General features: G+C 34.6%; 6 protein-coding genes and 3 pseudogenes across 6 annotated transcripts; 6 read left to right on the forward strand and 3 right to left on the reverse strand.

The window, feature by feature from the left end:
- Positions 1–4,524: 4,524 nt before the first annotated feature.
- Positions 4,525–5,194, forward strand: LOC130449178 (histone H1E-like; the record flags this gene model as incomplete). The annotated part of the gene is made up of 2 exons (XM_056786859.1): positions 4,525–4,842; positions 5,135–5,194. Coding segments are annotated over 2 exons (378 nt in total), but the record flags the coding sequence as incomplete, so codon positions are not given.
- An 8,538-nt stretch (positions 5,195–13,732) lies between these two features.
- On the forward strand, positions 13,733–14,104 carry LOC130449234 (histone H2B-like; annotated as a pseudogene).
- Positions 14,105–30,531: 16,427 nt separating this feature from the next.
- On the forward strand, positions 30,532–30,903 carry LOC130449485 (histone H2B-like; annotated as a pseudogene).
- A 7,233-nt stretch (positions 30,904–38,136) lies between these two features.
- On the forward strand, positions 38,137–39,012 carry LOC130449180 (histone H1.2-like). The gene is made up of 3 exons (XM_056786860.1): positions 38,137–38,446; positions 38,642–38,715; positions 38,995–39,012. The coding sequence occupies exons 1-3, from the start codon at positions 38,137–38,139 to the stop codon at positions 39,010–39,012; spliced, it is 402 nt and encodes a 133-aa protein (XP_056642838.1).
- An 11,125-nt stretch (positions 39,013–50,137) lies between these two features.
- On the forward strand, positions 50,138–50,527 carry LOC130450010 (histone H2B-like). Its single transcript, XM_056788174.1, has one exon. It carries the CDS (start codon positions 50,186–50,188, stop codon positions 50,525–50,527), a length of 342 nt encoding a protein of 113 aa, XP_056644152.1. The 5' UTR covers positions 50,138–50,185.
- A 1,569-nt stretch (positions 50,528–52,096) lies between these two features.
- Positions 52,097–52,507, reverse strand: LOC130450007 (histone H3.2-like). Its single transcript, XM_056788171.1, has one exon. The coding sequence runs from the start codon at positions 52,505–52,507 to the stop codon at positions 52,097–52,099; it is 411 nt and encodes a 136-aa protein (XP_056644149.1).
- Positions 52,508–54,092: 1,585 nt separating this feature from the next.
- LOC130450008 (histone H2A-like) lies at positions 54,093–54,467 on the reverse strand. Its single transcript, XM_056788172.1, has one exon. The coding sequence runs from the start codon at positions 54,465–54,467 to the stop codon at positions 54,093–54,095; it is 375 nt and encodes a 124-aa protein (XP_056644150.1).
- Positions 54,468–63,868: 9,401 nt separating this feature from the next.
- On the forward strand, positions 63,869–64,285 carry LOC130450009 (histone H2B-like). Its single transcript, XM_056788173.1, has one exon. The coding sequence runs from the start codon at positions 63,914–63,916 to the stop codon at positions 64,283–64,285; it is 372 nt and encodes a 123-aa protein (XP_056644151.1). The 5' UTR covers positions 63,869–63,913.
- Positions 64,286–102,668: 38,383 nt separating this feature from the next.
- On the reverse strand, positions 102,669–103,283 carry LOC130449181 (NADH-ubiquinone oxidoreductase chain 5-like; annotated as a pseudogene).
- Positions 103,284–144,179: the final 40,896 nt, after the last annotated feature.

Genomic DNA, 144,179 nt, shown 5'->3' on the forward strand with positions numbered 1-144,179 from the left:
TAGTAGGGAAATTGGTCTGTAGCTATCCACATAACATGGTTGTTTGTTAGCTTTGATTATTGGTATGATGTTGGCAATCTTGAGCATATCCGGGTATTGACCAGTTTTAATAATGAAATTTATTATGTATGTAAGTTGTACTATTGCTTTTTTTGGTATATTTTTGAGTAAAATGTTAGGTATCCCGTCTGATCCCGGGGCTGTTTTATTTTTTAATTGTTGTATTGTGTTGTAAACTTCTGTACAAGTTGTTAAGTTTTGTGTATTTAAAGTCTTTAATGAATTCAGGTATTGATGAACTGATTGTGTGATATTTTGATGGTATTGTGTGTGTTGTGAATAATTTATAAAGTTGTTTTGAAAATACTCTCCGAACTTTTCCGCTATTTCGATTTCATTAGTAAACGTATGTCCGTTACTAATAATTTTATTAAATTTATTTTGTTTGAATCTGAGACGTTTCGCGATTTTCCATAGCGAGTTGTTTTCTGGTTGTAAGGTGTTCAAAAAATTGGACCATTCGTTGTTTTTGTGTTCTTTTATCAAGTTGTTTATTGTGTGTTGATAGTGTTTTAGTAGTGAATGATCGTTATCGTGCCTAGTTTGTTGCCATTTTCTCCTTATTTTGTTTTTCTCGTGTATTGTTTGTATGATGTGATCTGGGAGAGTATTATGGAATTGGGTTTTTGGTTTTAATATAGTTGATTGATTTCTTGCTGTGATGATAATATTTTGAAGATTTCCAATTATCTTTGTTAAGTGTTGTGTATTTTCTATTTTGTCTGTTATTGTGATGTTTTCATTTATGTGTTTTCTAAATTTTACCCAGCTTGTAGTGTTGTAATCGTATGTTTTTGTAATGACAGGGTTATGTATATTGTGTGAAAGTTTCAGATGGATAAGGACAGGATCGTGATCGGAGTTGAAGTCTGTTAGGGTTTTTATTTTGTGTATGTTGTTAATGTTTTTCCCTATGGCTATGTCGAGTGTGCTGGGAGTGAAGTTTGCGTATGGAAAATGCGTTGGTTCATCAGTATTGAATATAATACAATCAGAATTGTCACAAAATTTCAAAAGAGTATTTCCGTTTTTATTAGGGAGTTTAGCGTAATGATCCCACAGTGGATGTCGACAATTAAGATCACCTACTATCAGAACTTTGTTGTGTGTTTTTGTGATATTGTGAAAGTCCAATTCTTTTAACGTATTACCGGGAGGATTATAAACACCGACTATTTTAATTTTATTATCTAAGAGTATTTGGATATGCTCAATTGATGTATTATTTTGTTGCAAGAGTTGGAAATTTATGCCTTTTTTGATTAACAATGCGATACCACCACCGTTGGCATCGGCGGGGCGGTCTTGTCTAATGAGACGATATTCTGGGTTTCCAAAGTTAATTGATTTATTTGGTTTAAGAAGTGTCTCGATAAGAAAGAAAATATCTGGTTTGTGAATGTCGAGAAAATGTCTGATGAGATGGAGTTTGCTATAAACTCCACGTACATTACAGAATATAATTTTAAGATTAAATCGTTTTTGAAAAACTGTTCTACCACCTACCTGCCTAGATGTCATAGTTGTCTATATTAGTAACAAAGTTATTGTAGATCATGAATTTCTCCATTTTATTGTTTGCCTCCTTCATTTCCTCTAGTAGATCAGCAACGGCTCTGCTAAGTTCGTCCAAGTTTACCAAGGAGTGAAGTTCTTTGAACATGTTGTTCAGCTCGGTGAATTTGGTTATATCGTTGTTGGGTGGTCTGGGTTGAACGTTTGTTGTTTTTGATTGTATTTGAGGCTGTTCATTTTGGGGGGTTGTTTGGGGAATGTTTTTGGATGGGAGGCTGGGAAAATCTTCATTGTTGTTTCTTTTTGTCCATGGGTTGTTTGTTGGAATAGGAGCTGGGATATATTTTGTGCTGGTGGTGGTGGTTTTGGATTTTAGATTGATTGATTTCTTTTCTTCAAGCCATATTTTCCTTTTTATGAATTCTGGACAAATTTCTGCGTTTGCAGGGTGGTCTCCTCTGCAGTTGGCGCATCGGGCAGGAAGCGATCTTTCTTTAACACATTCTGGTGTAAGATGTTGCCCCGCGCATTTTAGGCATCTCGGCGTTCTACCGCAATTTGAGGTAGCGCGGCCCCAGAGCTGACAGATGTGGCATTGTATGATTGGTTTGTTTTGTCTTCTATGTTCCCATACAACCCTTGTGTGTTCGATTACTCTTACCGTTTTATTCAGGTAGTCCAGAGTAATTTTGGAGTCTGTAATAACTAAATAAAGGGGGCGACACTTTGTTGTCATACGATAAATGTCCTTAATTTGAATTTTATGAATTTTTTCAAGCTCTTCTCGGATGTCAATGATGTGTAGCCCTTCTGCTAGGCCTCTTAGTACGAATGCGTGTGTTTTGTCTTCTCGTCTGGAGTAGGTGTGAAATTGAATTTTTTCCCGTTTCAGTGTTTTTTTCAAATTCTCAAAGTCGCTAGCATCTTTGGTGAATACGATTGTTGAATTGTTTGTATACTTAAGTTCGAATGGGTTTTTGACTTCTTCTGTTATTCTGTTTACCATATGCCTGTGGTGTGAAACGTTTCCGTCAATTACTATTGGTGGGCATGCGGTGAGTTTCTTAGAGATTTTGGAGGCTGCTTTTGTACGTTTATTCTCTTGGATGCCTGTGTCGTCATCATCGCTGGTAACACCGGAGTTATTGAACTTTCTGAAGTGAGTTTTCTTCCTTTTCTTTTGTGTTTTGAATGTAGTTTGTTTCTCGTCTTCAGAGGGTTCAGATAGCGTATCGTAATTGTTGTGTGTTTCGATTGTGGCTTGTTTGTTTGTCTGACTCAGTATTTTATTGAAAGATACACATTTTTTGGGTTTTTCGAATCCCGGTGGTGTGACGTCTCTAGTGTCCATGGGTTCATTTGTGGTGATTGTCTGGATTGCGTTTATGTCTATTTTTTGTTGTTCCGCACTAGACATATTTAGTTTTCTAGCAGTTATTTTAGAATTTTTCTTAACAATTTTCTCGTATTGCGACGTGAAATTGTCGGTTGTTATTCCAACGCCAGTATTCTCAGCGTCTTCAACTTCCTGCCCCCATGAGAGATTAGCAGGTTTATGTATTTGTGCTTGAATTGTTGTTGTTTCAGGGACGTTTGTCGATCTCTTTGAGCTTATGTCTTCCTCTGATGAGTCACTGCGCTGTGATCCTATAGTATCTTCTTCCATTTGTACTTTTGTTTGTGTTACTTTGTTTAATGATCTATCCGGTGTGGAGGTATTATTGGCCGAACTGCCTCTACACACAGGAATTGACAACTCGGAGTTGAAAGACTTCAGCCCTATTATATCACTATCGCAAGTGATATTTTTGTTTTCTGAACACTTGTTAATGTTTTGGTTTATTTGTTCTGGACACTTTTCGATGTTAACTTCTGAACACTTTGCTTTAGATGGTTGGTTGTTGGTCAACTCAATACATTTAGATAGCGACGATACGTCGATTGTTTCTAAACACTGTTTTGGAATAATTATCGTTTCCAAACTATCAGTTTTATTTGTTTTATCTTCAATCAAAAAATCTTCATCAATATAAACTAGTTTTAGAAAATTTTTGTTTTTTAATTTTAATTCTGAAGTTTTCTTTTTTATTCTATTGATTTCTGAAGAGTATTTTGACAGTGAATTTTCATCTGTAGTATCGGCACTGCGACGTGGAACGTCGGGATCAAAACTACGACTAGATTCCCGTACACTTATCTTAGGAACCGTTTTATGTGTGTTGGTTTTTGTAAGTCTTTTTATTTTATTAGTTTTTGTTATTGTCTTATGTTTTAACGAACCTTAATATCTTCTTTTCGGTGACGTTTTCACTGACACTATTGTTCTATTAACACGCACATTTTTATCAATATTGAGATTTTCGCTAGAGAATATATCTGGTTTTTGCACATTAAGTTTTTGTATTTTTTCCCTCAACCTTCGTGGATACTCGGTGGGGTACGGTGTAGTCCCCGTGATGGGGGGCGAAGGTAGACTTAGTAAATCTATGCGTAGGTTTTCAATTAGACCAATAGATTAACTATAATATTGAATAGTAATAATTATGAGGGGGTACACTTTGCTTGAGGTTTATACTGGTCGTAAAATATATCACTATACAGATTACAAAACAATCGTTAAACGCGTGTTCTCTCCTCAGTAGCTGATTAGAGAATGAGGTTCGTTTTTTAACTTAGTTCTATTCGTTCGTTCAGTCTTCCGTACGCTTTATTTGAATGACTCCTCTTGTAACTCATTACACGCGGAAAATTAAAAGTCTTTTATACTATTAAGAATATAATATAGAGAGGTGAAATTTTATAAAACGAAATATAAAACTACATTCAATATTTTTTTTTATATCAGTTTAGTGTAGTTTATCGACTATATAATAACACACAAGGTTGTTAGTAGTTATGGCGGATACAGAAAATCAAACTTCGGTTGTAACCGCAACGTCTGCGTCTAATTCACCGCAGGTTTCGTCGTCTCCAATAAATAAAAAGGAAAAAAAAGCTAAAAATCCTAGGACCAAACCATCTCATCCACCGACTTCGGAAATGGTAAACAATGTGATCAAAAGTTTAAAGGAACGCGGAGGCTCATCTTTACAAGCAATTAAAAAGTATATTGCTGCCAATTATAAAGTTGATGCAGAAAAAGTAGCGCCATTCATCAAAAAATATTTGAAAGCATCTGTAGTATCGAGATCTTTGGTACAAACTAAAGGTAAAGGAGCTTCCGGATCATTCAAATTAGCTTCGGCAACTTCATCTGGTGGTACTTCGGCTAAAACGAATGCTATTGACAAAAAGAAAAAGAAAACAGCCGCTTCTACTCCAGGCGTAACTAAATCCAAAAAAATTGTAACAGCAGCAAAACGAAATGCTATTATTGCAGGAGGAGGAGGAGGAGTGGATAAATCGAAAAGTATTAAGAAATCTAATAAAGGCAAAAAAACGACAGGTACAGCAGCGGCTTCCTTAAAAACTTCGACGACGACGACAACAACAACATCGATTACTGATAAGAAAGGCGTTAAAGTTGCCAAAAAAACAGACAAAAAATCTTCGGCTAAAGGAGGAGTCATCGCCGCCACCGCCGCTTCCAATACAGCCAGTGCCGCATCATCCGAATTAAAAAGGAAGAATCCTACTAAAGCAAAAAAATCCAATAAAAGCAGTCCCACGAAAAAGCCTATCTCGTGTATGTATGTATGTATGTGTGCGTGCGTGCGTGCGTGCGCGTGTGTGTGTGTGTGCGTGTGTGCGGCGTGCGTCTTCTTTATCCAATCAACAATCACATCCTATGTTTATATCAAAATATTATACTAATATCATAAATGTTAAATTATTTGTGGTTCTGAAAAGAACCGTTTTTACTTACAATATATATATAAAACAAAAAATCTATTATAATCAAATAGATAAAATGTAATTCTATAAAATAAAATAAATTTTTGTATTTATGCTCGTTCTCCGCGAATTCTTCTAGCCAATTGGATATCCTTGGGCATAATGGTGACTCTTTTAGCATGAATGGCACACAGATTAGTATCTTCGAATAGACCTACCAAATAAGCCTCACTAGCTTCTTGGAGAGCCATAACCGCTGAACTTTGAAAACGTAAATCTGTTTTAAAATCTTGTGCTATTTCACGAACCAATCGTTGAAATGGCAATTTTCTAATAAGTAATTCGGTACTCTTTTGATAACGTCTTATCTCACGAAGAGCTACAGTACCTGGCCTATAACGATGAAGTTTTTTTACTCCACCAGTAGCTGGTGCGCTTTTACGGGCGGCTTTTGTCGCTAATTGTTTACGAGGAGCTTTCCCTCCAGTCGATTTTCTAGCCGTTTGTTTAGTACGAGCCATCTTATTTTTTTTTTGTAAGTATACAAGAAATGTCAATATACTAAACCGCTATAGCGCTTGATAAACACACAATGAATGAGATAAATCTAGAGAGAGAGAGAGAGAGAGAGATTCGTTGTGAAAAATTAGGAAGGAAGGTTTTTTTTTTCGAAATTTGATATGATTTGCTTAGGCCCTGATATAGGAATTTTGTCCTCTGCAGGGCTGGGTGTGGGGATATTTTGCTGGGAAGTGTTCGCTCGGCTGCTTCTAGCGGTGCAGTTATATTTTTTTTTCCTTTTTTATATTTTTTTGGGGTTTTTTTTTATATATTTTTTTTTGTTTATTTTTTGTTTTTTCTTAATCTAATTGGGGGTGGGCGGGTACAGCTACGGCTGTATTATTCCCTATCGCCGGACATTTGTCTGGAGAATCGTTTCTCCAGGTTGCAGGGAAACCGCAGAAAACCTGCAACTCCGACGATGAATGACAATGAGGGTATGTGTTGGGGGTAGGAATTTATCTCACTGATATGGGGGAACTATCGAGGAAATTAAGGTAGGTTTCTGGGAGATCCTCGTATGCTGTTGCAAGCAGTCGAAGAGGCGGATAAGGGAGCTTTTTTTGGGTTTTGAACCTAGTGGCCGCATATTGTTGGTCCAGGGGATGAGGAGGGTCTCTTTAGCAGCGGAATTATTTGATTCGATGGTTCGAATAACATATCGGGCTTGGAGGTCATTTAGGCGGCTTGGAATGGGGGTTATGTCAGTATTGACATAAACGGTGTTGCTAGGGCTAAACCTACACTTGTATTGGCAGTACCTAAGAATGGACTGCTCGCAGGTCAGGAGTCTTTTGATCAGATATTTGGGTAAAGTGCTAAAGACGTTTGCTCTATATTCGATAATGGGGCGGATGTATGTTTTATACGTATGAAGTAGGGTCAGGGGGTGGGTTCGTCCGAAATTTCCACCAAGAGCTTTGATGAGCCTGACTCGTTTCCATACTCTGTTTAGAGTGTCATTCAGATCAGCCGTCCAATTGAGAGTGTGAGTGAATTTCACACCCAGATAGACGGCTTCTCTGCGGATTTCGAGCCCCTCTCCCCAAAGTCTCAAGTGGAGGTTTTGAGGTTGATGTTTGCGCACGGATTGGGGATGTATGAAGGCGATGGCTTGAGTTTTTTGAGAATTGAGAGTAACCCTCCATTTTCTGCACCAATCCGAAAATTGATTCAGAATATTTTGGGATTTGATATTGAGAGAGCGCATGTTTTGGGCGTAGGCGATGAGTGCGGTGTCATCAGCGTACATTTGGATTTTCACTGTTGGGTCCAGTGGGATTGGAGTGTCATACGTATAGATTATATAGAGTAGTGGGGACAGAATTGAGCCTTGTGGAACGCCAGTAAGTGGGGTAAAAGATTCGGAAAGGCAATGACCAACTTTGACTTTGATGGAGCGGTTGGTGAGATATGAATATATCAATTTTATAGTAGGAGGTGGCATGCGGATAGTCAGAAGCTTCCTAATAAGTCCGGCATGCCAGACCTGGTCGAAAACTTTCTGAACATCCATGAAAATGGCGGAGGCACACTGGTGTTGGTTCATCGCTTTGGTTAAGATGGTTTGAAGATAGGTGATGGCGTTTTGGGTGGAGTGTTTGGGCCTGAATCCGAATTGGAGTTTTGGAATAATATTAAGCTCTGTACAGAAGTCCCAGATTCTGTCTTTAATCAAACGTTCAAAGACTTTACCCAAGACGCTGATGAGCGAAATAGGGCGGTAAGATTCAGGATTGGAAGGGTCTTTGCCGGGTTTGGGAATGAGAACCGTGTTGGCGGATTTCCAACATTGAGGAAAGTAAGAGAAAGCCAAGCAGTCTCAGCTCAGCTGTCTCAGGCAGGTTTTTTAATGCCTGTCTTGAGATTCCGTCCCGCCCGGGAGCGGAGTTCTTCCCGGCTCGGCAAGCCGATCTAACAACATCCACGGTAAATGGTGCGAGAAGTGGAACGTTCTCATTTAGTTGGGTAATCCAGTGGGGGCTCAGGGTTATGTTTTGGGTGAAGAAGTGGGTTTCATCGGCAAAGTCCCGTGAGAAATGGGGGTTGTCAGTTGGAGTAAAGACAGTTTGTAAGCTGTTTTTCAAGACGGTGGCTTTGTCTTCGGGCGAGAAATACTTTCGTCCTTGTACCTCAAGGTGTGATTCTACATACTTTCGTTGGCCAGTTAGTCTGTAGAATTGTTGCCAAAACGCACGACCCCGTCTATAGTCCAAGTCGGCAGTGGCGGCCTCCCACTTTCTCCGCTTTTCAGCATTGATTTCCAGCCTGACTTGGGCGTTGAGACGGTTCCATTGCGTTTTGACTGCTGGGTCTCTAGTTCTAATGTACAGCCTATATAACTGTCTTTTCTGACGAATTTTGGATCGGATATTTTGAGAGATTGATATATAGTTGGTATGAACGGTGGTAAGAGGGACGGCGATGTCTTGCGCATCGATAATGAGGGATTGGAAATCCTCCGCGTATTTGTCTAGTTCTTCGGTAGTTCGAATAATAGTGGGTTGCGGTAAATTGGTATCGATATGGTTTGCGAAGGAGATCCAGTCGGCATTTTTGAAGTCCCGATAGGTTAAACTAGTTGGAGGGGGTTTTATTGGGTTGAAAAAAGATGTATTGACCAATAAGGGAACGTGGTCTGAGGTGATTGGGTCGCCTATAGAGCATTCGTCTTCGATAATGGTAATTAATCTGTCCGTGCAGATTATGTGGTCGACGATGGAAGAGCCCAGGTGACTTACGAGTGTTGGATTTCGGTTTTTAATCCGAGAAAGGGGAAGAGAAATTAGAGAGTCGGCGAGAGTTCTGCCGGCTAGGTTGGTGGTGGTATCACCAAAAAGGGTATTCCTGGAGTTGAGGTCTCCCATAATGATGGCTCTAGGAAAAGTGAATGCATATTCGAGGAGGTCGAGGGAAAGTGATTGTTGTGAGTGTTTGTAATAAGAGATGAAAGTGATAGTCCCGTTATTACACGATATATCGATGGCTATGCAATCCAGATTCTGTTGAGACAGAAATGGGGGTAGGGGATGGGGAGTCGAAGGGAGTCCGTTACGGACGAGAAGTCCGTTGCCGTGACAGTAGGAATTTCTGGTGGTACAGCCAGTGAAACTTGGAGGTAATTTGGAAAGGGTGTCGGTTATAGATAAGATTTGGATATTGTGAGAGCTTAATAAGTGCTTCAGTAGATGTCGTTTTCTGGCCAAACCTTGGCAATTAACGGTCCCTATTGTAAAGTCCATGGGACTTTATTTTTCAATGGGAAGTGTTTGGTTTTTGGGTGAAAGCGAAATGAATGCGGTTACCCACGCCGCTGGTTACGGTACAATTATAACCGTAAAAAGAGGGAATGAGGCGTTGTAGCGTTTCGGCTACAAGCGCCCGAGAAGTGGGGATGGCATTCATTATAGTTGTTGCCAAGATTTCAATCAGGATTTTGGTGTCAGTAGACAGGTCATAAGGGGTTTGAGGTTTTTCTAGGGTGACTGGGGCTGTATCCTGGGGGGCTTTCGGAGTTTCAATCCTTTTCGGGCAGCAGGGGTGGAAGGCGGGGTGAGGTCCACCACAATTTTTATAGGTAGGGGAGTTAGCTTTTGGGAATTTTTCTGGCTTGTGACCAGAAGCACCACAGGTTGGACAGATGGGTTTGGCTTTGCAGGTGTCTGCGGAGTGGCCGGTAGATGAGCAACGGTTGCAATATTTTGGGACTGCGGGTATGGTGTTTGAATTTGAGGCTTCGCAGTAGTGCGAAAGCCCGAGGAAGTTTATACCCTTGGTTAGGGCGTGATGGTAGGCGGTTTCGGAATCTGTTATGATTCGGAACATGGATGTGGGTTTATTTGTGGATCTAGCTATGATTTTCCAAGTTTTAAGGACAGGGAATTTCAGGATAGAGAGGATCTCCAGGAACTCTTCTTCGGTGTAAGATTGGTCTACATTCTTGCAGACCAGAGAAAAGGTGTTTTTTTTGGTTTTAGTGGTTAGGGGTTTTTGGACTCGTTGGGGAGAGTTTATCGGGATAACGACGATTTTCTCGTCGCTTATGGCGTAACGGATTTTCCTTGCCAACGTTTCGTGATGAAACGTGGAAGGAATTTTGAGGAGGGCGGTTCCATTGGGGTTAGCTTTGAGAAAGCTCAATTGTCCCCTCAATAGCTCTTGCGTATTGAGGAGATTGTAGAGCTCTCTCTGTTATGTATATTTTGTTGGGAGGTTTCTCAGATTGAGTGTTTGAAGTGGAGGACATTGAGCGGAGGTGTGTGATTGAGGTTGTTGTTGGGTGATAGTTTGGGATTGTTGGTGGGTTCTGGGGGTTTGGGTTTGAGTTGGTGCTTGGGGTTTAGTTGTATTTTGGGTAATTTTTTTTTACTTTTGAGGTATTGAGATTGACTTGGAACTTAGAGGGGGAATATTGGTTTTCGGGATCGCGCCTTGTCGGGTATAATCAACCCGCTGGGATTTAGAGTTGGACGATTTCTGCGAGACCCTAGATGCATAGGAATCCGCAGATGGTGCTGGTGAGGAACTTCTACTATTCTCGAGTGATTTCCTTTCGATATAATCAATGGCATTGCGAAATTGGTGTATCAGTTGTGGACTTATTCGCGAGAGGTTTGCGATAAGTTCTGAGCAGATTTTCTCCTCAGGAAGAGACTTAGGGTTGGTCGGGAGTGGTGGAAATTCATCAGTGGTGGATACTGGTTTACTTCAACAAACGATGTATACGTCCTACAGGAAATTGTAATCCAGCTCGGTTTGAGCGAGATTTTGCCTTTCCCTTTACTTTACCACCTTTACCACGTCCAGACATTTATATATATATATATATATATATATATATATATATATTTCTTTTTCAAAAACAAAAAAAAAATAGAACTTTGTCAATTGAAAACTATGAAGCAACCGATGCGACGAAACTAACTGTTAAACAAAAAATTTACACAACCAAGCAAGGAACACCACGCAAACAGGACGCACTTACGCACAAGTTGCGAAGAAAACAACGAAGACAGAAGACACCGGAGCTACTGAGTATGTTGCAAAATATGCAGATACTCATAGCAACACTTATCGCCCAACAAAAATAAACCACAAGAGGACACCCCCCGACACGGTAATTCTGCATTTCACAAGGAAATGTAGAGTTATACATCGGGGACAGCTATAGAGAAGGCGAAGGACCACTCGGATTAGATCTTTTCCTATCGGCATGAGGTAGGAAGAGGTTTACCCGAGGCCGCGAAACACACACACACACGAAGACGTCCAGAACAAGAAGCCAAGAGTGTATAGCCAACAGGCTAATCTCTTTAATAAAAAGATAAGACATCCCAGAATCTCCCATAGACCTAAGGGGAGAGGAGGGATTCTACACGTGAAACTGCGACGTGAGAGAAGATGAGGACCTGTCGGAAGTGACAGGGGGTGGTTGGAATGTTCTTCTTCGCACCCACTCGTGGATTTATCCAGGGGTGGATGTCTAGAGGGACGGGCTCGTCTCAAGGGAAATGTGTGTGTGTGTGTGCTGTTAACTGGGCTGGACTGCGAGACTTCGACGAGTGAACAAGTGTGACAGTGAAGTGAAGTGAAAGCGGACTCAGGTAGTCAGGTGAGACACTGATAAAACTTTCCTTTTTCTTTTCAGCAGGTAGCTGTGCCTTGACACAGCCTTTTATTTATAATGCTAAAAATCATTTCTGCATGAAAGAATTGTGTTTATCAACACAAATTTGATTGTGCGGAATTTCTCCGTTTTCAAAATAGCCGTACTTCTCAGTACGGCTTAACATTTTATTTTTAGATAATTTCTAGGTACTCCAGAAAAATTGGAAAACCAAGACAGAAATTAACAGGCATGGAGCCTGAGAACTCCAAGAATAGGGAAAAACCCTACGACAGAGGATCGTCTGCCGAAAAACCGAGACAAAGCAAAGATACCAAAATTAAACGACTAGAAGAAGAGAAAATTATTGAGTGTTCAAAAATGATAACTGAATATCAATTATTGACAAAGACGAAGAAGAAGAGAAAATTATTGAGTGTTCAAAAATGATAACTGAATATCAATTATTGACAAAGACGTTAACCCAACAAATCAAATCCCTCGAAGAGAGAATTAAAGATTATGAAGAGAGAGAGACTGAAAAAAATCAGCTTATTGTGACCCTAAAGGATTATACTTACGAACTGAAAGTCGAGAACGAAGCACTTGCAAAAAAAATAGAAGAGATGGAAAGGTACCCAACTACAGGAGGAGTAGATAATACGAAAACTCCGAAAACTCAGAAGAAATTGAACGAAGAACCACAAAATGAAGACTGCCCTATGGAAGAAGACTTCACGGAAGTGGAGAACAAAAAAAAAGCAGACAAACAATCCTCAGACGAAGAAGAAGAAACATCAACGGACAATCAAATCCAAGAAGAATTGGAGAAAATAAAAAAAGACGAACAAAGGAAACAGACAAAACCGGAGAGAAGGCCACCTCCGATAATTCTAAAATCCCCACTGATGTGGACAGCACTACGCAAACAGCTAGTGCAAAGGAAAATCGATGCCCAGTGTAAAATGGGAATACACACGGGCAAAATAACGACGGCGACTAAAGACGACTTTAACAAGATGAAGATGCTCCTGAGCGAGTATAAGGAAATTGAGTGGTATACATACCTACTCAATGAAGAAAAGGAGAGGAAGCTCGTCATAAAAGGACTTGCTGTTAACACCCCAGTGTCGGAGGTAGAGGAGGAATTGAAGGAAAATGGACTTAGACCGAAGAAAGTATGGCAGTTGACAAGCCGTACTCAAAGAAATCAGGACAACACACGAAAACTACTACCTATATACATGGTAGTAATAGAACCGAAAGAAGAACCAACTTATAAGAAGTTGAGATACCTCTGCCACACAAAAATAAGTGTGGTAGAACAAAAAAGGCACGACGGACCTGTACAATGTTACAGGTGTCAGGGATTCCATCACGGACAAAGCACGTGCAACATGGACGTGCACTGCGTGAGATGCGCGGGAGCGCATAGAGCGGCGGAATGCACGCTCAGCAAGACGGAAAAACCGAATTGCAAGAACTGCGGAGGAGAACACCCCGCAAACTACAAAGGGTGCCCGAAACACCCGAAAAAGACGGAGAACAACCAAGCAAGGAACACCACGCGAACAGGACGCACTTACGCACAAGTTGCGAAAAAAACAACAAAGACAGAAAAAAAACACCGGAGCTACTGAGTATGTTGCAAAATATGCAGATACTCATAGCAACACTCATTGCCCAACAAAAATAAACCACAAGAGGACACCCCCCGACACGGTAATTCTGCATTTCACAAGGAAATGTAGAGTTATACATCGGGGACAGCTATAGAAAAGGCGAAGGACCACTCGGATTAGATCTTTCCCTATCGGCAGGAGATAGGAAGAGGTGTACCCGAGGCCGCGAAACACACACACACACGAAGACGTCCAGAACAAGAAGCCAAGAGTGTATAGCCAACAGGCTAATCTCTTAATAAAAAGATAAGACATCCCAGAATCTCCCATAGACCTAAGGGGAGAGGAGGGATTCTAGACGCGAAACTGCGACGTGAAAGAGGATGAGGACCTGTCGGAAGTGACAGGGGGTGGTTGGAATGTTCTTCTTCGCACCCACTCGTGGATTTATCCTGTTAAATGCTAATTTTACCCTCTTTTCGTCGATAAATACGGTACGTCATCCAAGTGTTTTTATTTTATTTCAAGAGAAATAATGCCACCAAAAGCTAGCGGAAAGGCAGCAAAAAAAGCCGGAAAGGCTTAAAAGAATATTTCGAAAGCCGATAAAAAGAAAAAAAGGAGGAGGAAGGAAAGTTATGCTATTTACATTTACAAAGTACTTAAGCAAGTTCATCCTGACACCGGTATATCGAGTAAAGCTATGAGTATAATGAATAGTTTTGTTAATGATATATTCGAACGTATCGCCGCCGAAGCATCCAGATTGGCTCATTATAATAAACGTTCAACAATTACAAGTAGAGAAATTCAAACTGCAGTGAGACTATTGCTTCCCGGAGAATTGGCAAAACACGCAGACAGTGAAGGAACTAAAGCAGTTACCAAATATGCTAGTTCTAAATAATAAGTATAACATATCTACTATATTGACACAAAATTTTTTATTTTATTTACTTAAATAATAAGATCGACCAAACAAAAAAAAAACGGTTCTTTTCAGAACCACAATACTACTTTTTTTTATTTATATATGATAACAACGAACGAAAGACTTTAATTCAATTGAATTCTATTAAATATGACGAAAGATGATATTCCACTTAACTGAAAAATCCTCTTCTAAGATCAATAAAAATTTATTGTGTATTAATATTACAAGGCCATGTTTTTCCGTTGTACGTACATATATATATATATATATATATATATATATATATATATATATATATATATATATATATATATATATAAAACTTTCTAACGTCGCTTTTGTTTTAAAAAGTCTCATATACTAATTCACTGTCGGCTAAAGGCAAAAAAAAAACCCGACCGCCGGTAAGATAAAACATACAAAGCGGTTGGTCGGTTGCCGTTGTTAAAGTAGTTTTTGTGGCGTCTTTGAAGTTTTGTTAAAAACACTTTTTTTTTTCTTTTCAAATTGGTTTGAAATTTTAAATGAAATATGTTCATTTCCTAAAATAATATACTATACAATGTAAAAAAAATTGTCGGATAAAATATGAAATATTGTGTAATAGACAGACATAGTTGCGAAGTAGTTAGTTCGTTCGAAGAAAATATAATCAGTCAATCAATCTATTGTAATAATTATAATTTGCTACTACCACCACCACCACCCACCATTCAATATTATCTAAAATGAAATATAAGCGGGTTCCAATATTGAAATTTGATATTTTTCTTATATTTAGTATGTCGGAAGATTGTTATAGAAAAATACTCATAATAATATATTAGTTACGAACATATATAGTAGAAACGTGTCGCGTAAGTCAGGGTAGACATGTCACCGTTCAAATGATAATTGCGGTATTATTTCAATTCGTTTTGATATTTTTAAATATTGGTCATTATTGTGAATAGACACGTATCTCTTTACCTTCATTGTATTTTAAGAAGGACTTTTATTTAATTTCGAAATTATATCTAAAGTGCTAAGCATCGACGGAAATAAATTTTTAACCATTTTTAAGTGGTACTTTTTTTTAATAACAAACGTTGTTAGCAGTCATTAAATTATAGTAAAAAGTTCGAAGTATACCTTAGTTAGTTCTTTGTCAATTTTTTTCATTACATTCGATTCGAAAATCTCGAAGAAACCAAGGTTTTTGAGGTTGGTTTGGTTTATGAGGTTCGTAATTTAATTAAAAAGGTTCTTTATTCTGTTTATGATTCCCAAATTAACAATACATATAAAAATAACAATATAAAATGTGTATGCCGATGGTCTGGCGATCTTTACATGTATTGAGTGCGTCTGAAGTATTAAGCTGGCTCCTTGTTTCTTCAACATTAACTTTGTCCCTAATATATGTTTATGATTCCTAGCATCTTTCGACTGGGTTATCTCTGAAAAGCAGCTGAAAAACAGAGTTTCAGAATCGACTGGGGGAATATTTTTCGAGAAAACAACATGACTGACGTTGTTTTATTTGATATTAATTATTATTATTATTATTTTGAAATATTCTATACATTTGTGATGAATAAACGTTTGGAGTTGAACAACCTTGTTATATGGTTAGCGACCCATGCAGAAGCCTACACCCACTATCTCGGATGTCTTCTGCGCCATTTGCGTCTTTGAGGCTCTTACGAAGATCGTTTGGCAGACAATAATTGTAAAAATTTGTAGAGATTTTTGTTATAAAGTCTTTAATAGTGGGTATATCGGCTTTGTTATATAACCACGTGTTTCTGGGTAGTTTGGGATAGCAATTATATTTTATCGCCATCCGTAAACACTTGTTCTGTATCACTTGCAGGGAGTTGAAATTGTGTTTGGAGCCGTTATAATAAACTGGGGCTGCGTATGTGAGTATTGGACGTATGATCTGTTTGTATATAAGTATTTTGTTTTGGCTTGTGAGATTACTGTGTCGGCATATGAGTGGGTACAGTTTGCCCATTGCAATCTTGGCTTTATGTATTTGTTGCATGATATGTGCTTTTGCATTTGTGTTGCCTTGTACAGTATACCCCAAATATTTCAGGGTGTTACTGGGTGTAATGAGGTGTCCATCTGCATATAGCTGAGATTGCAGTGAGCAGTTTTTTCTAGCTATTCTCCTGAGTAATAAATACTCTGTTTTGGATGCATTAATGGCTAATTTGTGTTCGTGTAAATATGGTATAATTTTTGTGTTGATGTGATTTTGTGCGATGTCTAATGCGTGATCTGAATTCTTTGCTGTCGATACAAAACAGGTGTCGTCGGCAAATATGGCGGTAAGAAGTTGCGGGAAAGTTGGTAGATCATGGATAAATATGGAATATAGCAAAGGAGATAACACAGAGCCTTGTGGTACTCCAGCTTGTATTGAAAATGGTCCAGCTGTGTGATTTTCTATTTTAGTGAAGAATTTACGATTCGTTAGGTATGAATTTAAAATTTTAATCAAATAGCTTGGTATACCTAATTTGATTAATTTGTGAACTAATCCCTCGGGCCATACGGAGTCAAATGCTTTCTGTATGTCGATAGTGACCATAATTGCTTTTTCTTTGTTTTGGAAGCCTTCTCTAATATAATTTAAAACTCTGATGATTTGAGCCACTGTGCTGTGACCGCTTCTGAATCCGTATGTTTATCTATGAAATTTTGTAATCTTTTAAGGATTATTTTATCAATTACCTTTGCTATATTATTAGTAGGGAAATTGGTCTGTAGCTATCCACATAACATGGTTGTTTGTTAGCTTTGATTATTGGTATGATGTTGGCAATCTTGAGCATATCCGGGTATTGACCAGTTTTAATAATGAAATTTATTATGTATGTAAGTTGTACTATTGCTTTTTTTGGTATATTTTTGAGTAAAATGTTAGGTATCCCGTCTGATCCCGGGGCTGTTTTATTTTTTAATTGTTGTATTGTGTTGTAAACTTCTGTACAAGTTGTTAAGTTTTGTGTATTTAAAGTCTTTAATGAATTCAGGTATTGATGAACTGATTGTGTGATATTTTGATGGTATTGTGTGTGTTGTGAATAATTTATAAAGTTGTTTTGAAAATACTCTCCGAACTTTTCCGCTATTTCGATTTCATTAGTAAACGTATGTCCGTTACTAATAATTTTATTAAATTTATTTTGTTTGAATCTGAGACGTTTCGCGATTTTCCATAGCGAGTTGTTTTCTGGTTGTAAGGTGTTCAAAAAATTGGACCATTCGTTGTTTTTGTGTTCTTTTATCAAGTTGTTTATTGTGTGTTGATAGTGTTTTAGTAGTGAATGATCGTTATCGTGCCTAGTTTGTTGCCATTTTCTCCTTATTTTGTTTTTCTCGTGTATTGTTTGTATGATGTGATCTGGGAGAGTATTATGGAATTGGGTTTTTGGTTTTAATATAGTTGATTGATTTCTTGCTGTGATGATAATATTTTGAAGATTTCCAATTATCTTTGTTAAGTGTTGTGTATTTTCTATTTTGTCTGTTATTGTGATGTTTTCATTTATGTGTTTTCTAAATTTTACCCAGCTTGTAGTGTTGTAATCGTATGTTTTTGTAATGACAGGGTTATGTATATTGTGTGAAAGTTTCAGATGGATAAGGACAGGATCGTGATCGGAGTTGAAGTCTGTTAGGGTTTTTATTTTGTGTATGTTGTTAATGTTTTTCCCTATGGCTATGTCGAGTGTGCTGGGAGTGAAGTTTGCGTATGGAAAATGCGTTGGTTCATCAGTATTGAATATAATACAATCAGAATTGTCACAAAATTTCAAAAGAGTATTTCCGTTTTTATTAGGGAGTTTAGCGTAATGATCCCACAGTGGATGTCGACAATTAAGATCACCTACTATCAGAACTTTGTTGTGTGTTTTTGTGATATTGTGAAAGTCCAATTCTTTTAACGTATTACCGGGAGGATTATAAACACCGACTATTTTAATTTTATTATCTAAGAGTATTTGGATATGCTCAATTGATGTATTATTTTGTTGCAAGAGTTGGAAATTTATGCCTTTTTTGATTAACAATGCGATACCACCACCGTTGGCATCGGCGGGGCGGTCTTGTCTAATGAGACGATATTCTGGGTTTCCAAAGTTAATTGATTTATTTGGTTTAAGAAGTGTCTCGATAAGAAAGAAAATATCTGGTTTGTGAATGTCGAGAAAATGTCTGATGAGATGGAGTTTGCTATAAACTCCACGTACATTACAGAATATAATTTTAAGATTAAATCGTTTTTGAAAAACTGTTCTACCACCTACCTGCCTAGATGTCATAGTTGTCTATATTAGTAACAAAGTTATTGTAGATCATGAATTTCTCCATTTTATTGTTTGCCTCCTTCATTTCCTCTAGTAGATCAGCAACGGCTCTGCTAAGTTCGTCCAAGTTTACCAAGGAGTGAAGTTCTTTGAACATGTTGTTCAGCTCGGTGAATTTGGTTATATCGTTGTTGGGTGGTCTGGGTTGAACGTTTGTTGTTTTTGATTGTATTTGAGGCTGTTCATTTTGGGGGGTTGTTTGGGGAATGTTTTTGGATGGGAGGCTGGGAAAATCTTCATTGTTGTTTCTTTTTGTCCATGGGTTGTTTGTTGGAATAGGAGCTGGGATATATTTTGTGCTGGTGGTGGTGGTTTTGGATTTTAGATTGATTGATTTCTTTTCTTCAAGCCATATTTTCCTTTTTATGAATTCTGGACAAATTTCTGCGTTTGCAGGGTGGTCTCCTCTGCAGTTGGCGCATCGGGCAGGAAGCGATCTTTCTTTAACACATTCTGGTGTAAGATGTTGCCCCGCGCATTTTAGGCATCTCGGCGTTCTACCGCAATTTGAGGTAGCGCGGCCCCAGAGCTGACAGATGTGGCATTGTATGATTGGTTTGTTTTGTCTTCTATGTTCCCATACAACCCTTGTGTGTTCGATTACTCTTACCGTTTTATTCAGGTAGTCCAGAGTAATTTTGGAGTCTGTAATAACTAAATAAAGGGGGCGACACTTTGTTGTCATACGATAAATGTCCTTAATTTGAATTTTATGAATTTTTTCAAGCTCTTCTCGGATGTCAATGATGTGTAGCCCTTCTGCTAGGCCTCTTAGTACGAATGCGTGTGTTTTGTCTTCTCGTCTGGAGTAGGTGTGAAATTGAATTTTTTCCCGTTTCAGTGTTTTTTTCAAATTCTCAAAGTCGCTAGCATCTTTGGTGAATACGATTGTTGAATTGTTTGTATACTTAAGTTCGAATGGGTTTTTGACTTCTTCTGTTATTCTGTTTACCATATGCCTGTGGTGTGAAACGTTTCCGTCAATTACTATTGGTGGGCATGCGGTGAGTTTCTTAGAGATTTTGGAGGCTGCTTTTGTACGTTTATTCTCTTGGATGCCTGTGTCGTCATCATCGCTGGTAACACCGGAGTTATTGAACTTTCTGAAGTGAGTTTTCTTCCTTTTCTTTTGTGTTTTGAATGTAGTTTGTTTCTCGTCTTCAGAGGGTTCAGATAGCGTATCGTAATTGTTGTGTGTTTCGATTGTGGCTTGTTTGTTTGTCTGACTCAGTATTTTATTGAAAGATACACATTTTTTGGGTTTTTCGAATCCCGGTGGTGTGACGTCTCTAGTGTCCATGGGTTCATTTGTGGTGATTGTCTGGATTGCGTTTATGTCTATTTTTTGTTGTTCCGCACTAGACATATTTAGTTTTCTAGCAGTTATTTTAGAATTTTTCTTAACAATTTTCTCGTATTGCGACGTGAAATTGTCGGTTGTTATTCCAACGCCAGTATTCTCAGCGTCTTCAACTTCCTGCCCCCATGAGAGATTAGCAGGTTTATGTATTTGTGCTTGAATTGTTGTTGTTTCAGGGACGTTTGTCGATCTCTTTGAGCTTATGTCTTCCTCTGATGAGTCACTGCGCTGTGATCCTATAGTATCTTCTTCCATTTGTACTTTTGTTTGTGTTACTTTGTTTAATGATCTATCCGGTGTGGAGGTATTATTGGCCGAACTGCCTCTACACACAGGAATTGACAACTCGGAGTTGAAAGACTTCAGCCCTATTATATCACTATCGCAAGTGATATTTTTGTTTTCTGAACACTTGTTAATGTTTTGGTTTATTTGTTCTGGACACTTTTCGATGTTAACTTCTGAACACTTTGCTTTAGATGGTTGGTTGTTGGTCAACTCAATACATTTAGATAGCGACGATACGTCGATTGTTTCTAAACACTGTTTTGGAATAATTATCGTTTCCAAACTATCAGTTTTATTTGTTTTATCTTCAATCAAAAAATCTTCATCAATATAAACTAGTTTTAGAAAATTTTTGTTTTTTAATTTTAATTCTGAAGTTTTCTTTTTTATTCTATTGATTTCTGAAGAGTATTTTGACAGTGAATTTTCATCTGTAGTATCGGCACTGCGACGTGGAACGTCGGGATCAAAACTACGACTAGATTCCCGTACACTTATCTTAGGAACCGTTTTATGTGTGTTGGTTTTTGTAAGTCTTTTTATTTTATTAGTTTTTGTTATTGTCTTATGTTTTAACGAACCTTAATATCTTCTTTTCGGTGACGTTTTCACTGACACTATTGTTCTATTAACACGCACATTTTTATCAATATTGAGATTTTCGCTAGAGAATATATCTGGTTTTTGCACATTAAGTTTTTGTATTTTTTCCCTCAACCTTCGTGGATACTCGGTGGGGTACGGTGTAGTCCCCGTGATGGGGGGCGAAGGTAGACTTAGTAAATCTATGCGTAGGTTTTCAATTAGACCAATAGATTAACTATAATATTGAATAGTAATAATTATGAGGGGGTACACTTTGCTTGAGGTTTATACTGGTCGTAAAATATATCACTATACAGATTACAAAACAATCGTTAAACGCGTGTTCTCTCCTCAGTAGCTGATTAGAGAATGAGGTTCGTTTTTTAACTTAGTTCTATTCGTTCGTTCAGTCTTCCGTACGCTTTATTTGAATGACTCCTCTTGTAACTCATTACACGCGGAAAATTAAAAGTCTTTTATACTATTAAGAATATAATATAGAGAGGTGAAATTTTATAAAACGAAATATAAAACTACATTCAATATTTTTTTTTATATCAGTTTAGTGTAGTTTATCGACTATATAATAACACACAAGGTTGTTAGTAGTTATGGCGGATACAGAAAATCAAACTTCGGTTGTAACCGCAACGTCTGCGTCTAATTCACCGCAGGTTTCGTCGTCTCCAATAAATAAAAAGGAAAAAAAAGCTAAAAATCCTAGGACCAAACCATCTCATCCACCGACTTCGGAAATGGTAAACAATGTGATCAAAAGTTTAAAGGAACGCGGAGGCTCATCTTTACAAGCAATTAAAAAGTATATTGTTGCCAATTATAAAGTTGATGCAGAAAAAGTAGCGCCATTCATCAAAAAATATTTGAAAGCATCTGTAGTATCGAGATCTTTGGTACAAACTAAAGGTAAAGGAGCTTCCGGATCATTCAAATTAGCTTCGGCAACTTCATCTGGTGGTACTTCGGCTAAAACGAATGCTATTGACAAAAAGAAAAAGAAAACAGCCGCTTCTACTCCAGGCGTAACTAAATCCAAAAAAATTGTAACAGCAGCAAAACGAAATGCTATTATTGCAGGAGGAGGAGGAGGAGGAGTGGATAAATCGAAAAGTATTAAGAAATCTAATAAAGGCAAAAAAACGACAGGTACAGCAGCGGCTTCCTTAAAAACTTCGACGACGACGACAACAACAACATCGATTACTGATAAGAAAGGCGTTAAAGTTGCCAAAAAAACAGACAAAAAATCTTCGGCTAAAGGAGGAGTCATCGCCGCCACCGCCGCTTCCAATACAGCCAGTGCCGCATCATCCGAATTAAAAAGGAAGAATCCTACTAAAGCAAAAAAATCCAATAAAAGCAGTCCCACGAAAAAGCCTATCTCGTGTATGTATGTATGTATGTGTGCGTGCGTGCGTGCGTGCGCGTGTGTGTGTGTGTGCGTGTGTGCGGCGTGCGTCTTCTTTATCCAATCAACAATCACATCCTATGTTTATATCAAAATATTATACTAATATCATAAATGTTAAATTATTTGTGGTTCTGAAAAGAACCGTTTTTACTTACAATATATATATAAAACAAAAAATCTATTATAATCAAATAGATAAAATGTAATTCTATAAAATAAAATAAATTTTTGTATTTATGCTCGTTCTCCGCGAATTCTTCTAGCCAATTGGATATCCTTGGGCATAATGGTGACTCTTTTAGCATGAATGGCACACAGATTAGTATCTTCGAATAGACCTACCAAATAAGCCTCACTAGCTTCTTGGAGAGCCATAACCGCTGAACTTTGAAAACGTAAATCTGTTTTAAAATCTTGTGCTATTTCACGAACCAATCGTTGAAATGGCAATTTTCTAATAAGTAATTCGGTACTCTTTTGATAACGTCTTATCTCACGAAGAGCTACAGTACCTGGCCTATAACGATGAGGTTTGTTTACTCCACCAGTAGCTGGTGCGCTTTTACGGGCGGCTTTTGTCGCCAATTGTTTACGAGGAGCTTTCCCTCCAGTCGATTTTCTAGCCGTTTGTTTAGTACGAGCCATCTTATTTTTTTTTTGTAAGTATACAAGAAATGTCAATATACTAAACCGCTATAGCGCTTGATAAACACACAATGAATGAGATAAATCTAGAGAGAGAGAGAGAGAGAGAGAGATTCGTTGTGAAAAATTAGGAAGGAAGGTTTTTTTTTTCGAAATTTGATATGATTTGCTTAGGCCCTGATATAGGAATTTTGTCCTCTGCAGGGCTGGGTGTGGGGATATTTTGCTGGGAAGTGTTCGCTCGGCTGCTTCTAGCGGTGCAGTTATATTTTTTTTTCCTTTTTTATATTTTTTTGGGGTTTTTTTTTATATATTTTTTTTTGTTTATTTTTTGTTTTTTCTTAATCTAATTGGGGGTGGGCGGGTACAGCTACGGCTGTATTATTCCCTATCGCCGGACATTTGTCTGGAGAATCGTTTCTCCAGGTTGCAGGGAAACCGCAGAAAACCTGCAACTCCGACGATGAATGACAATGAGGGTATGTGTTGGGGGTAGGAATTTATCTCACTGATATGGGGGAACTATCGAGGAAATTAAGGTAGGTTTCTGGGAGATCCTCGTATGCTGTTGCAAGCAGTCGAAGAGGCGGATAAGGGAGCTTTTTTTGGGTTTTGAACCTAGTGGCCGCATATTGTTGGTCCAGGGGATGAGGAGGGTCTCTTTAGCAGCGGAATTATTTGATTCGATGGTTCGAATAACATATCGGGCTTGGAGGTCATTTAGGCGGCTTGGAATGGGGGTTATGTCAGTATTGACATAAACGGTGTTGCTAGGGCTAAACCTACACTTGTATTGGCAGTACCTAAGAATGGACTGCTCGCAGGTCAGGAGTCTTTTGATCAGATATTTGGGTAAAGTGCTAAAGACGTTTGCTCTATATTCGATAATGGGGCGGATGTATGTTTTATACGTATGAAGTAGGGTCAGGGGGTGGGTTCGTCCGAAATTTCCACCAAGAGCTTTGATGAGCCTGACTCGTTTCCATACTCTGTTTAGAGTGTCATTCAGATCAGCCGTCCAATTGAGAGTGTGAGTGAATTTCACACCCAGATAGACGGCTTCTCTGCGGATTTCGAGCCCCTCTCCCCAAAGTCTCAAGTGGAGGTTTTGAGGTTGATGTTTGCGCACGGATTGGGGATGTATGAAGGCGATGGCTTGAGTTTTTTGAGAATTGAGAGTAACCCTCCATTTTCTGCACCAATCCGAAAATTGATTCAGAATATTTTGGGATTTGATATTGAGAGAGCGCATGTTTTGGGCGTAGGCGATGAGTGCGGTGTCATCAGCGTACATTTGGATTTTCACTGTTGGGTCCAGTGGGATTGGAGTGTCATACGTATAGATTATATAGAGTAGTGGGGACAGAATTGAGCCTTGTGGAACGCCAGTAAGTGGGGTAAAAGATTCGGAAAGGCAATGACCAACTTTGACTTTGATGGACCGGTTGGTGAGATATGAATATATCAATTTTATAGTAGGAGGTGGCATGCGGATAGTCAGAAGCTTCCTAATAAGTCCGGCATGCCAGACCTGGTCGAAAACTTTCTGAACATCCATGAAAATGGCGGAGGCACACTGGTGTTGGTTCATCGCTTTGGTTAAGATGGTTTGAAGATAGGTGATGGCGTTTTGGGTGGAGTGTTTGGGCCTGAATCCGAATTGGAGTTTTGGAATAATATTAAGCTCTGTACAGAAGTCCCAGATTCTGTCTTTAATCAAACGTTCAAAGACTTTACCCAAGACGCTGATGAGCGAAATAGGGCGGTAAGATTCAGGATTGGAAGGGTCTTTGCCGGGTTTGGGAATGAGAACCGTGTTGGCGGATTTCCAACATTGAGGAAAGTAAGAGAAAGCCAAGCAGTCTCAGCTCAGCTGTCTCAGGCAGGTTTTTTAATGCCTGTCTTGAGATTCCGTCCCGCCCGGGAGCGGAGTTCTTCCCGGCTCGGCAAGCCGATCTAACAACATCCACGGTAAATGGTGCGAGAAGTGGAACGTTCTCATTTAGTTGGGTAATCCAGTGGGGGCTCAGGGTTATGTTTTGGGTGAAGAAGTGGGTTTCATCGGCAAAGTCCCGTGAGAAATGGGGGTTGTCAGTTGGAGTAAAGACAGTTTGTAAGCTGTTTTTGAAGACGGTGGCTTTGTCTTCGGGCGAGAAATACTTTCGTCCTTGTACCTCAAGGTGTGATTCTACATACTTTCGTTGGCCAGTTAGTCTGTAGAATTGTTGCCAAAACGCACGACCCCGTCTATAGTCCAAGTCGGCAGTGGCGGCCTCCCACTTTCTCCGCTTTTCAGCATTGATTTCCAGCCTGACTTGGGCGTTGAGACGGTTCCATTGCGTTTTGACTGCTGGGTCTCTAGTTCTAATGTACAGCCTATATAACTGTCTTTTCTGACGAATTTTGGATATGAACGGTGGTAAGAGGGACGGCGATGTCTTGCGCATCGATAATGAGGGATTGGAAATCCTCCGCGTATTTGTCTAGTTCTTCGGTAGTTCGAATAATAGTGGGTTGCGGTAAATTGGTATCGATATGGTTTGCGAAGGAGATCCAGTCGGCATTTTTGAAGTCCCGATAGGTTAAACTAGTTGGAGGGGGTTTTATTGGGTTGAAAAAAGATGTATTGACCAATAAGGGAACGTGGTCTGAGGTGATTGGGTCGCCTATAGAGCATTCGTCTTCGATAATGGTAATTAATCTGTCCGTGCAGATTATGTGGTCGACGATGGAAGAGCCCAGGTGACTTACGAGTGTTGGATTTCGATTTTTAATCCGAGAAAGGGGAAGAGAAATTAGAGAGTCGGCGAGAGTTCTGCCGGCTAGGTTGGTGGTGGTATCACCAAAAAGGGTATTCCTGGAGTTGAGGTCTCCCATAATGATGGCTCTAGGAAAAGTGAATGCATATTCGAGGAGGTCGAGGGAAAGTGATTGTTGTGAGTGTTTGTAATAAGAGATGAAAGTGATAGTCCCGTTATTACACGATATATCGATGGCTATGCAATCCAGATTCTGTTGAGACAGAAATGGGGGTAGGGGATGGGGAGTCGAAGGGAGTCCGTTACGGACGAGAAGTCCGTTGCCGTGACAGTAGGAATTTCTGGTGGTACAGCCAGTGAAACTTGGAGGTAATTTGGAAAGGGTGTCGGTTATAGATAAGATTTGGATATTGTGAGAGCTTAATAAGTGCTTCAGTAGATGTCGTTTTCTGGCCAAACCTTGGCAATTAACGGTCCCTATTGTAAAGTCCATGGGACTTTATTTTTCAATGGGAAGTGTTTGGTTTTTGGGTGAAAGCGAAATGAATGCGGTTACCCACGCCGCTGGTTACGGTACAATTATAACCGTAAAAAGAGGGAATGAGGCGTTGTAGCGTTTCGGCTACAAGCGCCCGAGAAGTGGGGATGGCATTCATTATAGTTGTTGCCAAGATTTCAATCAGGATTTTGGTGTCAGTAGACAGGTCATAAGGGGTTTGAGGTTTTTCTAGGGTGACTGGGGCTGTATCCTGGGGGGCTTTCGGAGTTTCAATCCTTTTCGGGCAGCAGGGGTGGAAGGCGGGGTGAGGTCCACCACAATTTTTATAGGTAGGGGAGTTAGCTTTTGGGAATTTTTCTGGCTTGTGACCAGAAGCACCACAGGTTGGACAGATGGGTTTGGCTTTGCAGGTGTCTGCGGAGTGGCCGGTAGATGAGCAACGGTTGCAATATTTTGGGACTGCGGGTATGGTGTTTGAATTTGAGGCTTCGCAGTAGTGCGAAAGCCCGAGGAAGTTTATACCCTTGGTTAGGGCGTGATGGTAGGCGGTTTCGGAATCTGTTATGATTCGGAACATGGATGTGGGTTTATTTGTGGATCTAGCTATGATTTTCCAAGTTTTAAGGACAGGGAATTTCAGGATAGAGAGGATCTCCAGGAACTCTTCTTCGGTGTAAGATTGGTCTACATTCTTGCAGACCAGAGAAAAGGTGTTTTTTTTGGTTTTAGTGGTTAGGGGTTTTTGGACTCGTTGGGGAGAGTTTATCGGGATAACGACGATTTTCTCGTCGCTTATGGCGTAACGGATTTTCCTTGCCAACGTTTCGTGATGAAACGTGGAAGGAATTTTGAGGAGGGCGGTTCCATTGGGGTTAGCTTTGAGAAAGCTCAATTGTCCCCTCAATAGCTCTTGCGTATTGAGGAGATTGTAGAGCTCTCTCTGTTATGTATATTTTGTTGGGAGGTTTCTCAGATTGAGTGTTTGAAGTGGAGGACATTGAGCGGAGGTGTGTGATTGAGGTTGTTGTTGGGTGATAGTTTGGGATTGTTGGTGGGTTCTGGGGGTTTGGGTTTGAGTTGGTGCTTGGGGTTTAGTTGTATTTTGGGTAATTTTTTTTTACTTTTGAGGTATTGAGATTGACTTGGAACTTAGAGGGGGAATATTGGTTTTCGGGATCGCGCCTTGTCGGGTATAATCAACCCGCTGGGATTTAGAGTTGGACGATTTCTGCGAGACCCTAGATGCATAGGAATCCGCAGATGGTGCTGGTGAGGAACTTCTACTATTCTCGAGTGATTTCCTTTCGATATAATCAATGGCATTGCGAAATTGGTGTATCAGTTGTGGACTTATTCGCGAGAGGTTTGCGATAAGTTCTGAGCAGATTTTCTCCTCAGGAAGAGACTTAGGGTTGGTCGGGAGTGGTGGAAATTCATCAGTGGTGGATACTGGTTTACTTCAACAAACGATGTATACGTCCTACAGGAAATTGTAATCCAGCTCGGTTTGAGCGAGATTTTGCCTTTCCCTTTACTTTACCACCTTTACCACGTCCAGACATTTATATATATATATATATATATATATATATATATATATATATATATATATATATATATATTTCTTTTTCAAAAACAAAAAAAAAATAGAACTTTGTCAATTGAAAACTATGAAGCAATCGATGCGACGAAACTAACTGTTAAACAAAAAATTTACACAACCAAGCAAGGAACACCACGCAAACAGGACGCACTTACGCACAAGTTGCGAAGAAAACAACGAAGACAGAAGACACCGGAGCTACTGAGTATGTTGCAAAATATGCAGATACTCATAGCAACACTTATCGCCCAACAAAAATAAACCACAAGAGGACACCCCCCGACACGGTAATTCTGCATTTCACAAGGAAATGTAGAGTTATACATCGGGGACAGCTATAGAGAAGGCGAAGGACCACTCGGATTAGATCTTTTCCTATCGGCATGAGGTAGGAAGAGGTTTACCCGAGGCCGCGAAACACACACACACACGAAGACGTCCAGAACAAGAAGCCAAGAGTGTATAGCCAACAGGCTAATCTCTTTAATAAAAAGATAAGACATCCCAGAATCTCCCATAGACCTAAGGGGAGAGGAGGGATTCTACACGTGAAACTGCGACGTGAGAGAAGATGAGGACCTGTCGGAAGTGACAGGGGGTGGTTGGAATGTTCTTCTTCGCACCCACTCGTGGATTTATCCAGGGGTGGATGTCTAGAGGGACGGGCTCGTCTCAAGGGAAATGTGTGTGTGTGTGTGCTGTTAACTGGGCTGGACTGCGAGACTTCGACGAGTGAACAAGTGTGACAGTGAAGTGAAGTGAAAGCGGACTCAGGTAGTCAGGTGAGACACTGATAAAACTTTCCTTTTTCTTTTCAGCAGGTAGCTGTGCCTTGACACAGCCTTTTATTTATAATGCTAAAAATCATTTCTGCATGAAAGAATTGTGTTTATCAACACAAATTTGATTGTGCGGAATTTCTCCGTTTTCAAAATAGCCGTACTTCTCAGTACGGCTTAACATTTTATTTTTAGATAATTTCTAGGTACTCCAGAAAAATTGGAAAACCAAGACAGAAATTAACAGGCATGGAGCCTGAGAACTCCAAGAATAGGGAAAAACCCTACGACAGAGGATCGTCTGCCGAAAAACCGAGACAAAGCAAAGATACCAAAATTAAACGACTAGAAGAAGAGAAAATTATTGAGTGTTCAAAAATGATAACTGAATATCAATTATTGACAAAGACGTTAACCCAACAAATCAAATCCCTCGAAGAGAGAATTAAAGATTATGAAGAGAGAGAGACTGAAAAAAATCAGCTTATTGTGACCCTAAAGGATTATACTTACGAACTGAAAGTCGAGAACGAAGCACTTGCAAAAAAAATAGAAGAGATGGAAAGGTACCCAACTACAGGAGGAGTAGATAATACGAAAACTCCGAAAACTCAGAAGAAATTGAACGAAGAACCACAAAATGAAGACTGCCCTATGGAAGAAGACTTCACGGAAGTGGAGAACAAAAAAAAAGCAGACAAACAATCCTCAGACGAAGAAGAAGAAACATCAACGGACAATCAAATCCAAGAAGAATTGGAGAAAATAAAAAAAGACGAACAAAGGAAACAGACAAAACCGGAGAGAAGGCCACCTCCGATAATTCTAAAATCCCCACTGATGTGGACAGCACTACGCAAACAGCTAGTGCAAAGGAAAATCGATGCCCAGTGTAAAATGGGAATACACACGGGCAAAATAACGACGGCGACTAAAGACGACTTTAACAAGATGAAGATGCTCCTGAGCGAGTATAAGGAAATTGAGTGGTATACATACCTACTCAATGAAGAAAAGGAGAGGAAGCTCGTCATAAAAGGACTTGCTGTTAACACCCCAGTGTCGGAGGTAGAGGAGGAATTGAAGGAAAATGGACTTAGACCGAAGAAAGTATGGCAGTTGACAAGCCGTACTCAAAGAAATCAGGACAACACACGAAAACTACTACCTATATACATGGTAGTAATAGAACCGAAAGAAGAACCAACTTATAAGAAGTTGAGATACCTCTGCCACACAAAAATAAGTGTGGTAGAACAAAAAAGGCACGACGGACCTGTACAATGTTACAGGTGTCAGGGATTCCATCACGGACAAAGCACGTGCAACATGGACGTGCACTGCGTGAGATGCGCGGGAGCGCATAGAGCGGCGGAATGCACGCTCAGCAAGACGGAAAAACCGAATTGCAAGAACTGCGGAGGAGAACACCCCGCAAACTACAAAGGGTGCCCGAAACACCCGAAAAAGACGGAGAACAACCAAGCAAGGAACATCACGCGAACAGGACGCACTTACGCACAAGTTGCGAAAAAAACAACAAAGACAGAAAAAAAACACCGGAGCTACTGAGTATGTTGCAAAATATGCAGATACTCATAGCAACACTCATTGCCCAACAAAAATAAACCACAAGAGGACACCCCCCGACACGGTAATTCTGCATTTCACAAGGAAATGTAGAGTTATACATCGGGGACAGCTATAGAAAAGGCGAAGGACCACTCGGATTAGATCTTTCCCTATCGGCAGGAGATAGGAAGAGGTGTACCCGAGGCCGCGAAACACACACACACACGAAGACGTCCAGAACAAGAAGCCAAGAGTGTATAGCCAACAGGCTAATCTCTTAATAAAAAGATAAGACATCCCAGAATCTCCCATAGACCTAAGGGGAGAGGAGGGATTCTAGACGCGAAACTGCGACGTGAAAGAGGATGAGGACCTGTCGGAAGTGACAGGGGGTGGTTGGAATGTTCTTCTTCGCACCCACTCGTGGATTTATCCTGTTAAATGCTAATTTTACCCTCTTTTCGTCGATAAATACGGTACGTCATCCAAGTGTTTTTATTTTATTTCAAGAGAAATAATGCCACCAAAAGCTAGCGGAAAGGCAGCAAAAAAAGCCGGAAAGGCTTAAAAGAATATTTCGAAAGCCGATAAAAAGAAAAAAAGGAGGAGGAAGGAAAGTTATGCTATTTACATTTACAAAGTACTTAAGCAAGTTCATCCTGACACCGGTATATCGAGTAAAGCTATGAGTATAATGAATAGTTTTGTTAATGATATATTCGAACGTATCGCCGCCGAAGCATCCAGATTGGCTCATTATAATAAACGTTCAACAATTACAAGTAGAGAAATTCAAACTGCAGTGAGACTATTGCTTCCCGGAGAATTGGCAAAACACGCAGACAGTGAAGGAACTAAAGCAGTTACCAAATATACTAGTTCTAAATAATAAGTATAACATATCTACTATATTGACACAAAATTTTTTATTTTATTTACTTAAATAATAAGATCGACCAAACAAAAAAAAAACGGTTCTTTTCAGAACCACAATACTACTTTTTTTTATTTATATATGATAACAACGAACGAAAGACTTTAATTCAATTGAATTCTATTAAATATGACGAAAGATGATATTCCACTTAACTGAAAAATCCTCTTCTAAGATCAATAAAAATTTATTGTGTATTAATATTACAAGGCCATGTTTTTCCGTTGTACGTACATATATATATATATATATATATATATATATATATATATATATATATATATATATATATATATATAAAACTTTCTAACGTCGCTTTTGTTTTAAAAAGTCTCATATACTAATTCACTGTCGGCTAAAGGCAAAAAAAAAACCCGACCGCCGGTAAGATAAAACATACAAAGCGGTTGGTCGGTTGCCGTTGTTAAAGTAGTTTTTGTGGCGTCTTTGAAGTTTTGTTAAAAACACTTTTTTTTTTCTTTTCAAATTGGTTTGAAATTTTAAATGAAATATGTTCATTTCCTAAAATAATATACTATACAATGTAAAAAAAATTGTCGGATAAAATATGAAATATTGTGTAATAGACAGACATAGTTGCGAAGTAGTTAGTTCGTTCGAAGAAAATATAATCAGTCAATCAATCTATTGTAATAATTATAATTTGCTACTACCACCACCACCACCCACCATTCAATATTATCTAAAATGAAATATAAGCGGGTTCCAATATTGAAATTTGATATTTTTCTTATATTTAGTATGTCGGAAGATTGTTATAGAAAAATACTCATAATAATATATTAGTTACGAACATATATAGTAGAAACGTGTCGCGTAAGTCAGGGTAGACATGTCACCGTTCAAATGATAATTGCGGTATTATTTCAATTCGTTTTGATATTTTTAAATATTGGTCATTATTGTGAATAGACACGTATCTCTTTACCTTCATTGTATTTTAAGAAGGACTTTTATTTAATTTCGAAATTATATCTAAAGTGCTAAGCATCGACGGAAATAAATTTTTAACCATTTTTAAGTGGTACTTTTTTTTAATAACAAACGTTGTTAGCAGTCATTAAATTATAGTAAAAAGTTCGAAGTATACCTTAGTTAGTTCTTTGTCAATTTTTTTCATTACATTCGATTCGAAAATCTCGAAGAAACCAAGGTTTTTGAGGTTGGTTTGGTTTATGAGGTTCGTAATTTAATTAAAAAGGTTCTTTATTCTGTTTATGATTCCCAAATTAACAATACATATAAAAATAACAATATAAAATGTGTATGCCGATGGTCTGGCGATCTTTACATGTATTGAGTGCGTCTGAAGTATTAAGCTGGCTCCTTGTTTCTTCAACATTAACTTTGTCCCTAATATATGTTTATGATTCCTAGCATCTTTCGACTGGGTTATCTCTGAAAAGCAGCTGAAAAACAGAGTTTCAGAATCGACTGGGGGAATATTTTTCGAGAAAACAACATGACTGACGTTGTTTTATTTGATATTAATTATTATTATTATTATTTTGAAATATTCTATACATTTGTGATGAATAAACGTTTGGAGTTGAACAACCTTGTTATATGGTTAGCGACCCATGCAGAAGCCTACACCCACTATCTCGGATGTCTTCTGCGCCATTTGCGTCTTTGAGGCTCTTACGAAGATCGTTTGGCAGACAATAATTGTAAAAATTTGTAGAGATTTTTGTTATAAAGTCTTTAATAGTGGGTATATCGGCTTTGTTATATAACCACGTGTTTCTGGGTAGTTTGGGATAGCAATTATATTTTATCGCCATCCGTAAACACTTGTTCTGTATCACTTGCAGGGAGTTGAAATTGTGTTTGGAGCCGTTATAATAAACTGGGGCTGCGTATGTGAGTATTGGACGTATGATCTGTTTGTATATAAGTATTTTGTTTTGGCTTGTGAGATTACTGTGTCGGCATATGAGTGGGTACAGTTTGCCCATTGCAATCTTGGCTTTATGTATTTGTTGCATGATATGTGCTTTTGCATTTGTGTTGCCTTGTACAGTATACCCCAAATATTTCAGGGTGTTACTGGGTGTAATGAGGTGTCCATCTGCATATAGCTGAGATTGCAGTGAGCAGTTTTTTCTAGCTATTCTCCTGAGTAATAAATACTCTGTTTTGGATGCATTAATGGCTAATTTGTGTTCGTGTAAATATGGTATAATTTTTGTGTTGATGTGATTTTGTGCGATGTCTAATGCGTGATCTGAATTCTTTGCTGTCGATACAAAACAGGTGTCGTCGGCAAATATGGCGGTAAGAAGTTGCGGGAAAGTTGGTAGATCATGGATAAATATGGAATATAGCAAAGGAGATAACAAAGAGCCTTGTGGTACTCCAGCTTGTATTGAAAATGGTCCAGCTGTGTGATTTTCTATTTTAGTGAAGAATTTACGATTCGTTAGGTATGAATTTAAAATTTTAATCAAATAGCTTGGTATACCTAATTTGATTAATTTGTGAACTAATCCCTCGGGCCATACGGAGTCAAATGCTTTCTGTATGTCGATAGTGACCATAATTGCTTTTTCTTTGTTTTGGAAGCCTTCTCTAATATAATTTAAAACTCTGATGATTTGAGCCACTGTGCTGTGACCGCTTCTGAATCCGTATGTTTATCTATGAAATTTTGTAATCTTTTAAGGATTATTTTATCAATTACCTTTGCTATATTATTAGTAGGGAAATTGGTCTGTAGCTATCCACATAACATGGTTGTTTGTTAGCTTTGATTATTGGTATGATGTTGGCAATCTTGAGCATATCCGGGTATTGACCAGTTTTAATAATGAAATTTATTATGTATGTAAGTTGTACTATTGCTTTTTTTGGTATATTTTTGAGTAAAATGTTAGGTATCCCGTCTGATCCCGGGGCTGTTTTATTTTTTAATTGTTGTATTGTGTTGTAAACTTCTGTACAAGTTGTTAAGTTTTGTGTATTTAAAGTCTTTAATGAATTCAGGTATTGATGAACTGATTGTGTGATATTTTGATGGTATTGTGTGTGTTGTGAATAATTTATAAAGTTGTTTTGAAAATACTCTCCGAACTTTTCCGCTATTTCGATTTCATTAGTAAACGTATGTCCGTTACTAATAATTTTATTAAATTTATTTTGTTTGAATCTGAGACGTTTCGCGATTTTCCATAGCGAGTTGTTTTCTGGTTGTAAGGTGTTCAAAAAATTGGACCATTCGTTGTTTTTGTGTTCTTTTATCAAGTTGTTTATTGTGTGTTGATAGTGTTTTAGTAGTGAATGATCGTTATCGTGCCTAGTTTGTTGCCATTTTCTCCTTATTTTGTTTTTCTCGTGTATTGTTTGTATGATGTGATCTGGGAGAGTATTATGGAATTGGGTTTTTGGTTTTAATATAGTTGATTGATTTCTTGCTGTGATGATAATATTTTGAAGATTTCCAATTATCTTTGTTAAGTGTTGTGTATTTTCTATTTTGTCTGTTATTGTGATGTTTTCATTTATGTGTTTTCTAAATTTTACCCAGCTTGTAGTGTTGTAATCGTATGTTTTTGTAATGACAGGGTTATGTATATTGTGTGAAAGTTTCAGATGGATAAGGACAGGATCGTGATCGGAGTTGAAGTCTGTTAGGGTTTTTATTTTGTGTATGTTGTTAATGTTTTTCCCTATGGCTATGTCGAGTGTGCTGGGAGTGAAGTTTGCGTATGGAAAATGCGTTGGTTCATCAGTATTGAATATAATACAATCAGAATTGTCACAAAATTTCAAAAGAGTATTTCCGTTTTTATTAGGGAGTTTAGCGTAATGATCCCACAGTGGATGTCGACAATTAAGATCACCTACTATCAGAACTTTGTTGTGTGTTTTTGTGATATTGTGAAAGTCCAATTCTTTTAACGTATTACCGGGAGGATTATAAACACCGACTATTTTAATTTTATTATCTAAGAGTATTTGGATATGCTCAATTGATGTATTATTTTGTTGCAAGAGTTGGAAATTTATGCCTTTTTTGATTAACAATGCGATACCACCACCGTTGGCATCGGCGGGGCGGTCTTGTCTAATGAGACGATATTCTGGGTTTCCAAAGTTAATTGATTTATTTGGTTTAAGAAGTGTCTCGATAAGAAAGAAAATATCTGGTTTGTGAATGTCGAGAAAATGTCTGATGAGATGGAGTTTGCTATAAACTCCACGTACATTACAGAATATAATTTTAAGATTAAATCGTTTTTGAAAAACTGTTCTACCACCTACCTGCCTAGATGTCATAGTTGTCTATATTAGTAACAAAGTTATTGTAGATCATGAATTTCTCCATTTTATTGTTTGCCTCCTTCATTTCCTCTAGTAGATCAGCAACGGCTCTGCTAAGTTCGTCCAAGTTTACCAAGGAGTGAAGTTCTTTGAACATGTTGTTCAGCTCGGTGAATTTGGTTATATCGTTGTTGGGTGGTCTGGGTTGAACGTTTGTTGTTTTTGATTGTATTTGAGGCTGTTCATTTTGGGGGGTTGTTTGGGGAATGTTTTTGGATGGGAGGCTGGGAAAATCTTCATTGTTGTTTCTTTTTGTCCATGGGTTGTTTGTTGGAATAGGAGCTGGGATATATTTTGTGCTGGTGGTGGTGGTTTTGGATTTTAGATTGATTGATTTCTTTTCTTCAAGCCATATTTTCCTTTTTATGAATTCTGGACAAATTTCTGCGTTTGCAGGGTGGTCTCCTCTGCAGTTGGCGCATCGGGCAGGAAGCGATCTTTCTTTAACACATTCTGGTGTAAGATGTTGCCCCGCGCATTTTAGGCATCTCGGCGTTCTACCGCAATTTGAGGTAGCGCGGCCCCAGAGCTGACAGATGTGGCATTGTATGATTGGTTTGTTTTGTCTTCTATGTTCCCATACAACCCTTGTGTGTTCGATTACTCTTACCGTTTTATTCAGGTAGTCCAGAGTAATTTTGGAGTCTGTAATAACTAAATAAAGGGGGCGACACTTTGTTGTCATACGATAAATGTCCTTAATTTGAATTTTATGAATTTTTTCAAGCTCTTCTCGGATGTCAATGATGTGTAGCCCTTCTGCTAGGCCTCTTAGTACGAATGCGTGTGTTTTGTCTTCTCGTCTGGAGTAGGTGTGAAATTGAATTTTTTCCCGTTTCAGTGTTTTTTTCAAATTCTCAAAGTCGCTAGCATCTTTGGTGAATACGATTGTTGAATTGTTTGTATACTTAAGTTCGAATGGGTTTTTGACTTCTTCTGTTATTCTGTTTACCATATGCCTGTGGTGTGAAACGTTTCCGTCAATTACTATTGGTGGGCATGCGGTGAGTTTCTTAGAGATTTTGGAGGCTGCTTTTGTACGTTTATTCTCTTGGATGCCTGTGTCGTCATCATCGCTGGTAACACCGGAGTTATTGAACTTTCTGAAGTGAGTTTTCTTCCTTTTCTTTTGTGTTTTGAATGTAGTTTGTTTCTCGTCTTCAGAGGGTTCAGATAGCGTATCGTAATTGTTGTGTGTTTCGATTGTGGCTTGTTTGTTTGTCTGACTCAGTATTTTATTGAAAGATACACATTTTTTGGGTTTTTCGAATCCCGGTGGTGTGACGTCTCTAGTGTCCATGGGTTCATTTGTGGTGATTGTCTGGATTGCGTTTATGTCTATTTTTTGTTGTTCCGCACTAGACATATTTAGTTTTCTAGCAGTTATTTTAGAATTTTTCTTAACAATTTTCTCGTATTGCGACGTGAAATTGTCGGTTGTTATTCCAACGCCAGTATTCTCAGCGTCTTCAACTTCCTGCCCCCATGAGAGATTAGCAGGTTTATGTATTTGTGCTTGAATTGTTGTTGTTTCAGGGACGTTTGTCGATCTCTTTGAGCTTATGTCTTCCTCTGATGAGTCACTGCGCTGTGATCCTATAGTATCTTCTTCCATTTGTACTTTTGTTTGTGTTACTTTGTTTAATGATCTATCCGGTGTGGAGGTATTATTGGCCGAACTGCCTCTACACACAGGAATTGACAACTCGGAGTTGAAAGACTTCAGCCCTATTATATCACTATCGCAAGTGATATTTTTGTTTTCTGAACACTTGTTAATGTTTTGGTTTATTTGTTCTGGACACTTTTCGATGTTAACTTCTGAACACTTTGCTTTAGATGGTTGGTTGTTGGTCAACTCAATACATTTAGATAGCGACGATACGTCGATTGTTTCTAAACACTGTTTTGGAATAATTATCGTTTCCAAACTATCAGTTTTATTTGTTTTATCTTCAATCAAAAAATCTTCATCAATATAAACTAGTTTTAGAAAATTTTTGTTTTTTAATTTTAATTCTGAAGTTTTCTTTTTTATTCTATTGATTTCTGAAGAGTATTTTGACAGTGAATTTTCATCTGTAGTATCGGCACTGCGACGTGGAACGTCGGGATCAAAACTACGACTAGATTCCCGTACACTTATCTTAGGAACCGTTTTATGTGTGTTGGTTTTTGTAAGTCTTTTTATTTTATTAGTTTTTGTTATTGTCTTATGTTTTAACGAACCTTAATATCTTCTTTTCGGTGACGTTTTCACTGACACTATTGTTCTATTAACACGCACATTTTTATCAATATTGAGATTTTCGCTAGAGAATATATCTGGTTTTTGCACATTAAGTTTTTGTATTTTTTCCCTCAACCTTCGTGGATACTCGGTGGGGTACGGTGTAGTCCCCGTGATGGGGGGCGAAGGTAGACTTAGTAAATCTATGCGTAGGTTTTCAATTAGACCAATAGATTAACTATAATATTGAATAGTAATAATTATGAGGGGGTACACTTTGCTTGAGGTTTATACTGGTCGTAAAATATATCACTATACAGATTACAAAACAATCGTTAAACGCGTGTTCTCTCCTCAGTAGCTGATTAGAGAATGAGGTTCGTTTTTTAACTTAGTTCTATTCGTTCGTTCAGTCTTCCGTACGCTTTATTTGAATGACTCCTCTTGTAACTCATTACACGCGGAAAATTAAAAGTCTTTTATACTATTAAGAATATAATATAGAGAGGTGAAATTTTATAAAACGAAATATAAAACTACATTCAATATTTTTTTTTATATCAGTTTAGTGTAGTTTATCGACTATATAATAACACACAAGGTTGTTAGTAGTTATGGCGGATACAGAAAATCAAACTTCGGTTGTAACCGCAACGTCTGCGTCTAATTCACCGCAGGTTTCGTCGTCTCCAATAAATAAAAAGGAAAAAAAAGCTAAAAATCCTAGGACCAAACCATCTCATCCACCGACTTCGGAAATGGTAAACAATGCGATCAAAGGTTTAAAGGAACGCGGAGGCTCATCTTTACAAGCAATTCAAAAGTACATTGCTGCCATTTATAAAGTTGATGCAGAAAAAGTAGCGCCATTCATCAAAAAATATTTGAAAGCATTCAAATTAGCTTCGGCAACTTCATCTGGTGGTACTTCGGCTAAAACGAATGCTATTGACAAAAAGAAAAAGAAAACAGCCGCTTCTACTCCAGGCGTAACTAAATCCAAAAAAATTGTAACAGCAGCAAAACGAAATGCTATTATTGCAGGAGGAGGAGGAGGAGGAGTGGATGAGTGCAGCCAGTGCCGCATCATCCGAATTAAAAAGGAAGAATCCAATAAAGGCAGTCCCACGAAAAAGCCGAAAGCAGCTGCTAGCAGTTCCTCTCCTAAAGCAAGAAAAGCCGCCGCCGCCGCCGCTCCTAAAAAGAAGAAATAAAAAGAATATTTTTTTTCTGACAGAAAGATAGTACAACAATCGAGAAGTATTATCGGACTGATGATGGGTACGCGACGACAATCGACAAAAATAACAAATGGCCCTTATCAGGGCCACAATTTTTTCATTTATTTATGAAGAAAATAAGAAACAAATAATGTTTGTTTTGATAAAACAAGAATTTTTTGAATTTCGGTTCAATAATTGATATGTTATGTTATGTTATATGTAACATTTTCATCGATCGATGTAATGTAGGTTGTTACCACCTTCTAAATTTGTGTCGACCTACCTACGATATAGTAGATCTAATGTGTATATATTTTTTTTTGTTTATTTTTTGTTTTTTCTTAATCTAAATGGGGGTGGGCGGGTACAGCTGCGGCTGTATTGTTCCCTATCGTCGGTCATTTGTCTGGAGAATCGGTTCTCCAGGTTGCAGGGAAACCGCAGAAAACCTGCAACACCGACGATCGAATGGCAGTGAGGGTGGGCGTTGGGGGCGGAATTTATCTCACTGATACGGGGGAACTATCGAGGAAATTAAGGTAGGTTTCTGGGAGATCCTCGTATGCTGTTGCAAGCAGTCGAAGAGGCGGATAAGGGAGCTTTTTTTGGGTTTTGAACCTAGTGGCCGCATATTGTTGGTCCAGGGGATGAGGAGGGTCTCTTTAGCAGCGGAATTATTTGATTCGATGGTTCGAATCACATATCGGGCTTGGAGGTCATTTAGGCGGCTTGGAATGGGAGTTATGTCAGTATTGACATAAACGGTGTTGCTAGGGCTAAACCTACACTTGTATTGGCAGTACCTAAGAATGGACTGCTCGCAGGTCACGAGTCTTTTGATTAGATATTCGGGCAAGGTGCTAAAGACGTTTGCTCTATATTCGATAATGGGGCGGATGTATGTTTTATACGTATGAAGTAGGGTCAGGGGTTATGTTCGTCCGAAATTTCCACCAAGAGCTTTGATGAGCCTGACTCGTTTCCGTACTCTGTTCAGAGTGTCATTCAGATCGGCCGTCCAATTGAGAGTGTGAGTGAATTTCACACCCAGATAGACGGCTTCTCTGCGGATTTCGAGCCCCTCTCCCCAAAGTCTCAAGTGGAGGTTTTCAGGTTGATGTTTGCGCACGGATTGGGGATGTATGAAGGCGATGGCTTGAGTTTTTTGAGAATTGAGAGTAACCCTCCATTTTCTGCACCAATCCGAAAATTGATTCAGAATATTTTGGGATTTGATATTGAGAGAGCGCATGTTTTGGGCGTAGGCGATGAGTGCGGTGTCATCCGCGTACATTTGGATTGTTACTGTTGGGTCCAGTGGGACTGGAGTGTCATACGTATAGATTATATAGAGTAATGGGGACAGAATTGAGCCTTGTGGAACGCCAATAAGTGGGGTAAAAGATTCGGAAAGGCAATGACCAACTTTGTCTTTGATGGAGCGGTTGGTGAGATATGAATATATCAATTTTATAGTGGGAGGTGGCATGCGGATAGTCAGAAGTTTCCTAATAAGTCCGGCATGCCAGACTTGATCGAAAGCTTTCTGAACATCCTTGAAAATGGCAGAGGCACACTGGTGTTGGTTCATTGCTTTGGTCAAGATGGTTTGAAGATTGGTGATGGCGTTTTGGGTGGAGTGTTTGGGCCTGAATCCGAATTGGAGTTTTGGAATAATATTAAGCTCTGTACAGAAGTCCCAGATTCTGTCTTTAATCAAACGTTCAAAGACTTTACCCAAGACGCTGATGAGCGAAATAGGGCGGTAAGATTCAGGATTGGAAGGGTCTTTGCCGGGTTTGGGAATGAGAACCGTGTTGGCGGATTTCCAACATTGAGGAAAGTAAGAGAAAGCCAAGCAGGCGTCAAAAGGACCGCAGAGCTTAGGGAGAGCTGTCTCAGGCAGGTTTTTTAATGCCTGTCTTGAGATTCCGTCCCGCCCGGGAGCGGAGTTCTTCCCGGCTCGGCAAGCCGATCTAACAACATCCACGGTAAATGGTGCGAGAAGTGGAACGTTCTCATTTAGTTGGGTAATCCAGTGGGGGCTCAGGGTTATGTTTTGGGTGAAGAAGTGGGTTTCATCGGCAAAGTCCCGTGAGAAATGGGGGTTGTCAGTTGGAGTAAAGACAGTTTGTAAGCTGTTTTTGAAGACGGTGGCTTTGTCTTCGGGCGAGAAATACTTTCGTCCTTGTACCTCAAGGTGTGATTCTACATACTTTCGTTGGCCAGTTAGTCTGTAGAATTGTTGCCAAAACGCACGACCCCGTCTATAGTCCAAGTCGGCAGTGGCGGCCTCCCACTTTCTCCGCTTTTCAGCATTGATTTCCAGCCTGACTTGGGCGTTGAGACGGTTCCATTGCGTTTTGACTGCTGGGTCTCTAGTTCTAATGTACAGCCTATATAACTGTCTTTTCTGACGAATTTTGGATATGAACGGTGGTAAGAGGGACGGCGATGTCTTGCGCATCGATAATGAGGGATTGGAAATCCTCCGCGTATTTGTCTAGTTCTTCGGTAGTTCGAAGAATAGTGGGTTGGGGTAAATTGGTATCGATATGGTTTGCGAAGGAGATCCAGTCGGCATTTTTGAAGTCCCGATAGGTGAAGCTAGTTGGAGGGGGTTTTATTGGGTTGAAAAAAGATGTATTGACCAATAAGGGAACGTGGTCTGAGGTGATTGGGTCGCCTATAGAGCATTCATCTTCGATAAGGGTAATTAATCTGTCCGTGCAGATTATGTGGTCGACGATGGAAGAGCCCAGGTGACTTACGAGTGTTGGATTTCGGTTTTTAATCCGAGAAAGGGGAAGAGAAATTAGAGAGTCGGCGAGAGTTCTGCCGGCTAGGTTTGTGGTGGTATCACCAAAAAGGGTATTCCTGGAGTTGAGGTCTCCCATAATGATGGCTCTAGGAAGAGTGGATGCATATTCGAGGAGGTCGAGAGAAAGTGATTGTTGTGGGTGTTTGTAATAAGAGATGAAAGTGATAGTCTCGTTATTACACGTTATTACACGATATATCTGATGATGATATGATGATATATCTGTTGAGACAGAAATGGGGGTAGGGGATGGGGTGTCGAAGGGAGTCCGTTACGGACGACAAGTCCGTTGCCGTGACAGTAGGAATTTCTGTCCAAGTGGAAGGTGGTATAGCCAGTGAAACTTGGAGGTAATTTGGAAAGGGTGTCGGTTATAGATAAGATTTGGATATTGTGAGAGCTTAATAAGTGCTTCAGTAGATGTCGTTTTCTGGCTAAACCTTGGCAATTAACGGTCCCTATTGTGAAGTCCATGGGACTTTATTTTTCAGTGGGAGGTGTTTGGTTTTTGGGTGAAAGCGAAATGAATGCGGTTACCCAAGCCGCTGGTTACGGTACAATTATAACCGTAAAAAGAGAGAATGAGGCGTTATAGCGTTTCGGCTACAAGCGCCCGAGAAGTGGGGATGGCATTCATTATAGTTGTTGCCAAGATTTCAATCAGGATTTTGGTGTCAGTAGACAGGTCGTAAGGGGTTTGAGGTTTTTCTAGGGTGACGGGGGCTGTATCCTGGGGGGCTTTCGGAGTTTCAATCCTTTTCGGGCAGCGGGGGTGGAAGGCGGGGTGAGGTCCACCGCAATTTTTACAGGTAGGGGAGTTAGCTTTTGGGCATTTTTCTGGCTTGTGACCAGAAGCACCACAAGTTGGACAGATGGGTTTGGCTTTGCAGGTGTCTGCGGAGTGGCCGGTAGATGAGCAACGGTTGCAATATTTTGGGACTGCGGGTATGGTGTTTGAATTTGAGGCTTCGCAGTAGTGCGAAAGCCCGTGGAAGTTTATACCCTTGGTTAGGGCGTGATGGTAGGCGGTTTCGAAATCTGTTATGATTCGGAACATGGATGTGGGTTTATTTGTGGATCTAGCTATGATCCTCCAAGTTTTAATGACAGGGAATTTCAGGATAGAGAGGATCTCCAGGAACTCTTCTTCGGTGTGAGATTGGTCTACATTCTTGCAGACCAGAGAAAAGGTGGTTTTTTTTGTTTTAGTGGTTAGGGGTTTTTGGGCTCGTTGGGGGGAGTTTATCGGGATTACGACGATTTTCTCGTCGCCTATGGCGTAACGGATTTTCCTTGCCAACGTTTCGTGATGAAACGTGGAAGGAATTTTGATGAGGGCGGTTCCATTGGGGTTGGCTTTGAGAAAGCGCATTTGTCCCCTCAATAGCTCTTGCGTATTGAGGAGATTGTAGAGCTCTCTCTGTGAGGTATATTTTGTTGGGAGGTTTCTAAGATTGAGGGTTTGAAGTGGAGGAGATTGAGCTGTGGTGTGGGATTGAGGTTGTTGTTGGGAGATGGTTTGGGATTGTTGGTGGGTTCTGGGGATCTGAGTTTGAGTTGGTGTCTGGAGTTTGTTAGAATTTTGGGTATTTTGTTTTGACTTTTGGCTTTTCGTTGAGGGAATTGATTTTGAAATTAGGGGGGGGAATATTTTTTTTGGGAATAGCGCCTAGTCGGGAGTAATCAACCTGCTTGGGTTTAGAGCTGGCTGATTTCTGCGAGACCCTAGATGCATAGGAATCCGCAGATGGTGCTGGTGATGAGCTTCTGCTATTCTCCAGTGATTTACGTTGTATGAATTCTAGGGCATTGCGAAATTGGCTAAATTTATGTGGACTGCACTGCGAGAGTTCTGCGACGATTTCTGCGAAAGTTTTCTCCTTAGAAGGAGAATTGGGGTTGGTTGGGAGTGGTGGGAATTCATCGACGGTGGATACTGGTTTACTTCGAGTTTGTATTGGGGAACGGGCTACTCGGGGCATTTTCAAAAATGAAATGGGTGAAATTAAAAAGATCGATAGAGTCAGATCAAGTGGTATCAAGGAATAAGGATTTCGAAAATTGAAATCCTTTGTTAGTACCTAACAAGAGTTGGCTATCAAAGCCGACAGCGGACTCACTGCCGGAGGGAGTTTCCTCCCCGGTTAAAGAATTCCTGACCCTTTTGATTGCCTGTTAGTGTTTTTTTGAAAATGAAAATAATATTCAACGGACAAACAGATCCAAGAAGAATTGGAGAAAATAAAAAAAGACGAACAAAGGAAACAGACAAAACCGGAGAGAAGGCCACCTCCGATAATTCTAAAATCTCCACTGATGTGGACAGCACTACGCAAACAGTTAGTGCAAAGAAAAATCGATGCCCAGTGTAAAATGGGAATACACACGGGCAAAATAACGACGGCGACTAAAGACGACTTTAACAAGATGAAGATGCTCCTGAGCGAGTATAAGGAAATTGAGTGGTATACATACCTACTCAATGAAGAAAAGGAGAGGAAGCTCGTCATAAAAGGACTTGCTGTTAACACCCCAGTGTCGGAGGTAGAGGAGGAATTAAAGGAAAATGGACTTAGACCGAAGAAAGTATGGCAGTTGACAAGCCGTACACAAAGAAATCAGGACAACACACGAAAACTACTACCTATATACATGGTAGTAATAGAACCTAAAGAAGAACTAACTTATAAGAAGTTGAGATACCTCTGCCACACAAAAATAAGTGTGGTAGAACAAAAAAGGCACGACGGACCTGTACAATGTTACAGGTGTCAGGGATTCCATTATGGACAAAGCACGTGCAACATGGACGTGCACTGCGTGAGATGCGCGGGAGCGCATAGAGCGGCGGAATGCACGCTCAGCAAGACGGAAAAACCGAATTGCAAGAACTGCGGAGGAGAACACCCCGATAACTACAAGGGGTGCCCGAAACACCCGAAAAAGACGGAAACCAACCAAGCAAGGAACACCACGCAAACAGGACGCACTTACGCACAAGTTGCGAAAAAAACAACAAAGACAGAAGAAAAAACACCGGAGCTACTGAGTATGTTGCAAAATATGCAGATACTCATAGCAACACTCATCGCCCAACAAAAATAAACCACAAGAGGACACCCCCCCGACACGGTAATTCTGCATTTCACAAGGAAATGTAGAGTTATACATCGGGGACAGCTATAAAGAAGGCGAAGGACCACTCGGATTAGATCCTTTCCTATCGACATGAGATAGGAAGAGGTTTACCCGAGGCCGCGAAACACACACACACACGAAGACGTCCAGAACAAGAAGCTAAGAGTGTATAGCCAACAGGCTAATCTCTTAATAAAAAGATAAGACATCCCAGAATCTCCCATAGACCTAAGGGGAGAGGAGGGATTCTACACGCGAAACTGCGACGTGAAAGAGGATGAGGACCTGTCGGAAGTAACAGGGGGTGGTTGGAATGTTCTTCTTCGCACCCACTCGTGGATTTATCCGGGGGTGGATGCCTAGAGGGACGGGCTCGTCTCAAGGGAAATGTGTGTGTGTGTAAACTGTATTCGCTGTGGGCGCGCACTGCACTGCGCGTTTAGATTCGTTGCGAGACTGGGCTGGTTACGGTCCTGTTGAGTTTGCGGTGAGTGTACATCTGTGACTGTGCAGTGAAACGAAAGCGGACGCGGGTAAGACCCAAATAAAACTTTTATTACAGGTTCTGTCAGCTAGGCACATTTAATTTATACGCTTTAAGATTTTCTTTGCATGAGGAAAGTCTTATAATAAAGCATTTTGATTGCGCGGAGAATTCCGCTATTTAAAGTTTCCGTGCACTTGTACGGACAAATATTTAACTTTTAAATTTCAGACAATTTTAGAGAATCTAGAAAAAAGAAAAACAAATACAGACGAGAGTACAGGCATGGAGCCTGAAATCCCCAAAGGTAGGGAAAAACCCTACGTTAGGGGAACTTCGAGAGAAAGGATGGCGAAAATCCTCGAAGGAACAAACCAGAAGCTGGAAGAAGAATTGAAACGAAGGAACGAAGAACAAAAAAAAATGGAGGAAGAAAACAAGCTCCTAAGAAAAACAGTTGAAATGCAACTTTCAAGAATCGATAGCTTGACCGAAACGGTAGAAAATCTAAGCAGAAAACTTACGAAACTGCTAGAGCAAAACGAAAAAAACCAAAACAAAGGACAAACCCGAACGGAAAACAAAACATGTGAAAAGAAATGCGAGAGCCCGACAATAGTAATGGAGGACTCAAACAGCGAAGACAGTCCAATGGAAGAGGAGGATTTCACGCAAGTGAAAAATAGAAGAAAACGTAAGAATGCGAAAAGCAAACTTACGATAGAAAATAAAACCGACAACGAAGAAAACGGAAAGGAAATAGAAGAAGAACTGAAAAGAATAAAGAGAAACGAAGAGGAAAAACAAAAATAACCGGAGAGGAGGCCACCTCCAATTATATTGAAATCCCCACTGATGTGGACTGTAATCAGGAAACAACTGATACAGAGAAGCATAAACGCCCAATGCAAAATGGGCAGCCACACCGGAAAGATCACCACGCAATCAGTGGATGATTTCAACAAAATGAAGATGCTCCTGAGCGAGCACAAAGAAATAGAGTGGTACACGTACGCACTCAAAGAGGAAAAAGAAAGAAAGCTAGTGATTAAAGGACTAGCAGTCAACACCCCAGCACCGGAAGTAGAAACCGAGCTGAGGGAAATAGGATTAAAACCGAAAAAAGTATGGCAATTGACTAGCTATACGCAAAAAAATCAAGATAACACCAGGAAATTACTACCAATATACATGGTAGTTATCGAGCCTGCAGAAGAGCAGGCATACAAAAATCTGAGATATCTCTGCCACACGAAAATAAGTGTGGTAGAACAGAAAAAACACGACGGACCTGTACAATGCTACAGGTGCCAAGGATTCCATCACGAACACAGCACGTGCAACATGGACGTGCGCTGTGTAAGATGCGCAGGAGAACACAGGGCCGCGGGCTGCACCCCCTGAGCAAGACCGAGAAGCCGAAATGCAGAAACTGCGCAGGTGACCACCCAGCCAACTACAGGGGGTGTCCGAAAAATCCCAAAAAAGAGAAAACAAAAAAACCAACAACAAAAACCACGATCCCAGGAGTCAGCTACGCCCAAACGGCCAAGAAAACGCCGACAGCCTCAATTCCTCAAAAACAACAAGGAACGGGCGAGATATTGAGTATGCTGCAAAATATGCAGGCACTCATAGCGACATTAATAGCCCAACAAGTCAAATAAAATGACAAACAACCTTCCTAGTCAAATAAAGATCGGCTCGTGGAACACAGGAGGACTACGAACAAACCAAAACACCATGGGAGTGATCTTGGAGGAAGAAGATTACGATATCTTCGCTCTACAAGAAACAAAATTGCCAGGTGACACACACAGATTCACCTGGCCAGGCTACAACGTTTATAGAGACGATATAAACGGACGCTCCGGAGGCACAGCGATCTTAGTAAAAAAAGAGTTGTGCCAACACCGAATAAATTCACCGGACGGACTACTTAGCATGGAGGCGACAATAGTAGTCATTAAAACATCATACGGCGATATTAGAATAATATCAGCATACGTAAGGCCTGAGACTACAATACACGAGGAAGACGTGCTAGCAGTACTCCCAGATGGTAAAAAAGGCATAATCATAGGAGATCTGAATGCCAAATCCCCTGCGTGGTACAGCACAAGAAGAAACAGACAAGGAAGAAACTTGGAGAAGATCATAGAAGATCACCCATCCTATCAAGCGATAGGACCAGTAAGACCGACACACTACCCACCAAATGGAGGAAGGCCCGAGGTTATAGACATCGCCGTGTTGAGAGACATGACGATGCCTGTAGAAATCCGGACCATAGACGGCGGCGACGCTCATTCACCAATCGTCGTCACCATCGGTAGCGGCAACAGACAAGCAGGAAGAACCGTGAGAAAAACCAACTGGGAGAAATTCAGAAGGCTAACAGGACAGCTGTTAGGACCAATCACGGAAATAAAAAGCAAGGAGATGCTAGAAGAACAGGTCTGTTTCTTCGAAGAAGCACTATCAGAAGCGATAGAACGAAGTACCACAATGACCGTACCAGACAAATACGGCAGATTCAAAAATATAAGCGACGATCTGAGAAATCTGATTAGGGAGAAAAACCGAATAGCTAGAAGAGCCCAAAGAACGCAAAATCCAGAAGAAAGGAGGAGAGTGAGGGAAATGAAACAGGAAATTCAAGAACAGCTACAGGAGCACAGAAGCGAGGAATGGAACAGAAGGATAAACGAACTAGATCCGCAAAAACCCGGATTATGGAACATATCTAAAGTCTTAAGAGAAGAAAGAAAACCAATGCCCCCAATACACGGAAGCAACGGGATGGCGTATACAGACAAAGAGAAAGCAGAAGAGCTGAAAAACACGATGGAACTTCAGTTTACACTGAACGAATATCCCGACGAAGATATGGACCTCTCAGACATGATAGAAGAAAACATCAACGATTACCTAGAAGAAGAGGACGATCAAGAAACCCTAGGATTCGCAACACCGATGGAAGTGAAAGAACTACTCAGGTTCGCATCAGCAAGGAAGACACCGGGAATAAACGGAATCACGAACAGAGCGCTGAAAAACATGCCAAAAAAAGGTATGGCATACCTTTCGAACATAATAAGTGGCATGTTGAAGACAAAACACTTTCCATCGAGATGGAAACAAGCAGACATTATCATGCTGAGAAAACCCGGGAAAGACCCCACTTTCCCCCAAAACTACAGACCGATAAGTTTGCTACCTGCCATGAGTAAAATCGCAGAGAGAGTGATACTGAGGATTCTGAACGAACAAACAAAGACATTAAATACAATACCAGAGGAACAATTCGGCTTCAGGAAAAACCACAGCACCGAACAACAAATCCTGAGACTAGTAGAATATACTACTCAAGGTTTCAACCAGAAAGAATCCACAGGGGTAATCTTCCTAGACGTAAGCAAAGCCTTCGACCGAGGATGGCACGATGGCTTGCTTTACAAGATGAAAGAGGCAGGATACACAAAACCGCTCATAAAACTCCTGAGCACGTACCTCAAAGACAGGAAGTTTCAGGTAAAGGTCGCAAACGAAAAATCGGAGGTCGGAGAGCAGCAGGCGGGAGTACCGCAAGGAGCGGTACTATCACCAATGCTGTATAACATATACACAGCAGACATCCCGAAAACGGAGAACACCTTGACAGTGCTAAATGCGGACGACACTGCAATAGCAACGAGATGCGTTAAGGTGAAAAACATCACGGAAAGACTCCAAAACGCTGCAAAAGAGATTGACGAATGGTGCAAAACATGGAAAATACAAGTCAACTGCGAGAAAAGCCAAGCAGTTCTCTTTAAAAAAAAAGAAGCCACCAACCCGACCGGAAAATAAAAATTAACAACGAAGAAATCCAGTGGACAAAAAAGGCCAAATACCTAGGCGTAACGCTAGACCAAAGTCTCACTTTCAACGAACACGTGAAAAACACTGTCGACAAAGTGAGACAAGCGAGAGCAAGACTATGCGGATTAATCGGTAGAAAAAGCAAGTTAAAGACGGAAACAAAGCTCAGATTTATCAGGAGTATAATAATACCGATTATTACGTACGCCTCTGTTGCCTGGGGACATACTTGCAAAACAAACAGAAAGAAACTACAGGCTCAACAAAACATAACGCTGAGATAAGCACTAAATGTTCACTGGACAACAAGTAGCGAGGAAATATACGGAGAAACGGGACCCGAAAAAGTATTAGACATCATGGACCAAAGGGCAATAAAGCTATTCGAGGAGTTGGCAACACACCCCAACGAAGAATTAAGGGAAATCATAAAATACAACAAAGAAGACTACAAGAAACACAAGAGGCCCAGAAAACAATTGGATGGATAGAGGTAAAGTAGGTAGGCTAGTTTAGGTTAGTTTAAAAAAAAACAAAAAACCAAAAAAAAACATAAAAATCATAGAAAATGAAAAAAAAAACATTTTCTATCCAACATCCTAGGTTTTCAAAGACAACCCACAAGAGGACACCCCCCGACACGGTAACTCCGCATTTCATAGGCAAGTGTAGAGTTATACATTGGGGACAGCTATAGAGAAGGCGAAGGACCACTCGGATTAGATCTTTCCGACCGGTTGTAGGTCGGAAAAGGTTTACCCGAGGCCGCGAAACACACACACACACATTATGACGTCCAGACTATGAAGCCAAGAGAGTATAGCCAACAGGCTAATCTCTTAACAAAAAAATATAGACATCCCAGAATCTCCCATAGAACTAAGGGGAGAGGAAGGATTCTACGCGCGAAACTGCGACGCGAAAGAGGATGAGGACCTGTCGGAATTGACAGGGGGTGGTTGGAATGTTCTTCTTCGCACCCACTCGCGGATTCATCCGGGGGTGGATGCTTAGAGGGACGGGATTTCTCACGCGCAAGTGTGTGTGTGTCTGTTAACTGTTAATTTTACCCACTTTTTGTCGATAAATACGGTACGTCATCCAAGTGTTTTTATTTTATTTCAAGAGAAATAATGCCACCAAAAGCTAGCGGAAAGGCAGCGAAAAAAGCCGGAAAGGCTCAAAAGAATATTTCGAAAGCCGATAAAAAGAAAAAAAGGAGGAGGAAGGAAAGTTATGCTATTTACATTTACAAAGTACTTAAGCAAGTTCATCCTGACACCGGTATATCGAGTAAAGCTATGAGTATAATGAATAGTTTTGTTAATGATATATTCGAACGTATCGCCGCCGAAGCATCCAGATTGGCTCATTATAATAAACGTTCAACAATTACAAGTAGAGAAATTCAAACTGCAGTGAGACTATTGCTTCCCGGAGAATTGGCAAAACACGCAGTCAGTGAAGGAACTTAAGCAGTTACCAAATATACTAGTTCTAAATAATAAGTATAACATATCTACTATATTGACAGAAAATTTTCTATTTTATTTACTTAAATAATAACATCGACCAAACAAAAAAAAACGGTTCTTTTCAGAACCACAATACTACTTTTTTTTATTTATATATGATAACAACGAACGAAAGACTTTAATTCAATTGAATTCTATTAAATATGACGAAAGATGATATTCCACTTAACTGAAAAATCCTCTTCTAAGATCAATAGAAATTTATTGTGTATTAATATTATAAGGCCATGTTTTTCCGTTGTACGTAACTTTCTAACGTCGCTTTTGTTTTAAAAAGTCTCATATACTAATTCACTGTCGGCTAAAGGCAAAAAAAAACCCCGACCGCCGGTAAGATAAAACATACAAAGCGGTTGGTCGGTTGCCGTTGTTAAAGTAGTTTTTGTGGCGTCTTTGAAGTTTTGTTAAAAACACTTTTTTTTTTCTTTTCAAATTGGTTTGAAATTTTAAATAAAATATGTCCATTTCCTAAAATAATATACTATACAATGTAAAAAAAATTGTCGGATAAAATATGAAATATTGTGTAATAGACAGACATAGTTGCGAATAGAGCGAAGTAGTTAGTTCGTTCGAAGAAAATATAATCAGTCAATCAATCTATTGTAATAATTATAATTTGCTACTACCACCACCACCACCCACCATTCAATATTATCTAAAATGAAATATAAGCGGGTTCCAATATTGAAATTTGATATTTTTCTTATATTTAGTATGTCGGAAGATTGTTATTGAAAAATACTCATAATAATATATTAGTTACGAACATATATAGTAGAAACGTGTCGCGTAAGTCAGGGTAGACATGTCACCGTTCAAATGATAATTGCGGTATTATTTCAATTCGTTCTGATATTTTTAAATATTGGTCATTATTGTGAATAGACACGTATCTCTTTACCTTCGTTGTATTTTAAGAAGGACTTTTATTTAATTTCGAAATTATATCTAAAGTGCTAAGCATCGACGGAAATAAATTTTTAACCATTTTTAAGTGGTACTTTTTTTTAATAACAAACGTTGTTAGCAGTCATTAAATTATAGTAAAACTTCGGCGAAAGTTCGAAGTATACCTTAGTTAGTTCTTTGTCAATTTTTTTCATTACATTCGATTCGAAAATCTCGAAGAAACCAAGGTTTTTGAGGTTGGTTTGGTTTATGAGGTTCGTTTTTTAACTTAGTTCTATTCGTTCGTTCAGTCTTCCGTCCGCTTTATTTGAATGACTCCTCTTGTAACTCATTACACGCGGAAAATTAAAAGTCTCTTATACTATTAAGTATATAATATAGAGAGGTGAAATTTTATAAAACGAAATATAAAACTTCTTTATCCAATCAACAATCACATCCTATGTTTATATCAAAATATTATACTAATATCATAAATGTTAAATTATTTGTGGTTCTGAAAAGAACCGTTTTTACTTACAATATATATATAAAACAAAAAATCTATTATAATCAAATAGATAAAATGTAATTCTATAAAAAAAAAAATTTTTGTATTTATGCTCGTTCTCCGCGAATTCTTCTAGCCAATTGGATAACCTTGGGCATAATGGTGACTCTTTTAGCATGAATGGCACACAGATTAGTATCTTCGAATAGACCTACCAAATAAGCCTCACTAGCTTCCTGGAGAGCCATAACCGCTGAACTTTGAAAACGTAAATCTGTTTTAAAATCTTGTGCTATTTCACGAACCAATCGTTGAAATGGCAATTTTCTAATAAGTAATTCGGTACTCTTTTGATAACGTCTTATCTCACGAAGAGTTACAGTACCTGGCCTATAACGATGAGGTTTTTTTACTCCACCAGTAGCTGGTGCGCTTTTACGGGCGGCTTTTGTCGCTAATTGTTTACGAGGAGCTTTCCCTCCAGTCGATTTTCTAGCCGTTTGTTTAGTACGAGCCATCTTATTTTTTTTTGTAAGTATACAAGAAATGTCAATATACTTAACCGCTATAGCAGCTTGATAATTGGTAATTTGGTTATGATTTGCATTAGGCCCTGATATAGGAATTTTTTTCTCTGCAGGGCGGGGTGTGGGGATATTTTGTTGGGAAGTGTTTACTCGGCTGCTTCTAGCGGTGCAGTTACATTTTTTTTTTCAAGATTTTTTTTTCTTTTTTATATTTTTTTTGGGGGGTTTTTTTATATATATATTTTTTTGTTTACTTTTTGTTTTTTCTTAATCTAATTGGGGGTGGGCGGGTACAGCTGCGGCTGTATTATTCCCTATCGTCGGACATTTGTCTGGAGAATCGTTTCTCCGCAGAAAACCTGCAACTCCGACAATGGATGAAAATGAGGGTGTGTGTTGGGGGTAGGAATTTATCTGATTGATATGGGAGCTACTATTGAGGAAATTGAGGAAGGATGAGGAGGGTCCCTTTCGCAACGGAAGTCTTGATTCTATGGATCGAATCAATTAGAAGGGGCTTGGAGGTCATTTAGGCGGCTTGGAATGGGGGTTATGTCAGTATTGACATAAATGGCGTTGCTAGGGCTAAACCTACACTTTTTCAGTGGGACGTGTTTGGTTTTTGGGTGAAAGCGAAATGAATGCGGTTACCCACGCCGCTGGTTACGGTACAATTATAACCGTAAAAAGGGGGAATGAGGCTACTAGCGCCCGAGAAGTAGGGATGGCGTTCATTATTGTTGTTGCCAGGATTTCGATTAGGATTTTAGTGTCAGTAGACAGGTCATAAGGGGTTTGAGGTTTTTCTAGGGTGACTGGGGCTGTATCCTGGGGGGCTTTCGGAGTTTCAATCCTTTTCGGACAGCGGGGGTGGAAGGCGGGGTGAGGTCCACCGCAATTTTTACAGGTAGGGGAGTTAGCTTTTGGGCATTTTTCTGGCTTGTGACCAGAAGCACCACAGGTTGGACAAATAGGTTTGGCATTGCAGGTGTCTGCGGAGTGGCCGGTAGATGAGCAACGGTTGCAGTATTTGGGGACTGCGGGTATGGTGTTTGAATTTGAGGCTGCGCAGTAGTGCGAAAGCCCGTGGAAGTTTATACCCTTGGTTAGGGCGTGATGGTAGGCGGTTTCGGAATCTGTAATAATTCGGAACATGGATGTGGGTTTATTTGTGGATCTAGCTATGATTCTCCAAGTTTTAAGGACAGGGAATTTCAGGATAGAGAGGATCTCCAGGAACTCTTCTTCGGTGTAAGATTGGTCTACATATATATATATATATATATATATATATATATATATATATATATATATATATATATATATATATATATATATATATATATATATATATATATATATATATATATATATATATGTGTGTGTGTGTGTGTGTGTGTGTGTGTGTGTGTGTGTGTGTGTGTGTATAATATATCTATATTATAATCTCTTTCTATATATATATATATATATATATATATATATATATATATATATTGTGGCCCTTAAAAGGGCCGGTTTATGAATATGTATGTATTTCGATAAAATAAAGAAATATAATATAATGAATAAAGAATTAAGCCTTCTTTTCTGTCTTTTTCGGTAAAAGTACAGCTTGAATGTTAGGAAGAACACCACCTTGTGCGATGGTTACTCCAGACAACAATTTATTCAATTCTTCATCGTTTCTAATGGCTAATTGTAAATGCCTTGGAATTATACGGGTCTTTTTGTTATCTCTAGCAGCATTTCCTGCTAATTCGAGTACTTCGGCTGCCAAATATTCCATAACAGCTTCCAAATATACTGGAGCTCCGGCACCGACTCGTTCTGCATAATTGCCTTTTCTCAACAAACGATGTATACGTCCTACAGGAAATTGTAATCCAGCTCGGTTTGAGCGAGATTTTGCCTTTCCCTTTACTTTACCACCTTTACCACGTCCAGACATTTATATATATATATATATATATATATATATATATATATATATATATTTCTTTTTCCAAAACAAAAAAAAATAGAACTTTGTCAATTGAAAACTATGAAGCAACCGAAACTAACTGTTAAACAAAAAATTTACACTCGACCTATCTATTTATATTAACATGCCCTACCAATGAAATTATAGCAAATGCGCAAACGTAGAAGGGCGGAGCCTATTAGAATTACGTACGTTGATATAAAAGAGAGGGACATAAGTGCTGTTAACTAGGTAGAGGCTGTACTGTTAGTAGTTGTGAGATTCATTCGGAAGTAATTCGTGGGGCTGGTTACGGTCCTGTTGAGTTTACGGTGAGTGAACATCTGTGACTGTGCAGTGAAACGAAAGCGGACGCGGGTAAGACCCAAATAAAACTTTTATTGCAGGTTGTGTCAGGCACATTTATTTTATAAGCTTTAAGATTTTCTTCGCATGAGGAAAGTCTTATAATAAAGCATTTGATTGCGCGGAGAATTCCGCTATTTAAAGTTTCCGTACACTAGTACGGACAAATATTTAACTTTTAAATTTCAGGCAATTTTAGAGAATATATAATAAAAAAAAAAAAAAGAGAAATACAGAGGTGAGTACAGGCATGGAGCCTGAAAACCCAAAGTGTAGGGAAAAACCCTACGATAGGGGATCATCGAGAGAGAGGAAGACGAAAACGCTCGAAGCGACAAACAAGAAGCTGGAAGAAGAATTGAAACGAATGAACGAAGAACAAAAAAAAACGGTGGAAGAAAACAAGCTCCTAAGAAAAACAATTGAAATGCAACTTACAAAAATCGATAGCTTGACCGAAATGGTAGAAAATCTAGGCAGTAAACTGACAAAACTGCTAGAGCAAAATGAAAAAAACCAAAATAAAGGACAAACCCAAACGGAAAACAAAACATGCGAGAGCCAGACAATAGTAATGGAGGACTCAAGCAGCGAAGACTGCCCAATGGAAGAAGAGGATTTCACGCAAGTGAAAAATAAAAGAAAACGTAAGAATGCGAAAAGCAAACTTACGATAGAAAATAAAACCGACAACAACGAAAACGGAAAGGAAATAGAAGAAGAACTAAAAAAAATAAAGAGAGACAAAGAGGAAAAACAAAAATAACCGGAGAGGAGGCCACCTCCAATTATATTGAAATCCCCACTGATGTGGACTGTAATCAGGAAACAACTGATACAGAGAAGCATAAACGCCCAATGCAAAATGGGCAGCCACACCGGAAAGATCACCACGCAATCAGTGGATGATTTCAACAAAATGAAGATGCTCCTGAGCGAGCACAAAGAAATAGAGTGGTACACGTACGCACTCAAAGAGGAAAAAGAAAGAAAGCTAGTGATTAAAGGACTAGCAGTCAACACCCCAGCACCGGAAGTAGAAACCGAGCTGAGGGAAATAGGATTAAAACCGAAAAAAGTATGGCAATTGACTAGCTATACGCAAAAAAATCAAGATAACACCAGGAAATTACTACCAATATACATGGTAGTTATCGAGCCTGCAGAAGAGCAGGCATACAAAAATCTGAGATATCTCTGCCACACGAAAATAAGTGTGGTAGAACAGAAAAAACACGACGGACCTGTACAATGCTACAGGTGCCAAGGATTCCATCACGGACAGAGCACGTGCAACATGGACGTGCGCTGTGTAAGATGCGCAGGAGAACACAGGGCCGCGGACTGCACCCTGAGCAAGACCGAGAAGCCGAAATGCAGAAACTGCGCAGGTGACCACCCAGCCAACTACAGGGGGTGTCCGAAAAATCCCAAAAAAGAGGAAACAAAAAAACCAACAATAAAAACCACGATCCCAGGAGTCAGCTACGCCCAAACGGCCAAGAAAACGCCGACAGCCTCAATTCCTCAGAAACAACAAGGAACGGGCGAGATATTGAGTATGCTGCAAAATATGCAGGCACTCATAGCGACATTAATAGCCCAACAAGTCAAATAAAATGACAAACAACCTTCCTAGTCAAATAAAGATCGGCTCGTGGAACACAAGAGGACTACGAACAAACCAAAACACCATGGGAGTGATCTTGGATCTTGGAGGAAGAAGATTACGATATCTTCGCTCTACAAGAAACAAAATTGCCAGGTGACACACACAGATTCACCTGGCCAGGCTACAACGTTTATAGAGACGATATAAACGGACGCTCCGGAGGCACAGCGATCTTAGTAAAAAAAGAATTGTGCCAACACCGAATAAATTCACCGGACGGACTACTTAGCATGGAGGCGACAATAGTAGTCATTAAAACATCATACGGCGATATTAGAATAATATCAGCATACGTAAGGCCTGAGACTACAATACACGAGGAAGACGTGCTAGCAGTACTCCCAGATGGTAAAAAAGGCATAATCATAGGAGATCTGAATGCCAAGTCCCCTGCGTGGTACAGCACAAGAAGAAACAGACAAGGAAGAAACTTGGAGAAGATCATAGAAGATCACCCATCCTATCAAGCGATAGGACCAGTAAGACCGACACACTACCCACCAAATGGAGGAAGGCCCGAGGTTATAGACATCGCCGTGTTGAGAGACATGACGATGCCTGTAGAAATCCGGACCATAGACGGCGGCGACGCTCATTCACCAATCGTCGTCACCATCGGTAGCGGCAACAGACAAGCAGGAAGAACCGTGAGAAAAACCAACTGGGAGAAATTCAGAAGGCTAACAGGACAGCTGTTAGGACCAATCACGGAAATAAAAAGCAAGGAGATGCTAGAAGAACAGGTCTGTTTCTTCGAAGAAGCACTATCAGAAGCGATAGAACGAAGTACCACAATGACCGTACCAGACAAATACGGCAGATTCAAAAATATAAGCGACGATCTGAGAAATCTGATTAGGGAGAAAAACCGAATAGCTAGAAGAGCCCAAAGAACGCAAAATCCAGAAGAAAGGAGGAGAGTGAGGGAAATGAAACAGGAAATTCAAGAACAGCTCCAGGAGCACAGAAGCGAGGAATGGAACAGAAGGATAAACGAATTAGATCCGCAAAAACCCGGATTATGGAACATATCTAAAGTCTTAAGAGAAGAAAGAAAACCAATGCCCCCAATACACGGAAGCAACGGGATGGCGTATACAGACAAAGAGAAAGCAGAAGAGCTGAAAAACACGATGGAACTTCAGTTTACACTGAACGAACATCCCGACGAAGATATGGACCTCTCAGACATGATAGAAGAAAACATCAACGATTACCTAGAAGAAGAGGACGATCAAGAAACCCTAGGATTCGCAACACCGATGGAAGTGAAAGAACTACTCAGGTTCGCATCAGCAAGGAAGGCTCCGGGAATAGACGGAATCACGAACAGAGCGCTGAAAAACATGCCAAAAAAAGGTATGGCATACTTTTCGAACATAATAAGTGGCATGTTGAAGACAAAACACTTTCCATCGAGATGGAAACAAGCAGACATTATCATGCTGAGAAAACCCGGGAAGGACCCCACTTTCCCCCAAAACTACAGACCGATAAGTTTGCTACCTGCCATGAGTAAAATCGCAGAGAGAGTGATACTGAGGATTCTGAACGAACAAACAAAGACATTAAATACAATACCAGAGGAACAATTCGGCTTCAGGAAAAACCACAGCACCGAACAACAAATCTTGAGACTAGTAGAATATACTACTCAAGGTTTCAACCAGAAAGAATCCACAGGGGTAATCTTCCTAGACGTAAGCAAAGCCTTCGACCGAGTATGGCACGAGGGCTTGCTTTACAAGATGAAAGAGGCAGGATACACAAAACCGCTCATAAAACTCCTGAGCACGTACCTCAAAGACAGGAAGTTTCAGGTAAAGGTCGCGAACGAAAAATCGGAGGTCGGAGAGCAGCAGGCGGGAGTACCGCAAGGAGCGGTACTATCACCAATGCTGTATAACATATACACAGCAGACATCCCGAAAACGGAGAACACCTTGACAGCGCTATATGCGGACGACACTGCAATAGCAACGAGATGCGTTAAGGTGAAAAACATCACGAAAAGACTCCAAAACGCTGCAAAAGAGATTGACGAATGGTGCAAAACATGGAAAATACAAGTCAACTGCGAGAAAAGCCAAGCAGTTCTCTTTAAGAAAAAAAGAAGCCACCAACCCGACCGGAAAATAAAAATTAACAACGAAGAAATCCAGTGGACAAAAAAGGCCAAATACCTAGGCGTAACGCTAGACCAAAGTCTCACTTTCAACGAACACGTGAAAAACACTGTCGACAAAGTGAGACAAGCGAGAGCAAGACTATGCGGATTAATCGGTAGAAAAAGCAAGTTAAAGACGGAAACAAAGCTCAGATTTATCAGGAGTATAATAATACCGATTATTACGTACGCCTCTGTTGCCTGGGGACATACTTGCAAAACGAACAGAAAGAAATTACAGGCTCAACAAAACATAACGCTGAGACAAGCACTAAATGTTCACTGGACAACAAGTAGCGAGGAAATATACGGAGAAACGAGACCCGAAAAAGTATTAGACATCATGGACCAAAGGGCAATAAAGCTATTCGAGGAGTTGGCAACACACCCCAACGAAGAATTAAGGGAAATCATAAAATACACCAAAGAAGACTACAAGAAACACAAGAGGCCCAGAAAACAACTGGATGGATAGAGGTTTTCAGAGACAACCCACAAGAGGACACCCCCCGACACGGTAACTCCGCATTTCATAAGCGAGTGTAGAGTTATACATCGGGGACAGCTATAGAGAAGGCGAAGGACCACTCGGATTAGATCTTTCCGACCGGTTGTAGGTCGGAAAAGGTTTACCCGAGGCCGCGAAACACACACACACACATTATGACGTCCAGACTATGAAGCCAAGAGAGTATGGCCAACAGGCTAATCTCTTAACAAAAAAAGATAGACATCCCGGAATCTCCCATAGAACTAAGGGGAGAGGAAGGATTCTACGCGCGAAACTGCGACGCGAAAGAGGATGAGGACCTGTCGGAATTGACAGGGGGTGGTTGGAATGTTCTTCTTCGCACCCACTCGTGGATTTATCCGGGGGTGGATGCTTAGAGGGACGGGATTTCTCACGCGCAAGTGTGTGTGTGTGTGTCTGTTAACTAGTGCTGCTAGCAGTAGACTCCGAGAATTCGACGAGTGAACAAGTGTGACAGTGAAGTGAAGTGAAAGCGGACTCAGGTAGTCAGGTGAGACACTGATAAAACTTTTTTTATAATGAAATAAACCCTTTCGGGGGCAAGTGTTTCAAGAACCAACGTGAGTCCTAGGATCAGCCAGTTTCAGGTGAACATTATTTTCATTTTTATAAAACACTAACAGGCAATCAAAAGGGTCAGGAATTCTTTAACCGGGGAGGAAACTCCCTCCGGCAGTGAGTCCGCTGTCGGCTTTGGTAGCCAACTCTTGTTAGGTACTAAAAAAGGATTTCAATTTTCGAAATCCTTATTTCTTATCCTCACTTGATCTGACTCTATCGATCTTTTTATTTCACCCATTTCACTTTTGAAAATGCCCCGAGTACCCCGCTCCCCTATTCAAACCCGAAGTAAATCTGTATCCACCGTCGATGAATTCCCACCTCTCTCAACCAACCCCAATTCTCCCTCTGAGGAGAAAACCTTCGCAGAAATGGTCGCAGAACTCTCGCGGTACAATCCACATCAATTCACCCAAGTTCGCAATGCCATTGAATATATCAAACGGAAATCACTCGAGAATAATAGAAGCTCCTTACCAGCACCATCTGCGGATTCCTATGCATCTAGGGTCTCGCAGAAATCGTCCAACTCTAAATCCCAGCGGGTTGATTATACCCGACAAGGCGCGATCCCCAAAACCAATATTCCTCCTCTAAATTCCAAGTCAATCTCAATACCTCAAAAGCCAAAAAAATACCCAAAATACCACTAAACCGCAGGCACCAACTCAAACCCAGACTCCCAGAACCCACCAACAACCCCAGACCCCCAGAACCCACCAACAATCCCAGACCCCCAGAACCCACCAACAATCCCAAACCATCACCCAAACACTCAATTTGAGAAACCTCCCAACAAAATATACCTCACAGAGAGAGCTCTACAATCTCCTCAACACGCCGAAGAAGAGTTCCTGGAGATCCTCTCTATCCTGAAATTCCCTGTCCTTAAAACTTGGAGAATCATAGCTAAATCCACAAATAAACCCACATCCATGTTCCGAATTATTACAGATTCCGAAACCGCCTACCATCACGCCCTAACCAAGGGTATAAACTTCCACGGGCTTTCGCACTACTGCGAAGCCTCAAATTCAAACACCATACCCGCAGTTCCCAAATACTGCAACCGTTGCTCATCTACCGGCCACTCCGCAGACACCTGCAATGCCAAACCTATTTGTCCAACCTGTGGTGCTTCTGGTCACAAGCCAGAAAAATGCCCAAAATCTAACTCCCCTACCTGTAAAAATTGCGGTGGACCTCACCCCGCCTTCCACCCCCGCTGTCCGAAAAGGATTGAAACTCCGAAAGCCCCCCAGGATACAGCCCCAGTCACCCTAGAAAAACCTCAAACCCCTCACGACCTGTCTACTGACACTAAAATCCTAATCGAAATCCTGGCAACAACAATAATGAACGCCATCCCTACTTCTCGGGCGCTAGTAGCCTCATTCCCCCTTTTTACGGTTATAATTGTACCGTAACCAGCGGCTTGGGTAACCGCATTCATTTCGCTTTCACCCAAAAACCAAACACGTCCCACTGAAAAAGTGTAGATTTAGCCCTAGCAATACCATTTATGTCAATACTGACATAACCCCCATTTCAAGCCGCCTAAATAACCGCCAAGCCCCTTCTAATTGATTCGATCCATAGAATCAAGACTTCCGTTGCGAAAGGGACCCCCCTCATCCTTCCTCAATTTCCTCAATAGTAGCTCCCATATCAATCAGATAAATTCCTACCCCCAACAAACACCCTCATTTTCATCCATCGTCGGAGTTGCAGGTTTTCTGCGGTTTCCCTGCAACCTGGAGAACCGATTCTCCAGACAAATGTCCGAATATAAAAAAGAAAAAAAATCTTGAACAAAAAAAATATATATAACTGCACCGCTAGAAGCAGCCGAGCGAACACTTACCAACTAAATATCCCCACACCCAGCCCTGCAGAGGAAAAAATTCCAATATCAGGGCCTAAGCAAATTATATCAAATTTCCAAAAAAAAACCTTCCTTCCTAATTTTTCACAACGAATCTCTCTCTCTCTCTGTGCTGTTGACTGTGTACTGCTAGTTGACTCCGAGACTTCGACGAGTGAACAAGTGTGACAGTGAAGTGAAGTGAAAGCGGACTCAGGTAGTCAGGTGAGACACTGATAAAACTTTCCTTTTTCTTTTCAGCAGGTAGCTGTGCCTTGACACAGCCTTTTATTTATAATGCTAAAAAACATTTCCGCATGAAAGAATTGTGTTTGTCAACACAAATTTGATTGTGCGGAATTTATCCGTTTTTCGAAACAGCCGTACTTATCAGTACGGCTTAAACTTTTCTTTTAGGTTACTTTAGATACCAAATCAAAATAGGAAAACCGGGACAGAGAGCAACAGGCATGGAGCCTAAAAACTCCAAAAGTAGGGAGAAAAATGAATTATCCAAAATCATATTTCAGCAAAAACCTGATTACGAAGCGCTGGTTGAGAAGATGGGACAGCAAATCAAATACCTCGAAGAAAGAATGAAAAATTACGAACAAACGATAATCGTTAAAGACAAGCAAATTGAGTCCTTAGAGGACACTATTAGAGAATTCAATGCCGATAACTACAAATTGGCAGACACAATTGTAGAATTGAGAGATGAGATAAAAACTCATGAAAAAAAAATACAAGAATGTACACAAATCGAAGACTGCCCTATGGAAGGAGATTTCACGGAAGTAAAAAACAAAAAAAAGGAAGAAAGCAGATAAACAATCCTCAGATGAAGAAGAAGAAACATCAACGGACAATCAAATCCAAGAAGAATTGGAGAAGATAAAACGTGACGAACAAAGGAAACAGACAAAACCGGAGAGAAGGCCACCTCCGATAATTCTAAAATCTCCACTGATGTGGACAGCACTACGCAAACAGCTAGTGCAAAGAAAAATCGATGCCCAGTGTAGAATGGGAATACACACGGGCAAAATAACGACGGCAACTAAAGACGACTTTAACAAAATGAAGATGCTCATGAGCGAGTACAAGGAGATTGAGTGGTATACATACCTACTCAATGAAGAGAAGGAGAGGAAGATCGTCATAAAAGGACTTGCTGTTAACACCCCAGTGTCGGAGGTAGAGGAGGAATTGAAGGAAAATGGACTTAGACCGAAGAAAGTATGGCAGTTGACAAGCCGTACTCAAAGAAATCAGGACAACACACGAAAACTACTACCTATATACATGGTAGTAATAGAACCGAAAGAAGAACCAACTTATAAGAAGTTGAGATACCTCTGCCACACAAAAATAAGTGTGGTAGAACAAAAAAGGCACTACGGACCTGTACAATGTTACAGGTGTCAGGGATTCCAGCACGGACAAAGCACGTGCATAATGGACGTGCACTGCGTGAGATGCGCGGGAGCGCATAGAGCGGCGGAATGCACGCTCAGCAAGACGGAAAGACCGAATTGCAAGAACTGCGGAGGAGAACACCCCGCAAACTACAAGGGGTGCCCGAAACACCCGAAAAAGACGGAGAACAACCAAGCAAGGAACACCACTCAAACAGGACGCACTTACGCACAAGTTGCGAAAAAAACAACAAAGACAGAAGAAAAAACACCGGAGCTACTGAGTATGTTGCAAAACATGCAGATACTCATAACAACACTCATTGCCCAACAAAAATAAACTACAAGAGGACACCCCCCGACACGGTAATTCTGCATTTCACAAGGAAATGTAGAGTTATACATCGGGGACAGCTATAGAGAAGGCGAAGGACCACTCGGATTAGATCCTTTCCTATCGGCATGAGGTAGGAAGAGGTTTACCCGAGGCCGCGAAACACACACACACACGAAGACGTCCAGAACAAGAAGCTAAGAGTGTATAGCCAACAGGCTAATCTCTTAATAAAAAGATAAGACATCCCAGAATCTCCCATAGACCTAAGGGGAGAGGAGGGATTCTACACGCGAAACTGCGACGTGAAAGAGGATGAGGACCTGTCGGAAGTGACAGGGGGTGGTTGGAATGTTCTTCTTCGCACCCACTCGCGGATTCATCCGGGGGTTGATGCTTAGAGGGACGATATTTCTCACGCGCAAGTGTGTGTGTGTCTGTTAACTGTTAATTTTATCCACTTTTTGTCGATAAATACGGTACGTCATCCAAGTGTTTTTATTTTATTTCAAGAGAAATAATGCCACCAAAAGCTAGCGGAAAGGCAGCGAAAAAAGCCGGAAAGGCTCAAAAGAATATTTCGAAAGCCGATAAAAAGAAAAAAAGGAGGAGGAAGGAAAGTTATGCTATTTACATTTACAAAGTACTTAAGCAAGATCATCCTGACACCGGTATATCGAGTAAAGCTATGAGTATAATGAATAGTTTTGTTAATGATATATTCGAACGTATCGCCGCCGAAGCATCCAGATTGGCTCATTATAATAAACGTTCAACAATTACAAGTAGAGAAATTCAAACTGTAGTGAGACTATTGCTTCCCGGAGAATTGGCAAAACACGCAGTCAGTGAAGGAACTAAAGCAGTTACCAAATATACTAGTTCTAAATAATAAGTATAACATATCTACTATATTGATAGAAAATTTTCTATTTTATTTACTTAATAATAACATCGACCAAACAAAAAAAAACGGTTCTTTTCAGAACCACAATACTACTTTTTTTTATTTATATATGATAACAACGAATGAAAGACTTTAATTCAATTGAATTCTATTAAATATGACGAAAGATGATATTCCACTTAACTGAAAAATCCTCTTCTAAGATCAATAAAAATTTATATATATATATATTATTATATATTATTATATATATATATTTATATATTTATATATATTATTTATTTATATTTATATATTATATATTATATATATATATATATATATATATATATATATATATATATATATATATATATAAAACTTTCTAACGTCGCTTTTGTTTTAAAAAGTTTCATATACTAATTCACTGTCGGCTAAAGGCAAAAAAAAACCCCGACCGCCGGTAAGATAAAACATACAAAGCGGTTGGTCGGTTGCCGTTGTTAAAGTAGTTTTTGTGGCGTCTTTGAAGTTTTGTTAAAAACACTTTTTTTTTTCTTTTCAAATTGGTTTGAAATTTTAAATAAAATATGTCCATTTCCTAAAATAATATACTATACAATGTAAAAAAAAATTGTCGGATAAAATATGAAATATTGTGTAATAGACAGACATAGTTGCGAATAGAGCGAAGTAGTTAGTTCGTTCGAAGAAAATATAATCAGTCAATCAATCTATTGTAATAATTATAATTTGCTACTACCACCACCACCACCCACCATTCAATATTATCTAAAATGAAATATAAGCGGGTTCCAATATTGAAATTTGATATTTTTCTTATATTTAGTATGTCGGAAGATTGTTATTGAAAAATACTCATAATAATATATTAGTTACGAACATATATAGTAGAAACGTGTCGCGTAAGTCAGGGTAGACATGTCACCGTTCAAATGATAATTGCGGTATTATTTCAATTCGTTCTGATATTTTTAAATATTGGTCATTATTGTGAATAGACACGTATCTCTTTACCTTCGTTGTATTTTAAGAAGGACTTTTATTTAATTTCGAAATTATATCTAAAGTGCTAAGCATCGACGGAAATAAATTTTTAACCATTTTTAAGTGGTACTTTTTTTTAATAACAAACGTTGTTAGCAGTCATTAAATTATAGTAAAACTTCGGCGAAAGTTCGAAGTATACCTTAGTTAGTTCTTTGTCAATTTTTTTCATTACATTCGATTCGAAAATCTCGAAGAAACCAAGGTTTTTGAGGTTGGTTTGGTTTATGAGGTTCGTTTTTTAACTTAGTTCTATTCGTTCGTTCAGTCTTCCGTCCGCTTTATTTGAATGACTCCTCTTGTAACTCATTACATGCGGAAAATTAAAAGTCTTTTATACTATTAAGTATATAATATAGAGAGGTGAAATTTTATAAAACGAAATATAAAACTACATTCAATATTTTTTTTTATATCAGTTTAGTGTAGTTTATCGACTATATAATAACACACAAGGTTATTAGTAGTTATGGCGGATACAGAAAATCAAACTTCGGTTGTAACCGCAACGTCTGCGTCTAAGTCACCGCAGGTTTCGTCGTCTCCAATAAATAAAAAGGAAAAAAAAGCTAAAAATCCTAGGACCAAACCATCTCATCCACCGACTTCGGAAATGGTAAACAATGCGATCAAAGGTTTAAAGGAACGCGGAGGCTCATCTTTACAAGCAATTAAAAAGTACATTGCTGCCAATTATAAAGTTGATGCAGAAAAAGTAGCGCCATTCATCAAAAAATATTTGAAAGCATCTGTAGTATTGGGATCTTTGGTACAAACTAAAGGTAAAGGAGCTTCCGGATCATTCAAATTAGCTTCGGCAACTTCATCTGGTGGTACTTCGGCTAAAACGAATGCTATTGACAAAAGGAAAACAGCCGCTTCTACACCAGGCGTAACTAAATCCAAAAAAATTGTAACAGCAGCAAAACGAAATGCTATTATTGCAGGAGGAGGAGGAGGAGTGGATAAATCGAAAAGTATTAAGAAATCTAATAAAGGCAAAAAAACGACAGGTACAGCAGCGGCTTCCTTAAAAACTTCGACGACGATGACAACAACAACAATATCAATTACTGATAAGAAAGGCGTTAAAGTTGCCAAAAAAACAGACAAAAAATCTTCGGCTAAAGGAGGAGTCATCGCCGCTTCCAATACATCCGCATCCGAATTAAAAAGGAAGAATCCTACTAAAGCAAAAAAATCCATTAAAAGCCAGTCCCACGAAAAAGCCGAAAGCACCAAAACCGAAAACTTCGAAAGCAGCTGCTAGCAGCTCCTCTCCTAAAGCAAGAAAAGCCGCCGCCGCTCTTAAAAAGAAGAAATAAAAAGAATATTTTTTTTCTGACAGAAAGATAGTACAACAATCGAGAAGTATTATCGGACTGATGATGGGTACGACGACAATCGACAATAATAACAAATGGCCCTTATCAGGGCCACAATTTCTTCATTTATTTATGAAGAAAATAAGAAACAAATAATGTTTGTTTTGATAAAACAAGAATTTTTTGAATTTCGGTTCAATAATTGATATGTTATGTTATGTTATATGTAACATTTTCATCGATCGATGTAATGTAGGTTGTTACCACCTTCTAAATTTGTCTCGACCTACCTACGATATAGTAGATCTAATGTGTTTTATAAACTTTTAATTATTATATGTCGATATTGTCTAAAATTTGTTAGTTAAAAATAATAATTTTCTCTATCTCGTGTATGTATGTATGTATGTGTGCGTGCGTGCGCGTGTGTGTGTGCGTGCGTGCGTGCGTGCGCGCGTGTGTGTGTGTGTGCGTGTGTGCGGCGTGCGACTTCTTTATCCAATCAACAATCACATCCTATGTTTATATCAAAATATTATACTAATATCATAAATGTTAAATTATTTGTGGTTCTGAAAAGAACCGTTTTTACTTACAATATATATATAAAACAAAAAATCTATTATAATCAAATAGATAAAATGTAATTCTATAAAAAAAAATAAATTTTTGTATTTATGCTCGTTCTCCGCGAATTCTTCTAGCCAATTGGATATCCTTGGGCATAATGGTGACTCTTTTAGCATGAATGGCATACAGATTAGTATCTTCGAATAGACCTACCAAATAAGCCTCACTAGCTTCCTGGAGAGCCATAACCGCTGAACTTTGAAAACGTAAATTTGTTTTAAAATTTTGTGCTATTTCACGAACCAATCGTTGAAATGGCAATTTTCTAATAAGTAATTCGGTACTCTTTTGATAACGTCTTATCTCACGAAGAGCTACAGTACCTGGCCTATAACGATGTAACATATGTAACATTTTCATCGATCGATGTAATGTAGGTTGTTACCACCTTCTAAATTTGTCTCGATCCCGGAAAGGGATGAGGGACGGAAAACGTCTTGATAAAGTTATCTTGGAAGACATTTGAAGATTTCAGAAGACCTACGACTTGACTCACTGCAGACGCAGCTTCTCTCCACTAGTATGAAGACTGAAGCAATGAGATAGAAAAGAGTGCTGGGATACTTCAGTAAATTTCTCTCGACACCAGAAAAGAACTACTGTGTCATAAGAACAGAAATATGGAGAAAGGGGAAGCCCATGGAACAGATTTACCAGTATCTTTATGTTCACTCAACTCGAAATGAAGAGGAAGATTTTCTCCAAAATTAAAAAAATCTGGGTAGGTCCATACTTAATTATAAGCAAGGTCCCCAATGGAAAATTGAAGTAAACCAGCCCTCGAAAATTAATAGGTGTGTACGGAGGTACCGGGTAAACTACATATGGAGTCAAAACTGAAAAAAAATAAGATTTCTTCACTCTGCCAGAAGATGATTTGTTGCAACCGGGCAGATGCTGAGACTAAAACACAATTCACATGATAAAGGTGATCTTTCAGGATATTGGTGTTCACATATAAATTTGCATCTATGCTTCCTGTAGGTGCCCTGTTATTTTCATAAAACAGAAAAGTGCAGAAATATTACATTGGCGATTTAAACATCCAGAAGGAACTCCCTTCTAAGAAAAGGGGAATGGTACGAACTCCCTCACCTACATAGACCATGATGCTGGTCTTATTCGATAATGTTAAATGGTACTGAAATTTGGTGAATGGTTAATTGGTTAAAAAACAGCATATCTTTCTATGGTTTTTATAGGCTATTTATATCGTGTTCCGACTAGTTTTATAGAGACAATTTCTGAGACAGACTTTTGTTTATTTACGTCACTTTAGACCCAAATATTTTAGAAAGTTGTTGGATATGATTAAGCGATAGTTTAGCAGACAAAGGCATTTAATAATTTGATGTCATAGCAATCGTATAAATACATTCCAAAAGTAAAATAAACCATGTGTATAAATTCATCTCATCTTTTAAAACTATTCAAATGAATAAGAACATTAATAGGATTCCACCACATCTCAAATTATGATTCCATTAATGCTGAAGATTTTTAAAAGTAATGTGTTGAGAGTTCGGCTGATTTGTTTCTATAATTTCTGGTGATCATACGTTTTTTTGGATCATGTTTGAGGTATAGAACATTTTCGAAATTGAATAAAATCTTGTTTTATATTACTCCGACTTTCATACCTATCGTTTTGTTCCTGGATCAATCTGGTCTAATGGTTCCGGGTTCCAAGGTGATCCCCTAATCTCTACAATAACCTCCCCAACCCTCCAACCAGGGCTTTCAGACTGGAGGCTCGAACAAAACACGGCAAAAAGCCAAGAACAGCTAGATTTCAATGACGCGGTGACTGGAACCATCATGCGGTCTCCAACCGGTTTCTGCCTCTCCAGCTGGGTATGAATCACATCAATTACAGCCGAAAACAGTTTGAGTAGCTACATAGAAGGTTCCAGAATCTGTCACCCTGGAAGAGAGTCACTCTGACAGCAGATCACATCTCCGTCCTTCACCTTCGCCAAGCGATACTGCGGGACCCCGGCAGAAGAAACCAGTCCGATAAGGCCAAGTGCCTCATACTAGAGCTGGACGTCGATAGCAAGTCAGCCCAAGCTATAAAAGAGGCTGGAGACTCGCTATACTATGGCATTATCAATGTCTCCTTCTCTATAATTGGGAAAAAAGAGGGTAGTAGGACCGCAACGGAGGTACTAGATCGTCAGAAGAGGCTAGGTTAGGTTAGCCAAGCACTCAACCCTCCCTAACAAAGGACCTCAGGCGCTGATATTTCACAGAAAGTCCTACTCTCTTTATATTGCAGTGCCTATAAAATTTTTACAGGCGAATCTGCAGCAAGGAAAAGCTTCAGCTGCCGTTATGTGCAACAGGTTCAGTGCATAATAAGTGGACTGGTTCTAGCTGGGGGTACGCTACATCATTGTATAACATAATCCACGTGCTTGTATCCTAAACAGGAACGTATCGTGCTTCTCATTTCCAGATGTCTGTATCAGTGACCTAGCAGTGGTCAAGGAGAGAAGAGTGCGTTGGAAAACCTGATAGTCTGCTTAGCATAAATTTCCACGGAAACTGTATCCACACTTAAGGGCGTAATTGCAGTCACAAGGTAATATGAAAGGATGGGGCTCTCCCTTCTCATGGGTTGTGACTCACATTATAGTCTGTGGGAAAGCAAGGGGTGCTTTCTCAGTGACTTTCTATGCTCCCTCAACCGAGGGAGTGTCTCCACATACTTTTGCAATCGTGGTAAGTCTGTGATTGACCTCATCATATGCTCAATGAATAAATTGAGCCTGTTCAGCTCGTGGAGGGTGTCGATGGAGGTCTCGATGTAGGATCACCGACACATTTTTTTCGAGAGGAGCTCACTGGCCACCTTGTGGATATGCTAGCGAGACTTGATCTCGCTGTCCATATTAAGATGACTGTTGCAAAACCATAACTTGCGACCATAGAGGTATTCGGAGGTCTGTCCAATCAGACGGAAACCTGAATATACTCGGAACCTCTGGTGGGATCATTCTACAGAGAAACAACGGAAAATATCATCCAGGCTCTTGCGTCCCACCGAGGGTTTGGAACTCCAAGGTAACTTGTAGGCGTTCAACGACGCTCAGGCAGTACAAAAAATTCTCAGGGATTCCAAGAGACAGAACTGGAGAGTAGATGTGCTATGTCACATTACTTCCAATTTTTGCCACTGCTGGTATTTTCCTTCAAATACCGATCCAACAATTTCTCCATTGTTTTCAGTAGTAAACTGGTAAGGCTGATGGGTCGATCCGGAAGTAATCTAAAGCTCACTTTATTGCTGTGATTTCTGGCTAAAAATTTGCAAAGACGCGCTATCGGGGATATCTTCGCAGATATACTATGTCACTCCTGGAACACTACTTCCAGTTTTTGCCACTGGTGGCCTCCACGTCCTATCCACTTATCAGGGTAAGCATTATGTAAAAATTCTCTAACTTGTCTGAAGAAATGCGCCATTGTGCTGAAACAACATAGACCTACGAGTTGCTAGTGATATATCTTCTAGAAGAACTGGTAATCCATACTTTATAAAATTCCTTCCTCTAACCGTTTATTAATCTCGTATTTATCTTTCATAGGAAGGACAACACGTTTACGTTTAGGCATTTTAAAGAAAGAGTTTACTTTCACGCGGCAAAATTTAGTTTATCGACTAGCGGTTACTAAGAAGTGACAAACGAGTACAATAACAAGTGAACGAGTCGCGACCAAGTGGGCTAAAACTGAAGCGCGGGCGGCGCGTGCGAGACCCGCGTGGTCTGAGGTGGGGGCGGGCATTGACCCGCGCGTTACTACGTTCGGTTAAACGACGTTCGGATAATCGACGCTCCATTGTATAATGTCCTACTAAAATCTTTCCGGAATGATAAATAAATTATTATGTTAACATATAACCATGCCCACAAATAATATTATGCGGGTATATTTTGTTTAAGAAACATATTTTTTTACATCATAATTTACCTGTGTCCTGTCAAAATACGTTGAACGGTGGTTCTGCTTATTCCCAAATCTCTACTTATTGCTCTAATACTTAAAATGCGGGTTAAATTGCACATATGTCAAAACATTTATTGTGTTTTCCTCTGAACGACCTCTGCCGCGTCTTATAAATACAGGAAGATTTACATTTCCAGTCGTTCTTAAACGGTGCATGAGTCGACGAAAAACTCTGCCTATCATATCAAATGCTTCTTCGTTTGTAAGAATCATTTTACTTATATAACTTTCAAGTAAATTTTATATCTAAGTTAATGCACACAAATCGCAATGACACGTAAATGAACAAATTCTTAGGTTTATTAATTTAACAAAAGACATATCTTTTTGTTTTGTTTTTTTCATGACCCACTACTTGTTTTTATATACTTCCATTTTAACTTCCATAACGCAGTTTCCCGGTGACAGCATAAGTAATAATTGGAACTATTATTAATAGAACAAGGAAAGACAATTTTTAGGAGTCAAAAAATGTTAAAATTCGTTCAGTCGAACCGGAGTAATTGATGTTTAAAGGAAAATGCTTAAAATTTACACATTTCTTAGGATATCTCGTAATAAGAAAAAGATATCGACATGCGGTTTCCTCTATTCTGTTGTTAATTTGGTCTACTTTTATAATTCTTAATTAAAACTGCATGTTTCCATTTAACATTTTTCAAGGATAGCTAGATTTAAAAAAATAAATATATAGCGCCCTCTACCATATACGTTACTCATTAGGTTGTTTCATAATTATAACTCTTACATTGGTAGAAAGGAGCTCTATTCAAAAAGACTAAGTTTTCATAGATAGGTTAAGTAGAACTGGACTTACAGCCGTTTTTTCATAATAAAGTTCCCGCTTCCTCTCACCTCTTATTTGAAGAGATAGACTAAAACTTGTATAATCAAATATACGCTGCATTTCTTTAACAATACGATAATCATAGTTTAAATGCATCTTAATTAGGCAATATTTGTAAATTATTCATTTTATAATTTTTGGTATTTAATTACGCCCTCTGGCGGTGGACCTACAACTCTGTAAATCATTTCCAGGTTATTCTCGAGGTCACTTTTGTTATATTCTCGAGATATGGCCGAGAGCCATTTTTATTGGGACACCCGGTACATTTAGAGATCCTTTAATGTATAATAAGTTCGATATTCTGTTTTTCGAATGGACTCATCAATTCTCGGCTTTCGATAAATATCAAACATTGGATGCATGTCGTTTAGATGTGGTCGTTTAATCATTCTTCTTATTCTTCGTCTTTATTGAATAACCCAAAACTTGTAGAAACAATTTGTTTGCGAATGTAAGATACTTTCGTTGGGGCGCCTTCTGTACTAATGGAGAAGAATTTGTAGTCGATGGTTTTTTATTATCTATTATTAGGCTTCTGGCTCCAACTGCCAGGATTAAAGTACTAAGCTCTCATCGAAAGTTGATTGGAATTCCATTTTGATCTAAAGCCAGTACTGTGATACAAGGTATTTCACGCTGAGGTATGACGGGTAGATACAACAAGCTCTGAGGCGTTTCGTCGATGGTTTATCCAGGATCAGCTTTCAATACAAACTCGTATATGGTGTGAGCAGGTCTGCTGCCATCGAAGGCTCCAGTGCTAAAGCTACATTCGAAACGTAGAGAGGTCTAAAGAGTACAGTTGTCCTGATTTGAGTATTTGTTGAGAAAACCCCAACATTCTACCTAGGCTCTCGTCGGGTTCTTTAAATGGAATATCATATTTGCTAAAAATCTATCATTGTAGCGTGTTGTTGTTTGGTTTCAGTGAAAATATAGTTTCCGGTCTACTCGAATTGGCTGCACCCAATTTGCTTTGAATAAATGCCCCGATATCTGCAATGCTATGTGTTTCGATCAAAGTAGTAGAATTTGTTGTTTTCCATACTTATGCTATGATAGGAATGAAAAGACCGAAGTGCAATTCCATAATCTGTTCTCTAATACAATTGGAGTAGGAGGTTGAAGAATAAATATATGGTTGATACTGTTTACTCGCAGCAGCTGTGAAATGATGAATGATACAACTTGAGGAGCGTGTCGGTTTAAATTATGATAATAATAATAGACAATTTATTCAAGTGCTCGTTTACAAAACAAAACATGATGCTTGAGAACTTGGAGGGCCTTCACTATGTGTAGTCCAGTCAGGTCGATTGTAGTGAACGAAACAAGGCAGACGTATTTGTAGCTCGAAATTTGCTTGATATTCTTTGGGAAGCTTATGCCATATATCCAATAATTCTGAATGTCTCACACATCACACTTCAGCCGTAAAACTTCTCAACGATTTTTGATTATAAATATGCCGCATTAATAATTCAATACTTGTCATTTTTTTTGTAGAAAATTTTAACACAAATGTCCACAAATGATCTGATTGTAGGTTTGATATTGTCCGTTATTGTAGGAAATTCAAACGTTTTTCCAAAGTATTTAAAAAGTTCTTTTGTTTTTTCAAATATAATCCAAGTCCATCTTTGGTTAACTTTTTCAGGTACGTCTTCCTCCAACTTCTTCCGAGCATGTTTAGCGTTAATTACAGTCTTCGCTATCCCATCAGTTTCACCTGACAACGCTCCAAGTGCTGACAGTCCAGCAAACAGAGGATGAGGGGTAAGAAACCTCCAGAATTTGATACGGGTATTACTCGAGGAACATCAACTTTCGTGGATCCTCCAAATTATTTAATAAGTGCTTTAGCTGCTCGTAAAGCAATCATAGCAGTATCTTTTAGGGATGATCCTCTCTTCATGGACTTCTTTACATTCAAAACAACATCCCTATTGAATGAACAACGCTTCTTCGATCCCATTTCGCGTTTCTTTGAGTGACGACGACGACAATTCATTCCCAGTTTTCTTTTTATTTTCATTCCACATGTTACTAAAAAGCAGCAGTTTTTTCTCCCAGAGAGGCGTCTTTCGCTTTAACTCTTTATCACGTTTCTTCTTCTAGTATCCGATCTGCTATGTATCGTTTATAAAGTGATTTTTTTAGAGAATAAGCTATATCGTGCTGTTTGCATGCGGCATCCAAAGGATTAATTACGGGGTCGCCACATTCAAGCCTCTTTTCTAATTTTGTTCTAGCTTTTTATTTATGAAGCTTTAAAACAGCTACCATTTATTTAACGATGCAGTAGCAATAGCTTGCCGTAAGAACAAAGTTAATGAACTAGCTAGAGCAATGCGCAAGAAATATTTAGCATTAAAATTGGGTAAATCAGAGCATGATGAGTAATTGAATAAGCTATTCAAGCCCATAACTATTACCTTAAAGGAAATGACATTCCACTCAAAATGAAGAAGACCACATTTCATCAGTTCCACTTAAAAACGATATTTTTCACAACGTTTTTGGCTTCCAAGTTTCTTCCCCTAGAGAGTGCAATTGAAGATGACGGTCGTCCTGTTAATGAAGCGATGTCCTGTTAGCGATGATGATGACACTAAATCACAACTTCAACCTTTACCTCAGCCATTCAACAATACGTTGATCAATATCCTGCAGTTAGCCAGCAATACGTTATGGACTTTTGGTCGCATAAAGCTAAAATTGATGAAATATGTGGCCCGAGATATGATGCTGAACAGGATTGGTGGATGGATGTTGGGTAGTAGACTAATTTCGATAAAAAACTGTTTTAGAATCCTAGGTTATGATGGACTGGGGTATTGGACAAAAGGAACTCCAGGAGTATATAACCTTATTTTTTACGATCATCCAAACTACTATAAAAGTATTCTCCACGCAACAGTCATTCACCGATATTCTGCAGGCAAGGTTGAAAGCCTCACAACGGTTCAAGTATAGAAATATTATTCGTGCTTTTTCCGAGAATGTGCTGGGTAAAGGTTCAATGGAATACATTTATAAGAACGATTCAAATGAAATTGGAGATAGATTGAGGTTGTTGATTGCTTCTAAAGAAGCTGGCAACACATCTCACCGCAACGAGATAGTTGCTATTATAAATGAGTTGAAAGAAGCAGATATAATAGAATGATGTATTTGAATTTATTGATTCTAATCATATCTGTCGATAAATTCGGATATCTTTCAAAAAGATGGGTGCCTTATATTAGACTACCTAAAACTACATTTCCGCATACCCTCGATGGTGTTATTGATGCTGAAAATTTGAAAAATTGTAATGTGAATGATCCAACAAACGATAATGATGCGGTTACGAACAACCTCAATTACAATTTGAGCAACAACATAATGATATAAATCCTCAAATTACATATTACAATAAAATAAATGACATTTCGAAAAATATGCAAACTAAAAAATATGTGGATGATGTGGTGAATAAAATTAACGAAATTGAAGAATTTATTGCGAGAAACCCTCCTATGGTGGTGCAGTGTGATACACACAACTATCATTATGTCTTCCAAAGAGAAGAAGAAGAAGAAACACTCCACATACCCGTAGATAAAAATTTTACACGGCTTCGTGCAATTATTGAAGGTTTTGATGATCTTTGGCAAAGAGAGGATATGCAAGGTACACAAAGCAACGGCGGTTTGTATAAAGAAAACATCAAACCCCGATATTTACTTGGTTGAAAAAGAACTCAGAAGGAAGGGTCAAATGACTTGGGTTAGACAAATAGCATAGTAGTGGGATAGAATACGTGGATGTAGTGTAACTAGGCGTTTTTGTTATCGACCAGGCGAAAAAAAAGTACATATAAAGTTACATTTACGGTTACAAATCAGAAGTGTATCATCGACAAACATGTTATTGAAATGTAGCTCCAAATATGTTGTTGGAAAAAATCCCGCAAAGAAACGATAAGAATGTTATTTCTCTTAGAAAGGTCTTATAAATTGAAGTTTTTTCGATTTGATATTCTCAGTCAATTCAAGTTCCTTCTTAGTTGTTATCAACATGTCGTCGCGGGTATAGCGGTATCGAGTCCAGTGAAAAGGATGAATTTTTGACCTACCGATTAGAAATGCCAGGTCTTTATGCTGATGTCCACAATCTACATCTTGAAGAGTACAATTTAAGTATAGACAGTACTGTTAACTTATATGAAAAGGCTGCGAAAAATTAACTATACTATTTACTCGAAACAACGTACAGAGTTTGCAGTTACAACATTAGTTGTGGATCAGTCTAGCCAGATCATTTTTACCCGTAGTGATTTTGAGGGAGCACTTAAGACCTGGTAAAATATCATTCGATGTCTATGATTTTTTTACCAAGATCTACCTACCTATCCCATATCGTTTCCACGAGATGAATACTGTACCATTAAACAAGATGAAAACTATTATATGATTGAAGAAGAAGTTTATCAAATTTTGAAATTGAACAATGATTTAATAACTCAACGAATTTCTCTTTAGGAAATTTAAATTATTGTGATTATTATGGTGTTATAGATTTTTGTAGAAATAATGCTAATGATTGTCAAAGTCAATTGCAAATATTATAATCTTTTTGTTCTATAGTGCAGAATGATTTTTTACATGCGGCTCTTAAGGGAATCATTTACTTTTATAAGACAAGAGTCAATATTTTTCATGTGTTTTCTTTTTGCACAATACATGGGAAAGAAAAGAGGTCCGAAATATTTAAACATTTTTATTTAAATTGTACATTTTTTTTACAATTGATAATTCAATGTATCAGATAATACACTGGCTAAAGCGAATATGCAAATTTACGTCAATATTTTTGATATTAAAAGTTAACGCAAAAAATGGATCTCTAAGAAAGAGAAGAATTTTCCATTCATACATACATTGTAGTACACCCCTAAAATTATGAGAATATCAGATTCGTTATCGTCTGAACCTATGAATTTGTAATTTACTGTATGCAGAGAGTGCATACCTACATGATTTCATAGTAAGTTAGTTTCGAATAAAACCGACTCTCGATATATATCCACCAGTATTGAAACGCTGTCAAATATATTTATTTTTCCTTATTAATGGGAAGTAAATTAACAATCGTAAAATGACTGTCGTATCCACGTATCCAGATTTTGAATTGGAATTTAAATTGCACGCTTGGTGCGCAAAACCTTTAAAATGACCGTTAAAATGATCATGATCTCTAACAAATGCATTTGTGACTGAAAAGTCTTTTTTGTTTTGTTTTGTCACAAGTAGAAGAAGAAGAAGACTTTTGAGCCATTGGTACATACGTTTTAATTTGAGAATTAATCAACTTAGAAATTTTATCCATTTCATCAGCACACAAATCCATCTTCTCTATAGCTATTAAAGTACGACATATTATCATCATTGAATATTTTACGTAGTAGCCTGCACTAAACGGTACATGCTTTTGATATTTTATTGTTTTTTAATGGTTTTAATTCATGGAATTGGACATGCTCTTGGCTTGGGACATAGCAGTGTCAAAACAACCCTCATGCATCCTTGGTATCAAATAGATACTGTAAAACTGGAAAAAGATGATAAAAACGGTATGATAGCTTTGTATGGGAAGCAGAGAAAATAATAAAAATTACCTACTTTGATTACTACGGCGGCGGTGACGACTACAGGAAAATCAACGTTAGCACCTAAAATACAAAAGTTGGATTTGGACGATATGCATATTCCAAAAACCTCAGAATCAATTGTCGATTACCTACCTAAAGAATTGAGACACTCAAATGTCTCGCACGTCTTCCAAAACTCTGTGGGGGATTTAGTTACGTTCAGCAAAAATCAATATTATGCGGCTGAATATCCAAATTTATATATATGTTACCGGCAATGTGTATAATTCAGGTATTGTATACAATCCCTGGGGCGTCCAGGCAATGTATGAAATATCAAGAATATCATTATCCATTTCATACTTTACCTAGGTATTGTATACAATTCCTAGGGATTGTATAGAATACCTGCTGGTTCACCGGTAATGTGTAAAATAAATAAATCTTAAGACTAAACTAATGTTAGGTAAGCCGGTTAATATCAATAAATCTTGCGAGCATCACCACGACCTCTATCGACTTCTGGAACAGGAATGCGTACAGTGGTACCCAACGATACGGGAGGGAATTTTTTTTCAGAAGTTTTAAGCATTTTCTGAGCTTGTACTATCAAATTCTCTTTGGCTCTGATGCGGTTTTCTATCGAAAAGGCGTTTTTTGCGCATAAAGGACAAGCAACTTTGGATCCAAAACCTTCTGCAATATTTTCTTCCGGAGCAGCACAAATAGTATGAATAGGCCTATTGCACATTCTGCACGAATGACCACCTGTTGTCTCCTCGGAACAAACACAGCATATAAGTGCACAACTCAATGACTCCTCTCGTACTGATACCAAATTCGGATCATGTAACGCTTGATCATTTACCTCACAAGGAAGATTTTCGACATTCGTAGGCTTAACAACATTCTTAGTATTTGGGATAGCCATGTGTTCATCATGCGCACTTTGGATATTTGAAGCTTCCTTACCGATGTTAAAACTATCGAGTGCAGCGTTTTGTCGATCTGGTGCCTGTAGAGGTTGAGTGTCAGCTGTTTCAGTTTCTGATGTCTCAGCCGCATCTATTACAGATTCTGAAGATGACTTCATCACTTTTTCTAAATCTTCTTCGCTCTCCAGGTTGTGAGTATCCTCAAAAGGCAAAGATATGCTAACTTTTATTTTCGACCCAAAAAGAGCTTCATAAGGTGTTCTTTTGATTCCTGAGTGAAGCGCCCTATTCTTCACGAGTTGTACAAATAGCAGACCATCACTCCAACGTTCGCTATCGTTATCTTGCATCCAAGTTGTAAGCATGTTTTCAATGTCCTGGTTAGCTCGTTCGACACTCCCTTGACTTTGGGAATGTCTAGGCTTGCCTGACCACTCGGTTTGCGAATTCTCGGCCGTTGTCCGATTGTAAGATGGCTGGTGCACCAATCAGTGTAAAAATATCCAGTAAATTGCACGCTACTTCCTCAGCGCGTTGTTTTCAGGACTCTTAATATGACAAACTTTGTGAGATGATCCTGATAGACCATTATGAATTTATAATCCCGGTCTGGATGAGATTGATAGTCTATCAAATCTACTTGACAGCGAGAATTAAATTATGTTGAAAGTATGGGCTTCACGACAATCCCTTTTTGTTTTTGCTGGCAGGGTTCGCAAAGTTGCAAAAATAGTTCAACATCGTGGCGAGTTATATTCTTATATCTTGGAGAAAGCTCCTTCAGCATTCTGTCTCGTCCTCCATGGCCGATACTTTGATGTGCAGTATTTGAAATAATTTGAAAATAATTTGAAATAATTCAGTATCAGCAACGTAGTATATAATATTGTTATTTGTAGTAGCATCCATAGGAAAAATCAACTTATCTTTCTGACCAACAGTTATAACATCATAATGCTTCAATAACCAGTAATCCCGAGAAGCCTTTTTTTCAGCCGTTTTTGCATTTTTTGTTTCTTCTATCAATTGTTCATAACGATTTTTTTCAATAAACGTGCGATTTTTGGTATTTGCTGCTTCTCTTTTTATTTGTAATTGTGAATAAAATCTTTCTTTCATCTCAGCTATTCGTTGTTCGGCCGCCATTTTTTTATGACGCAAATAGCTCAATACACGTGTTAACAGTATCATCGCACGTCGCGAAATGAAATGGAGAAATGCGGCTGTTTGCTTAAATAGTGTCGCGGTATCCTTTTTCTCAAGCGGCGGCGGCGGCTCCTTTGACCTGACCGGCCGCCCGCCCGCCGCGCCCGCGCCGCCTCTTGTCAAAGGATTTAATTTTATTTACAAAGACTACCGCGTGCGGCGTACACCCGAAAGTGAAATTGACAGTTTTATATCGAAGCGCCTCCGTAGTGAAAGATTGTGTTTGTGAACTGTTGTTCTACGAATCGAATTTATCCTCAAAAAATCCGACATTTGATAAGATTCTGGATAAATTACACCTATGTACTTACCTCCGTAGCAACCTACAGACGCTCCAGCCGTAAGTCAAACTAAAAGAAAGTATTAATAAAAAAGGTAATTCCACATTTATGTGGAACATAAGTATACGTAGTTCACGCAATTACAGAAGAAAATAAGTACCTAAATATTTTGTTTTGGATTCAGAGCGTGATAATGGCTCTCTTATTAAAAATACGGGTGGTAGTAATTCTGACAGTTCGAGTGATGAAGAATTCTGGTGTAATTTTACTTTGAATTTACCTACTTTCGCATATTTTTGATTAAAATTATCTTTGCACCTAGCTCGTGTGTCCCGATAATTTTTATTCGTATTTTGTTTTATTAAATACAATTGCGTTCGGGTGTACCGACATTATCTAAACGAACTTACTTTGATCGCGCCGCCTTGGCGCCGTGCCGTCTCTTGTCAAAGGATTTAATTTTATTTGCAAAGGATACCCGCGTGCGGCGTACACTCGCAAGTGAACGGTCATGCTAAAACGATTCACTTCCATTAATGCTTGAAATGGCGCCTCTAGGAAGGGTGTCAGGGTTCTATGAAGCTTACCGTACTTTAGGTATTCTATACATTGCCTAGGTATTGTATACAATACCGGATTATACACATTGCCGGTAACATATACACGACTCTTTTACGCTTCCCGCGACCTCTTTCCAACTACACCCTGTATAATGTCTATGACCACAGCAGTGACGTCACACGATTAGGATACTACAATGATAAGCTCGTTCACGCCCATTTATTGCTGCGTTACCTGTGGCCAAAATTGGAAGTAATATTCCCGGAGTGACATAGCATATCTGCGAAGATATCAGTTTACTACTGAAATCAGTGGAGAAATTGCTGGATTTGATCATTACATGCCCAAAAATATACCTCCACGGACTTGGCTCTGCACCATCTAGTGAGGAAGGTAGAGAGCGAATTGGACTGTGAAAAAGTCGGGATGTGGCATTTCATGACATTGAAGGGGCATTCGACAATAAACCTTTCGAATTTATCTACCGTGCACTCGATAAACGTGGCGCCGAACTCTGCCTCGTAAGATGGATACGCCAATGCTGTCACAACGCCGAGTATCGGCCAAATAATACAATGTAAGTAATTGCCGAGACTGTAGCGGTCAAAGGCTGTCTGCAGGGCGAAGTATTGTATTCAACTCTGTGGTACCTCGTCGTTGACAACTTGTTCGCTGATCTAAATAAGTCAGGTATGTATACACTGACTCACGCTGACGACTAAGCTATTCCTCCCAAATATATTTTGGGAAACGTAACTCTAACGTACTCTGGAGCCGTAAAATATCTGGCAGTAACCCTGGAACAAAACTACTCTGGTACGTACACATGGACAACAAAATAAAAAAGGCCACCTGCACCCTCTGCGTATGCAGAAGGGCCTTCAGTTGTACAAGGAGTCTTTCACCTAAGATCCTCCACTGAATTCATACCTAAATGGTCAAACATCTTCTAACATACGGGGTAATCGTGTGGTGTAACTGCACGGAGAAAGCGAAAACAAGAGTGCAGCTGGACAGAGTCCAGCATCTCGCGAGTCTTAATATCACAGGGTCTATGCGTACAGCCTCATCTAGGGCGCTTGAAGTCTTACTGGAACTGCAGGCTGGACATGCACCTGGACGCAGGCCACAAATGAATGCCCAATAATTTTAATGGGCAGTGACCAAATGACGCCTACAACCCTTAACAATGAGATGACTCCAGACCCGCTATATTTAATAAAGGGGCTATCTGGTACACAGACGGCTCCAGAAAACATTGCTTGGCCGAAGCAGGCTTCTGCGGAATACACCCCAAAATAAGCGATTCTGTTTTACTTGGGAAGCACGCTAACGCCGTAATGGAAAGCGGATGCGCGATACCCAATCGACGCCACAGAAACACAGTAATCTCGCTCCGCCCATGCAGCAGAACTGCCATACAAGCCATAACGATTGAGAAGGTGTGCTCTGGGCTAGTGCTGGAGTGCAAGAAAGTCCTATAAAAGCTGGTGAGGCGAGGCGAATTCACTCACCAGACTGGAATTTGTGAACTTACCAATGGGCCCAGAACCCATCCTTGGAGTATCTAAAAATTTTGAAGACACCACCTATACACAATGGGCATCACGGACGATCCGAGGTGCCGTTGGGGCATAGAGGAGGAATAAACCTCAGGCTCAGTCATCTGTGAGTGCCCTGCATTCACAAGAGCACGATTCAAAAACTTATGTAAGCCTCACAGCTTGCCCAATTACATCAAAGGGTTCAGGCTAAAGCAACCGATAGGCTTGCCAAAGAACATCGGCCTTTGGTAACGACAAGTGAGGCACGACGGACCTATCGGAAGGCCTATGTGCTCAACGGCCCCTTGGCCGCTCACAATGTAACTATGAACTATATTAATGTAACTACAAATTACTTCTGCATATTAATTGTTATAGCTGGTGATTTTTTTGAGACAAAGTTTCCGTTATCACTGTCACCAGTGTAATATTTGTGCAAACACTCTACTCCAGTACAATCACTGTGAGGTTTGACCCTGGGTAGTAATCAAACCAATTTATTTCTCAGTAGAAAGGCAGCAGCTGTCACCAGTGCGGAAACGGCACAAAGGTAGAAGCGTTATATGTTACCCTCTCAGTAGAAAAGCAGTCTGAGCGGAAAGATAATCGTTAGAGGATTACTTAGCTCCCCTTGAAACTCTGTGGTTCGTTATGGCTTACAAACTACCGGACGAAGTCCTCTATTCTCCCCGATGAGGTTCTCCAGTTTGTTCGCTCCTACCTTACCCTTGATCGCGGTACCATTTTCCCCTGAAAAGTACGCCAAGAGTTATACTTTCTTATTTTGCTTAAGAATTGCTTTTTAAAATCTCTCCTGGTTCACCAAGTAATGGAAGTAGAACTTTACCACTGGAACAACACATTCTAATGGTTTCATCTTTCCATTTGAAAGCATTGCAATAGTGCCATTTCTTATTCATTGAGCCAATAATAATCCATGAATGATTATGATATTGAATTGGAGGATCATCTTGAAACCTAGTACCATTAAATACCGACCAATCTTACAAATTTTGACGGCGCGTCTTATGCATTTCTCCATTATTAATTCTTTTCGCATGCGATTTTTCTGGCGTTTCTATCACTCTTCTAACTGCATACAGCGTAGCTTCTGAACGAACTCGTACCTGAAGAGTAGTTTAAGTTGCTCTCAAAACAATTTGCAGCAACCACAAAGTCAGGTTTGACTGAGTCGGGTCGAATTTTTGAATTCTTCCGTTGGGTACAAGATCGCACCTCCTTATATACTGTATAACAAAATGAATTAAATTTCTTACTAAGCAACGACTTAGAACGGCATCAAGCTTTACTTTGATAAAAAAAATCTTACCCCTGAACGTTAACAAAAAGAAGTACATATGGCCATTATCTAGATTTAGAATTTCCTTGCAATATTCTAATTTCTCATTATTTTCTTACGGAATATACTGTTTACACCACCATTACACCAAAACTAACAATTATGCAGTTTACCTTCAGTCTCTGAAGACGAGAACTTGGTTATCGAAATTCGCGTCAGACAGTATAATTGTTAGTGTAGTGGTAGTGTAAACAGTATATTCAGTATGAATATCGCCAACGGTTCCACAAATTCCAATTCACATTATTTTCTTAACAAAAAAGTCTATATATAAACTATCTAATATTTCTTGCTTATATAACACGGACGTATTTAAATATCTGGATTTGTATCAAGAATGAACTATTAGAACGAAATCTAGTGCATTCGCTGTGAGAATGTCACACCTTTTCCAAAACGTTAATCCGACTAAAAAAATAGATAGGTTCTCACATGGAATTTTCCTGGATATTAGCTAGTATGTTGCGTTTCTTGAAAAGACACTTCCACTGTTTACGAGGCCTTCGCTTACCTCGCTGCAATAATTCACCTAAATCACCACTAGAGCGAAACCCTCACTAGACCTCGGAGGTACTCTACTTACGATCCTGGAACTGATTCGAAAATTCTCCTTTCGTTGAATTTTTTTGCTGAATGAGATCAAAGGTTCGCCAAACATAAACTTAATATGATAAGTTATAACTTTCGCTAAAATTTTCTGTCAGTCAGTCAGAACTATTTAAATACCAAACTATTGCCAAATGTTTACTACACTTATTTCTAAATTATTCTTTTATGGTCCAATTGCAATCCGACCGGTTCTGAGTGGATTACCATTGATCCGACTGGATCCGGCCGGATTGATCATCAAGATTTTTTGCTTTTTGGTTCAAACTGAACTGTTTGCATTTGAAGTTTTATTACGCATACTTAATATAGGTAGTTAATAAAGAATCAAACATCAAAAATCAACTTAATATCAAATCCAGTGTTATGATTAGATAACGAGCACCAGCATGATCTAATGAATCTGTCTAAAGATAATTACAACTCTTTGAATTAATCAACTTACGATAAGTCGATATTTTAAATAAACTTTCTAAGTAATAATTGTCTCAGTATTCATTAACTTTTCATAGATATAACAAATTTTTTTTTTCGAATCTAAATCTCTTATTTGCTAAGAGTTTCTGCCTTTGCAGATCATCTATTCATTTATTCCAACATAAGAAATATCTTTTCAGTTTTCATCTTATTTTCATTGATTGTATGCATATAATTTTTCGACTGAAAATGTAGAATCCCTATATATAACAAACAGAATTTTTTAGCAGCAAAGTTATCAGCTAGGTGTAAGGAATGGCTTGCACATGGAAGAAATTCTACAATGTAGTTTTTCCTTATTCATGCTTGGAGATCACAGCATTTTCTGGTATCGTACCTTTGGCTTCGACAGCTTTGTATGGATACACTCAGTTCTCCAAACAACTTGTTTCTATTTGATCACTAGGAAAACTGAACAAATTGTTTACACTACTACTATCGTCCTAGGAGACTCGGTCAACAGTTTACCTTCAATCATTATGCTCTTCTCTGGCTTCAAATTGCATTGTTATATCCGGTAATTGGGAGAGGCAGTAGGACTGAAAGGGCCCTAGTTGAGACCCTTCAACAAGGAATGCCACCAGCTCAATAGTCTCTCCATCCTTTACACCGGAACCGGGTTCGTTAATTTTCCCGTTTGGTCAGTATGTTGTTGAGCATGTAATGATCTCTCGATCAACATGTTTTCTTTCAAATACCTATCGATCCTTCCAGGCTTTTAAACAAACAAACAATACCATTTTCCATTGTGGTAAAGTACTTAACAGCTCAAATTATCCCTTCTAGGGATTCTTTATATAGCCGCCATCCGGAAAGGATATTGAGCTTACTTTGTTACTGTGATTCCTAGCTAGAGTCTTGCACAGGAGCGTCATCTGGGATATTTGTAGGGTACGTACGCAGAACTTCCTCCAGTTTTTACTCTATCTTTGAGCGTTGTAGTCATCATCGAGTTTCGAGTAATTTTTGGGCGTTACTTGCATAAAGTGATTTTACCCCGTTCCGAGTATCGTCAGGTTTTTGTCGTATTGGATATATCTTTTCATATCTCAATATAAACTCCATTAAAGCATTTTCTTCATCGATAATGTTCAACCTCTACTATCTAGTTCAGCATCGTAAATCTTTCTCAGTTAACGCCTGATTGAGTTTCTTAATTTCATACCGTATCCTTTGTATGGTGTTGAAATCTGCAAAAGCGGTAGAAACTCACCTTTTTTAGGTGATCGAATTATACATTTTTTCTTTTTTTCGCCTCACCCCATTTTACGTTTGCCTTTCATAATATTTTCAAGCATCTACTTTTGCGTCCTTGGAATCGTTCAGCTTTCTAAAATTTTATCAGTAGCGTTGGCTTTTGGAATATGTTATATCGTTTTCCTGTGTGCCTAAGCGATTGATCTGGATGTAGCTCAAGAGGTAATTCATCAATGAATTCTTCTTTGGTGTTACGTTCTCTTTAAATTGACCATAATCTGCTATATATATATATATATATATATATATATATATATATATATATATAATATATATATATATATATATATATTTATATATATATCACTCGATGGATCATGGGTTGATTTCGAAAGGAAATGGCTACCAAATTTGATGATCTACGAACTACTGATATATAATTTCAGTTTCCTCTTTATTTATTGAATTATTCCAGCTTCATGCAACTCTTTAATAATAGATACAATTTCGTTTGAATGGCCAGTATTTCCAACATCTTGAGAAGCTACTATATCATTGTAAACTATAATTTGTGGTTGTTTTCATATTTCGGGTTATTACTCCTTTCAAAAATGAACATAGTATGGAGCCAGTTCTTTCTCTCACTCCTTGCTTTTCCTTTTACGATACTGGTCGTATAGTGGAATTATATTTGCCTTTGATATCATCTGGAAAAAATTCTAATTGGAAGAACGGTTATTTTCACGACGATTTGCATTTGTCTGTTTAATAATATTCACGTGATTAATGACATCATAGTTTATGAAGGATATGGGCGATTTTTTGAACAGTAGCTCATACAAACCAGGTGTTTCAGGATATGTAACGCCCTTAACACTGATGTTAGTACCAGCACCTCCCTTCCATTTTGTTTTATAGGCTTGGAAGTAATTTCTGAATTACCAAATTTTGCTGAATTTCCTGAACTTTCCAAATTTTAGCTGAAACGAACATTTCGGAAAACCCATGCAAGCAAATTTTCAGAACTCTACCCCAGTACTTTCCCATATACATATCCATTCAGCTCGTCGTGAAGGACCCTGTATTCATTTACTCTAATACGATCCGGTAAGTCGCCATCATCATTTCTAGTTTCATAAGTATCTTCATTTCTTGAAAAATTGGTCTACTTCATAAGTGTACTGCTAAGATGCTCACCGGGAGTTACATATACTAGTCTATGAAACGATCTAGTATGTTGTCTATAGGTCGAACGTGGTGTAGTAAACACATCTGGCTGTTTAGGAGATTCCGGTGGTTCTGATTTGACACGTTCCTGCTTAATAGGTCTTTCAATTGGCGTAAGTAACTGCTTAAGGGGTTCAGTTATTGGTTGATAAGTTTTTTCTAGTTGTGTTTATGACTGGGCAATATCGCTTTTAAGACTCTTGTATTTTTTTCTAATAGAACCTTCCTAGATTTAACTAACTGTGCATTTAATTTATTATTCATCTTGATTGACGAATTTGTTTCTTCGTTTCTTCTGTATATATACTTATCAAATGTTTTTCGGTATCTACCAAAAGATAGGCGTATCGTAAGTAGCATATATTGATTGTTCCAGTAATAAGAACATTTATTTTTGAAATCTCGATAAGATACCTCAACACTCAGATGGTCATCATACATGTGCTTGAGGTTGGTTAAATCTTGTTGGAATATAAGTAAAAAGATCACATTGTCCCTTTCCCAATGTTTAGGGATTGCTGAATATGTTTGACATAGATAAAAGCAATCTGTAGATCTATGGCCACCAAAACAAAAGTAGTTTTGAATAATTTTTTGATCGCATGTAGCCATTTTTAATATCCTTCGGATGAATTACATCTAGTTAATTATTAAATTCCTCATAACTAATTTCTTTCATGGGTTTGATGAGATTCAGCAAGTAAGTATACTTTGGTTGATGTAGGCTCTTAGAATACACAGAAATATTTTCAAATCTCAATCCGTTGGGGTGATCAATTAATGAAAGCATCGCATTCGTTTTACCACTTCCGCTAGGTCCAATGATTAACCTCCGTTTAGAATCACCACCAAATAATGCACCGTGTTTCCTAATTTTATGTTCACAAGAAAGATCGTGGCTACGCACGAGTAGAGAGATATACGAATCACTTTGCATTGCTACCACATATTGAAGATATTGGGGATACATAGGGTGGTGGTATATATATATATATATATATATATATATATATATATATATATATATATATATAAAACGCACAACTTTAATTACTTATATTATCCTTGCATCTCATATATTGATATTGAATTATTATACATTAAACGAATTTTTATAAATTTTACGTCTGCTACTCTTGTGGTGTGTATCTTGAATGACCTGGGTTTTTGCTGTCTCTCTTCTGGGCCCTCGTGGTCGCAGCGTTACCAGGTTTAGCTTCCATATAAAATTTAGAAGTCGTAACATACCCGCGGCCTTAAAAGCACCAGTTTCTAACAGAGTATATAAAAGTTACTAAAACTTAAGCACACACGTTTATTATTTTTTTACGGCAAAGGGCACAGTTTGGAAAAATCTCTGATGACAGTTCCATTGTTGGTGAGAATTTCTGCAACTCGCGAGATATTGTCACTACCCCGGAATAATTTTGTTACGCGCCCCAATTTCCAGTTAAGAGGTGGAAGTTTGTCATCCTTTATAAGTACCAATATACCTTCTGTCAACTCTCCATGGTTCGTCTTCCATTTAGATCGTTGCTGAAGTTCGGAAATGTATTCCTTATACCATCTCGTCCAGAAGTGTTGCCGAGCATTTTCGATTTTTTGGTATCTGGATAACTTGCTTTCCTTTTCTAAAATCATAACTGGCTCCAGAATTGAAGTTAGTGGACGACCAATGATGAAGTGAGCTGGTGTTAAAGGAGAAGGATCTAAAGGGTTAGTAGATAGCGGACAAAGAGGATGGGAGTTTAATATGGCCTCTATCTGACAGAGCAAAGTCGTGAACTCTTCAACAGTAAAGTTAGATTTACCAGAAACACGTTTCAAGTGATATTTCATTGCCTTAACCCCAGCCTCCCATAATCCACCAAAATGTGGAGCTTGGACTGGATTAAAGTTCCAGCGTATTCCTTGATTGTTCATAGAATCACTAATTAAACATTCATTTTGAGTGAGAAAATCATAGAGTGCTTTCAAGTTTCTATTTGCACCAATAAAATTTGTACCGTGGTCTGAATAAATTTGAGATGGTTTTCCACGTCGACTGATAAAGCGTTTTAGAGCCAAAAGGAAATCTTCAGTTGAAAGACTACTTACAAACTCAAGATGAATGGACTTTGTAGCCAAGCATATGAACAGACAAACATAACCTTTTATGATTTTTGAGCCACGTCCCCTTTTATTAAGTACATGAAAAGGTCCGGCATAATCTGTACCTGTGATTTGAAAGGGGAAATCAGATAAAAATCCCATAATAGGTTGGACTGATTTTGGTTTTAATCTATAACATTGTATACATTTATGAACAATAGATCTAGCTAGGTTGCGAGCGGCAACTGGCCAATACGTTTCTCGTATATTATATAATAATTGTAATGGTCCTGCATGTAATAAGTTTTTATGCTCTTGTTCAAAAAAAAGTTTCGTGAAATGGTGTTTCGACGACAAAATCATTGGATGTTTTTTATTGAAATGAAAATTTGAATTCTGCAAACGACCTCCAACTCTAGGTATACCGCTCGTGTCCATAAACGGGTTTAGAGATAAAAGTTTACTTTTTTTGTCAATTTCATTCCCAGCTTTTAAATCATTATACTCCTTATTGAACGAAGATATTTGGGATAGTTTTACAAGCAACTTCAAAGAGTTATCTAATTCTGTTGTTGTAAAAACACCAAACGATCGATTTTCTTTATTACTTGAGCAATTTTTTATAAATCTTAAAATGAAAGCCATGCACCTCCTCAATCGATTCAAATTAGAAATCCTTTCGAATGGAAATTCAAATTCAGACACCGCTACCAAAGTAGTTTTTATTTCTGGAAGGGGAAAAGACGTCTTGTTGTCTTTTGGCCAAAGGTCAGGGCTCTCTTGGAGCCAATATGGACCCTGCCACCATATATTTGAATTAATCAAACTACTAGGATAAAAGCCTCTTGATAAAATGTCTGCAGGATTTTCTAAACTTTGAACATAACGCCATGAACTGATATCAGTTAACTCCTGTATTTCAGCAATTCGATTACGAACGAATGGTTTTAACAAATGAACTGGATCCAACCCAACACTATTGTGGAGTCAGACCATAATGTTACAGAATTGAAATCAAGCCTCAAAGAAGTAGTAACCTTATTAACAAGTTTAGCCAGAAGATGGGCTGCACATAATTCTAACCGAGGGATTGTTAGTGATTTAATTGGCGCAACCTTAGCTTTAGAGATAAGCAAATGACAAAATGTTTCACCATAGCAATTTTTTGATCTGACATACACAGCTGCACCATATGCTATCTCAGGAGCGTCTGAAAAGGCATGTACTTCTATTTGTGTGGAATTATCACAAATAACATGTCGCTGAATTTTTAAATAATTTAATGACGGAAGTTTTTGTATAAAATTGTTCCATTTAACTTGTAATTCATGGGAAACTGGACTGTCCCAAGATAGATTTTCCTTCCAAAGTTGTTGTAACATTACTTTAGCAATTATAATGCAAGGGCCAAGTAGACCCATTGGATCGAATATTCTGGATATGCCTGAAAGCATAACTCTTTTTGTTAAACATTCACCTTTCATTTCAACATCAATATGAAATATTAATTTATCCGTTTTACTCATCCACGATATACCTAGGGTTTTTGCAACATCATCTTCGCCAATGACTAGACCTTCCGAAGAATCAGCAAGTTTACCTTCTTTTAGATCACGCATTATGTCCGGAAAGTTTGATCGCCACTTTCGAAGTGGAAAGCAGCCTGATCCAAGAACTTCACATAATTTAAGACAACTTTCTTTTGCAATGTGAATGTCATCGACACCTGTCAAAAGGTCATCGACATAGAAGTCGTGAAGAATAATATTTGAAATAATCGGGAATTCTCTTTCACAAAGTTTACCTAATTCTACTAAACACCTAATAGCTAAAAATGGTGCACTTGTAGTACCATAAGTTACCGTGGAAAGTTCACAGACACTTAGTGCTTTATTTTCGTTATCTCGCCATAGAATTCTTTGCATTTTATGCTGATCTTTTGACACCAAGACCTGACGGTACATTTTTTCAATGTCCGCGGTAACAACATATTTATACTGTCTAAAGCGTTATAATATTGACACTAAATCATCTTGAATTGCCGGTCCTTTTAGCTGAAGTTCATTAATCCTCATGATTTACTTCAGATACCTCTCCTATGTTTTGCATATGATTGAGCTTTTCATATTCGAGGATAAAATTCTTGTACATTCTTGAGAATTGGTATTCTTTTGAGAATTTTTGCTCAAGCGATTTGAATCTTCTTTTGGCTAGACCTAAAGATTCACCTAATATTTTTGGACTTGCTTTCAATGGAATCGATACAACAAAACTACCTTCTTGAGTTCTTGTTGTTGTGTCTTTACAAAGGGGTTTCACAGTCCATTTCCTCTTTGGACCAAGGACTGGCAGTTTTAACACTTTCTATTTCAAAGAATTTTGATAACTGGTCTTGGATATATAAATCACCTTCATTTTTAACCAAATTACAAACTATATTATTAGAAAGCTGAAAGCCTTGTATTTTACCTGAAACCAACCATCCAAGCTGAGTTTCCTGTAAAACAGGACCATTTGTATTTAACTTCAATTGGTTTGGACATAAAACATTCCAAAAAATATCAGCACCTATCAGCATCTCGATTGGTCCGGGCTCTTATCAGTTTTTATCAGCCAAATTGATATATTTAGGTATCAATAGCTTTTGCTTATCAATGTAAAATGTAGGCAAGTTTCCAGTTATTTCTGGCAAAATAAAACAAGACAAGTCCGTCATAAAATTTTTATGTTGAGATTTAAATTTTAAACAACATTTATATTTCACATTAGAGACGGAACTGTTCAAACCAGAAACAGCGAAATTCATTGTTTGCTTTGGAATATTTAGTTTTGAGTGAAGAGTTATAAAGGAAGACATTGATCCTGAATCTAGAATAGCTCGAACAGGTACGTAAGCACCATAACTGTTTAAAACATCTACTACTACAGTGGATAACAGAATTTGAAAATGTTCCGAACTTGTAGTTAGGGAAACATTTTCTTGATTTATATTTTGATTTGCTTGATTTTTGTTTCCTATGTGTAAAAGAGTATTGTGTTTACCCTTACATGTTTTACATGAAGCATACAATCTGCATTGGTTGGTTTTGTGGCCACTTCGAAGTCAGTTTAAGCATAACTTTAGTCTTTTGGCTTGTTCTATGCGATTTAGCACAGACATTGCCTTGAATTTGTCGCACATAAACACTCTGTGATCACCTCTGCATATGGCACACTTGAAACCTTGAAAAGATGTTTTGTTTTCATGTGAATTACTTTCTGAATCGGCAGAAAGTAAGCCCCTGGTTTTCCCTGACTTGGATCCCTGTTCAAGTTTGTTCAACTCTAATCGCTCTAGCAAGTCTGATCTACTTCTTAAAAATTCATACATATCCTCAAAAGAAGGCAAATCTTTTTTAGACTTGTATTCCTCCCATTTACTAACAGATCCATCGTCCAAACTTTTGGCCATTAAATGTAAAATTAGAATATCCCACTGATCTGTGGGAAGTTTAAGACTGTTAAGAGCCCTCAAGTGTTTGGAGACTGTATCTGAGAGATTTCTTAATTTAAAAGATGAGACTTTTCTGTTTTCTGTTTTTTCTAAACCAAACAATGCATCTAAATGATTGTATATCAATGCTTTTTTATTATCATATCGTTTGCATAACAAATCCCATGCAACCTTATACGTTCCTGCAGAAATTTCAAGAGATTGAATAATCTGACTAGCGCTACCCTCTAGACTATCCCTTAAATAGTGAAATTTATTTATATCATCAATATCAGGGTTGTCGTTTATTAATGCGGTAAACGTGTCTCGAAACTCAAGCCAGGTATTTGAAGACCCACTAAATGTAGGTAATTTTATGTCTGGCAATTTTACTGCAGGAGAATTCTTATCGGAATTATGATCACTGTTACTATTATTAGCTGGTTTTAATTGATTCAATAAATGTTTTGCTGACGCAAATGAATCATAAAAATTTTGTAAGAACTGCTCTCGTTGAGCTAATTGTTCCATAAACTTGGATTCATCATCTAAAATTTCCATTTCAATTTGACTCTGAATACTATCAAACTCATTAGTAATATCACTAATCTGACCGATTCTATCTTCTAATTCAATGATAGTTTGTTCCGAAATATTTTCTTCATTCAAAAAACTTTCCTGTAATTTTGTAATTTTATTGCTAAAAACAGAAACTTTTCCTTTAAGAACACCTCGTTTTTTAATTAAGGTTTTAAATAGATCTTCAGCCATTTTAATTTGAAAATGATGCAATAATAATCTTTGTGCGAAATTTAAATTGTTGGCAACAGTGTAATATGAACGCACAACAACACCAAGAATTCTAACAAAAAAACTAAACTGATAATTCGTGTTAGGTATAAAATCGTAAACAAAATATACCGGCGAAAGCGAGTTACATGCGAAGAATTTCTATATATGAAATAATTTAAATTGATATAAGGTTGAATTAACTTTACTCTTCAAACAAGGGCCACATTTGAAAGGATTTCAAAGCAAAATAAAGGAAAAAACTCACTTTTTTGTCTGTCGGCTTATCATCGGAATTAGCTGGATATCGTCTCAAGCGGATCGGAGGACCAAAATGTTTAGGTGTCGGTGTTTGTTCTTTTTTTCTTTTATTATAATAATAATGATACACTATTGTATTTCGTAAACGCACAACTTTAATTACTTATATTATCCTTGCATCTCACATATTGATATTGAATTATTATACATTAAACGAATTTTTATAAATTTTACGTCTGCTACTCTTGTGGTGTGTATCTTGAATGACCTGGGTTTTTGCTGTCTCTCTTCTGGGCCCTCGTGGTCGCAGCGTTGCCAGGTTTAGCTTCCATATAAAATTTAGAAGTCGTAACATGCCCCTTTTGACATCGATAATTTTTACTCTGTTTATACCACTTCATTTTCGATACTTCTTGTATATACCCTTTTTCACATGATATTTTTTTTCGTCCTGTATATATACCTTTTCAATGCATTTATGACATCGACTTTTCGCCCCATATAATATTCTGTGTAGAAGAGACGATAAATCCTTTTCGATTTTCGCCCCAATGTCTGGACGGTCACGTGACTCAAATATATAAAGCCACATAGTACATGCCGGCATCTTATATAATATATATACCTGTATGATATCAGCCTTAAAAATAGAATAACGTAACAAATTCCTGATAAAAAGATTATAGTAACATCGAACAACCAACAAAATTAATGATTGTTATAATTTCACAATATCTCTCTCTCTCTCTCTCTATATATATATATATATATATATATATATATATATATATATATATATATATATATATATATATTATATAAATTTTACTTAAATTATTTAGGTCTTTTTTATCATTCATAGCTTTTTTGTTCTTATGAATGTGAACCATTTCTAAAAATATTCTTTTTCGTGTATTAGATTCTGTTTCAAGAATTTTTTAATCTTTATAATTGGATTTATATTTTTTTTTATTTTATTGTTCGTTAATGTAGTTTTTTTATCATATTCATCACCTTTTGGTCTATTTTCCAAATACTGAGATGTCTGCCTCATATAGACAGCGTTAGAACAAGCCACTTGATATATAATATTACTTCTTTGGTTTTTTTTTAATTTCTGTTTTGTTTTTTAATTGATTGTAGTATATGTTTACCTTTTCCTTGAATATGTTGATTATCACTTTTTCCGGATAATTATTTTTCTTTCAATGCAGTTTTTACTTTCTGATTCATTTTGATAATTTTTAATCCCACAAATAAAACCTTCATACTGATTAACATTAATATTTTTCTTTTTAAGAATTTTCTTTTGTTTTAATAATTTTAATTATTTTCATCATTTGATTCAACTTCAAATTTCAATTTTTCATTAAATTGATTAAGAACTTTTATTGGATTAAGAATTATCCCCCCATTATTTTGATTAATCCCATCGCGGTTTAATATTTTTTAAAATAAAATTATTATAACTTCACATGAAGAATTTAAAATTTCTTTAGGAAATCATAAATCTCAAGGAAGATCCTTAATTTTTTTTTCCTTATTTTCAATTATTTTATTTAATAATTTTTATGCTTATTCCCTTATATTTTCATAAGAACCATATATATATATATATATATATATATATATATATATATATAACTATTATATATTATATATTGAAACTATTAGAAATTAGACTAACTATTAGAAATATTATCTGCCCCGGAACTTTAGCAATTATAATTGCTGGTCATCTATTAATAACTTAATTAGGAAATACTGGACCAATTAGAACAATTACTTTAGTAAATTTATTAATTATTCTCCAAATTTTACTTATTACTCTTGAATCGGCGGTTGCAATTATTCAATCTTATGTTTTTGCTATTTTAAGAACTTTATATTTTAAAGAAGTAAATTAATCTCGATACATAAAAGTCACCCATTTCATTTAGTTCATATTAGTCCATGACCTTTATTAGGAGCATTAGGAGCTATAACAACAATAATAGGATTAATTTAATGATTTCATTTATACAATTGGTTTATTAATTACAATACTTATTATATATCAATGATGACGAGACATTGTTCGAGAAGAAACCTATCGAGGATTACATACTTTCTTCGTTACAAAAGGTCATCGTTGAGGAATAATTTTATTTATTACATGCGAAGTATTTCCTTATTTCCTTTTTTTGATGCTTTTTTCATAGATCCTTAGTCGCTAGGATAGAACTAGTGATTATTATGACCACCTAAAGGAATTCAAACATTTAATCAAATTGAAATTCCCCTTCTAAATACTTTAATTTTACTAACATCAGGATTAACAGTAACATGAGCTCATCATAGGTTAATAGAAAATAATTTTACACAAGGATTCGAGGAATTAATTTTTACAGTTATTTTAGGAATTTATTTTACAATTTTACAGGGGTATGGATACATTGAAGCCCCTTTCTCAATTGCAAATTCTGTTTACGGATCTTCTTTTTTTATAGCAACAGGCTTTCATGGATTACATGTTATTATTGGTACATTTTTATTAATTTGTACCATTGTCAATTTTTAAATCATTTCTCCTCTATTCTTCCAATAAAAAAATCTAGATTCTAGTATAAATAATTAAGATTTAAATAAGATTAATAACAATAATTTGTTTAATTTTCATATTATTAATAATTAAAGTTAATTTGGAGTAAAAAGAAGATCCATTGAATGTAGATTTGATCCAAAAAATTCAGCTCGTTTACATTTTTCTTAATTGCAATTATTTTTTTAATTTTTGATGTTGAAATTGTTGTTTTTTTAAATAATTAACTTATAGTCTTCCTTCTTATACACCTTTATTTGTCAACTCCATGTACAATACAAATCATATCAATATATCATCTTAACCTTAATAATGAATCATTCTCGATAATTCTCTATGATTCTCACTAACTGACTTCTTCTTTTTTATTTTCATATATCTTAACAGTAGGCCAGAAAGTAAAAAAACTAATACCTATATTATTAAATACAAACCAGAAAAGTATTATTTTTAACACCCTCTCTTAATACTTTTCTATGAAATTTCAAATATTATATTTTGATTTTTTTTTCTTTTATTAACATTAATAATAAACAAAATATCTTAACATAAATTTAAATAATCTCTATTCTTATAAAACTGTCTTTTGTGGAGCCCCTTTGTTAAAATGTCTGCTACTTGATTTTTAGTTCCAATAAAAGTTAATTCCATTTTCTTTGTATTTAAAATGTCACACACAAAGTTGTATTTTATATCTATATGTTTTACACGTTTGTTATTTTCGGGATTTTTTATCAAAGCTATACATCCTTGATTGTCCTCATATATTTTAAAATTTTGAATATTGACTTTCATATCAAACAATAATTTCTTAAACCATAAGCAATCTTGTACTGCGGAACATAATGCCACTAACTCAGCTTCTGAGCTTGAAAGAGTCACACAATTTTGTTTTCTTGTTACCCACATCACTATATTACCAAATAATTTAATTAAATATCCTGACACTGATTTTCTATCTACCACTTCACTTCCCCAATCAGAATCCACATAAAACTCAAACAAACTCTCATTATTTTTTCTTTCAAATTTTAAATGCATATTAACTGTTCCTTTTAAATATCTTAAAATTCTTTTTAATCCTGTCCACACCAAACTATTATTTTTATCTTGAAATCTACTTAAATAATTTACTGAGTAACTGATATCTGGTCTTGTTCCAAGCATCAGATACATTAAACATCCAATTAGTTGTCTTACTGGTAGTGTGCATTCATCATCTTTATTTTCAAAAATATTAAACTTTGGATCTATAGGTGTTGCTGTGGGATTGCAATTATCAAAATTAAATCTTTCTAATATTCCAAGTAAATATCTTCTTTGACTTAATTCCAAGATTCCTTCTTCTTTAATATAATTTACTTCAAGTCCTAGAAAACTCTTTAAATCTCCTTTATCTTTTATATCAAAACATCTCATTAAATCATTTTTACAAATTTCAATTTTATTTAATTTTTGCCCTGCTAATATGATATCATCCACGTAGAGTAATAAATACATAATTTGTTTATCTTCATCAACTTTTGTATATAGACAATAATCAGTTTCTGATCTTGTTTAATAAATATGTATTTATTTTTATATTCCAGCATTTTGCAGCTTGTTTTAAGCCATAAAGAGCTTTATTCAATTTTAAAACACATCCTGGTTTACAATTTACCCTCTCTGGCGCATAAACATATATTTCTTCTTTTAAATCTCCATTTAGAAATGCCGTTTTCACATCAAGTTGTTTTATATAATATCCATATTGATTGCTCGCTGTTAGAAGAGTCCTTATTGTTGTCATTTTTGCCACAGGTGAATATATATCATCATAATCATAAGTATTTCTCTGTCCACATCCTCGTACAACTAATCTCGCTTTGTATCTGTCTTCCATTATTGTTTCTAATGGTTTCTTAGCAAATACCCATTTAGCTGTCAAAATTTCTGCTTTTTCCGGTTTCTCTACTTCATTCCATGTCTCATTTTTCTCAATTGAATCAATTTCCCTTTTCATAGCCTGTATCCACATATTTTTGTCACTTCTATTATCTATTTCCTCCACTGTCTCTGGTACTTTTTCTACAAATGATACTGCATCAAATGCCATATATAATTCATAATCATTATATTTTTCTGGAATTTTGACTTTCCTTTTTATTCTTTCAAAATTTTTTCTTTTATGAGCTTCATCATTACTCTCATCTTCTTCGGATTCTATTTCAGCGTTTTCTTCTAAACTGTTTTGTTCTCTATTATTTATTTCAATACTTGCCTTTTTTATTTTATAAATAAAATCATTTTCATTAAATATAACATCTCGTGCTACTATCACCCTTTTTCCTTTTATACTCCACAATCTATAATCTGTATTTGTATATCCTATAAAAATCATTTTTTCAGAAACTGGATCAAACTTTTCTCTAAATTGTTTTTGTATATGAGCATATGCTGTACATCCAAATATCTTAATATTTTTTATATCAGGTTTTTTACCATACCACAATTCTGCTGGTGTAACATTTTCTAAATGTTTGCTAGGGCTACGATTTAAAATATAAGCAGCTACTCTAATGCTCTCATTCCAAAATGTTTTTGGCAGGTTGGCTTCTTCTATCATTGTTCTTGCCTTTTCCAACAAACTTCTATTAAACCTCTCAGCCTTACCATTCTGCTGTGGCATATATGGTATTGTATAATCTAAAACAGTTCCATTTGATTTACATAAATCTTTTATATCTTTGGAAATATATTCCCCTCCATTGTCACATCTTAGCACTGCCAATTTTATGTTAAATTTTGATTGTACCATATTTACATATTCTTCAAAACACTTAAACACCTCATCTTTACCTTTTATGATATACACTGTACAAAAATTAGAAAAATCATCCACAAATGTAACAAAATATTTACCCCCATCATGACTTAGTGGCGTTATTGGTCCGACAACATCAGTATGAACAATCTCTAATAATCTTTTTGCATGTGATCTTGTTTCAAATCTAAGTTTTGTCATTTTACCTTTTACACAGGCTTCACAAAAATCAATTTTATTTACATTTACATTTTCCAAACCTTTTACCATTCTTTTATCAACTAATAACTTTAAATTTGCATTACATATATGCCCTAATCTTTTATGCCACATCATTGATTCATTGTCATCATTTTCAATCATAAAACATCGATTTTCTATCTTATACTCAAAAATAATCTCATAAAGCCTGTTTCTAAATCCTACTCCTATCAATTTATTTTCATTATATAAACTAACCTGACCACCCTCAAAAACTACAGATACATTAGACATTTCTAATCTTTTTACTGATAATAAATTCTTCCTTAAATTTGGAACGTAAAAAACATTTTTTATTATGCATTCAATGATCTTTCCATTTATTTTACTCAAAACTTTAATATTTCCAATACCTATTGCCCTCAAATATTCATTATTCTTTGCTACTGCTATGTTAATTGGTGTTTTTAATTCTAAATATTCATAAAAATATTTGTTATTATTTACTAAATGATCTGTACAGCCTGAATCTATATAGAATGAGATATTATCGTTACTTACAATCTTACTTTCATTACCATTCATCAAAAAACATATTCCATCTTGCTCTTCCTGATCTTCTGAACTTTGTTTCTTGTTCACCTCTACATGATTTCCCTGATTTCTGTAGTTTGTATGATAACTTCTACCTCGAGTGAAACCTCTACTTGGAGTTGCATATCCTCGAAAACCTCCTCTACTATAACCACCTCTATAATTTCCTCTGAAACTACCTCTTGTAAAACCACCTTGCACAACTCTTGAATTTGATTGCCCTGGTACACTTTCTTTACAGTCTTTTTGCATATGTCCTTCCTTGTGACACCGGAAACACACTATTTTTCTACTATTTGTAGTATTAAATACTGCTGATTTTTGTTCATAAGTTGATTGTTCAGATTTTAATGCTTTTCTTCTTTCTACTTCACTTCTAAATTTTCTTTTGACGAAATCTATTGTTAACACTTTAGGATCCATATTCTCTAATATTGTTATAACTGTTTCAAAACTTGGAGGCATCCCCATCATTAACATACATACAATGTCCTCATCACTCATAACAGCCCCTGTAGCTCTTATCTTCCTAACAAGGTCATCAAATTCTGTCAAATAACCTTCCAAATCTTCATTCTCTTTTAATTTTAATGACATTAACATTCTTCTTAGCATCATTTGCCCGGGTAATCCTTTTTTTTCATAAATATCTCCTAAAGCTTGCCATATACCATAGGCTGTATTTTTCTCCGTTACAAATTCTAATTGCTTATCATCCAAACATTGTATTATCAATGACTTACATAACTTATCTTTTTTCATAGCTTCCTTTTTGTCTTTTTCCACTGTATAATCTGATTCCACAAATTCTTTTTCTATCCATTCTGCCACATCTTTTTCTTCTAGTAATATTTTCACTCTAAATTTCCATGAGTAATAATTTTCACCATTCAATAGTTCTATGTTATAAATATTTTTTATTTGTGAATTAGCCATTTTCTTTATATATTAATTATCCACAGAATCACCTGGGCCCATAACCTGTTGTTTTTTTAAATAATTAACTTATAGTCTTCCTTCTTATACACCTTTATTTGTCAACTCCATGTACAATACAAATCATATCAATATATCATCTTAACCTTAATAATGAATCATTCTCGATAATTCTCTATGATTCTCACTAACTGACTTCTTCTTTTTTATTTTCATATATCTTAACAGTAGGCCAGAAAGTAAAAAAACTAATACCTATATTATTAAATACAAACCAGAAAAGTATTATTTTTAACAGAAATTACCTTACTTTTACCATTAATTACAACAATAAAAATGTCTAATATCCTAAACTATTCAATAATTTTAATTATTTTTATTTTCATTTTATTATGAGATTATACCATGAATGAAATCAGGGAGCCTTAAGTTGAATTAATTAGAATAATTATTAATTATAACATTTAAGTTGCATTTAAAAATTATTGAATAAATCAATTTATCTTAAATAAGAAGCAAAATATTGTATTTAGTTTCGCCCCAAAAGTTTGATTTTATATAAATCCTTATTTTTAATTTTACTCAAGGCCTCCAAGGATTAATTTTTACAGTTATTCTAGGAATCTACTTTACAATCCTACAAGGATATGAATATATCGAAGCTCCGTTTTCTATTGCAGATTCACTTTATGGCTCTTCTTTTTTCATAGCAACAGGATTCCATGGTTTACATGTAATTATTGGAACAACATTTTTATTAATTTGTACAATTCGTCAATTTTTAAATCATTTTTCTTCTATCCACCATTTCGGATTTGAAGCAGCTGCCTGATACTGATACTTTGTTGATGTAGTATGATTATTCTTATATATTTCTATATATTGATGAGGTAGATAATTTATATAATATAAAAATTATATTTGACTTCCAATCAAAAAATCTAGATTCTAGTATAAGTAATTAAAATTTTAATAAGATTAATAATAATAATTTGCTTAATTTTAATACTACTAACAATTATTTTAAATTTAATTTCTAAACAAAGATATTATGATCGAGAAAAAAGAAGCCCTTTTGAATGTGGGTTTGATCCTAAAACTTCAGCTCGTCTTCCCTTTTCACTACATTTTTTCTTAATTGCAATTATTTTTTTAATTTTTGATGTTGAAATTACCTTACTTTTACCATTAATTATAACAATAAAAATTTCTAACATTATAAATTATTCAATAATTTTAATTATCTTTATTTTTATTTTACTGTGAGGTTTATACCATGAATGAAACCAAGGAGCATTAAATTGAATTAATTAGGATAATAGTTAATTATAACATTTAAGTTGCATTTAAAAATTATTGAATAAATCAATTTATCTTAAATAAGAAGCAAAATATTGTATTTAGTTTCGACCTAAAAGTTTGATTTTATATAAATCCTTATTTTTAATTGAATCCAAAAAGAGGTCTATCACTGTTAATGATCAAAATGAGTTATTCTCCAATCAAAGAAATAAGAAAATTAAGAATAAGCTTCTAACTTAATTCTTAAGCAATGAAATTTTGTTTTTATTTCTATTTATATAGTTTAAAAAAAACATTACATTTTCATTGTAACATTATAATACTTTATAAAAAATGTAAGACAAATAAAATAAGGGGTAGAAGAAATTAATCATGAAAATATTCTCCCACTAAAAATTACAAATCAAATTGAGCCCCTTATTACTTTTAATATAATTATTCTTCTCTCATGAATGACATGTGAAGAAATGAAAGGACCCAGTTATTGAATAATTAGTTAAACGTAATCTATAAGACACTGTTAATCCAATAGAAATATAAAATAAAATTGAATAAATAAAAATATGTAAATAATTTATTGATATAAATTCAACAACTAATCGTTACAATAAAACCCTGATATTAAAGGCAAACCACATAAAGATAAATTACAAATATTAAAATAAGTACATGTTAAAGGCAAATGTTTAACTAAATCTCCTATTGAACGAATATCTTGGCAATTAAATAAATTATGAATAATATTACCAGCACATAAAGAATAGAGCTTTAAATAAGGCAAGAATTAATAAATTAAAAAATGCTGATTTATATTCTCCTAATGCTAAAATAAATATTATTAAACCTAATTGCCTCAATGTTGATGAAGCAATAATTTTTTTTAAATCAAATTCAGAATTAGCTCCTAAACCTGATATAAATATTGTTATTGATGAAATAAATAATAAAGTTATTATTAAATTATTACTAAATGAAAAATTAAAACGAATTAATAAATAAACACCAGCAGTAACTAGGGTAGAAGATTGAACTAAAGAAGAGACAGGAGTAGGTGCAGCCATAGCAGCAGGCAACCAAGAAGAAAAAGGAATTTGATCTCTTTTTGTTATTGCTGCTAAAACTACTAAATATCTAATTAATTGTATAATATAATCTTCTTTTATAATTTCTAAATAAAAAATAAAATTTCAACTACCAAAATTTAATATTCAAACAATCGATTTTACTAATGTTACATCACCAATTGGATTTCTTGAAGTAGCTAATATTCCAGTTATGAATTTTTCTAAATTTTGATGATAAATTAGTGGACAATGAGAAACTAAACCTAAAAAACAAATATTACAACCAATGAAATAAACCGATTTATATATATATATATATATATATATATATATATATATATATATATATATATATATATATATATATATATATATATATATATATATATACCCAGATATACACTCTTCTCTATAAAAACTTACTATAGAAAAATTAAATAAAACAAAACTTATAAATAGTAAAGATATTCAATCTAACAAAATAAATATTACTAGAATTTATTAATAAAAAATTAAATTCTAGAATATAGGATAAATTAATAATTAATAAATATAATGAGAACCTTAATAATACTAATCTTAAATATAAAAGTAATATAAATATAATACATAAATATAAAATAGATAAAATAGATAAATAAATATAAAATAGATTAAATGCGTTGAACTAAAAACTCTATTTTTATAAGAAGTAGATTTGAAGGTAATCAATGTAAAATTATTAATAAATTTTCACAAACCATGCTGGGTATAAGAATATAAAAATAAAGAATAAACAGCCCTAAAAATGATATTAAAGATGAAAATAATATTCTAAATAAACTAAAAGCTGAAATTTTATTAATTAATATAATTTCTCCTGTTAAATTTAACAAAGGAGGCGCAGCTATATTAGAAGAAAATGAAAATCAAATTAATCTCAAATTAGGTATAATATTCAATAAACCTTCATTTAATTATAAACTTCGACTATGAATACGCTCATAAGAAATATTAGCTCAACAAAATAAACCTGAAGAACATGAGCCATGAGCCAATATTATTAATAGAGACCCCGACAATCCCCAATAATTTAAAGTTATATTTCCAGCTAAAACTAAACTTATATAAGAAACAGAAGAATAAGCAATCAAAGATTTTATATCACTTTGACGAATACAAATTAATGAAACAAATTAAACTAAAATATAAGTTAAATTTATAATCAATAAATATAATGAAAATCCTAATAATATTAATCTCAAATATAAAAATATTACAAAATAAATATAACAAATAATTTAAAATCTTTATTTATATCTTTAGTATCACAAACTAATATTTTTATTAAACTATTTAGATTAAATTCATTGTACTAAAAATTCCAATTTTATAAACAATAAATTTAAATGTAATTGTAAAATTATTAGTAAATATTCACGAATTAACCCTCTATTAAATATATATAATCCTGAATAATATTGACCATGTTGAGTATATGAATATAAAAACAATAAATAAACAGCTCTAAAAAATGATATTAAAGATAAAAATAATATACTAAATAAACTAAAAGATAAAATCCTATTGATTAATATAATTTCTCTTATTAAATTTAATAAAGGTGGAGCAGCCATATTATAAGAAACTAACAAAAATCAAATTAACCTTAAATTAGGTATAATATTTAATAAACCTTTATTTAAATATAGCCTTCGACTATGAATTCGTTCATAAGAAATATTAGCTAAACAAAATAAACCTGAAGAACAGAAACCATGAGCTAATATATAATAAAGCTCCTCATAATCCTCAATAATTTAAAGTTATAATTCCCGCTAAAACTAAACTTATATGAGAAACAGAAGAGTAAGTAATTAAAGATTTTATATCACTTTGACGAATACAAATAAAAGAAACAATAAAACCCTCTAATAAACAAATAATTATAAAAAAATATTTAAATTTATTAAAAATTGCTTAAAAATAAGTATAAACGGTAAAAGTCCATATCCTCCTAATTTTAATATAATTATTGAACCAGAGATAGGGGCCTCTACATGTGCCTTAGGAAGTCATAACTGTAAAAATATATTGGAATTTTAACAAAAAAAATTAAATTAATACATAAAAATGTAAAAATAGAAGTTGAATTTTGATGCATACAAATAATATAGTTAAATAATATTTTTCTATTAAATATAAAAATCATAATTTATATAGGTAATAATATTAATAAGTATGAAATAATAAATAGATATCAGCCTCTAAACGCTCAGGTTGACATCCTCAACCAATAATCAACATTGACGTAGGAATTAAACTAATTTCAAAATATAAATAAAAAATTCATAAATTAAGAGAAAAAATGTCAAATATGAGCTTAATAATAAAATAATTAAAATTATTATTACTAAATGATAATATTCATTATTAGTATACAATTTTACTCTAGCTGAAATTATTAAGCTACAAATTCAAAAACCTAGAAAAATTAAACAATAAGACAATATATCGTAACCCTAAAAAAATATTAAATATTGAAAAGCTGAAAAAATCACCTATTAAAAATAAATATGAAAGATAAGATAAAAAAAATTACCGTATTAACCAAAAGCTTTTAAAACTTAAAGAAATCAATATTAATAACCCTAATAAATACATTATCATAAAAATGAAAAAGTTATAATATAATCATCACCATGAATACGAACAATTAAAATTAATATAGACAGTCCTAATCCTTCTTCACATACTCTTATTGTTAAATAAATCATAGAAAAAAATATTCATAAGTTATATTTCTTAAATATAAAAATAACCTAAAATTCAAAGAAATAACAATAAATTCCAATCTTAATAATATTATTAATAAATGTTTTCGATTTAAAACAAATATTAACCCACCAGAAAAAAATATAATTATTAATAAATATATTGACATTAAAGTTTTAATAATTTAAATAAAATATTGGTCTTGTAAACCAAAAATAAGGTTTCTTTTAAAACTTCAGATATAAATAATATTCATCATTAATCTCCAAAATTTATATTTTATTTAAACTAATATCTGATATAATTATATTTTTTCCTATATTATTTATATTATCATTAATATTTATTTTTATAAGTAGTAGTATTAACTTGTGGTTTAATACTCTTAATACAAACTTTAACAATTGCTCTTATTAGTAGACTCATAAGTCTAAATTATTGATATGCTTACATAAAAATAAAAAAACACATATTATTCTTATAAACAAAATATTTCCATATTACGCTAAAAAAATTATGGCAAATCCGATCAAGGATTTATATTCAACATTAAATCCAGAAACTAATTCTGATTCTCCTTCAGCAAAATCAAAAGGTGTTCGATTAGTTTCAGCTAATCTTGAAACTAACCATTTAAACACAATGGTAATAATGAATATATAAATCAAATAAATTCTTGATATTTAATTAAATCAATTAAATTTACACTAAAAATTAAAAATAAAAAAGATATTAAAATTAAAGCTAATCTTACTTCATAAGAAATTGTTTGTGCTACTGAAGGAAGCCTACCTAATATCAGCCAGCTAATATGATTGTATAAACACTTGAACTTGAAACAGCTAAAAAAAATAAAATCGTTAAATGAAACCTAATATTAATTCTAATAAATGGTATACATATTCATATAAATAAAGATAATAATAAATTAAAAATAGGTGATAAATAATATGAATTAAAATTTGCTATAATATATAAGTTTGCTTTTTACTGAATAATTTAATGGCATCCCTAAAAGGTTGAATTAAACCAATAAATCCTACTTTATTTGGACCTTTACGAATCTGAATTTATCCTAAAACCTTACGTTCTAATAAAGTTAAAAAAGCAATTCTAATTAATACACAAATAATTAAAATTAATTTTGAAATTATAATTATTAAAAAATCTTTTAATATCAAGTATTATTTGTAATACAAATTACATTAAAAGATTCTAAATTCATTGCACTAATCTGCCAAAATAATTATTTTAATTCAAAATATAAAAATATTTTTTTCATTTGGTCCTTTCGTACTAAAATGTTAAATTTAATTAAAGATAGAAACCAACCTGGCTTAAACCGATTTAAACTCAGATCATGTAAAATTTTAAAAGACGAACAGACTTAATTAATTAGCTTCTGCACGAATTATAAACTTTAATCCAACATCGAGGTCGCAATCATTATTATCGATTTGAACTCTCTAATAAAATTACGCTGTTATCCCTAAGGTAATTTTATCTTATAATCAAAACATTTGGATCAATTATTTATTAATTAATAAAAAAATATAAAAAAAGTTCATTAAATTTTTAAATCGCCCCAATCAAATAATTTTTAAATATAAAAAAATTAATTCTAAATCTTTTATATAAAAAATTATAAAACTCTATAGGGTCTTCTCGTCTTTTAATATTATTTAAGCTTTTGAACTTAAAAATAAAATATTATAAAAATTAAATAGAGACAGTCTTTTTTTCATTCAACCCTTCATTCCAGCTTTCAATTAAAAAACTAATGATTATGCTACCTTAGCACGGTCAAAATACCGCGGCTATTCAATATATTCAGAGGGCAGACCAGACTTTAAATTTAACACAAAAAGACATGTTTTTAATAAACAGGTTAAAAAATATTTGCCGAATTCCTTTATTTAACCTAATAAAAAAATTTTAAACTTATAAATTTATATACTAATTTTATCATTTTTACTAAATTTTTTATATTTAAATTTATATTTTAATAAAAAATTTATAGTAAATAAAAATTATATAATTTTAATTATAAATTATAACATACTTCAAAATATGAAAATTTTTAATCCTAATTCTATAATTTCATTATCAATATCCTAATAAAAATTTATTTTTAAGCTCATCCCTAAAAATATTAACTATTAATAATATAATAATATTAAAAAATATTTATATTAATTAATAAATAAATTAAATTTTTTTCTTAAAAAACTAGATATATTTAAAAACGAATAAAATTTCATTACAAAAAAAATATTTAAAATTATTTATTCTACAATAAAAATTTTAATTTTTTAGCTCTTTTAAATTCAAAAAAATTAAATATATAAATATTATTTAATAAACCCTGATACACAAGGTATAAAAAATCAATTTTTCTTTTTTTAATGATAAAATTTTCTTTCACAATACAATTTACTATAATTAAATAAATTTTTTCTTTCAATAATAAAATAAATTTTACTTAAATCAAAACTTTATAACTTAAAAAAATAATAAAATTCTTATTTCAAATTAAATTGAATTTCACAATTAACTTTTTAATGTAACTAAAATACTTTTTAATCAAGCTCTAATTTGTATTCTAGACTCACTTTCCAGTAAGTCTACTTACTACGACTTATTCCATATTATATGAAAGCGACGGGCGATATGTGCATATTTTAGAGCTAAAATCATTTTAATTAATTTATTAAAATTACTATCAAATACAAATTTAAATTTTTAATAATAAAAATTATCCAAAAATATTTTTATAGTAACCCATTAATATTATATATAAATTGCACCTTGATCTGATAAATTTTATAATATTAAATTCTAAATTTTTATAATTTTAATAAAATATTCGATTACGATGATATACAAACTAATAATATAAGTAAATTAAATCGTGGATTATCATTTACAGAACAGGTTCCTCTGAAAAGACTAAAATACCGCCAAAATTTTTAATTTTCAAGAACATTACTATTACTCATTTAATATTTTTAATTACATTTAAAATAATAGGGATTCTAATCCTAGTCTATACTTTAAATTTTTAAACTTCATTAACAAATTTAAATTTTTAAATAAAATTTTTAATTTTCTCTTATTAAATTTCATATTAAAATTATTATTTACCACTAATTTCTATTAATAAAATTAAATTTTATTATTTGTATAACCGCAACTGCTGGCACAAATTTTGTTAATAATACTTACTATTTCTTAATCTAAATTTCTCTAATATATAATTTTAATCACTGTTAAATTCTTCTATAAAATAATTTACACATAATAAAAAATAACACCTAATTTTCAAGTTAAAATAAAACTTTCAAAATATAAACAATTAAATAAACATAAAATGAACTTCCTGCCTGTAAAAATTTTTCCCACTGACTTAAATTAAAAACAAATTATTCTTCAAATTTATTTTTTAAATTTTAATTTATTTTAATTTAAAATTTTATGACAAAATCAAATTCTTTTCCTATATGAGAACTAAGTAACAATTTTTAATAAAATCCTAATTTAATAACCTAAAAATTTAAATAAATTAAATAGACCTGCACCCCTTAATGCAAGTTACAAAATAATTGATTTAAATTTTCAGTCAAATACATTCCATAAATTAAATTGACCTGCACCCCTTAATGCAAGTTACAAAATAATTGATTCAAATTTTCAGTTAAATCAATTCCATAAATTAAATTGACCCGTACCCCTTAATGCAAGTTACAAAATAATTGATTCAAATTTTCAGTTAAATTAATTCCATAAATTAAATTGACCCGTACCCCTTAATGCAAATTACAAAATAATTGATTCAAATTTTTAGTTAAATTAATTCCATAAATTAAATTGACCCGTACCCCTTAATGCAAATTACAAAATAATTGATTCAAATTTTCAATTAAATTAATTCCATAAATTAAATTGACCCGTACCCCTTAATGCAAATTACAAAATAATTGATTCAAATTTTCAGTTAAATTCATCCCATAAATTAAAAATTTTAACCTCAAAATTTAATAAAAATACAACTCTTTAAAATTTTCTATTAACAAAAAAATGGAAGTTTTTAAAAAAAAAAGTAACTATTAAGCTATAATCTTAAATAATTTTAAAAATCAAATTAACTAACTAAAATAATAAAGAAAAAAATATTTTTTTTGAATTTTTTATAAAAAAATTGAATTTTATGAAAATTATTTTTAAACTTAAACTTTTGATAATTTTAATAAAATATAAACATAAAAACAAACTATATCCCAAAAATTCTATATTTTTATTGTTCAATTATTTGAATTTTATATAAAAATAAAACAATTTTTAACAAATTAAATCCTCTAATCATATGAAACCTTATTTTATTATTAAAAAAAGAGGTTTTTTTATAGGTAAATAAAGGTTATATTAATTAAAGAATTATTTAATATTTAATCAATTTATATTCTTTATAAATTTATACGTGATATACTTATAAATATATTATGGTTTAATATAATATTAATAATTCTCCATTCATAAATTAATAATATGGTAAATAAGATCTAAATGATGCTCTTTCTGGGATTTTCAATTTAAGTCCTTAAACTTTGTAATAGTTTTCTATATATATAACAATCGAATTAATTCATAAGTTTAATAGTTTATAAATTATTATTATTTATATTTATATAAAGTTACTAGAAACTATTAACATTATTAAAAATCTAATACTAAATATACTCTTGGGTGATATCTACATTTCTATTATTTCAATTAATTAAACATTTATATTAGAAAAACCCATATACTTGAAATTTTTAAAGAAAATTTTCATGATTCATTGACTTTTACCGTTAGTGTAAAAAAATTTACAAAAAAATGCACAAAATCCTGATGCAAAAAATGTGCAAAAAATGCAAAAAATGCACAAAAATGCACATTTTTTTTCTAAAAAAAAAAAATTTTTTTAAATTACTTTTTTTGGTAAATTAAAAACTTTATGTTTAACTAAAAACTTGTTTTTTAAAAAAATAATGATGTGCCTGAAAAAAGGGTAATTTTGATAGAATTTTTTATATTTAAATTTATATTTTAATAAAAAATTTATAGTAAATAAAAATTATATAATTTTAATTATAAATTATAACATACTTCAAAATATTAAAATTTTTAATCCTAATTCTATAATTTTATTATCAATATCCTAATAAAAATTTATTTTTTAAGCTCATCCCTAAAAATATTAACTATTAATAATATAATAATATTAAAAAATATTTATATTAATTAATAAATAAATTAAATTTTTTTCTTGAAAAACTAGATATATTTAAAAACGAATAAAATTTCATTACAAAAAAAATATTTAAAATTATTTATTCTACAATAAAAATTTTAATTTTTTAGCTCTTTTAACATCGAAAAAATTAAATATATAAATATTATTTGATAAACCCTGATACACAAGGTACAAAAAATCAATTTTTCTTTTTTTAATAATAAAATTTTCTTTCACAATACAATTTACTATAATTAAATAATTTTTTTTTAATAATAAAATAAATTTTACTTATATTAAAACTTTTTAACTTAAAAAAATAATAAAATTCTCATTTCAAATTAAATTGAATTCCACAATTAACTTTTTAATGTAACTAAAATACTTTTTAATCAAGCTCTAATTTGTATTCTAGACTCACTTTCCAGTAAGTCTACTTTGTTACGACTTCATTCCATATTAAATGAAAGCGAATTAAAATTACTATCAAATCCAAATATAAATTTTTAATAATAAAAATTATCCAAAAATATTTTTATTGTAACCCATTACTTCTTATATATAAATTACACCTTGATCTGATAAATTTTATAATATTAAATTCTAAATTTTTATAATTTTAATAAAATATTTAATTACGATGATATACAAACTAATAATATAAGTAAATTAAATCGTGGATTATCATTTACAGAACAGGTTCCTCTGAAAAGACTAAAATACCGCCAAAATTTTTAATTTTCAAGAACATTACTATTACTCATTTAATATTTTTAATTACATTTAAAATAATAGGGTATGTAATCCTAGTTCTGAGACTTGATTAATAATAATTCTTAATTCAGCAATATTAACAAAATTAGGAGCTGCCCCCTTTCACTCCTGGTTTCCTGAAATAATAGAAGGACTAAATTGAATAAACAATCTTATTTTATTAACGTGACAAAAATTAGCCCCTATAATTTTAGTGATGTATAATTTAAGAATACCTCAATTTTTAACATTTGTAATTATTACTTCTTCTATTGTAGGAGGAATTTTGGGATTAAGTCAAACAAGCCTGTGAAAAATTATAGCTTATTCTTCAATTAATCATATTGGTTGAATACTTGCTGGAATATTAAATTCTAAGTTAATTTGGTAAGTATACTTTATTATTTATTTTTTTATTACTTTAAATATCGTTATTTTTTTATTTAACCTAAACCAACTTTTTAATGCATTAAATACAAATAAATTAATTAAATTATTTTTTATTTTAAATTTTTTATCTTTAGAAGGTTTACCGCCATTTTAGGATTCCTACCTAAATGAATTGTAATCAATAACATAAGTCAAATATACACTTTAAGAGTAATCTTAATTATTAATTACCCTATACTTTTATATTCGATTAACATTTTCCTCTCTAACTATTTTAATAGTAGAAAATCTGGTTAAAGCAACAAAAATTAACAATTTCATTTTTCTATTCTTAAATGCATTCACTTTACTTAGCTTATGCCTCTGCACAAGGATTTTAAATATCCTTTAAGGATTTAAGTTAAGTTAAACTATCAACCTTCAAAGTTGATTATATATTTGATCTAAGCCTTAAAAATTATTTACCTTTATATTTGCAATTTAATATCATACTTGAATATAAGGCTTGGTAAAAGAATATTAATATTAATAAATAAATTTACAAGTTATCGCCTGAACTCAGTCATTTTACTGAGTAAATGGTTGTTTTCAACAAATCATAAAGATATTGAAACATTATATTTTATTTTTGGGATTTGAGCTGGAATAGTTGGTACCTCCCTTAGAGTACTAATACGCACAGAATTGGGAAAACCCGGAACTTTAATTGGAAATGATCAAATTTACAATGTTATCGTAACTGCTCATGCATTTATCATAATTTTTTTTTATAGTAATACCAAATATAATCGATGGATTTGGAAACTGATTAGTTCCCTTAATAATCGGTGCTCCATAAAGGCATAGCATATCCCCGAATAAATTATATAAGTTTTTGAGGTGCAGGTACAGGATGAACGGTTTATCCCCTCCTTTCATCTAATATCGCACATGGTGGATCTTCAGTAGACTTAGCTATTTTTAGTTTACATTTAGCTGGTATACCTTCAATTATTTTAGGAGCAATTAATTTTATTAATACAGTAATTAATATACGACCTAAAGATATGACATTAGACCGTATACCTTTATTTGTTTGAGCAGTTGTTAGTTGTTATTACAGCAATTCTTCTATTATTATCCCTATCAGTTTTAGCTGGGGCTATTATTATATTATTAACTGATCGAAATTTGAATACATCTTTTTTTGATATTGCCAGAGGAGGGGACCCAATTTTATATCAACATTTATTTTGATTTTTTGGACATACTAAAATTTATATTTTAATTATTCCTGGTTTTGTATGAATTTCTCATATTGTTAGATAACAAAGAAGAAAAAAAAAGCTTTTGGTACATTAGGTTTAATTTATGCCATAATAGCAATTGGACTACTAGGATTCATTGTATGAGCTCATCATATATTTACAGTAGGTATAGATGTTGACACCCGAGCTTATTTCACATCAGCTACTATAATTATTGTAGTTCCTAGTGGAATTAAAGTTTTTATATTATTAGCTACTTTTCATGGATTAAAAACTAACTAAGACCAGCAACATTATGAGCATCACGCTTTATTTTTTTATTTACAGTTGGAGGATTAACGGGAGTAGTCTTAGCTAATTCTTCAATTGATATTGTTTTACATGATACTTATTATGTTGTAGCCCACTTTCATTATGTTCTTTCTATAGGTGCAGTATTTGCAATTATAGCAGGAATTGTTCAATGATTCCCTTTATTCACGGGTCTAACCTTAAATAATTTCTACTTAAAAATTCAATTTTTTATTATATTTATTGGAGTAAATTTAACATTTTTTCCACAACATTTTTTAGGACTAATAGGAATACCACGACGATATTCAGATTACCCTGATATTTTTACTCTATGAAATATTGTTTCATCAATTGGGTCTTTAATTTCCCTTATTAGAGTAATTTTTTTATTATTTAGTTTTTGAGAAGCTTTCTCTATACAACCAAAAAGAATTACTTCATTAAAAATAAATTCTTCAATTTAATGATTACAATTTCTTCCTCCACAACTAAGCATCTAAATTCAGGATCTGATACTTAGATAGATCTATCAAGCTATTTCATATACTATGTTAGGCAATTTATTGATTGGTGTTTTATAATTCAATTAGTAGAAATAGATTGAATATTAAGGGTTTGACTGTAAGCTATTTTAATAGTTTGTTATTTAAAGATTCCAGAAAGTTTAGGATTAACTGATTTTATATATGGTAAAGGTGTATAAATATATGGAATATTTCTATCAAGGTGAATTTGAATATTGAATTTTGAAACCTATGAATTTAAAATTTTTACAAGAATTAAATATATATATATATATATATATATATATATATATATATATATATATATATATATATATATATATATATATATATATATATATATATATATATATATATATATATATATATATATATATATATATATATATATATATATATATATATATATATATATATATATATATATATATATATATATATATATATATATATATATATATATATATATATATATATATATATATATATATATATATATATATTTCTTGGACCTTTGATATATGTCTATTCTTGATGTTCTTGATTTTAGGTACCTTCTGCTTCAAAATTAGTTTTTATTCAATTTGAAAGATAATACAAATAAATTTGACGTTTCGTCTTTTCTTTAAGTCTTTATCAAAATATGATATTGACACTGACAATTTGCGTATTTATATTGATCTATAGATTACCTTTATCATAAATATCGAAATAAAAAAAAATCAAATTAGAGCTTGGTTCTAATAGCAGTAATTAAATTAATTATTTGTAGTTTTATTAGAATTTACAAAATAGAGATATAAATTTTACTTAAATTATTTAGGTCTTTTTTATCATTTATAGCTTTTTCGTTCTTATGAATGTGAACCATTTCTAAAAATATTCTTTTTCGTGTGTTAGATTCCGTGCCAAGAATTTTTGAATCTTTATAATTGGATTTATGTTTTTTTTTTATATTCCATTGTTCGTTAATGCAGTTTTATTTTTTAATCGTATTGATCACCTTTTAGTCTATTTTCCAAATACTGAGATGTCTATCCTATATAGACAGTGTCCAAATTAGTACAAGGCACTCGATATATAATATTATTTCTTTTGTTATTTGGTATTTTAGATTTAAATTTAGTGAAATATTTGGATAACGTATTATGTTCTTTTTGACTTATACTAATATCATATTTATGAAAATACTTTCAAAGTTTTTGGGAAAGCTCTTATACCTACATATGGTAAGGAAAAATGATTCATATTTTGATGTTTGGTTTCTGTTTTGTTTTTTAATTGATTGTAGTATCTGTTTATCCTTTTTCTGAATATAAACTTCTAATCAACTTAAGAAATCGCGTTTTTCGATCTTCCAGTAAAAAAGGATCAGCAAAATCTATCCCAACATTTAAAAAATGGAGAATAAACATTTATTCTAACATCCAGAAGATCACCCTTCAAATATTGTAAACCTTTAGGTTGGGCTTCAGTGCAAATTACATATTTCTAGTAATTTTTTTACAGGCATTTCTAGACGAAATAGGCCAATATTTTTCTCTGGCTGTATATAATAATTGTTGTGTTCCACAATGAAGAGATTTTCTATGGAGATGAGTTGGAATAATATCAGTCACAACATGATAGAGTAAGATCCCAGAGCAATCAGACACATGTTTTTGTTGTTTATATTGTGTAATTTGTTACTGATATTAAGTTATTTGTGATAGTGAAAACCATGGAAGAAGATAAATTTATGTGTATATTTTGCAAACAATCTCATAACAAATCAATATTATTTACAAATGAAACATTTACAAAATATAAACAAGTTTTAAAACAGCGAGTAATCCATAACCTAAAATTCTTAGAGACGACGACAGAGAACAATGGATGTTACTGAGGTAGAAGGAAGACCATACATGAAAAAACCTAAGATGACTGATACTTTAGAGATTTCTTTTCATGAAGCTGAAGAAACATTACCTGAAAATTTACAATTATATAAAAACATTGATACAATTTGGATGTTGAATCATGCCTATAATTTACCAAATCTTCCGATGTCGGTTGGATACAATTGTTTAATCAGCAACAATGGAAACAATCCAAAGCAAGTTGTTTGTTATCTAACTCCAATCAATTTATCGCCCACAAACACATCGGTTGTTTTAGAAACAATGGAGCAAAGTTTAAAAATTTGCAATGAAGTAAAACAAGCTAGTATTCAAGTTACCTATGAACTTGCAATAGCAAAAGTAGCTTTACAAATTCAAGCTACTGAAGCACCCAAATTTGATAACTTATTTATTCACTTAGGACCGTTTCACATCATGATGGCATACTTCAAAGTTGTAGGAAAATTTATAACTGATTGCGGCTTGTCCAACGTTATGGTCCAAAGCAGTTTGTTTGCTTCAGGCTCAGTTGCTGGATTTCTGGATGGAAAACACTTTAATCGGTGCAAGAGGCTTCATCCGTTGGTGTCAGTAGGTTTAGAGATTTTACATTTTAAGTCCTTTTTAGCTTTTAATAATATTGAAGTGTCGAATGAAATTATTGAAGAACTTGTACGTTTGCAAAATACTCCAACATCAACTTTTGAGATAGAAAATGACGAGTTGAAAGTACTATTAAATAATTATTGTATTTACAAACAACAAACTTTAAGCGGCGAGCATGGAAAAACAGCGCAGTTTTATTTAATATATGTTAACTTGATCAACTATTACTTAACTCTGTCCAGAAGTATTCGTGTTGGAGATTTTGAGTTATTCAAGTACGTATTACCGAAGATCACGAATTTATTTTTTATTTTTAATCAACCTAACTGTGCTCGTTGGACTTTTAGATATCATTCTAATTTATTAAACGTTGCAAATACTCATCCAAATTTGTACGAAGAATTTCATGAAGGTTTTTTTGGCATTCGAAGAACCAATAAGTCTTTTTCAAAGCAACCGATTGATCTTGTTCTTGCACAAACAATAAACGCTGACGCAACGAGGAAACTTACTGGAATCGTGCATTTTATTAATTCAATTTCTGCACGTCAACAATGGGCCCGCAGTCATGATATTAGATCCACAGTAATCAGTTCAGTGTATGAAGATTTAGATCTGCAAAAGGGACAAGATGTTTCAGCTGAGCTTACCAATCATGCTATAAAAACTAACACTAAGCAATTGCAAAAATTTATCGATACTTTTGATCTCTTATAAATCCATTTGACCCACAACTGCCGAAAGATCTATTAATTAATATTTCATCGGGTAAAGCTGTGTCGAAGCCAGTAGAAAAGTTTTACCGTGGATCATGCAAAAAAAAGTAAAACTGCAAAGAGACTTTTTTGGTCGTATTCTAGGCATATCTCTAGATTACAAAGTTGATATGGAGAAGATTTTATCATATCCTATTACTCCAATGCCATTATCAATGTGTCATATTGATAGGACAATTTGTAAAACCCAGAAGTCAATTTTGATGAAATCTTTGGAGAATGATTTAGAGCACAATTCACCTGATCACATAGACATCTTATTAATTGATGGTTTCTTTATGCTGCACACTATGAAAAATATTCCGAAAACTTTTGGTGCAATTTCCAAGAAAATGCTTCTAATGGTAACTCAGGTGAAAGCGACAAGATACGACGTTTTTTTTGATCAATATTTCTCTCCTTCAAACAAAGATTATGAAAGAGATCTTCGCAGAGAGTCTACGCAATTACATTTCAACATCACTGGTCCTGATCAAGTTCGTCCGTCAGATTTTTTAAAGGAACTTAAGAATATTAATTTTAAACAAGCCCTTGTTGATTTTTTTATTCAACACTGGGCATCTGATGAAATGATACCATTTCTAGAGAATAAACGAATATTAGTTAATTTTAAACAATGTCACTCTTACATAGTTGATAATAATAAAATCGTATCAAATGTAGATGATAATTTATCATGTCCAGAGCATGAAGAAGCCGATACTAAAATTGTTTTTCATGTATGCAATACAGACGTTCAGGCAACTTTTGTTATAAGATGCTCAGATACTGATATTGCAATAATTATGCTAGGACATATGCATAATTTGATAGATGATGACTCAAATGTATGGTTAAACGCAGGCACCGGAAACAATCAAAGATATATTAATTTGACTGAAGTATATGAGTATTTGGGACCTTCTTTGTGTAGAAGTTTGCCAGGATTTCATGCATTGACTGGCTGCGACTTTAATCCTGCGTTTTTTAAGAAAGGTAAACAAAAACCTTTTAAAATATTAATGAAGAAACATGAATATCAGCAAGCTTTTATGCAGTTTGGAGATCCAGAGTTGTTTACCGATGAGCATGTACAAGAAGATGTTTTCAACACAATTCAAAAATTCATCTGCGAAATTTACAATGTTTCTGGTCTACTTGATATTGATGCTGCTCGACTCCAGCTATTTTTAAATAACTACAGGGTAAATAATATTAACGAAGAGTTCAATCGAAAAAATTTGAAAAATTTTGATGCTAGCAATTTACCACCATGTAAAACTGAATTATTTCAACAAGCTAACTATATTTCTAGTAGATGGAATAACGCAAATATAAAAATACCAACTATTTTTACTCCTGAACACAATGGGTGGAAATTAGAAGAAAACCAATACCACTTTTACTGGTTTGATGGTGACCAATTACCCGGAGACTTTAGTGAATTCGTTACTAATTCAGGTATTATACCTTTAACTTAAAGTTTAAAAATTTTTGTACTTATAATTTTGTTTTTTAATTCTTTAAACTGTTTTGTTGCAGAAGAAGCTACCAATAATGACAACATAACTGATGACGAGGATGATGACTCGAACGAACAGTATCGTGATTGGATGAATGATGAAAATTCTAATGATTTTGTCGATGACTATGATGATTAAAAAATATACAAATACTTGCTGTAATTAATCATAATTATATATTCTTCCTTAAAATTATTCTAACTAACTTGTATTTTTTTACAATAAAATAAATATAATGTCTTATAAAACAAAATAGCTCCTAATCTATTCATCACTTTTTTGAAGTAAGGATGCAAAAATTTTGGATTGAAAGCAGTAAGTATTTTTAATACATTTGAATTCTTTACTTTGAGACGCATGCGCATAGTGCTCTCGCGCTCGCACTCCCGGTTAAATAATTTTTTCATTTAAGGGATGTTTGTTCACTCAAACTTGTCTGACAGATAAAATATAACTTTTTAGTAATTATCTTAATAACATAGGTAAAAGTCAGACATTTGAAAATAAGTAAAGTTCTTTTATTTTTTGTGGAGCTTTAAAGCGTCTGACAAAAGTTCTGATCCATGAAAAGTGTCTGACACTTCATAATACTAGTTCAGTATAATATTCTACAAAATATATATATAAATATCAGCCATTAGAATTTAAGTTAAATAACTTTAATTTTTAGTTACCTTTCTCACCTGGTACCTGCCCAGGGATCACTCTGCGAACTCCATAAACACACAGGTATTCTAAGTACATGAGACACTACTGAGAACCTAAGGCTTTATCCATTTGAAAATAAGTTGTGTCTGATTGCTCTGGGATCTTACTCTATCATGTTGTGACTGATATTATTCCAACTCATCTCCATAGAAAATCTCTTCATTGTGGAACACAACAATTATTATATACAGCCAGAGAAAAATATTGGCCTATTTCGTCTAGAAATGCCTGTAAAAAAATTACTAGAAATATGTAATTTGCACTGAAGCCCAACCTAAAGGTTTACAATATTTGAAGGGTGATCTTCTGGATGTTAGAATAAATGTTTATTCTCCATTTTTTAAATGTTGGGATAGATTTTGCTGATCCTTTTTTACTGGAAGATCGAAAAACGCGATTTCTTAAGTTGATTAGAAGTTTATATTCAGAAAAAGGATAAACAGATACTACAATCAATTAAAAAACAAAACAGAAACCAAACATCAAAATATGAATCATTTTTCCTTACCATATGTAGGTATAAGAACTTTCCCAAAAACTATCAAAGTATTTTCATAAATATGATATTAGTATAAGTCAAAAAGAACATAATACGTTATCCAAATATTTCACTAAATTTAAATCTAAAATACCAAATAACAAAAGAAATAATATTATATATCGAGTGCCTTGTACTAATTTGGACGCTGTCTATATAGGATAGACATCTCAGTATTTGGAAAATAGACTAAAAGGTGATCAATACGATTAAAAAATAAAACTGCATTAACGAACAATGGAATATAAAAAAAAACATAAATCCAATTATAAAGATTCAAAAATTCTTGGCACGGAATCTAACACACGAAAAAGAATATTTTTAGAAATGGTTCACATTCATAAGAACGAAAAAGCTATAAATGATAAAAAAGACCTAAATAATTTAAGTAAAATGTATATCTCTATTTTGTGAATTCTAATAAAACTACAAATAATTAATTTAATTACTGCTATTAGAACCAAGCTCTAATTTGATTTTTTTTTATTTCGATATTTATGATAAAGGTAATCTATAGATCAATATAAATACGCAAATTGTCAGTGTCAATATCATATTTTGATAAAGACTTAAAGAAAAGACGAAACGTCAAATTTATTTGTATTATCTTTCAAATTGAATAAAAACTAATTTTGAAGCAAAAGGTACCTAAAATCAAGAACATCAAGAATAGACATATATCAAAGGTCCAAGAATATATATATATATATATATATATATATATATATATATATATATATGTCACCTACGTCATTGCCCTTAGGTGGACAGTATATTGTGCTGATTAAGAACTTATTTTATTGTAGAATTGCTTAGCTTGTGTTTACTAAAAGATTATTTAATTCACGATTGTAATAAAAAATATCAGTCTTGTAATTGAAGTTGTTGGTAGAATTTATGTTAGAAATAAAGTTAGTTTTTAAAAACACGGTTCCAGTAAATTAAAAGTTAAGTGGCGCAGTCAGTAGGATAGTCAATCGGAAGTTAAAGCATATAACATTCGGTTCGTTTCTACGATTTGTTGACTATTCGAACAAATAAAGTTTAATTATTGGAGCTCTTAGTTGGGCGAACTGAGTAACTCAACTAGAAGATCTGTGTTGTGCTAGAAACCGGAAGAATCAAGAGGATATTGGTTGTTCCTGTGCAGTCCGAGCCAATGGAAAGGATCTTCATTCTATTGCTGTAAGTGTTTTTAATGTCATATAGAGGAAATATTAATTATTTACTTGACACATCTGACGATTCTGACTCAAATTCTGATTCAAATAACTCAAATTCAGGCTCAAACTCTGTTAATACTAAAATAAAATTTAACTTAGCATCACCAAAACTTTTTTCTACGAATAATTTTAATAAAATGGCTACTCCACAATTACCAATTTTAAAAAAAGAGTATCTTGATATGATACCCGAATTTGATGGAAACAATGCATTACTTCCTAGGTTTATAGAAATTTCAGAGAAATTAGTAAGTAAGTTTTATAATACTATGGATGTAGGGGATTTTCAAAATGAATATTTGATGTCCAGCATTTTAGCAAAAATAAAAGGTGAAGCAGCCATAAACATTTCTTCTTGTACGATAAGAACTTGGGAAAATCTAAAAGATGCACTTCTTAATACTTATGCTGACAAAAGAGATATTTACACTTTAAGTATAGAACTTTCAGAAATGAAACAAGGTAATGAAACGCCTTTCGAATTTTATAATAGAATTCAACATTTATTAAATCTTCAAATTTCTTATCTCACGACACATTCTAATGTTAGTGAACATATAATTTTGGGTAATTACTTTAAAAATTTGGCTCTCAGAGTATTGCTACGCGGTTTAAAAGAACCTTTAGGCACATTAATGCGTACGAAAAATCCAGAAAATTTGAATATTGCTTTAAATGTTCTTACAAATGATTTTCAAGTTTATATGACCCAGAATAATCATCCGAAAAATATTTTTTCACCCTTGAATACGCAAAATAATTCACATAAAAATAAAACCAATTTCCAAAATAATGTGGCATATAGGCAGCCACCTCCTAGGCAAAATTATATTCCGAATTATCAATATACTAATCGAAATTCCGCATCAAACCCGCAAAATCGTCCTTCAACTTCTTACACTCCTTCTAATAGGAATAATTCAAACTTTTCTAATAATGGTCAAAACGTCTTTAAACCCAATCAGAACCAAAAATTTCCAAATCCAACTCCAATGAGTATGTCTACAAGAAATACATCTAGACCCCCTCAAAATTATCAAAATAGGTTCCAACACAATCCGAATCAACCTAGAAATTTTATCTCGGAAGAACTCCGTAATATAGACGATTCTGATTGCACTAATGATGAATCCGATAATTTTTTAGAGACACCAGCCTCGGAACCAAACCAAACATTATCGAATTGTTAAACTTAAATAATTCAGAAAGCGTGTTACCCTATATAATTTTTCCAGAACAAAATCTTAAGGTTTTAATTGATACTGGTAGTACAAGATCCTTTGTGACACCAGCAGTTGCTGAGAAATATTTCAAAAAATCTTATGTCAAAAAACCCTTCCATGTAAAATCTGCCTTTGGTAGCAGTCAACAAAATTTCTGCACACTCATTCCAATCCCTAAAATGTTTAATTATAGGAAACCGCACAATTTAGAATATTGCGTTTTCAAATTTCACGATCATTTTGATTGTTTGTTAGGATTGGATAATTTAAAAATACTTAATGCAATTATCGATTTAAATAATAATTTGCTTATGACTCCTTATAGTCAAATTAAATTGAATTACTTTGACATTAAAACTGGATCCACGAATTGTATAGTAGTGCCTCCACGTTGTGAACAAGTAATTAAATTAAATATTGAAAATGTAAAAAATGGTAATGTAATTATACCATATACACGAATTGGGAAATTAGAAATCCCTGAATGTTTAACAAAAGTTGAAAATAATATAGCTTTATGTACAATTTTAAATCCTTCAGAATCCAACTTTCGAGTAGATTTAAGCCCTTCTATTAGTGTTGAGACATTCGATGAATACGAACAAACCCTCAACCCAAATTTTAATGAAATTTATTGTGAAAATGTTAAATTTGATGTTTCGAAAGTTAGAACTGAACTAAATATTAATGAAACTGAATTACAAGAACCTCAATGTTCTAAAAAATTACTAGTTTATATGGACAAATTTAATAAAAAACTCTCATCAACTCCCGACGATAAGGTATCGCTAATAGTTGAAACAGATAACGAAAGTAATAATAATGAGAATGACGATGAAGATATAACTGTTCATACAAATGAGGAAAATCCTGTAATTGGTATACCAATTTCAGATTCAGCGATAAATGTTGGTAAAAATCAATTAATATTTTCGGAAGTAAATTTCGAACCAGCCGTACCTACTATTATGAAACTATATGAAAATAAACAAAGAATTGTTGTGCAATTATCTAAAAACAATTTTGAGCAAGATGTCATTAATTTCGTAAAAGAATACATAGTACCAAAAACTAAATATTTTATTTATTTCGAAGACCCAATTTATGAAAAATTCAGTGTCGTTCTACAAAATCACTTTCAAGATTCTCAAATTGACTTTGTTAAATGTAATAAAAAATTAATAGATGTTCCCCTAAATGAAATTAAAGAAGTGATTCAAAATTACCACGAAGGTAAGACTAATCATAGAGGACTAGATGAAACTGAAAATCAATTAAAAACTTTGTATTACTGGCCAAATCAAAGAGCATCTATACAAACTTATATAAACAAATGTGAAGTTTGCCAGTTAAGCAAATATGATAGAAAACCAATAAAACCATTTTTAAATGTTACCCCCACAGCTACTAAACCTTTTCAAATTTTGCATTTAGACACGATAACCTTAGAAAATAGTAAATTTCTTACGATAATAGATTCATTTTCCAAATATGGTCAAATGTATGGATTAAAATCTAGACAAGGAATAGAGGTAGCTCATAGTCTAATTAAATATTTTACACACCACTGTATACCAGAACAAATAATTTCGGACAATGGAACTGAGTTAAAAAATTCTGTTGTAAAAGAACTATTAGAAACGCATAAAATTAAAATTCATTTCATAAGCTCTCAACATCCAGAATCGAATGGAATTGCTGAAAGATTCCACTCTACGATTATTGAACACGTCAGACTTTTGAATAATCAAACAGATTTTAAAAATGAGACTATTGAAAATAAAATACTTTACGCATTATTAGCCTATAATAATAGCGTTCATTCGGCAACAAAATTGAAACCAAACGAAATAATTACCGGACACATAACCAGTAACACACCTTTCGATATAGAAATTGATCAACAAGTAGTTAATAATTATATACAAAATCATAAAGATAAAATGAAAATTATATACTCGAATTTAAATAAAAAATTACAGGAAAATAAATCAAAAGTAATCTCTAAAGCAAATAAAAGCCGTGAAGAATTACCAGATACAATACCCACTAAAGTCTATGTGCGTAATAAACAGGCACAAGGTAAAACCAAAAATAAATATAAAAGTGAAGAAATCAAAAGCAAAAATAACCGACTAAAAACAGCTAAAATCGCTACTAGACACAAAAATACTTCAGAAAATATTCATCTTTCAAACATAAAACGTCCTAAAAAGACTCCTTATAAATTTATTTTAGGTTCGTCACCGCCGGAGACGCAACAGTCAATATAAAAGATGTTACCCATAACTTGGGAATACTTCCCATAAATCTTGGATATGCCAAGCTGCAGAAATCCAGTCATACTTTTGTTCATTTTTATAATTTAAGTCCACTACTCGTAGAATATAATAAGTTAAGTATACAATATAATCACGTTAAATATAATATGTCTAATAGTACATTTTTTCATTCTGAAACAGAAAATATTGTAAATATAATAGAGTACACTAGGAATAGTATAGAAGAAAAATTTGATAACATTAATATTCATTCTACCTTAGATAGACCAAAGAGAGGGTTAATTAACGGTCTTGGATCAATAGTAAAAACAATAACAGGAAACTTGGACTCTGAAGATGGAGAAAGAATTAATTCAATTATGGAACATTTAAAACAAAACCAAGAAAACTTGCAAAATCAAATAAGAATGCAATATTCTGTTAGTCGCCAAATAACTGATAATTTTAATAAGACAATTCAGGACATTCAGTATAATGAAAAATTATTAAAAACGAAAATATTTGAGATAAGAGATATTCTAGATTTTCAAGCAAATGCGGAAAATATTAAATATTTAAAAGAGTTATTCAACGAACTTCTTATCACATTCAATGTAATTCAAGACATTTTAGAAACGGTTGAAAATTCCTTGACCTTCTGTAAACTTAGAACATTACATCCAAGTATTATAAAATCTCACGATTTATTTGTAGAGTTGCAAAAAGTGCATTATTACTACCAAGCGGAATTACCCTTTGAATTAAAACATAAAAATATTTTAGAATTTGAAGCCGTCATAGACGTAGTTTGTAAAGTAGAAAATAATCAAATTCAATATTTTTTATCGATACCCATTAACTATGATATTTTATTTAATCTTTTTTATATGTTACCTATACCTACAGAAATTGAATCAGAATACGTAACATTAATACCTAATTCAAAATTTTTACTTAAATCAAATAATGTCATTAAACCTCTAAATGACATTTGTACTCGCGGCAATATATTTCAATGTCCTAACCATTTGCAAGACAATAATAATTATGGATGCGAAGAGAACATATTGCTAGCAGGAAATTCTACATATTGTCAATATACAAAAATTGAAATAATTAAGAATCACATTGAAATTATTCCGGAGATAAATCAATTTTGGCAATATTTCCCGTAGAAGAAAAATTAATCATAAAATGTAAGCAAGAAACTGAAGTGAGAACTCTTAAAGGCATTTATTTAATAGAAAATTCAGCATGTAAAATTATATTTAGGAACCAAGAGTTAATATTTCAACAAAAAACGTTTGGACAACCTTTTGTAATAAATGAATTAAATTTGAAATTAGATCAATTACACGTTTCTCCAATGAGGATTGATTTAAAAAAAATTAAAATTAAAGGATATTCCAAATCAACTGGTAACGCCAATATTCACGGATAACACTAATTTTCACATTCCCAGTATTTGGACTATTCTTCTTTATATAGCATTAATATTGGCCTTCTTGTGGATTTTGTATAAGAGGAGACATTCAGGAAGGACAAGTAAGAATCACCCGCAGGCAACAGAAGATGGGATCCAGCTTCCAGGAGAAGCTTCCTTCTAAAGGGGGAGGTGTCACCTACGTCATTGCCCTTAGGTGGACAGTATATTGTGCTGATTAAGAACTTATCTTATTGTAGAATTGCTTAGCTTGTGTTTACTAAAAGATTATTTAATTCACGATTGTAATAAAAAATATCAGTCTTGTAATTGAAGTTGTTGGTAGAATTTATGTTAGAAATAAAGTTAGTTTTTAAAAACACGGTTCCAGTAAATTAAAAGTTAAGTTATATATATAATGAGCGGTTTCTCATTGGGTAGGTGGCAATGAAAAACCAAATTGGACTAACTTTAATATATTTTCCAAGCTTTCGAATACTTATGTACCTATAAACCTAAGGCTTTATCCATTTGACAATAAGTTGTGTCTGATTGCTCTGGGATCTTGGACTATAAGCTACGGGCTTTAGTCTGCTGCTTGTTTTTTGGAAAAGAATACCGGCAATGCCTTTCGAGCTAGCGTCAGTATGTAGTTATTTTTTTGAATCTAGGGTTGTATATCGTTAAAACAGGTTCATTTATAAGAATTGATTTTATTTTTGAGACTGCTTTACTTTGACTTTCACCCCAATCCCATTTTACGTTTTGTCTTAGGAACTTCGTTAATGGTGCGACTATTTCGGCATGATTTTTAATAGATTTTAAATGTTTTTATTGCTTCTACCTTTTTTGAACCGGGTTTGATTTCGTTTTCACTAATTTCGTATCCCAAAAAATCAATTTTAGTTTTGAAAAAATAACATTTTTCCAAGTTTAATTTTAAGTTGTTTTTTTCGCATATCTCTAAAATAGTTTTGAGTTTTTCCATTCCCTGAAATATCGATTTTGATGGAATCAAAATATCGTCAAGGTAAATTAATATTTCCGAATGACGTAATGGACCCATAATATTATTCGCCCATCGCTGAAAAGACGCGGTAGCTTTACATAAGCCAAATGGGACCCCGAGGAACTCGTATTGGCCGTCTGGAGTTATAAAGGCTGTTTTATCTATAGAATTTTTTGTTATAGGAATTTGGTAATAACCCTGTTCCATATCCAAGCTACAAAAATATTTATTTCCGCCTAATTTGTTTATAAGGTCCTCAATATTTGGTAATGGGTAACGATCTTTTACAGTAATAGCATTAAGCTTTCTATAATCAATGCATAGTCCATATAATCTCCTTTTGGTTTTTTACCAAAACTGCGGGGCTGGCATATGAGGAATTAGAGGTTTGTATAATACCTGCTGATAATATTTCATTTATTTGCTCTCGCATTATTGTTTTTTCTTTTTCTGACAATCTGTACGATTTATAGTATATTGTTTGTTTTGAATTTAAGGTTATGGAAAATTCATCATTATTTATTTTGACCAGCTCGGCAGGATATCGTGCAAAGCAAGATTGTTTTAAATTTAGTAAACGAAATGGATCATCCAGTTCGCCATCCGCCAAATCACCTCGTTTTATTACAGAAGACTCAATGTTATTTAACTTTTTGACTTGAATACTATTTTTATTTTCACCTTCATATTTTGATAAAGTTACTTGATTGGGCTTTATTTCCAACATGATATTCGGTTGACTTAATATAGGCTGTCCTATAATAATATCAATTGGTGTATTTATTATTATTATTAGGATTTCTGTAGAAAAATATATTTTATTTATTGAAACATCGGTTTTAATTAGACCCTTTGGAATCACAAATGGCCCACCAAAACCTCTAATAACCGTAGTAGAGGGCATCAATTGTAATTTTGTTTGATTTAGAACCTTTATATTTGCCACATTTATTTTGCAAAAATCGCATCACTTTACGTCCTGCCTTTGTTTGGAACTAGCTTGTCGTTTAAAGCAATCCTTGATAGCGTGGTTTGTAAGACGGCATACTGAACATCGCGATGGCTCTGGTCCGCCCTGTTTTGAAGTAGACGGTTTAGTGTCCTAACTTCCCACAAATGTAACACTCAATTTTAGATCTCTTTTCTGAGGGAGGTTGTATTGCGCTTTTTTGGGGGGCTTTGATAATTGTCCATAGGGGAAATAAATCCTGCGTACAGCTCATCTGGAGTGGTACATTGAAATGCGCGAGCGTTTGGCTGCAACTCATCAGAGAGTTCTCGAATTATACAGCTTCATTGTCTAGTCGGCATTGTTGCGTAAGATTCAGTTTCGCATGATAGTAGTGAGTCATGCTTTCGTCGGGACTTTTGCCCTGGATAACGCTGTTTTCCAGTTAGCCCAAGTTCTGTCATAGTTGTCCAAACGAAAAAACCATTCACGTGCTGCGCCCCTTAACTTCATTTGCATGTATATATCCAGTTTTCTCATAATCGGTCCATCCGTAAATCTGGGAAAGTTGTTCAATTTTATTTAGCCATGTAATCACAGTGTGATAGCGATCATCGGGATCGAACGGCGGAATAATGTCACCTTTTACTGTTAGTTTTCCAGAGCTGGTATCCTTGGTTGTTACGGCGTCAATGTTTAAATCTTCTGAAGTCGCTAAAAGTCCTGGATTTGAGTCAAATTTTCTTTTTAGAGCAGCTGTAATTTGTTTTTGAATAACTTTTTCAATTAAATTGTCTTACATTTGACTTTGACGTATTTCCGCTCCACCTTCCTCGATGTTACTCATTTTGTCCGTAAAAAAGCCACTTTTTTAGCACTTTTAACCGGTAAAATCGAAAACAAAAATTAACTCTTAACATTATTGAAAATTTCATATTAAAGATATATCTTGGGTGATATAAACATTTTTATTATTTTAATCTATTAAACGTTTATATCGGAAAAACCTATATGTCTAAAATTTTTTATGAAAATTTCCATGATTGATTAGCATTTATCGTTAGTGTAAAAAAAATTTACGAAAAATTGCACAAAATTCTGTTGCAAAAAATGTGCAGAAAATGCGGCAAAATTTTAAAAAAATGAACATTTTTTAATAAAAAATTTTTCTTTCTCCTATTAACATCCTAGGTTATTTTAAATTCCATTAGAAACTCTTTTATTAAAAAAATAATGATGTGCCTGAAAAAAGGGTAATTTTGATAGAATTAATTGTATGTAATCCACCTTCATTAGCCCCCACCCCCGTCCCCCAAAAAATTACACTTAATAGATCAAACTATTTATTTTAAAGTTAATATACATCTTATATTAAAGTGTAAAAAAGTAAGCTAAGTTCAAGCTACTGTGCTCATGCCCCATTTATAAAGGTTACTTTCCTTTTTAATAATAAAATCATATTTTTTACTTCAATAATATTTGGAAGTTTAATTTTAATTACATCTTATTTCTGATTTAATATATAAATTGGTCTAGAAATTAACCTTTTAAGAATCATCCCCTTAATAAAATAAAATATTTTTCCCGCAGAAGCGTAATTATTTCATTAATTTCTTCCCAATTATGTCCCCAATAATTCTGATACTTGGTTCCCCGAAGTAATAAAAGGTTTAAATTGAATAAATCACCTTATTTTATAAACATGACAAAAACTAGCCCCAATAATTTCAATTATGTATAATTTAATAATAATAATTTTTAACATTTGTAATTAATTACTTCTTCTATCGTAACAGGAATTCAAGGGTTAAATCAAACAAGACTACGAAAAATTATAGCATATTCTTCAATTAACCATATCGGTTGAGTGCTGGCAGGAATATTGAATGGCAAATTAATTTTATTAGTATATCTCATTATCAAATTTTTTTTACTTTAAATATTGTTACTTTTTATAAAATTGATCTTATCCACTTAAACCAACTTTTTAATTCATTAAATACAAACAAATTAATTAAATTATTCTTTATTTTAAATTTTTTATCTTTAGGATTTTTACCGAAATGAATTGTAATTAACAATTTAATTTTAAGCCAAATATATATTTTGAGGGTAATTTTAATTATTACAATCTTAATTAATTTATACTTTTATATACAATTAACATTTTCCTCTCGAATTATTTTAATAGTAGAAAATCTGGTTAAAGCAACAAAATTTAACAATTTCATTTTTCTATTCTTAAATGCATTCACTTTACTTAGCTTATGCCTCTGCACAATGATTTTAAATATCCTTTAAGGATTTAAGTTAAGTTAAACTATCAACCTTCAAAGTTGATATTATATTTGATCTAAGCCTTAAAAATTATTTACTTTTATATTTGCAATTTAATATCATACTTGAATATAAGGCTTGGTAAAAGAATATTAATATTAATAAATAAATTTACAAGTTATCGCCTGAACTCAGTCATTTTACCGAATAAATGGTTGTTTTCAACAAATCATAAAGATATTGAAACATTATATTTTATTTTTGGGATTTGAGCTGGAATAGTTGGTACCTCCCTTAGAGTACTAGTACGAACAGAATTGGGAAAACCCGGAACTTTAATTGGAAATGATCAAATTTACAATGTTATCGTAACTGCTCATGCATTTATCATAATTTTTTTTATAGTAATACCAATTATAATCGGTGGATTTGGAAACTGATTAGTTCCCTTAATAATCGGTGCTCCATAAAGGCATAGCATATCCCCGAATAAATTATATAAGTTTTTGAGGTGCAGGTACAGGATGAACGGTTTATCCCCTCCTTTCATCTAATATCGCACATGGTGGATCTGCTGCCAATACATTGGTACGTGGCTTTCTTCCAAAAACTTTTTATTTGCAAAACTGTACACTTATATTAATACACTTGTATTAAAACGGAAGATGAATCAGTGTGTAATAATACTTTCAGTATCATTCACGGAATTTTTTCTAAGTCTATTTTCGTACCATCAGCGCGAGTTGAAAACAACAGAATTTAGCGCTCGCGCGCCGCGCTAGGAGAGTTGACGTAATTTCCCTCTATTTGTTATGAAAGTATGAATAAAAAAATAAAATACATTCAGTTATTTCTTAAATATTTGAAGGTACGTCCTCGCGCTCGAATCACTGGAAGGAATACATGTCATCTTCGAGTTTCCAGCCGAATTCCAGAATATTTAGAGTTTCATTGGGCACTGGAGAAAAGGTATTTTTCCACATGTGTCCAATGTATGAAGCTCGAAGTAATTGCTGCTTGAGTTCACGCTTACAAGGTGGTAATGTGCAAGCGTCAAAGTCTTTTAATTTTTGTTTGAACTCTTCCGTGGACTCGATGTTAGTAGTATATGTCGAGGAGAATATTTTTAATCGAGCTTCATCGACATTCGAGCAATTTTTTACCCCATTTTTTACTGTAGCGTAGATTTTGCAGACAAAATCTTCGAGCGTGTCAAAAGAATTTTCATAATTGTCGCTTCGTGGATCTTGTAAAGCTGTAAATGCTTTTTGATATTGTTCATTTTCTGAGTACAGCGCCCACGGTTTTCTTTTCTCCTTTTTATAAAAAGCTGGGCTGTAATCACAGCCCGTTAATGCGTGGAACGCTGGTAAACCAGAGCATTTGACGCTTCCCAATGTGTCATAAATTTTATTGATATTTATGTACCGCCGATTGTTGCCCGTACCATACAACATCCAAATCGTGAGGGACGCGGACAATTGAGATCGATAACGCCCAGTAACCAAAATACGGATCAAGATTCTTCCGGTCTTTCTCACAACCACTCCAATTTATTGACTAATTCAAGTAATCAAATGTCTTCGAGTAAGTGGAAACTTTCCATTTGTTGTCGAGTAAATTTTATTGATGAAAACATTAGAATTTTGAAGTTAAGGGAAATTTGTTAAGATTTTTCAATATTGAAAGTAACACTGGTCAAAATAAGAAAAATTTATAACATAACGATTGTAACATAAATTCCTACTGTTTTTTACTCATCCTGTAGAGTTTGGAAAATATTCTTGTGTAAAAGTTAATCTCAATTATCAAAAATATTTTCAATTATATATTTTTAAATATTGTGAGAAAAAGAGTATTGAACGTGTGTGTTATAGGTATAATTTTGACCAGTGTAACTTTTAATTCGTATCAATTTGTAATTGAATGATGTCTTCTCCAATTAGGATATTCGACACCTACGATTTCTAATGGTAGACAATTACAGCATTTCCCCAGTAGTCGTTCGAGGTATGTAAATTTTTACGTATCAGATTTCTTGAATTATTCTTATTCCTCCTTCTCCTACCGCTCCCACAATTTTATCCAATGTGTTTTCAATGCTTTTTCGGTCTTTTGCCATTATTTGTTTTGTTTGGATAATTATGAACATTACATTACATTCCCTTAGATATTATGTCTTCCACTGCTTTATTTAACAATACCGAGTCCATCACCACCTCACTATACTCCAAAGTTTATTCCAAATTTTATTTTTCCTTTTGATTTTTTCATCATTTTAACCATTATTATTTTTTTGTCTGGTTGTTTCATGAACTTGCTAATTGGCCTTCCTTTCAAACATTTAGTGTTTGAAAATGATATTCATGGCTAATTTACAAATTCAATACTGATATTGATCTTTTCACTAATACACTTAGGAGACTTTTTGAAATCATACTTTATAAAGCTTCAAATTGCTCTAAAAACTGAAAAAGAATTTAAGGATAAGGGTGGTAGCGGACAAGGTTGATACGTTCAGTTGAATAGAAAAATGTTTATGAGAGGATATAACATGTGCTATTCATTAAAAAGACCAAATTTTAACGTGCATACTTTTGGTTTTGTTATAATAAAATGTTGATATTTTTTTTTGATTCTATTATTACCAAATTCTGACAGCAAATGTACCAACTTTATCGACTACGACCCATATAATGTCCTTATTTTCCACTATTTAGTGTACTTTTAAATTTTTATGAAGGGTGATTTTGAAAAAAAATTTTATGAAATCTTTTTAGTTTTTTCCTCCTTATGTCAATATTTGAATTAATATACTCATTTTGTGCCTCCTTCTACTTATTTCAATAATTGTTTGTCGAGTATTTGAGTTCCATGTTTCGATTTTTTCTGTTTTTTACTACATATTTTTCCACGTTCCTGGAATTGAAATTTTGTTACTAACTGCATGTAATCGATAGTTTTCAACAAATTTTTTTATTTATACTTTCCGTAAAACGAATTTGTATCCGTATAGCGACGATGACCAGCATCATCAGAAGTCCGATTCTTCACCGATATGTACAACAAAAAACAATCCACTGCCCGAAGAAAAGAAAAATAAAATAATGGAAGATCTGAGGATTTTCGTCCAAATGCAAGTGGGTAGGGCCAGAAAATATTACAAATCTGATATCGATTGGTTCCAGAAAATGGAACCATACGTTTCTGACGAAAACTTATTTTGAAATAGAAATGACCAGAGATTATAATCGTATAATTATAAAAAATGAATCGAACTTCAATTTACGGCAAATATCACCAAGAAGATTCATTCGAATTTTTAAAACTCTGTACCTAGGAGGGACAAGGCGGGAGTATAATTGTATAATTCGTTTTTTTATGTTATTTGCTATTTAATTTGACGAAGCTATGTGAAAGATACATAATGCTGACAATTTGAACACTATAAATCCGAATAGATGCATAAAATATCACAACTTGTATAAATATTTGAAAAATTGTAATACTTTTTATGAATGCACCAATTATCAATCCACATTATATTTGGTCGACAAGAATAATGAAAAGATCCTTAAGAATATTGTCACTCAGTTATAATCGATATAAATGTAATTCACGACACCATACTCTTGATGTATATTTAGTATGTTTGAGATAAATGCATAAAAGCAGTAATTGGTTTATCACATATTTATTTATTATACTTATTATTATTTAAAGTTAATATGATAAATTGAGCTTCTGAAAGCTCCGAAACAATGATACAAAGATTATAACTTAATTAGCATGCAGCAAAATACAGTCGGTGGAAATTCATGTCGTAATACCAGAAAAGTGATAATTGAACGGAAAATTCCTTTGATACATTTTGCGAAAATCACCTGAAAATGATTTTACTTAGAATCATTTGTATTAGGTCCAATTATTTTTATTTTATATTATTTTTTTGTTGGCAATAAAATATTCAAAATACAACGATTTTATTTTGATCCTTTCCTTCCTTAGTCTTTACATTTTCCCACTATGTATATACTTGATACGTGAAATACAATATGGATTGTTATCAAATATTTTTCCAAAGTTCTCTTTGTTTGCCTAGTTCCTTTTGACAACTACAATCATACAATCCTCCGTCTCTTTTACATAAAATTTTGTTGGGAATTTTGGAAGTTTTTAATTTTCTAGGACAATCATGGTGATAAGTGGAATGTGAACATCGGCATATTTTTCAAAAAGAACGTTGTGAGAAGGGGACGCTTATTTAGCGCAACTATCTTTCAGGATTTGAGGAGGAATAGTTTGAAGATTTCTTCTAAATACATGTCAAAAATAATTTGTTCCGTGGTTTTTCGAATTCCTTTTGTACAACTGAATTATCTGGGAAAAGAACATTGAACCGGGGTTCAATGGGAGAGAATCGGAATTGTTTGGTTGTAGTTTTGAGATGTTGAGTATGTTGAGAAAGGTAATACTTTATAAAAAAAATTAATTTGTACCTATTTTATCAGTGGCCTCATTTAGTATTTTAGTATAATAAAAATGATATTGTAAAAAAAAGGAGCAAAAGAATATTTTTCGTAACCTTAGCGAGTTGAGAAATGGAAGAATATATGTTCTAAAAAACTATGTGGATTCTGATTGAAATTAAACAAATATAAAAATACAAACATAGAAAAATAACATAAAAATTAAGAGAATAGTGGCGGGTTATAGGGTGGTTTCGGGTAGATAATTGAGTAGAAGTGAGGTGTTGTATATCAGTTTTTTTAAAGTAGGGTGAAGAATTGTTCTGGATCTAGAGGATGATCTAATTAATTTAGAGTTATGTAACTTTGCACATCATGCAAGGAATGTACTTTTGCTGTTTGTGAGAGAGTTTCGGCCCATTCTTTATAAAGCAGCTCTCTGAAATTGTTTTTACGTGAAAATGAACCTTCTACATTGCTTTATGGCACCCTCTTCTATTCCTTGCAAACACGAACCCGGAGGAGATGTTTTGGATCGAATAGAGGTCAGTCTTCCTCTTCGGAATAGCAATGTTAACAAATCTCGTTAGGCTCGCGTAGGCGTATGATCTTAGTTTGATATTAGTTGTTTCCTCGACCTAAGACTATAGCGCCCATATGTTCTTCTCTCCTCCTATCCTTCCTAGTTAGAAGTTCCTGCCCAAACTGATCTTTTTTTGTTTTTAGATCCCATTTTGTTGCATAGCATCTTCGAATATGAAAAAATGCATTTGAAGAAAAACATGATAGACACTCTCATCCAATTATATTTGAATATCTCACGGAAGCAAGAAGCTTTATGAATTTTTCTAAACTGCGGCCAAACTTTCAGTATTCTTAGTAGAACTGCGTCTCCCTAACAAATAAATAACTAGAATGAGGCGTTTTGTTTGATCTTTGTCCTTGTTTTATTTTAAATATGTTACATAATTTATTATCTGATATTAACAAAATGTTCTATTCTATTTTGTTAACTTCCCTTTTCAACGTTTCTGTCGTTGGTACAGATTCATCTTGTTTATTATAGATACTTTTGTTAGTTTTTGACACCTGGAGCAAATTATCATCATTAGTACCTCTTTCGGCTGCTTTTCCTACCTTGCATACGTTCTCTGCCTTTTCGCTAGGAAATTTACGTTTTCTTATATTTATATTGATACTTTAATTTTAATATTTTTCTATTCTCGACCTACACATATTGTAATCTTTGTTTTGATAACGACTCACCTTTTCTCGTGTTCTCTTTTATACAAATTGATTATTTAATCCTGTTATTTTCTCTTCTTCATTTTCAATGCCTTTTATATGCCATTTTCAAAACTAGGCATCTACTTGTATTTTAACTTTATTATCACCTCAGTAACTTCCCAATTTGTTCTCATTTTTTCTCTTTCATCACACAGGTCTTTTCCATATTACAACGACGTTATCTTTATCTTCCCCATATCACTTCAATTTTTGCTGTCTGTGTAATCAATTTAGAATTTTCATTTCATATCCAATGTTTATTCACTTAATCTCTCAAGTTCTACAGCATATACGATACTGTCGGTAAGTTTTTCGTTAGTCTAACCAAATTTCAATTAAACGAAGGTCTATCTTCAAAGTTGACTTGAACGAAATCGCCAATTTTAAAGTCACAGCAAGTTTGCTCCACTTTGGTCCGCGGTGGAATTGTTTAATATAATCAATAGATCATTAATGCGGAAATCACTGTTGTTTGATTAGTTTTTTGAATTAATAAGAACTGATTGAATGTCTTGACAAGCGTCGATCAACCGTAAGATTTTGAGGAAACCGAACATAGGAAATACAGTGCTGCCATTTAAACTCTACTTATGTTAAATTTGGGTCAGCTACTGAGCACTGCCGACTTTCGACCCTTTCGGACCTTTTTTGTAACTGCAACAGTAGTTAAAAGCAGGTACACCGAAGGTCCGAAAAGGGTCGGGCGTCGGGGGACTACTGGATTCACCAGTAGAGGTAGCTGACCCAAATTCAACATAAAGCTTAAATGGCAGCATGATGTTTCCTATGTTCTGTTTCCTCAAAATCTTACAGTAAACTAATCGTTTAAACTATTCGTTGTCTATTTCAATGAAATGATTACTTACACTTTTTTTCCATTCTTCTGAGTTAATCTTAGAAAACTCAAATTCAACCAATTTCAATTGAGAAACAGATTTTTCATCCCATGTTATAGAGTGAAAAACTGGAAAAGAACTTATTTTAAAATTTTTTTCATAGGCTACCACTGAGGAACAATAAATGAATGCAGCAGCTCGTTTAGATCGTCAGAGCACGCCTTCATTGTAATGGCGACGATGGAGGGGCGTAAAATAGGGCGTGCCTTTAATGGTGCAGGTCAGAGGGAGCAAATACTTCTAAGTACGGCCATGATGAAATTTTTGAAGATGTCTTCCGGATCAGAGGTCTATATAATGTTTTGGTTGGAGTTTTAGCTTTGTCCAAGAAATTTTTTAATAAAACACTTTAAAGAATTTCGACAGTTAATAATAGATAATACCTAGTACCTAATAATAAAATGGCTTATCTTGGCTCTACCAGTACACAATTTGTACCCAATAAAATATATAAGGTAAGTGACACAAACTAATGGCCACATTATTTTTTGCCGATTTTTTAAGAGGTGACTGTTGACTGAAAAAAATAAAGTAGTTGAAAATGATAGTTAAATTATTAACAATCAATAAGCCCTGCAATTTTACAGAAAAAATATTGTGAAATTGATTTTCAGTCATTTTTTACTTTTTTGCGCATTGGCCTTATCAAGGCTAGAGGTTCTAAATAAGGACAATAATAAAAAGCACGGTTGGTGTTTATTTAAGTTGAAAAATAAATTAAAACTGACTGCAAATGAAAGTTCAATTAATTCTACCTGTATTTTGAAAATCAAACAATATAATTTTGAATCATGCCAAAAGAAATTTTGATAAATTTCAACTTCACCTAAGTATAACCTAATCTAAGATAAAATTTATTGTCATTTATATTCTAACCAATAAATGTTCAGCTACATTCATAATATACTTATATATTTTGTTTAAATTATTCAGATCTTTTTTATCATTTATTGCTTTTTCGTTCTTATGAATGTGCACTATTTCTAAATATTCCTTTTTTGTGTATTAGATTCCGTTTCAAGCGCCCAAATTAGTACAAATCACTCGATATATAATATTATTTCTTTTGTTTTTTGGTGTTTCAGATTTCGATTAAGTGAAATAAGTATTTGGATGCAGTAATTCGTTCTTTAAGACTTGTACCTACTAATATCATATTTATTGAAATATAATTGTGGGGAGAGTCCTTATACTTATGGTTAGGTTGTAGGTATAGATCTGTCAGCCACACTCTGTTCTTATGTTATTGTCAATTTTATATAATGTGACATCAAAAAAATTGATTTTATTTTTTTATTCGATTTCGATTGAGATTTGAAATTTTTTATGATAAGAATTTCATTTATTTTCAATTTGATTCTTTGGTACAGCAGTAATGCAATCATCTACATATCGGAAAAATAATGGAATATGTATATCAAGTTTGTTTAGAACCGTTTCCTCAAGATCTTCCATTACCAATTGTGCTACAACACTTGAAATGTAAGCCCCCATAGCACAATCATTAATTCGTTTGTATATTTCATTTTCATATTTGAAATATGTTGTTGTAAGTGTGAGTTCTATAGCTTCTATAAATTCTTTCTGAGGTATTTCCATATATTCTTTAATTTTGTCCCATTTTTTATTAATATATCTTTCAAAATAGAAATAGGAATATTTGTTTATGAAGAAACCATATCTAACGAAATAAATACATATTCATTAGGAATTTTTATAATTTTAATTTCTTCTTTGAAATCCCATGTGGTTTTGATATGGTATTTTATATATTTATATTTTTTTCAATATATTAATCAAATAATTAGATAATGAGGTAAGAGGAGTTTGAATACTTGAAAAAATCGGTCGAAGGGGAATGTCAGGCTTGTGCAGCTTTGGTAAACCATATATTTCAGGGGGAAGGCTTTGTGAATTTTCATTTTTTTTTGCAGCTGATGGCGAAATAAAAAGTTGTTTTTCCATTTTATATGGGATAATTTTGATTTAAAATATAGAGAATAGAAATTGAATTTAAAATGTAGAAATTTCAAATAATTATGAAATCAGGAGATAATAATAATAAAATGATGAAATTATCAAACCACAAGACAACTTACAAAAAAATTGAACAAGACCCTACGAATTCTTATCAAAAATAAAATAATGATCTGACTCTATTTTGGGAATAACAACTTCCCATTTCTCCTTCAAATGCAAAATATGGAAATTCACAATGCCTTACCCCTTAAAATATATGGTTTACCAAAGCTGCACAAGCCTAACATTCCCCTTTGTTCCCTTTGAACGATTGTTCCAAGTAATCAAACTCCACTCCCCCCATTATCCAATTATTTGAAAGATATTTTGAAAAAAAATTTATATCAAAACAAATACTACCTATAGGTATAGGTACAAAGAACAGTGAGAAAATGTAAGGACTAAGGATGGAAAGGATCAAAATAAAGTCGATGTATATTAAATATTTTATTGCCAACAAGAAAATAATATAAAATAAACACAATTGGATATACTTAATTTAAATTATTCTAAGAATAATCATTATCAGGTGATTTTCTTTTAATTATCACTTTTCTACGTGATAGGTATGACGATTTTTCTAGTACTACGACATATATTTTCACGACTGTATTTTAACTAACTTTTAGAAACTTAATATAAGTATCATATTAACTTTAAATAATAATATAATAAATAAATATGTAATAAATCGAATACGGTTTTTATGTAGGTATAGCTCTTATATATACTAAATAAGTATTTATCAAGAGCATGGTGTCGTGAATTTTTTGAATTCTTAAGAATCTTCCCATTATATTTGTCACCAAATATAATGTTGACTGATAATTGGTACATTTATAAAAAGTACCCATTAAAATCTTTTAATTATTTAAATAAGACAAAATAATAGCTGCGTCAAATTGAATAATAAATGACATAAAAACGAATTATACAATTATACTCCCGCCTTGTCCCTCCAAGGTACAGAATTCTAAAAATTCGAATGAATCTTCTTGGTGATATTTGCCGTAATTTGAAGTTCGATTCATTTTTTATAATTATATGATTATAATCTCTGGTCATTTCTATTTCAAAATAAGTTTTCGTCAGAAACGTATGGTTCCATTTTCTGGAACCAATCGATATCAGATTTGTAATATTTTCTGGCCCTACCCACTTGCATTCGGACGAAAATCCTCAGATCTTCCATTATTTTATTTTTCTTTTCTTCGGGCAGTGGATTGTTTTTTGTTGTACATATCGGTGAAGAATCGGACTTCTGATGATGCTGGTCATCGTCGCTATACGGATACAAATTCGTTTTACGGAAAGTATAAATAAAAAAATTTGTTGGAAACTATCGATTACATGCAGTTAGTAACAAAATTTCAATTTCAATAACGTGGAAAAATATGTATCTAATATTACACAGAAATGCCTATAATATAAAAAAATCGGAACTCGGAACACAAAAACTTAAACAGATAGTCGATAAACAAGAAGAATTATTGAAATAAGTAGGAGGCACAAAATGAGTATATTAATTCAAATAATTGACATAAGGAGGAAAAAACTAAACAATAAATGATGAAAACAGTTATAATAACAACAAAACAAATAGTGCTGGATGCAGATTTAGTAAAATTCAACAGGATAGTGTGATAGTGAAAAATTAGGACAGTATATAGTTCGCGGTGGATGAAGTTGGTACGTTTGCCGTCAGAATTTGGTAATAATAGAATTAAAAAAAAATATCAACAATTTATTATAACAAAACCAAAAGTAAGCACGTTCAAATTTTGTCTTTCTCCAGAATAGTACATTTTATATCCTCTCATATACCATCCAATTTTTTGGTTTTGTTATAATAAATTTTTCTATTCAAATGAATTATTACCACCTTTAGTCGGCATACGTACCAACCTTGTCCGCTACCACCTCTATCATTACGTTATTCTTCACTTTTTAGTGCACTTTTGAAGCTTTATAAAGTATGATTTCAAAAAGTCTCGTAAGTGTATTAGTGGAAAGATCAATATCAGTATTGAATTTGTAAATTAGCCATGAATATAATTTTCAAACACTAAATAGACTGTTTGAAAGGAAGGCCAATTAGCAAGTTCATGAAACAACCAGACAAAAAAATAATAATGGTTAAAATGATGAAAAAATCAAAAGGAAAAATAAAATTTGGAATAAACTTTGGAGTATAGTGAGGTGGTGATGGACTCGGTATTGTTAAATAAAGCAGTGGAAGACATAATATCTAAGGGAATGTGATGTAATATTCATAATTATCCAAACAAAACAAATAATGGCAAAAGACCGAAAAAGCATTGAAAACACATTGAATAAGAATAATTCAAGAAATCTGATACGTAAAAATTTACATACCTCGAACGACTACTGGCGAAATGCTGTAATTGTCTCTCCTTAGAAATCGTAGATGTCGAATATCCTAATTGGAAAAGACATCATTTAATTACAAATTGATACGAATTAAAAGTTACACTGGTCAAAATTATACCTATAACTCACACGTTCAATACTCTTTTTCTCACAATATTTAAAAATATATAATTGAAAATATTTTTGATAATTGAGATTAACTTTTACACAAGAATATTTTCCAAACTCTACAGGATGAATAAAAAACAGTAGGAATTTATGTTACAAACAAATATTTTGACGTATTCTCACTGATATGCTATACTGATCTTTATGTTATGAATTTTTCTTATTTTGACCAGTGTTACTTTCAATACCTATTGAAAAATCTTAAAAAATTTCCCTCAACTTCAAAATTCGAATGTTTTCATCAATAAAATTTACTCGACAACAAATGGAAAGTTTCCACTTACTCAAAGACATTTGATTACTTGAATTAGTCAATAAATTGGAGTGGTTGTAAGAAAGACCGGAAGGATCTTGATCCGTATTTTGGTTACTGGGCGTTATCGATATCATCATATACTGCTTATTAGGTTCCACTTTGAGAACAGTAACAGGAATTTGTCTTTCAATTACTTTTTCATTCGGAGTCGTCGAAATTTTAGTTTTTTTTGATATCTGATTATTATCCGGACTCCTCTTCCTCTTCAGATAAATTTCCTGAAATTAAAAGAGAAAAATAACAAGAAAATGCAATCCTAATTTTTTATATAATGATGGAAATTTATATTTTATGATCAAGTTAACTGTCGGATAATTGAGAAACATATTTCTTCACTACTTAGTTCAATTTGAGAGGATTTTGAAAATAAAGAAAATATCAGTGATAAGTCACTGAAGCAAATTTGTAATGTGGGTCTGAAATTATGGGATATCAATAATAATTTTCCAATAAAATAAAAGAAATAGGTACCCAAGTTTTTTTATGAAAAGTCATTAAATAGTAACACGCTGTAGGATATACATGTTTTTTTTTTCTAGATAAGATGTCATACTTATTGAAACATATTATGAAATATTTAAAGATAGAGCTGAATCTACTTATTTCAAGAATAAATCATTTACGCAATAAAACAATTTTTATTTCTTACCTTGCAACGATCGTAACTATGTGAAGGAGTTTCAGATCCATTTGTTGGAAGCCTTTCATAATTTCGAAATACTTCTTGAGTTCTACATTGTTGAACTGATGACGCTGCACAGGGACTTCCATCCATTAAGGAGATTTCAGTATTATTGGTGTACGAATTTGTATTACCGGTTGATTTTTGCTGTTGGTAACCGAACGTTGTAGTTTTAGAGGCGATTCGATTAATGACGGCTTCTATTAGCTCTTTAGATGGTTTTCTAATTTTTGGTACTACTACAGGGATCGTTATCTTTTCAGAATAATCAAGATCGTTTTTGATTTCTCTTTGAGTACTGTCAGTAAGTTTTATTTTAGTAGGAAATTTTTTTTCTGATGATGAATTATTTATAGCATACAAATTTGTCGATGCTTTTTGAGGGCCTGACTGGGAAAAATCACTTTTTATATTCGTATCTTCAAGTTCCGTTGTAATATTTTTCGAATGTTGTTCATAATTAAGTTCCGAATCGGATAATGTGCCACACACAGTTGTTTTGTCTTCATAAATAGCCTGTTTTGATATAGAGTCTAATTCCACATTTCTTGAATCTAGAAAATTACAAAAGAAAATTAAATCTCATGTTAACAGTACGGTAGAACGAATTGATAATTTTAAATTTGAATTTTGGAAAAATTAAATAAATTTCATCAATTTCGAGAAGTACTGTTTACACTACTTTTATACCAACACTCACAATTACTATGATTGACTGTAAACTGGTTGACCTACAGTCTCTAAAGACGATAACTTATGGAAACGCGCGTCGTACAGTGAGTGTTGGTGTAGTGGCAGTGTGAGTAGTGAGTTTGGTATGAATGTCATCAACAGCTGCAAAAATTTCAACTCAATTTTTAGAAGTATATGTATTTATGAGAATGATGTTTACCTACATTACAACTGAATAAAACTTACCAAAATGCTGTATATCATCTAAGGTAGCAAGCGGATTGATATTGGTTACTTCCTGTTTATGACAAACTTCTTGGAGTTTTTCTAAAATATCTTTTTGCGAAGGTTGATATTTTTTCGTCCAATTTCTTGGACAAA

The sequence above is a fragment of the Diorhabda sublineata genome, chromosome 10 (genome assembly GCF_026230105.1).
Source record: "Diorhabda sublineata isolate icDioSubl1.1 chromosome 10, icDioSubl1.1, whole genome shotgun sequence".
Lineage (NCBI taxonomy): Eukaryota > Metazoa > Arthropoda > Insecta > Coleoptera > Chrysomelidae > Diorhabda > Diorhabda sublineata.

Bases quoted from the DNA above. Each gene is read 5' to 3' on its own strand.
- LOC130449180 (XM_056786860.1), top strand. From the start codon at position 38,137: ATGGCGGATACAGAAAATCAAACTTCGGTTGTAACCGCAACGTCTGCG. The intron at 38,447-38,641 runs GTACTTCGGCTA...AATCCAATAAAG, and splicing joins TTCGGCAACTTCATCTGGTG to GCAGTCCCACGAAAAAGCCG.
- LOC130450010 (XM_056788174.1), top strand. From the start codon at position 50,186: ATGCCACCAAAAGCTAGCGGAAAGGCAGCGAAAAAAGCCGGAAAGGCT.
- LOC130450007 (XM_056788171.1), bottom strand. From the start codon at position 52,507: ATGGCTCGTACTAAACAAACGGCTAGAAAATCGACTGGAGGGAAAGCT.
- LOC130450008 (XM_056788172.1), bottom strand. From the start codon at position 54,467: ATGTCTGGACGTGGTAAAGGTGGTAAAGTAAAGGGAAAGGCAAAATCT.
- LOC130450009 (XM_056788173.1), top strand. From the start codon at position 63,914: ATGCCACCAAAAGCTAGCGGAAAGGCAGCGAAAAAAGCCGGAAAGGCT.